Here is a 144,179-nt window from a genome sequence, read left to right as displayed (position 1 = left end):
CCGATTTGATCCGATCGAATTATACAATCTACATCGAATATCTTTAAATTTTTTGATAAAATAACAAATATATCTCTGAGTTTTTGTTTTGTAGACATTTAAATTCCTAAAAATTTAAAAATATAATTGGATCCCTAAAAAAAATTAGGTTTATTATTATTATTATACAAAAATAGGTTTTATTCAAATTTGTTAAAAAAATTAAAAATAACCGATTCATTAATACGTCCAATAATACATTAATGCAGCATGTAAACGTCTTTATCGAAGCATTCCCAAATAACAAAAACGAGAGGCATCAGCAAAAAAGAAAAAAAAGATTCATAGTTTGTTCTACTATTCCCACAGGTCAATTTTCAAGCTCATGTCTTTTGTATCTTAATAATTGTTCTTTTTCCTTTCCATTCATCAAAATGGTTCAACCAATAAACAAATCGGTAGAAGGCAGAAGCCACCAACTTTTTTTAAGGGTTTTCTTCCGTTTTAGTGTTTTTTTTTTAATCTTTGTCTCATTGTTTGAGTAGTTGCCTGAAACATGTGAGCCAAATTCTCAATTGTGTTTGAATTTTCGTGATCCCTTATTCTTTAAGAATCAAAATTTGTTTTAATGTAAAATTTAAACATGAATTGCTTATGTTTGATTTGAATCCGTTATGCTTATGTATGCAAAATTTGAATTGCTTATGTATGGTTTATGCTTTTTAAATATGATCAATACAATTTCAGAAAAAAAAAAAAAAAACAAAAAAGGCTTTTAATTATTAGTACGTAACTTTTTTAAAAAATAAAGTATTTGTTTAGGCGTTATTGAATCGATAATGTTAGAAATAAGAGAGTAATCTGAAATAGCGTATTATTTAAATTGAGGAAAAGTACAATATACAAAGGGTATATATAGCTATTAGTAGAATCAAAGTAAGAAAAGCATAAAATCCTACAATTAATATACATACGCTATATAAATATGAATGATATTAATTGATCTAATTTGATTCTAATTATTTTCTTAACATCCCCCATCAAATTCAAGTGGGAGCTAAAGATACCATCTTAAGTTTGGATAACAGAGTCCGGAAACGAGTCAGATGATGAGCCTTGCTGAAGATATCAGCAGTCTGATCTAGTATTCCAACAGCTATGAGACGAACAGCATCAATAAGGATACGTTGCCGAACAAATTGACAATCAATCTCAATATGTTTGGTGCGTTCATGAAACACATCATTATGGGCAATCTGAATAGCACTGCGGTTGACACAAAAAACATCAGTTGGGGATGACTGAGGAGCACTCAAGTCTTCGAGAAGCCAACAAATCGAGATAACTTCAGCAGTGATGTCAGCGAGAGCATAATATTCAGCTTCTGTGCTTGATCGAGCAGTAAATGTTTGCTTCTTAGCTCGCCAAGAAATGAGAGAGTCGCCAAGAAATAAACAATAACCAGTAGTGGAATGACGATCAGTGGGATCATCAGCCCAATCAGCATCTGAGTACGCCTGAAGGGATAAAGATGAATGGGCAGGAAAATAAAGGCCATAGAATAAGGTGCCTTTGATGTAGCGAAGAATGCGAAGAACTTCCGTATAGTGAGTAGTACGAGGAGCTGACAAGAACTGGCTAAGAACATGAACCGGATAGGCGATGTCTAGTCTAGGGATGTCAATGGAGCGGGGCGGGGCGGGGGATGCCTCCCTGCTCCCCGTCTCTGCCCCCAGAATTAATCTCCATCCCCGCCCCGATCCCCGCCATGGGGGATAATTGTCCCCATCCCCGTTTCCTACGTTCCCCATATTCTTCGCGGGTCTCATTCCCCATCTCCTTATATTTAATATTCATATGAAAATTATAGTAAAAAATATTAAAAAAAATAAAAAAACAGACTACAAAATACTGTTACAAACACACAAACATATCTTATCCAAGATTATAAGTCCAGAAATAAAACATAGCAAATCATAGTCCATAAAATAAAATCTTAAAATACAACTTCCATTCTAAAAAAAAAAAAACAATAAAAATAAAGTCTTTAGCATCAAGTATTCTTTCATTGTCAGCATACAACTTCCAACAAACATCTCCATGTTTTCTGTTAAAATAACACAAACATAAATATGTTAACATACATCATAAACAAGAATTTTTCACATCAAATAAAAATTAACAAAATTATAATACATGCAAAATTAAATTAACAAAATCAGAATACATGCAGAATTAAATTAACAAAATCAGTACAAGCAAAAATAAATTAACAAAATCAGTACAAGCAAACTCAAATTAACAAGATCAGTAAACAAACTCAGTAATCAGTATTATTAACAAAATTTCAAACCAAGCAAAATAAGTATAGAAAACCAGAAATCGACTCAGAATCACAAAATCAGAGAATCAGAGAATTTGAACTAAGCAAAACAAGAAAATTTGAACCCAACAACCCAGAACCACATAATAAGAGTTTTCAACTCAAATTGAATCACAGAATCAACTCAAAACAAGTAAAATAAGTACATGCAAAAAATCAGAAATTAACAAAACTCTAAACAAATCTAGCAACTCAGAATCACAGAAATTATAATTAACAAAATCAAATCCTAACTATTTCATAATTATAAACCCTATATGTTTAATTTCTTCAGATACATAGAAGGAGAAAAAATCAAACCTGAAGTCAAGTTGATGGGAAGGAGAAAGAGGAATGGAAGAGGGGGCAACCGGTGGCTGTTGCAGCGTTAGCATCGACGCTCTCCAATAGACGACGAGCAGTGAAGAGATGGTGGAGCAGTGGGATGAGACGTGGCGAGTAGCGAAGAGATGGAAACAAATACGCAGACGCAGGAGTGGAGAGGGGAAGGACACCGTGCCTAAAGAGAGAGAACGACATGGTGAAGCTGTCAGGGTGACAACGCAGGAGTGGCCGGTGGCAAATGGCGACCGACGAGGGCGTATGGTGCTGTGAAAGTTTTGCAGTTTGAACAAAGTGGATAGTGGAGAGAGTTGGGGCTTGGGAATAGAGAGTAGATGGCGCAGCAACAAAGTGAGAAGGGAAGACATTGAATAATAGGGTTAGGGTTTTTTAATGGGTGAAATTACTAAAAAACCCCTATGTTAGAAATAAAGTAAGGGTACTTAAGTAAGTTCAAAAATTCGGAGAATTATCAGGGATGGGGCGGGGATCCCTGCTCGGGTCCCCGCGCCAGTCTCGAGAGAATTTTGCTCCTCATCCCCATCCCCACAGAAAAAATTTTCCACCATCGGGGCCCTATTCGGGGAGGTCCCCGCAGGATCCCCACCTCCTGGAAATTTTTGACACCCCTAGTCTGGTTGGGTGACAGTTAAGTAGACGAGTCCTCCAACTAGCTGTCGATAAATAGTAGGGTTATCCAAAACAGTGCCATCCATAGGAGTAAATCGAACATTAGGCTTAAGAGGAGTAGACTCAGTGCGACTATCTGTAATTCCGGCTTGAGCAAGAAGATCTGAAGCATATTTAGCTTGAGAGAGATAGATGCTATCATCGGTGGATATGACTTCTAGACCGAGAAAATAGCTGAGACAACCAAGATCTTTCATCTCAAAAGTACGCTGAAGGACGCCTTGAGATGAGAGATACCATCAACATCATATCTAGTAATGATCTTGTCATCAACATACAGAAGTAGAAGAACAACTCCACGTTTGCTTTTATGAATGAAGAGAGTATTCTCATAAGGACTACAAGTGAAACTAAGATTACACTAAAAAAAAATTAATGAAACCAAGTATTCTCTTAACAGATAAAATCTTTTGTTTTAATGAAAAAATATCCTTTTTTATTTTTTTAGTGTGTTTGATAAATTTCTAATAGTAAAAGTAAAAGCATTAAAAAAAGATCTTTTTTACATTTTTTTTTTAAAAGATCTTTTTTCCTAAAAAAAAAAAGGATATTTTTCATATAATAAATGAACAAAAAAAATAATTTTATCTTATTTTACCCAAACATAATTGATAGATTAAAAGACCTTTTTACATGAGATATCCAAACATAAAATCACTTTTACTTTTATAAAAGATCTTTTAAAAAAATATCACTTAAAAAAGATCTTTTTCGAGAATAGTGCCCAAACAGACCAAAAAATAAGCAGAAAAGATTTTTGTGAGTAACGTCTTCCACAATTAAAATTTTATAATTGGTTCCCAATCATCTAAATAATTGTCTAACTGTTCTGAAGAAATTACCAGAAATAGTGGTTTTGGCCCAAACGTGAGGTACAAACTTTTTCTGAGGCAGCATCTGACTTCTTCTGAGACAGCATCCGACTTGTCCTGAGGTCCAACTTGTTTTGAGGTGAGTTCCTCGTGAGGAGGGGGTAGTAACTGCAAGAGACTCGAATGCTTAAGTTAGGCAGTTAGCAAGGGCTTTAAACAAATTTTTAGTATATTTATAGTAGAAAGATAATCACCTTTTTTGAGTAGTTCCACTTTTATTGGCTTTGAAATTTGTTGAGATTTATCTTTTAAGAGAGATAGAGATAGTAGTAGTCTAAGAAATATTTGAAAAGGCAGTTACTTATGTAAATAAGTAGAATTAAACCTTCTTGTCGCGTTCGACTCCTTAGGAGGTCGGATGAGTGGAATAAGCTACCCTTGTTGGGCATTTATCTTTAATAGACCTGGCTATGCTATAGATTAGGCCGCTAGGATATAAACACTAACCAACTTCTTATTTAAATGATTAAGGACTAAAATTCAATTATTATATTATTCTACAAAAATTTAATTATTATATTATTTTACAACAGATAATATTTTAGTATTAAAAATATTGATATGATATGTTCTGATATCAGTATGCTTATCTTTCTCTTTTAAACTTATTTTAAAAAAATATTTTTTTATAATTATCTAAAATTAGCCTTTAATTATAATTATTATACTAATTGTCAATCATTTTAATATCAATCATCAATCATTATAATAAATTTTTAATCAAACATAATTAGACATAAATATGATTGAAATTGTTAATAATTTTGTTAATATCCACTCTAATGCACGTGTGTATAATATAGTATCAAATTGATATTGATATCAATAATTAATTTCTATAATTAATTTTATGCTACTAAAAGTTATATATAGTGACTATGGTTCATCGAACAAGTTTTTCTCTGGTTGTCCATCCTTAGAGAAGTTGTTCCTAAGGTTGCGTTTGTTTATAAAGACAGGACATTGAAACAGGAATACAAAAATATAAAATTATGTTTGACAGATGAGACATAAATAGAAATATTGTATTTAGAAACATTAAATTAGTGTATTTTGTGTCCATTCTAACGGGAAAAACATTAAGACACTAATGAGAAACACAATTTGTTTTTTATTTTTTCTTTCATTATTCTTATTAATTTTTTATAATTATACTTTGTATTATTATATTTTTCTTCTTAAAATTTTTAAATAAAAATAAATTAAACTTTCATAATTTATTTTAATTTATTACTAAATAAAATATAAAAATACTCATTTTTGTGTCTTATCTTCAGTGCTTTGTCTTATTCTCATAATCAAATGCAACCTAATGGATTGTTGCTTGGGAGAATATGAAAGTTGTAAATATTTCATGCCCATTTTTGCAGGAAATTGTCATAAGGGAGTCGAGAGAAGACTACCGCCGCAGTCATGATCTTATAGTTGTTGCCTGGTTGGGGATGACAATATGGAAAGACGATACAAGTGCGAGTTATTGATCAATGGGACTAACTTGAAGACATTTTTATTTGAGGGTGTGTGCACGAATGAATATTTCTTATATGGATCACCCTCAGTGATTGAAGCATCTATTAATACTTCGGATAAACTTATACGTGGCCATTTTTTGTTCATAATTGTCGCACAAATATGAATATATGTGTAGCGCCTTTCAATTTCTGATAGTTTTGTTCAGGTTTGATCTCAAAACAATCAAAATTTTTAATTCCATAAAATAATCTCTATGCAGTGATTAAATTCTAAATTTATCACTCTGCAGTTCTGTATAAAGTTATTGGGTACATCTTCGTTTCCTCAGTTGGCTGAGCTTTGTCTGATCTCATCGGAGCCACCATATCCCAAAAAGTTTTGTAATGGAGCATGAGAAAGATTTAGAGCTAACACTTTCATTAAAATTTAGTCTGTATTTAACCATAAAAAAAATGTAATTTCACATTATTAGATGTACTTTTATACCATTAAAAATACTAATGATTACAAAATGTGCTGACTCTTTAGTACTCCTGATTTAGCATTCCTGACCATATTACAAAAATCACCACTTCTACAAGTCCTTAACCTTAAAGAAGTAATTTCCCAGTTCCCTCTGAGATCAGAAATTTTCTTTTTTACTACATTATATGTTTTTTTTATATAGTTTTTCTGTGTTTAACTATGCAGGTATTTGTGCCTCAACTTGAAGATTCTTCATTGGATTCGATATGTACTTGCTTTAGGACACACTTGAAGACCATAAAGATATTATTTTTTTGGGTCTGATCATGAGCTACGTGCAATAAAAAAATTGTTGCAATTAGCGCCGTGTTGGATAAATTTTAGGAAAAGTCTAAGAGACCAGCAACTTTTGTGTTTTCTGGCCAACACTTAACCATTAAAAGAAAAGTGAGTGATTTCTTACCATTAGATATAATCTCACACCATTAAAAACACTATTAATGGCCAATTGATGGTTACAAAATATTAAAGTTGCTGCTCCTTAGCATTGCTCTAAATTTTATATTCGTTACTATCCTTGTGAATTCCATCACGGACTAGAGAATTTAAAGTTTTTGAGACAAATGATCGAAGGTTTTCCTCGAGGTTCTAAGCATTGTTAGATAGTTTTTGAAGATTTTTAAGTGAAATTGAAATGCAAGTTGATATCTGTAGTTCGATTGAATAATTGTCAATCATTCAAAGTGCCTAGTTTTATTATATAGTGCATCCGAATGGAATATGGATCTATTTATGCATTGAAATGATACATGTATGAAGACAATGGTGTATTTTTCTCTTTTGACATTAAAAACTAGGGGTGAGCACGGGTCAGTTTGGTTCGAATTTATGGTAAAATTAGAACTGAATCGATCAAAATGTAATTGGTTTGGTTTGGTTCGGATTTACATTTTTTTTATATATGTACCCGAACCAAACCAAACCGATTAAGAACGGATTGGTTCGGTTCGAGTAATTGGGTACCCGATGACATTGAAATTCATAAAAAAAAAAAACAAAATTTTTATTTTAAAAATTCAACCAGTACAATAAATATGTAACATTAATAGAAATAATCCAAACATATTAAACACTAAATACATTAAAAACTAAACTCATTAAAATCCAAACATATTAATAATGAAAAATCATTGTCTAATGAAAAAATCATATGTATTTTTTTATTTTTTTTATTTAATTAATATATGATCGGGTTCGCGGATTGGTTCAGGTTCCGCACCCCCAAAACCGATACCCGAACCAATCACTAACAAAAGCCATTGATTTGGTTCGGGTTGGATCCGATTACCCGTTGGTTTCAGAACCAATTTAATTGGTTTGATTTAGAATCGGACGGGTAATCGGGTACCCTCTACCCGTGCTCACCCTATTAAAAACTTGTATTAAGGAAAGAGAAATGTTTGCTACTTTTAATATACGCAAAATAATATATTATTTTATGTAATGCAATATTATATTAAGGAAGGAATGAACATTTTGTGAATTTTTATTTAGAATTTAACTAACATATTTTTAAATTTTATTTTTTTAATAAATACAAAATAAATTTATTAAAAATTTATAATTGTATTTTTAATAAAATAATTTTTAATTTATAACTTTAACATGTATTTTTAGACACAAATTAACTAAACTCATTTATTTAAAATATTTTTATATTAATCCTAAATTTTCCTCTATCAATTAGTAATACATTCCTTTTTTTTTATTTGTTGGGATTTCTTTGTTTGGTCTATTCACCAAGATAACCAGGTGAGTTTACAAAAAGAATAAAAGTCATTCTTTTTCTAAATAAATATTATTAGAAAGTCCAAAACCTACGTGCAAGCCATATACTGCCTATCCAATCATTAAAATCAGATGACTATCACACTTTTCTATAAATTGGTTGAACTCAATTAACCAAAAATTAACTATTAGATTCAGAATAAATAATTTGTTGCAAAATGTAAAACCTATAAAAGTGTAGAAGAAAAACTAATAAATTTATTCAAGCAGTTTGATTTTTTTAGTCGAAACTAATTAAAAACAAATAAAATATAAATATATCATTTTATTATGTTCGATTGAACTTTAATCGAATCTGTATTAACCATTTGAATATTTAAATTTTTAATTTTATTAATTTTATTTTTAAAAGTTTACCTACTATAGAATTGAATTACAAGGGTATGTTTAATAGGTATTATTGAGTACATATTATGTTTAACAACACTTAAGAATGATTTTTTAAAGAAAGTGCATGGTTGAAAAAAAAATACAATATCACAGTAACTTTATTTCAAATAAAAAAATGATTGAAACAAATATTTTAGTTTTTCTTTTGTACTTCTATTACTAAATAAAACAATTTGTATATAGATTTTATTCAGTTTTTTAATACTAACAAACTAAAGTATAGATTTGCATAATCAAAGGTGGCAGAGGTAGTTGAGTGTGAGCGGTGAAGCTTGATATTAATCCATGAGAAAATGTCTGCATCGCTTAACATTTGAAAATTATAAGCTCCCAATTACATTTGAACTCATCTCTTCTATTTTCCTTCCGTAATGGTGTGCATGACTTTTTGTTACTGTGACTTACAATCTTCATGATCATATAGGATCAATGAGAAAATGTTCTTTTTGATAAAATCAAATTAAATATTCATCTTGCATACATAGTTATTAGCAAATTTTCAATGGACTCCTCTTTATCGCATCCACATCAAAGTACAAAAATAACTTGAGAATACACAAGTGGAAGTTTGAATAATGGGCAATTATCTAATTTGTTTTTATTAATACTTCAGATATTCAAAATTGATTCGTGTGATATAATTTATTATTTTCTAAACACCAAAAATCCTATTTTTTAAAATATAAAATATAATTGACTATTTTAAAATATTAGAATATAATATAAGTTAATTTATCAAATCAATTTCAACTATCATGAATATTAAAATTAATTTACATACTCTTTTTATATTCTATTTAAGTACATCTTACATTTAAATTTGTATATTTATTAATCAATTATTTTTTCTCGTAAAAGAAAGGAGTCTTTCTTTATAAATTCATGTACTAAATCTCTTTGTTTTGATATTAATATTGTGAATTATTTTGCATGTGATGACATTAAAGGAAGCCAATTCATCGCGGTTGATATAAAATATTACATCACATTTATTGCCCATTCTGAATGCACAAAATTTTAGAAAATGTCCAAATCTAAATATGAAAAGCTTCATTCAAGATTCTTTCACACCAACTTCACCCAAAATGGATATTTCAATGGGACTATTCTTAGTAAAAGAGGAAATTAGAATAACAGACTTGTTGAGTACTACCAAAGTTCTGGTAGGACTATCATCATTTTCTTGTACCCAAACAATTGATGTGTTCGAAACGTTTCAATGTTGAGATTAAATGACACAAGTACTTGTTCTTCGAATTCATTAGTGGCAAACTCGCGACTCTACTAGCATACTCCATTCAAGTATGTTATAAAGCTTTACTTACGTTTTTCTTTTTAGTCATTTCAAAATCAAGTTTCTTCCAACAATTACTTTTTATATTATAAATTTGCCAAATTGTTAGAACAAGCTCTTCTAATAAAGTTTGACCATAAATATAATATATTAATATACACATTCAATCACTTTATAATCATCATTCACATTGTCATAACCAAATCCATGAACACTTACAAGCCTATCAAAGTCGGGCTCATCATGGAGGAATAATTTTACGCTCATCGGTCTTGAGATTTCAAAGTCCTATTATTACATCACGACCTGGTTGTGCATAGTAACATATAATGCCATTGACACATTTTAGACCATAACTTTTAAACAGAGTTGGCAAAACTAATGTAACCATGTTTTCATACCTCCTCTCCAGAAAGCAAATGCACATTATTTTCACTACGGACGTTTTTATCTTTTGGTAAAATAATCTCCAAAAAAGGAAAGACGATGAGTGAACAGTTTTAGATTTTAAATTCTCGTAGTACATGCTCTTAAAATCAATTAGTAATACATTTAAATAGTATATTTCTATTAATAAAGCTAATATTAAATTGAAAAAAAATCAAATAAAAAAAGAGTACACATCACATTTAAGTATACTCATATTCTCTCCACATAAATACTCTCTTTTTCGTACTCCAATTATAGGTATTTATTCTATCTAACAAAATAGATAATTAATATAGAATTTCAAGAATTATAAATTTATTTTTTGACCGTTGTAGATATTTTGTTAAAAATTTTAATAATGTTAGTTTGTTGTGATTTTCATTACAGAATCAATTCAAAAGTTTATAGACTAAATTAAGATAATTAAAATTTGAAATACTAAATTAAAACTTAAATATAAATTCAAGAATCAAACTGAATAATTTTTCATATATTTTTCAACACCCTTAACTTAGGTTGAGAAGGGTGAGTGTAGAGAATGAGAACTCAATAGAGAGATTGACACTGACTGTGATGATTGAATTATTAATTGACAATAGCTGTGGTGATTGACAAGGATGACTAACATATTCTACATAGAATAAAACTTGTATACTATTTTTGTGTAAATTATTAAAATTGTACTTATTCTTTAAGCACTGACAAAAATAATGTTTATATTTTATAACAACAAAATATCTTTAAAACGTTATAAAATATTATAAAAGATAAAAAAATTAATTTTTTTATGAGCAATAAGTGATTTTTGTATTTAAAAAATTTATTATGCATTTGATTTAAAATTTTGTAATAATATTTGGGTAACTATTTTTAGAATACATGAAAAAGGATACATTTTGATCTCTAAAACTTTTTCATTTTTTAAAAGTAATCTTAGTCCTCGTCGACAAAAAAATTATAAAAAAAAATTTACTTGATATAAAATCACTAATTTTATCAAATAAAATAGTTTTATTTTATTAATTATATTTATAAAATATCATATCAAAATTGAATCTCTAAAATACTTTTTGAAAATGTATATTTAATATTGTATTTTTATTCTATTTTAAAATATTTTGAGTACATTTTGTTATTACCAAGAAGTGAGTGTTATTTTTGTTAGTCTATCAAAAAAATCGAGTGTGATTTTGGTAGTTATCCTTTTTATCATTATCATACTCACATATTTTTAGGTTATATTTGATTTTAAAAATAAAATAAGATAAAATAAAAAAATAAGTATTCTTGTATTTTATTTAATGATTGATGTAAAATAATTTATAAGTGTCTCTAATTATATAATTGTTTACATTAGTAAAAATAATTTATTCTTTCATATTAATTATGTAAATATGTTATCCAAGAAAATGGATATAATTAAAAGACTATATAAAATATTTTATTCTATTAATATATTAAAATTAAAATTTTAAGTATATATTATAATAATTTGTCAAGTCATGAATAAAGAGCCATCGAATCTATCATTAAATATAATTTTTTTATTTTTTATTTTCTAATCACTATGTCAAACAAATCATTTATACCTATAATTACTAAAAAAATATATTTATAAAGCTTATAATATAAGATTTTTTTTTCAAATAAATGATAATACTTGTTAAACAAAAAAAAGTCCAAATTGTTATTTTCTGTTTTAGTAAAAAACTTTTAAACAAATTTCTCAGTCAAATTTTTCATACAGGTGCAGCCAAATGAAAAATAAAGCATTGAATAGATAATAGACCAACACTCGCTTAAGCGGACGAGTGAGCTGACCACTCGACCAACCTAAGTTGGTTATCTATGATTTAAATCTATTGGAACTTTTTAAGAGACATTTTTTTTTTGTCTTTAAGAGACATTTAAATCTGCCATCTGATGCAGGCCTTGGGCTGCTACTTGGATGCTTTTAAAATCAAGTTAGAGAGAGCTTAATGGTAAGATATTTACTCGCTATCTCTAGTTTTCCTGTCATCTCTTTTTTCTTTTGGGTAAGGAGTCAACATTTCTTTAACTTGGGCCTAGCCCACAAATGAATAGGCCCAGTACAAATAGCAGTAGGTGATGTTGGAGGTTTTGTTTGGAGTTGCAGGCAGAGATAGTTGTAGCTGATCTTCAACAACGATGGCAACAACCTCAAAGGTATTGTGCAGGTTGTCATGTCGACTGAAGCTTCTCTCTCATGCTAAGCTCCCCAAGTTACCATCATCTTCCTCTTCACTTTCTCCCTCTGCACCACGCATTACTCGCACCACTTCGCGGTGAGTCTGCTCTTTCTCGCTTCTCTTTTATTTATTTATTTATTTATTTTTATATTACCCCATATGAAAAAAAAAAAAACTGCCTTTTTTTTTAAGGCATCATGTACGTAAATTTTGCTCCTTTTTAACGGAATTTTTCTGGGTTTTCATTTGAGGTAATGCTCTGTTTGTGATTTGGTCAGGTTACCGGTGGAGTTGAGTAGCATTGGATCGATGATGCCTTTGCATAATGCGGTAGCTTCAGCTCGATTAGTATCAAGTTTGTGCATTGAATCTCAGACTTGGTGTTTAGTTCCTCAAGGTGAGTTGGGTCTCATATCATATTAACATATTCATATGTGAGGTTGAACCTGATTTTGTAGAAAGCACCTTTAGCTGCATATAGACCTAATTAGTGCACACTTATTATGGTATGTTATCTTGAATTATTGGGGTTTTATACTTTTCTCATACACCTATGGAAAAATCCAAAACTTGTTATCTCTGGTTGAGTTTCTCTGTTGGTACTTGGTAACCTAGCTATGTTAAAGGTACACATATGAATTATGCTTTGATGATTTGGATTGCTGTTAACTGTGTTTTGGAGTGTGTTAGCTTAAGGCAACACTTTCTCCCCCAACTTTGTTAGTTATGATATTAGTTAGTTGCTAGTAAGTGTACTTGGGAGTGTGTTTCTCAAAGCGGCAAGGTGGAAGAATGGAGGAGGTAAAACTGTAAAAGCGTCGAGTTATTTTGAGATTGGACATTCGATTGAGTTGGGAATGTATTCTCTCAATTTGATTTGTCCCATTGACAAGCTTAAGTATGATCTTATACCATACAATATTCAATTTGAAATCTGCAAGAAAATTTGTTTTGATTGCTGATAAATTGAGCTAGAGTTGCTTTTCTTTCATCTGATTAGGGGGCAATTTAACAAATATAACTTACTATGCTATTTCTGTTTGTAAATTTTACAGGTATTTCCATGCCTTTATGACGTTACCTATCTGGGTTGTTGATCGACAGGTTACAGTGACTCACAGACTAGGGTTATGTTATGTTTTCCTTTTGTTGCAATTTTGAGGCTTCATCCTTTATCTTTGAGGAGAATGCAGGACAAATTGATGTTGGTGATTTCTTCGACTGATTCGGTCTATCTTCATGTATTTCTAAAATGAACTATTTGATAATATACTGTGCTGAATCCTTGGTGGGCTCTATTGCAGATGAAGGCTTTGTATTGGCCTAAATATAAACAAAACTCTGAATTTGGTGGGTTCTATTGCATTATTAAACATTGAATCTTGCGCCTGGCCACTCAGTTGGATCAAACTAATTGACAGGCTCAATCTTAAACTTAGATGGATGCTTAAATGAATCGTTTCAAGACCTCTGGTTTTGTTGCTTTGTAAATATTTGAATGTTTCGTTTTAAAATGACAAGTATACTTATAATCTTGTATAAGATAAGCTTAATGTTCATTTGTGCAAAATGTACATCAACTTAAACACATATATTCTATTATGTTATAACCTGGAACAAGAAATATCACTCTACTTTGTGATATTACTCATCCACATTGTGATTTCAAAAGTCATTTTTCTAACTTAACTACGTTAAAGCTTGCACAATTCTATCTATGAAGTAGTTTCAACATGTTGAGTTCTCTATCTGTGATTTGAGGAAAGGATAACGTGTTAAAATTTTTGTTATGCATGTGGCAGAAACTGAATTGCTAAGAAAAATGGCTTTGGCAATTGGCATGGTTCCCTATTTCATGAGTCATTCAAAAGTCAAAACTACTCTTTTAAATGTCATTTTAAAAGGGGTAAAATATTAAATTAGTTCTTGCGTTTGGGTAATCTTGTTTTAGTCCTTAAAGTTTGAAGTGTTCTATTTGAATCCAAAAAAAGTTTCATTTAGTTTTAATATAGTCATACTGTGAGGTCAAAGTTAAATAATTAACAAAATATACATAACAACAAGATTGATAATCTGAAAAATAAGTATAAGTTTCAAAGACATAAAATCAACCGTGGATGTATCAATACATTTATTTATCATTCTCCTTAGTTCTATTGAAATATTTTGTGCTTCTGGAGCTTGTACTTATTCTCCAGATTATCAATCTTGTTCTTGTATTGTTGTCATGTAGGACATTTCGTTAATTATTTAACTTTGACCTCACGGTGGGACTACATTAAAACTAAATAAAACTTTTTTGGATTCAAATAGGACATTTTAAACCTTAAGAACCAAAACAAAATTACGTCCAAACGCAGGACCAATTTAGTACTTTATCCTTTTAAAAGAGTAGAAAAATTTCAACTACCCAAAAAAAAAGAGAGAAGCTATGCATGAAGCACCCGTAGCTAAATATACAAAATTAAACGTCCTTAGAAGTTAAAACCTTTGTGTGTACTTTAAGAATTTGCATTTCCAAGCAACATGCGTTTCTATTTTCTATAGTGGTCAATGTAGTGGGAGAACCAAGTATAAATTTATTTTCTCCCCCCTTTTCTTTTCTTTCATATTTTCACGCCATATATTAATCTTAAGCACATTGTCCTTTCTTCATTATGAGGCATCCGTTGGAATTAAGCTTGTATTCACATGCATAACTTTCACATGAACCTTTGCAATTGCATGTGCTGTTTAACACTAACGAAACTCAAAACTAGTCCCTTATTTCTAGCCATTCATTTTGCATTAATGTAACCATTGATTATTGATTATGATCTTATCTCATAATAACTATAGTAATTGTACACCACTAATATCTTGTCTTCTATCAGAAGAATTTTCAGATGATAATCTCACTCTTTTGTGCTTCTGCCATACTTATATTTTAAATGCTTTCTGCCATTCCATGTGTGTCAGAATCATTGGCGTGCCTTTTTAAATTTACAAAAAAGCTACTCACAAAAAGGGAAGAACAGAATGTCACGGGACTTAAAAATGAAAACTGCTATTTCACTTATTTTGTCATTTTGCAACATATTTTGAGTGATTGGTAATGAGGTGAAGACAAAGTGTCATTTTAATGAGTTTTGTTTTGTTTTGTTTTGTTTCAACCTCTCGGTCACCATCTTATTATAAGGTGCAACAAAACCAATGCATATATCCACAGGTCTCATTCAGAAAACAGACTTGTAGATAAGGAACTTGTTCACACTTCAACTGATATCAGTAACAAGAGCATGGAGCTGAGTTTCAAGTCCTTTTCTCTTGAGAAACAAGATGAGGCTGAGGCTGAGGCAGAAGAAGGCATGGGATTTTACAAGTCTCTTCAGGTTTATTTACGATTACATGCTGTTTTTGTAATCTTTGTTTTTTCTCCTTGGAACAGTTTCATGCATTGTTGATTTTTTTTTTTTTTGGCAGGAGTTAAGAGAACTAAGGTCTCAGCTTCACCATGCTGCAGATTTCTGTGAAACAACATTCTTGAAAGGCACATCAAAGAAAGAGTGAGTCCTCTAAACTCAGTAACTGATGCTGCTATATATATATATGCCAATGTCAGAGTTATTCTCTGCCTTTGGATTCAGCCTTCTGGAGAATTCATACACCTTGTGGAGGTTCATGCATATGCCAAGATTTTCTGTTTCTTTCTTTAAGTTTATTTTTTTTGTTATGAATAATTCTTTTGATGGAGAATTTTCTAACACAGTGCAGCGCCTATATCAGATCAAACTTGGTCTTAGATTCATATACCATAGTGTATAGCCACGGACAATAATACATATTAAGGTTTTTTTTTTTTTTTTTTTTTTTTTTTGTTAACGAAGAAATGAAAAATATATATATATATATATATATATATATATATCAAACATTTTTTTGCATTTGTATAATAGGGGACCACTCACTCACAGATTCTGTTACTGTTGGAATATCCCACAAATCAATGAGCCTTTTCTTTTCTTTTCTTTAACATGTTTGCTAAACTAGTAGGGAAAATGGACTATATGAGGAAGGGTAATGAAAATTTTATCCTCTTTAGGCTAAACACAAATATATTAACCATATCTTATTGTGGGATTTTTGAATCCCACATATTTTGCTTATAAATCTAGAACATGCTGCAAAACACTTTTAAATTTGGATTATCCAGGTAACCCATTTAAAAATTTCTATCTTTCTTGGTACATGCACTTTCTAAGTTTTTTTTTTCTATGAGAAAGTTTGTTTGGTTGCTTCACATGTTAACATGACACTGACAAATTGGAACTTGTTACATTCTTGCAGTGTTGTGGAGAACACAAAAGAATACATATGCAGGGCAGTGGTCACTGTAGTTGATCATCTTGGAAATGTTTCTGCCAATCTTGATGCCCTTATATCTCAAACAAATGCATTTTCTGATGCTGAGTTAAGAATCCAATGCCTCAAACAGGTTAGTATTCTACTTTGCACTTAGCTCAAATTATGCATAACAGTACTAATATTCTCACACCAGTTTGATATATTAATTTTAGAACTGTTTATTTTAGTTAGTAGTTTTTGTTTTGTTGCTTAATGCCTTAATCTGTGGTTTATTTGACTGCTAAGCAGTAACATAACTTATATTCAATGATGAAGAATTTCTAACCACATTATAAGCAATTAGTAGGTACCACAACTTGTGTATAAATGTTCAATTGATAAAAGAATAAACAAAATTCTAAAATATTCAACACAGTTACTAAAGATGGTGCTTTTTGACAGAGACTTCTCTCATGTGAACAATATGCTGATAAGCTTGCCCTCACCAAGATGCAATGGAGGGAGAACTTGCCAAGATTCCATTCAAGATATTTATCGACACGTAAATACTTCATGTCATCCATTGATTTTTTTTTTCCCCTGATAGGCACAACAAACTTTGCAAATCAGTTACATTGAATTATCACTGTTGTTCCATCATCTTGTTTTTCCCCCCCTAATTTTATATTTTTAATTACTTTCCATGATCAGCAATCACTCTTGAGAGATCAAGCAGTGAAAAATCAAGGTACCTCTTCATTCCTCAATAAAATTGAACATATGTTTTCTGATTCTCAGAATTTTCATTATGAAAGTGAAATAACGTAAACTTTAGTTCGATAGTTGTTACATTTTTTCCCCTCATTCAATGCAGAAGACCTGAAAGTGAAGTTTCTTCAAAACTGGAAGATAAACATGTACTGGAGACACATGAAGATTTACCTCTTTTTATGTACACTCAGAAACCACTTTCATCAAAGAATATGAAGTCAACCACTACTACAGTTAGTGACCATAAAAATTTGGCCATAGGTAAGCACCTTATGCTCTTTTAATGCCCAATAAACCTTATTCAAAATAATTTTATGTTCTAATGTAACTTTCTTTTCATATTAAAGCTGCAGTAGTACCTGTTCGCGATGGTTTATCAGTATTAACCAAAGTTTCAAATCCCACATTTCATTTCCAAGTGAGTTTTGTCTTCAACACTCTAGCAGCATACTAAACCAGGTTCTCTTTCTCATAGATTTCTTAATGTGCATTGCTTGATTGTTTGTAGGGTACCCCGAAGATTGGACGTCATAGAAGATCGTTGCATGGCAGTGACATCTTATGGCTTCTACGGCGTACTAAACGAACCCTTTGAAAACTAGACTGTTAACAATGTATAGCTTCATCTTCTAGTCTTCATCACTCTTGGTTGTTCATTTGTTTCTGGAATTGTTTCCTCATGTGCATATGTTGCAATTTAATGTTATCTGTGGTAATCAAGAACCAAACACTAAAAGCTACTATGTAGTTTAGGCTCTTCTCAAACATTGTCTTACTCTTTTGTGAACTTAGGAACAAGACATTTTTATGCTTAACACAAGTTTTAAACAAATAGTCCTAAACATTATTTCCCAGAAAGCTGCTAGATTCTCATGTTTTGCTTTAGTTTTATTTCATATTTCTGACAAATGAACAAAATTATCTTATGAAATACTAAATATATACACCAGAAGCAGCACAAATCTTCCACTACCTTAAAGAAGTAAAGGAATAAAGAATTTACAAGCAGTGCAGAAAATTCAAAACCTAAGAGCCTGACTGAAATAATGTACAAGCCTGATATTTAAGAAGCATAAGACTCTATATTGGGTGTCTACATCTGCTCTGTAAATGTTGTTTATTTGTGTTCTACCTTGCTCCTTCTTTGATATTAACATCAATCTCGGCCTATAGGACTTTTCATCGAAGTCAAGCTTTCAAGCTTATCCACATAGTATGCTCTCTTTGGTGTTGTTGCTAAGCTTTCATCTAAGTCTCCTGTAGTCTTTACATGATCACTCCCTTCCTTGGATGCACTCCAACCCATGAAGTCTGAGAGAGTCATTGATGCCGTTGGTGTCTCGTCAGAATGTTGTGAGGTTCCTGCCTCTTCTTCCTCAGCATTTGGGGATCTCTCCCCACTTGCAGACGAAGAAACAGGTGAGAACCTCCTGTTTTTACTCACTGCCAATGACGGATTACGTGTCAATGAATCAGCATATAAGACATCCTCAATCCTTGACATAACTGTGTGAGCTAGGCTTTCTATTACTCTTGAGTAGCTTTCTAGAATGGCGTGTCCCACATCCTGCACATATTTGGAAAGAATCAAACTTCATTAGTACCCAAATAGTTTCTATTTCCAAGTTTCTGTTTATACGTTTTAATTACAATAGTGGCATCTACAAAAGTTTTGTTTTTATTTCTTCACGAAATCCTGAACACAAACAATTTGAGAAGCAAACCAAATATGTGCTTAGGTGGAATGTTGTTTTCACCTTGTTATATTGGATTTTGCAAATATCAAGTTGAGATTGTGGAAGTCCTGGGTAGTTCTGCTTGATTAGCAGCAATACCGTCTCCGCTCTCTCCTCAAAGAGTTCCCTTTTCCCCATGCTCACTGCTGAACTCCATTTGCTACTATCCTTGTTGTTCATCTTCCTTTTCCATATAACTATAGAAGCTTCAATCCTATTCTTCAGGTCAAGCACCTTATGTTCTGTTGACATGTCCATTGTTTGGAGGAATTGACCAGGATCAAAGAAATCCTCAGTAATGATCTTGTATGCTGATTCACCAAGGCTTTCTCTGCCATTCTGCGAAAGGAGTGAAGCAGAACATCAACTGAAATTCTTAGTTCTGACGAAGTATATGAGCCAGTTAGACTCTTTTGGTCTAATTTTATACATTACCTTGGGGAGAGATTCCATATAGTTATCAGGGATTGCCATCTCTGCTAGCACTTGCGCGTTTATTGCCATGGCTGCCTTGAGAACCTGGTTAACAGAGTCCTTTTGACACTGTATCCATTTCAAAGCTAGATCTGACAAACCTGTTGGTGGAACCTTAACTGTTGGCAGCCACCACTTGTCATTCTTCCTTTGATTGCTGGTTTTATCGTCGCCCTTCTCGTCGCTTTTATCAACATACCAGAATTCATTGTGATCTCTAAAGTTATCCAAGGTATCCTGTTCCATTGCTAAGTAGTTAATTCAAAGTGATTGAAACAAAGCCATTTGAATAGTTATGCAGAAAAAAGGATCATATAGTTAGCTACTTACAATGAGCATTGCATCAAGTTTGCGCAAGGCAGGGATGTTCACGACCAAATCTGCTCTTTGTCGTGTCGTCATGATCTACATGAAGCCATAACATATTATTTTATATGAAGTATGAACCACTGAAAATAAAATCTTTACTATAAGTTAACTCGGAGTTAAACTTTATAACTAAGCTTAACATAGCCGGTCCTAAAGCTACACAAAAGAGGAGGTCGTGTTAGGCTTAGGGGGTGCCCACCTCCATGGTTGTTCCATTTTTAGCTAACTGCTGTGATGGAGCAAATTCAACAATGTGATCAGTCACCGATAGAAGCCACTCGATTTCTTTTCGCCACCTGGCCTTCTTATCTGGAGACATTGGCTTCAGCTTCGATATTTCTCCGAAAACAGATGCTGCATAGCATAAAAACCACAACCGGATTATTGAAAATGGACATTTCATGAGACAACAGATCCAATTGGTAACAATCTGAAAATATATGTCCTTTACATACCAGCTAGATTTGTTATGGCATTTGACAAAGCCAATGCTGAAGAAACACCATTTCCTGCACCTGACATGTCTTCTCCTAAAAGTAACTTACCAAACCTATCCTTGATCATGTCAGCTTCTGAACAATAGAACAAAAAAGAAAGAAAACTTTATACTAGATTGATTTAACTGCAATCTAGAACCAATAACAAGCTTGACATAAAAGGTAAAGGGTAATAATGTTATATATACCAGTTGGGGGCCTGGGAGGAATCTTTGGTATTTGAACACCTGAACTTGTTGCTTGATCATTATTGAGGACACGTCCAATTGGCTTAACTTCGAATGTATTTCTTGACTCGTAGCTTCTCGAGTAAATCTTATTGTTTTCATCATCTTCGTCGTTATCCCTATCGAATAAGCCATGAATATGGCTCTTTGGGATATCAAACATCCTCCTGAAATGAAAAGATTTTGACTTCTGCATGCTGTGTGAATGACCGAAATGGCGAACCATTGTTGATTAGATTCAAAAAGTCAAAAGAAACCTTTTCCTGCTTCTTCTTCTTGATATAGCACCAACACCAAAAGTACTACTTGATCAATGAAAGATAGAACAGAAACCTTCAAACAAAATAAGATGTTGTAAACAAAACTACCTGGGGGAGTCTAGGGACCACAATGGACTTTCATTGAACATGTGGTGTGCATGTTTTTGATATGGTTGAAAGAAATGGGAAGTAATCTGTTGAGTTTGTTTCATGAATGAATGAAATGTGAGGTTAATACTAGCCTTTTGCTTTTACCATAATTGACTCTAAAAACCATAGACCCTTAATCACTGAACCATTTTTTTCTCCCTCTAATTCTCTACCATAATTGCTTTGTTCTTATCAAAGATATATACTTACTGTCTAAAATTGAAAAAATGAAATTAAATGGTACATATTGAAGAAAAAGAAGTATATGATAAAGTGAATGAATGAATGCGGAAAAATGGCATACATTAAGGGTCATAATAATTTTGTTAATTTGGATTGGGAATTGGATTAATTGGCGGAGAGCCTCAAATTGAGCTGGACTATAATTAGAACAAGCTATTGATATTGTAACTCCCTGATACTGTACATAATAATATTAATTAGGTGGCTTCGATTACGTGCACACCTGACACTAACTATTAGTAATTATTAATTAGGACATAATTTTACATAAAAGGGAGTTGTATACTTTGAAATGCTATCTCATCAAAACGAAAAATATTTTGGACTGCTATGAGAAAATATCATTAGCTTAATATAGTAAATACATTTTTTCTTTTTACTTTTTAAGCATCAACAATATTTGTTATATATATAATATAATTGTACATTTGAGAAATTTTCATTGGTAATTATATACACAAAATAAAATTTGAATTCCTAAACTCTTAATATTTACTAGCGTGTCCCCAAAGTGCAGGTTGTCTCTCGTAATTTTGTTTTTCTTAGTTTGATACTCGATGTAATATGTACATAAAAATTTATATATAAATAACAAAATTTTGTTTGTTTTTTGAAGAGTTGTTTTTAAATAACGTATATTTTACATATTTTTTGTTCGTTAGATTTTATTAAGTTATTAATCGTCGTTTTTTTATATTTATGTGAAATCATTATATACAAAAAATTGTATATGAAAAATAAACTGATTAATATTTATTTATAAATTAAAATTTTTAGTCTTTATCATAAAATCACTCATCTCCAAAGTTTAAGTTTTTAAAATTACTTAATATTATCCTGTTAAATCAAATTTATTTTTTACATTTTATAATAAATTATACTTCTGTATATTTTCTCTATCATAAATTACAATTATGATAAATTTTCAAGATTTTAATTATAATCAATAAATTAAACGTAGGAATACATATATTAAATATTGTGCGGTGTTATGTTGATACATAAACAATTATTAGTGTTGATTCTTTTATCTATCTAATATTATAAGATTTAGTTTGTTTTATTTAGTTATTCACTTGGAACACACATGACACATATATTTTTGGTGAACCATCGGGGCCAAGGCCCAAAGAGAGAACAAAGCTAACTATCTGAAATAATTATTCCTCTTCTATCATTCATAATAGAGATTTTGTGGAGGCGTGGTTAGTGTAAAACTTAGAAGTTTTTTTATTTTTTGGGACACACAAACAAATGGCTATTCTGAATTTTTTATTTTTTGGGATAGTAGCTAAGCAGAATCTAAGTTTGGTTAATTTTTTGTGGGCTTTTAATTGAAAATAAAATTGGTCTTTTGGGGTTTTTGGTAGTCCGAAAGGCTTTTCTAGCCTTTGAGATTTGGGCTTTAATCATATGGGCCATATCCACACAGGGCTTGAAAGAATGCTTTTCCTATTTACTAACCAAACTGACAAATTTCAAGTGAAAAATAACGAGATATGCTATAAAGTAGTCCCTGAAATTGCACTTGATCTTTAAAGTGATCTTTGAAATTAATAATTTCTCAAATTCGTCCCCAAAATTGTACTCCAGGACTCATAATAGTTCTTGAGGCATTTTCCATTCATCAGAACCTTAAAACGACGTCGTTTTAACCAAAAATTAAAAAATAAAAAAAAGGGTGCAACGTAGACCCCTAATTCGAACCAAAAATAAAGAAAAAAGAAAAAAAAAAGAAGCCTAGCGTAGAACCACCCCCTCCCCCCTCCCCCCTCCCCCAAACCCCATTCCCAATCTATTTCTTTCCCCATCCCCATCCTCATGTCCATCCCTAACCCCTTTTCCTTCCCTTTCCCCTTCCCCATCCCCATATCCAACTCCTTCTCCTTCTCCTTCTCCTTCTCCTTCCTCTTCTGCTTTCTCAACATTCTCCTTTTTCTTCTCCTTCTGCTTCCCCCAACCTTCTCCTTCCCCTTTCACATATATGCTCTGGTTGTTGTTGTTGTCGCTGCTAGATGAGAAGATGAAGATGGAAAAGGACGAGGAGTGAGAGTCGGGTGGTTGTTGGTGCTGCGTAACGGAGGTTGAGCGGCGGACAGAGTGTGAGAGCAATGATGAGAGTGGAAAGAATAGTGTTCAGGATTTAATTGATTTCAAGGATTTTGTTATTAAATTTGCTATTTCTTTTTTGTTTGCAGTGGTGGTAATTAATAGTAAAAAAATTTAAAAGAGTTTTTTGGTCTGAAATAGAGGAGTTGGATGCTTTGGAATGAAGCTAGTTGCATGACCCATTTAATCAGAAGAGGAAGGGGAAGGAGAAGGGGATGGGAGTGGGATGGGGAAGGAGAACGGGAAGGAGAAGAGGAAGGAGAAGGTTGGGGATGGGGATGGGAATGGGGAAGGGGAAGAGGAAGGGGAAGGATAAGGGGATGGGAATGGGGATGGGGAAGGAGAAGAGGAAGGGGAAGGTTGGAGATGGAGATGGAACAGATTGGGAATTGGGAAGGGAGGGGGTGGTTCTACGCTACATTTTTTTTTTCTTTTTTCCATTTTTTTTGTTGGAATTGGGGGGTCTATGCTGCACCTTTTTTTTTTTTGTTCAAAATGACGTCGTTTTAAGGTTCTGATGAATGAGAAATGTCTCAGGGACTACTATGAGTTCCGGAGTGCAATTTCGGGGTCGAATGTGAGAAATTATTAATTTCAGGGATCACTTTGAGACTCGAGTGCAACTTTAGGAACTACTTTGAAGCTTAACTCGAAAAAGAACATAACAAATTTCAATAGAGAAAAGTATGTGACAAAAACCATTTTGTCTAGTTAAGACCTTGGGCTAAATTTCTGCTAAACAAGTTGATAGCCCCAATTATGAAGCCCTGTGGCCCAGTATTACCAAAAAGGCTTACGTTGTCCTCCCAGTTTTACCCTCTCATATTTTCAATGATATTATAGTCTACAAGTGCAATTTTTCGTCAAATAAATAAATAAAACTAACATTTGTTATTAGATTGTAATAATTTACGTATTAGAAAATAAAGAAATTATTTACACTTTTTTTAGGAAAAAAAAAGACTGAACATATATGAGATAATTACATTTATGTGTATATAAAACAACTTATGTATTGTCACCAGAAAGGCAAAAAGAAAGTAAAGGAAAATCTTAGATTTTTCTTTTGTAAAATATTAAAGATTTAAGTGAATTTAAATCTTGTCCAAATATATATATATATATATATATATATATATAGAAAACCTTTCTGCAACGATTAGTCAATTTTCAATCCAACTGGTCAGACTAGTTGGTCCTTTGTGTTTCTTGGAACGCTATTAATATTTGATTACCACATAATTGAGGTGACAAAATATTATATATATATTGTACGTTACAATAAAATTTACATCCTCCAAATAGTACCTAAAATATTTCTCTTACAAATCTCTGAGGCAATCTTATTGTATATATGTTCTGTCCAACCTCATCATCAGAATAAAGTGTACACAGAAACCTTAACACAAAAAGCTAACTAAGCTTCAAAAGTTAATGAAATAGACATTATTATTATTATTATTATTATTATTATTATTATTATTATTATTATTATGCAAAAAGCTTAACAGATATTATAATCTTATCTGGGTCGCTGGTCAATCTCTTTAGGATACAGGGAACTCGTTATTTGCAATAAAAAAATTCTTATGATGAGCATATATATCTAGGGTGTGAGATATTATATTCATTTATATTTTACTTAAAAATAATATAGCGCAAATCCGTTCGAACATATATAACTGCCAATGTTGAAAAAATCATGACATGCACTACTTATACCATGTTGATCTGAGTTTGTGAATTGTCATAAGTGAAATTTCTAATCTTCTATTAACTATCATTATTTTAATACCCTTGATTTAAATTATTTCTTTCATATGGTTTACTGCTTTTGAAATGAACCAACCAAAGGAACTGTGCCAAATCTCACTACTTTTTTTTTCCTTCATGATACCAAATGCTCAAATCTCACTCTAGCTAGGTGTAGTAAGTTTAATATCTTATATTATATATTATGACATATCCACACACAACACATAAAGACAATATAAACCTATTACAGGAATATCTAATGGACTAATGAAACACAAAAAGAGGACAAGATAAAAAGATGTCTCATTATGAAGCCTAACATTTATAAGTGACCACAAAAATACAAATGACAACAGCAACTAGCATTTGTTTCTTATCCTTTTTTTTCCCCCTCTAATCTACAGTGGGACCATATGTTTGAGGATTCTCCTTCAGCATCTTTCATGCCAGATTGCCAGCGATGAATTTAAAATGTTACGAAATTTTTAGGGTAAAACATTACATAAATCATCTAAACTAAATAACGTTATATCAATGTCTTAAATTATAATTCTATATAAATTGAATTAAATTAATTTGAATTATATAATATAGTAATAAATCGAAACACATTAATTCAAATTACATGAAAACATTATTTGAAGTATAAATCGAATTGGTTAAATTCGAATTATATACTATAGTACTAAATCAAATAAGTATGATTCGAATTATATGGAACAATGTTTGATTCGATTTACTACTTGTAACAGATTATTGACCTTTACTAATTCAAAATTAATTTGATTTATATTATTTCATATTAATTCGAATCATATTTAGTACTATAGTGTATAATTCGAATTTAGCCAATTCAATTTATACTTCAAACAATATTATTTCATGTAATTCGAATCAATGTGTTTTGATTTACTATTATATTGTATAATTTGAATTAACTTAATTCGATTTATATAAAAGTATGATTTGAGATTCGTGTAACGTTATTTGATTTAAGTGATTTATGTAATATTGGCATTGGTTTGATTTATATAAGTATTTTACCAATTTTTTACTTGCTAATTGGCACTGTTGAAAAATGTTTTTCTTTTTTCTTCAAAGAAAAAAAAAATGTTGACACTATAATTTTGTCTCTTATGGACACAATATATATGTTAATGTGCTACCAATTATTAGAAAGGGGAAGTTATATATAGTTTTTTCATCATTTCTTGTTTAGATATATAGTAAAAAATTTAAAATCCAGCAATATATATATATATATATATATATATAGTAATCTTATATTTTTTTTACTTACATGACTATATATATGAATTAAATATTTTAAAGTTGCCTTGAAATATAAGTTTAATTAACCTGTTTATTAAATCATAAATTTATCAGAATCTAGAATATAGATTTGAATAATTTGTTTTTAGTATTTAGTTTTTGACATATCTTAAAAATTATAAATAACATTGAAATATTTAACAGATTATTCTATTAATTCTCATATTTTAAATTATTTATTTTAGACTTTTCTCTTTTCGCATATATTTTAGCATGTGAGTGAATTTAATTTAGTTTTATTGAGGCGATTGTCAAATGTACACGATATATAATGCAAATTTATGATTTTATATAGTTATTTGATTTGCATCATTACTACTATTAATATATTACATAAAAACAGAGACTTAGAAAAAATTAATAATGGGGCAAAAATTATTAAATCACCCTTTCGTCTTAGTCTATAACAATAATAAAGAAATCTTACAGTCTACAAAAAAGAATACTAGGGGGCCAATAATTTTTGTGATTTGTAGTCATCAAATAGCTATTAAGATGGTTTTAATGGTGTGAGATTGGTGTAAGATTTCATCAAATGGCTCACTTTTCTTTGCTGGTTATATGCTGGCCAGAATTTAACAAAATTGCTGGCCCGTAGACTTTTCCGTCTACAAATTCAACTCAGAATACACAAATTCAGTTATAATTTTAGTCTTTATTATTATTATTTTATCTTTATTTATCCTTATCTTATCTTTATTTGCTTTTATCTTTCATAAGTCAATACTCTATATATATTTAATTTTATCTTTATAGTTTACAATTTCAATTAATCAACAATCAATAAAATTTTTTCATCTTTTTTTTTCTTTCCTTATTCTTTCACAATTTTATTATCCTTACATACTCTTTATGTACTCTTTCCGTTTTATTATGATATCAGAGCTCCTCTTGAGCTCTACTGACATTCATGGATAAACCAACCCAATTCAGATCCTAAAACCCCTTCAACCTCCCCTCCCACTATAAATAATCAACCTCCCTACTCTATCCTAAGTCAAGGAAAAATGGCACACGAGCAACTTCATGAGGAACCTCTTTTGGATCTTTCGTTAGCTCATCACTTTTCTTTCATGGCACTTCCTTCCAATGAAAAAACTCGTCCTTCAAATTCACTTGAGCTTTTGTCAAGTCCAACTACTCATTATCTTTGTTCTTTCAATACTTTTTCTATTGTTAACAATTTTTTAAATCGAGATTCATTCTTGAATACTTGGATCATTGATTCTGGTGCCACAGATCACATTGCATCAAATTTGTTTTGGTTTATTTCTTACAGACAAATTTCTCCTATTATTGTTTATTTACCAAATGGTTCTCAAACTACTATTTCTTATAAAGGCATTGTTCAATTTTCACAATCCTTGGTTCTTCATGATGTTTTTTATTTACCTCATTTCAACTTTAATATTATCTCCGTCTCAAAAATTACTTGAACACTCATATGTGAACTCACTTTTTCATCTTCTTCTTGCACTCTACAGAGCAACAATTTGGGGACGATTGATTTGGAAAAAATGAGAGAGGGATTATATGTCTTTAAATTCAATTTCGGTAAAAATCATCTACTACACACTCTATAAATTTCATCCAATCTTCACCCATTACACCTTCAAATATATGGCATTTTCGTTTAGGACACCTTTCTAGACAAAGATTTAATCATTTACATAAATATTTTCCTTTTATCTCTATACATCATGACGAGACTTGTGACATTTGTCATCTTTCTAAACAAAAAAAAATTTCATTTTCTCAAAGTTTTAACAAAGTCAATGCAAGTTTTGATTTATTACATTTTGATATTTGGGGTCCGTTTCGACAAAATTCTATTCATAATCATAAATATTTTTTTACTATTGTTGATGATTTTAGCAGCTTTACATGGGTTATTTTAATAAATCAAAAGGAGAAGTACAAAATCATGTAAAAAATTTTATTACTTTAGTTGAAACACATTTCAACTCTAAAGTCAAAATTATTCGTTCCGATAATAGACCAGAATTTATTTTACATGATTTTTATGCTTCAAAGGGCATTATTCATCAATGTAGTTGTGTTGAAACTCCTCAACAAAATGAAAGGGTAGAACGCAAGCATCAACATATTTTGCATATAGCTCGTGCTCTTATGTTTCAATCTAATTTACCATCATCTTTTTAGTCTTATGCTGTTAAACATGCTGTTTATTTACTTAACAGAGTTCCATCATCCGCCATTAATTTTAAAACACCATTTGAGATTTTATTGAATCATCCACCAAATTATCATGACATTAAAGTTTTTGGATGCTTATGTTCTGTTTCTACCCTAATGGCAAACAGATCAAAATTTGATCCAAGAGCCAAAAAGGCTGTGTTTATTGGATTTCAACATGATTTTAAAGGATATATTGTTTATGTTTTAGAAGATAAAAGAATTGAAATTTCTAAAAATGTGATTTTTTTATGAAATGATTTTGCCTTTAGTCACAAAAAATGTCCAATTCCATACACTCATCCCAACATTACCAAACACACATTCTCAAAAACAAGATTTAGTTAGTCTTCCAGTTGAACCCTCACCTATACCCATTGACCCAACTCCATTTAATTTTTTATTTTCTCTAACAACCTCTCCTTCTTCCTAACTGTCATTTCCTAACCAAGTTGAACCCATGACCATCCAATATCTTTCAACACACACACCCATCTCTCCTTCCGCACTAGACACCAGTCCACCATCACCTCCTCATCCCCCGTCACCCTCTTCACCACCTGAGCAACTCCATCCTCGTCATTCCAACCGACCTCACCGACCTCCAGCATATCTCTCTGATTACTTGTGCAATTTCTCTCTCATTTCTACAAATCAATCTCCCTCAAAGTGGAAGTATCCTTTATCTTTAGTCATGTATTTTTTCTTCTCTTTCATCTTCACATAAAAAGTTTCTTTATCTCTACATTCTGACATTGAGCCAACGTCTTTTAAGGACGCCAATCAACACTCTAATTGGCGTAGTGCTATGAAAGATGAGTTAGATGCTCTTGAGCTGGACAAAACTTGGCGTCTTGTTGATTGTCCTGCAGGCGTTAAGCCGGTTGGCTGTAAATGTGTCTATCGCATAAAACGCAAGCCTGATGGTCCAGTTGATCGATATAAAGCACGACTTGTGGCAAAAGGATTCATTCAGACTGAAGGTGTTGATTTCTTGAAAACTTTCTCCCCTATTGTCAAGCCTGCCACCACCAGATTAGTTTTGGCATTGGCCTCTATGAAGCATTGGCCCATACATCAGTTGGATATTAATAATGCTTTCTTACATGGGGATCTTTCTGAGGATGTTTATATAACTCTGCCACCCAGATTTACATCTCCTCGACCGAATCAATGCTGCAAGCTACTAAAATCACTGTATGGTTTACGACAATCTAGTCGTATGTGGTATGGCAAACTTTCTCATCTTTTGCTATCTCATGGATATCAGCAGACCTTATCTGATTATAGTTTATTTGCTAAATTTACTGGTGCTCAAATTTCTATCCTTCTAGTCTATGTTGACGATATTATTCTCACTGGTAATTCTATTTCTGAACTTGCTGCCATTAAGTCTATTTTGCACCAATACTTTTGAATTAAAGACTTGGGTCTATTAAAATATTTTTTGGGTATTGAGATTACTCAATCAGTGAAGGAAATTTGCTTATCTCAGAGAAAATATTTTCTTGATCTTTTGGAGGATTCTGGTTTATTAGGTGCTAAGTCTGCCTCTGTTCCAATGGATAGTACCACAAGACTATATCAAGACAAAAATCCCCTGCTATCTGACCCTTTTGTATATCGCCGTTTGGTTGGGCGTCTTATTTATCTCACCACTACTCGACCGAACATCATGTATGCCACTCAACAATTAAGTCAATTTATGGCATCTCCTACTAAATCTCATCTTCAAGCTGCCAAGCATGTGTTACGATATCTGAAAACTAGCCTCGGCAAAAGACTTTTTTTTTTTCAAGAGAATCGGAAATTTAGCTTCTCGACTTCAGTGACTCTGATTGGGCCCCGTGGCGGATCCAGAAATCTTATAAAGAGGGGGCGGAAATAAAAAAATTAAAAGTGCCATATTAAAACGGAAAGTTTTAATAAAAAAATTGTATATTTTAATATTATTTTAAACTAAAATTAATTTTAAAAAAATTATTTATATCAAAGTGTTTTTCCATAAAATTTTAATTTTTATCTTTATTATAAAAGATATTGTAACAGCCCAGACCACCCGCTAGCACGATATTGTTCGCGCCCTCGCTGACACATCGATCCGGGCTCCGGCTCTGATACCATCTATAACAGCTCAGACCACCCGCTAGCACGATATCATCCGCTTTGGCACACAAGGCCTCACGATTTTACCTTTGACGATAGGGATGATAGTCGAAACCCCCCACACTCACTCGTCAAAACATGTCACGCTAGGGAGAGGTATCCACACCTTTATAAGGCATGCTTCATTCCCCTCCCCAACCGATGTGGGACCTTATAGATATAACATAAATAATATAAATTTGTTTCTTTAATACTTTTAATATATGTATTTAAAATAAATTAATGAATATAATATATAAGATATATTCATATTAATAAATAATTCACTTGATATATTTTGATTTTAATATTATAAAAAATAAAATTTAATCTAATTTATTTTTATGTATATATTTTCTTATTACATTCAATTAAAAATTATTATAAAAACTAAAATATTTTTATATAATAATAGATAGAAGAATTATAAAAAAAATTGAATTTTATTCTTATTATAAAAGATATAGCATAAATAATATAAATTTATTTTTCTAATACTTTTAATATATGTATTTAAAATAAATTAATGAATATAATATATAAGATATATTTATATTAATAAATAATTCACTTAATATATTTTGATTTTAATATTATACAAAATAAAATTTAATCTAATTTATTTTTATGTATATATTTTCTTATTACATTCAATTAAAAATTATTATAAAAATCAAAGTATTTTTATATAATAATAAATAGAAAAATTATAAAAAAATAATTGAAAGAACAGAAGAAAATAAATTTTAAATGCATGATATGGGACTTGAATTCATGCTTTGAAGTATATAATGCCTCCCTTTAACCACTGAACTAAAAAGTATATTTGTCACGACTTTTAAACATTATATCTAATGTATTTTAAGTTTTGAAAATTTAGTGGGGCCATGCTGGTCCCCTAAATCTGCCTCTGATTGGGCCGGATGTCCTGACACTCGACGATCTTTAACATGTTATTATTTTTTTTAGGCAGTTCTTTAGTCTCTTAGAAGACAAGAAACAAACCACCAACCACCGTTACTCGATTATCCACTGAAGCAGAATATCGTGCACTTGCTAACACAATTTGTGAACTTCAATGGATACTAAATGTATTACAATTTTTACGCATCTCTCCTATCCGTCCACCAGTTTTATATTGTGATACTCAGAGTGCTCTTCATATTGCTGCTAACCCGATTTTTCATGAACGGACCAAACATTTAGAGGTTGATTGTCACTTGGTTTGACAAAAAGCTCAAGTTGGAGTGATGAAACTCCTCCCCATTCCCTCTTCTAGGCAACTACCAAGCATTTGTCTTCTCAACCCTTCCATCTTAATTTGAATAAGCTTGGTGTTCTTAACATCTTTAGTCCTCTAGCTTGCGAGAGCGTATTAAATCACTCTTCCACCTTAGCCCATGACAACAATAAAAAAGTCTCACGACCCACAAATTCAGCCTAACAGAATACACAAATTCAGTTATAATTTTAGTCTTTATTATTATGTTATCTTTGTTTATCCTTATCTTATCTTTATTTGCTTTTATCTTTCATAGGTCAATACTCTATATATATTTAGTTTTACTTTTATAGTTTACAATTTCAATCAATCAACAATCAATAAAATTTCTTCATTTTTTCTTTTCTTTCATTATTCTTTCACAATTTTATTATCCTTACATACTCTTTCCGTTTTATTAAAAATATATAAAGTAAAATTTATGTATAGATATTTTATTTTTTTTTATAATATACGCTAGCATAATAAATCAAGAATTAATCTGTTGTAGATCTGAATTTCATTTAAGAGTTTGTCATTATCCAATAAATTATTATATATACAAAATAAAATTTAAATTTTTGACACTTACTTAAATAAACTATTGATATTTTAAGACATATTCCAAATAACTTCTAATTAACTAGTATCATGAAATTAATTATCATTATTTTTTTAATTTATTTATTTATTTATTTTAGGATAAACATAATATAACAAAAAGATAAATATTAAATTTTATATATATTTATGTTTTTTTATCAAAATTTTTGTGAAAACAAATATTCTCTTGCTTCTACCTGAGCATGTGCCTGCATAAAAATATGATCCTACACGGGATTTTTTATTTGTGTTATTAATATTGTTATCATTATTATATTACATATAAGTATTTAAATTAGTGTGTACATACATATTTTATGTATTATTATTATTAGGAAAAGTTTAGGGGCCAGCAATTTTTGTGTTTTCTGGCTAACACTTAATCATCAAAACAAAAGTGAGTGATCTCCCACCATTAGATGTAATCTCACATCATTAAAAATACTATTGATGGTCAATTGATGATTACAAAATATCAAAATTGCTGGCCCCTAGCATTCTTCAAAAATTATTATTATTATTATTATTATAAAATTTATATATGCTTGAATTTTCTTTTGCAAATACATATACATAATGCTTAAGTATCTTTATGTACTCTCCTTTATTTTGTATAATGCTTAAAAGAGATGTTTTTCCCAATAAATGACACTTCATTTAAAATTTTTTTTTAAAATATATTTGATTTAAGGTGTTAGACCTAATTAGAAGTCTTTGAAGGAGCTCAATGCGAAAGCCTGAAAGGAAAAGCTAGCGATGGCGATAACTCATGAGAAGTGGCTATTTATAAAAAATATCAAGTTCCTGCGTACTTAAATATCAACTGAGCTCACAATTTCATTTGCATTTGCGTCTGTTGATTACAACATTTTCCTTCAGTCTGAAGATGGTGTCTTCTAATAAGAAAATTACCTACCGCAAGATACGTCAAGTCAACTATAAAAGTATCCAAACTTGCATAGTGGTCTATCATAGTGGTCTATCATAGTTAGGAAAATTGAGGGTTTTATGTTATGGAATTTGCTAAATTGGTGTTCTTAAACAAATTGAAAAGGTTTGCGGGCATAAATGGTTTTTTTTTTCTTCTTTCAAAATCTTTAGTACTACTTATTACGTGAATCCTAATGTTATCCTAGAGTACAGTACTCTTAATTTTTTTATATTTATATGCTAAATTAAATATTCAAATTTTAATATATAATATTATTTAAATATTTATTATTAAAAAATACTAGATTATATCCATCTAATTATTAACAAACCTCTTCGTTTATTTATTCGTCTGAGTGGTCAAAATATATAATGTGTGTCAACTAGCCAACAGAATATGTTTCATGTCAACGAGAAATGTTAATCCAATTGCATATGCATTTTCTTCAAAACTGAGTGTATTTCATGCATTTGTAGATGAGTTTTTTCACTGGCAATGAATTCACTAATAACCCCATCAATCTCAACTGAGCTGCAACCTGGTGCTTTCTCTGATCCTTTATTCTTCATCATATCCCTAACCCTTCTTGTTTCACTGTATTTCCCGGTTGTTGCATATAAATTTGAAAGCAAAACATAGACACCACTGTGGTTCTCCAACTTCAAGAGTTTGGCAGCTGCAAATTCGGCAATTTTAGTTTGTCCATGGTTGCAGCATGCACTTAAAAAGGCCCTCCAAGACAATGCCTCTTCAGAGGTGCCGCTGCTTGAATCTCTTATTCTTCTTATCATAACCATGGCTTCTTTGAAGAGACCAGCTCGACTGAGCAAGTCAACTAGACAACCGTAATGTTCGATCTTCGGCTTAATCTTGTGCACATTACACATCTTATCTAACAATTTCAGACCTTCAAGTACCATACCGGAATAACTACAAGCTGTAAAAATGGCTATGAATGTTAGATCATCCACCTTTATCCCTGCCTTTTCCATATCCGAAAACAACTGGAGTGCGCTTATTCCATCTCCATGCATTGCCATCCCAAAAATCATTGCATTCCAACACACAACGTCTCTCTCTTTCATGGAATCAAATAGTCTTTTAGCCATGTCCAAGTGACCACATTTTGCATACATGTCCAACAAACTGGTACTCAAACGAATGCTAAATGTAACCCTTGCTTCATTCAGATATCTGTGTACCCAAATGCCAATATCCAAAGCCCCCAAATGGGCACAGGCAGAAAGAATGCTTACTAATATAGACTCATCTGGCACCTCATCAGTAGACTGTATTAAACGAAATAGATGAAGTCCTTCATTGAAGCAATTGTTCTTCACATAACCAGAAATCATGGCACCCCATATTCCCCTGTCCCTCTCAGGTGCTTCATCAAAGAAAAGCCTTGCTGAATCAATGTCGCCCACCTTAGCATACCCTGCGATCATCATAGTCCAAGACACAGCATTCAAATTAGGCATTTCATCAAACACCTTGCGTGCAGCCACAAGATCACAGCAGGCAGAGTACAACGAAATCAAACCATTACCCACAAAGACATCACATAAAAGCCCCAATTTTGATCCATACCCATGAACAATCTCCCCCAAGGAAACACTTTCAAGCGAGGTACACGCCTTCAACACGCAAGGAAGGGTGTAGTGATCAGGGTTCAATCCACGGCGCACCATGTCAATGAACAAATATACTGTGCCTTTAGGGTTGCCATTGATGAAGAAAGCGTTAAGGACAGTATTGAATATGCAAAGTGTGGGATTGTGAATGTGTTGGAAAACTCTAAATGCATAAGCAAGGATTCCGTGATGGTGGGTGCTGAAAGCGAGGAGCCTGCTGAGTGCGAAGGTGTTATGGTGAAGGCCATTGGTGAAGAATTGAGCGTGTGCTTGCTTGAGTTGGTTCATGCTTTTGCATTTCTCCAATACTTGGAGGCATTTCTTGATGCTACAACTTGACATGGGAAAAAAGAACGCTCCTAGAGCTATTTAATCCAATTGATATGAGTTGTGATTTGTAATTTTTAATCCTTGGTACTGCAAAGATGTGGCACAAAATAATCACCCATTTTCGGACATGAAACCAACGAAAATAAACCTAAAATTTTGAATGTAACAACCTATTCTAACGAACTCAATTTTGCTGCGTATGAAAACAAAAATAATTCACTTTTTTCTAATTCATTTTTGCTAGTTCTGTTTGCAAAAATGAAAAAGAAAAATCTCTCTCATTTTCATGGCTTATCCTTGGGATTTAATTTTCGAAAAAGAAAATCTTTTATTTATTCTTCTTTGGATCAACTCCCAGTTAAATATGTTTGGGAGTTGAGGGGCGACGAAGATGAGACTGACTGGTGATAGAGAGAGATAAAGAAGACACTGTAAGATATATATTATAAAAAAGTTTTGGGTCACATTTTTATTAAAATTTGACCGGTATTTAATTAGTAAAAAAAATTATATACTATTAGATATAATTTTACACTATTAAAAATAGTGACTAATTGATGGCTATAAATTTAACCTTCTAACACTCCTCATATATTATTTTTGAAAATATTCTCTCTTTTCATGAATTGTAATTTATTAAAAAAGTTATAATTTATTAAAAGTTTGCAATTCATTAAATAATTAAATACGTTGTTGCATGTATTCATTTCTTCTAAAATATTTCAAACATTTTTTTTGTAATTTCAATAATTCTATGAGTATGTATAAAATAGTTGTATGCATTTATATATTTATACATATTGGCTATATATATTATTTTAACAAAATAATCAATCACTAAAATAAATAAAACTACATATCGTATGTATATTACCTTTACAGCAGAGAAAATTTACGATTATAACTAGAATATTTTGGTTTCGGTTTTTTAATCTCTTCGTATACCAACTCGATGATAGTGGTACAATGAGAATGTTATGTTTAAAAGTTCGAGTAAAAACCCCATTACTATTTAAACTCTTTTTTCATTTAAATACTTTGACCATACATACTAATAAACGTATACAAATATAAATAGACTAAATAAATTATATTTAAAAAGTTATCTCGTTCCTTTAAATTATAATTTATTAAATAATTATATCTTTTCAACAAAATATTTCTATTCATGAGTACCTTACTGTATGTACTCAATATTTATAAATTTTTTTCATTTTATTTATTTTTATTTAATCCATTTCAATATTTTTTTTATGTGAAAAAAAAAAGAATAAAAAATATTATTCTACAAAAAAAATAAAAAAACCTTAGTCAACAAATTAAGAAAAAAATTGGCTTTTGATTGTTTGTTTGGTTCAAATTAATTTTTATTAAAAAAAATTATATATAATTTTTTCCTATTCCACGCATAACATTTTAGTTCTTATCTTTGAACTAAACTTAAATGAGTCATATTTTCTTGTTTAGATATATAATAAAAATTTAAAAACCAGCAAAATGTATAAGGTTATATATATATATATATATATATATATATAATTTTAATAATATATTTTTAGTGATAATAGTATTATAATAATTTGTTAGTTAATTTAATTTTTTATAATAATTATATATTTATTATTATTATTATATATTACTAATGAGAAGTTATAGAGGCTTTTTTTTTTTCGTCACTATCAAAAAATTATTTCCTGGCAATTATTAAAATTGCGACTAAAATTTTGTCTCCACAAAAAATAAGATGAGTAATATTTAAATACTACTAACAATGATTTTTCCTTTTCTTCTAGTATACCCTATTTATTTATGGATGGAAGGTAAGTTTTTGCAGTGAAGGTCAGGATTTGTTAAAACTAGTAATAATATCATGCCGGTGGTAATGCATTTAGTCACAATATTTAATATGGAAACTGACTTTGTAACCATGAGAGATGGGCTCCATGTGATAAAAGTAGCCTGGTTTGGGTTGGCACTTGCTTCGGGTTTGTAGGACCATACGTGACTCTCCGAACCTCCCAAAGTCCAATCTACGTGAAATTAAACAATTTTTTTTAGTAAGGGCTGGGAGATTGAAGAAAATTTCACGAGACTCTGCTGATGCCCTAGCAAAGATCGTCGTTTTGTTTCCAAGTCGGAGAAGACGTCTGGAACACTCCCAAGCCATCACCCTGAAGCTATGGCTTTCAACACTGTCATTCCCAAGTCGGAAAAGACATTCGGAGCAGTAGCAAGCCATCAGAACGAGAACGTGAAAGAGGAACGTGCAAGGAATAGGTCGCAGAGCTCAAACCCAGGGATTTCGTCGTCAACGGTGTAGAGGTCACTCCCTTTGGTCGGCAGAGAGCTGAGGTATGTCGTTGGCAATGTTGATTAATTTCAAATGTCATTGAGACTAGTTAGACAGATTACATTACCATATCAAATCCTGTTTGAGAATTACTAAATTAGTTGATTTAGGGTTTATGTTAGGTGCTAAATTAGTTGATTTATGGTTTGTGTTAGTTGTAGTAACATGTACTGTTTTCTTAGAATGTGTTGGTTTATTTCACTTTCAGGAATGACCACCATCCATATAACACTGTGTATTAATCATAGAGGACGGTTTGAGAGAGGGCCGTGTGGAAAGGTTAGTTACGTGGGTGGTGAAGTCACAGAGATAGAGATGGTTAATGTTGATACCTTGAATAGTTTTTTCGTATCTGATTTGCTGAAGGACATAGGATATACATCTGTTACTATTTTTTTTTTTTGCTGGAACCTGGGAAGGAGCTTGATGAGGGGTTGAGGGACCTAAGGGTTGACATGGATATAGTTAGAATGTATGAGGCAGCTGTGAAGAACAGTAACGGAATAAATGTATATACAGAGCATCTGGTGGATGAGCCCGTGTTAGTTGAGGAGAACAACATGACTCCATCAAAGATGAGAGTAAAGCGCTGTGCTAAAAGGGTTCCAACTCCGAAAAAGAGTCCAAAAAGAAGATTGATAGTAGTGGAAGATGAGGATGATGCTGAAATTGTACGTAACGTGCAAGTTGGGATGGAGGACCGAAAAAGGAGTGAGGCCCAGAGCAGGGAAGAAGCCTATGAAGCACATAAACAGGCTGGTTTTGAGGCCCAAAAAGAGGACAATATCAGTATGGCCCAGGAGACAGCAGACCCATTACTTTCAGGATCTGATGAGGCAGGACAGGTTTCTCAGCCTCCCCCAACACCTGTCATACCAGATAAACCACCATCAACTCAGTCCCAACCTTCCCAGCTACCTATTCAAGAAGATCAGCAACCAACACACACTACTTGTTCAGACTCAGTCCCTTCTTCTGAACCCAATGTCTCTGCACCTCTTGAACTAGAACAACTAACCCAATACACCCCACATCCGTATGGGAATCCACTTTCACAATCAATTCCTCAGACAGTCCCACCCTCTAAGACCAATAGGACTCCCCAGAATTATCAGAGCAATCCTTCAGATGAGGTTGAAGGAAGGCCAAAGGTGAACAAGAGGAGATCAACAAAGAGGCCCCCTACATGCCAGTCTTTCATCCCAAACCCCGATCTGGACAAGCTTCCAACCTTCTACGTTCCCGTTGATGAGGATGATTTCTCTGATGGACATCATTGCTATGAATCAGAGGAATTGCATAGCATAGCAAGTGACGAGGATACTGACCAGACGCCAGTTTTTCCTCAGAGCAATGCTGATGCCCCAGTGAGGCAGGTGCGGTTGGAGGTTGGGATGAAGTTTGAAACTCTAAGCCACTTCAGGAAGGCTGTCCGAAAGTTTAATATCAATGTTGGAAGGAGCATATTCTTTGTTCGTTGTGATTCTACAAGATCGAAGGCTATATGCTATGATGAGGACTGTCCTTGGTAAATATACTATGCCAAGAGAACATTTCCAGCAAGTTATCAGGTAAAGACATTCGTAAATGAACATACCTGCAGCAGGGACAATCACTGTAAGTCAGCAGATGGAAAATGGGTCATAGATGAGTTACAGGAGAGGATACGGGTGCAGCCAAACTTGACAGTGAGGGAGGTTGACCAATACTTCAGATCCGAGTATGATGTACTAATCAATGAAAGAAAAATTTATAGATCTATGAAGAAAGCAAAGGAGAGGATCAAGGGTTCTGAGATTGCACAGTATGCACAACTTCGTGATTATGCTAACGAGATACTGAAGACTAATCCAGGGTCGACAGTAAGGATCCACATGAATCCCATGCCTGATTCGAATCCTATTTCTCTGAGGATCTATTTTTGCTTTGATGCGTGCAAGAAGGGGTTTGTGGGTGGATGTAGACCTTTTATACGGTTGGATGGGACATTCATAAGAGGATATTATGGGGGACAGTTACTGACAGCAATAGGACAGGATGCAAATAATCATATCTATCCTATTGCCTACGCAATTGTGGAATCAGAGAACAAAGAAAGTTGCAAGTGATTTTTGGAGATACTCCAGGAGGATGTGGGAGATTTTCAAGCTAATGGGTTTAACTTCATGTCAGATATGCAGAAGGTACTTGTGCATATTTACTTGTTAAGTCTGTTAGGGCAAGTTTATACCTTTTCTGTCTCATTTAAACGGGCAGTGTTATGGTGCTGAAACTAATATTTTTCAGCAGGTGCTGAAATGAGCTGGCCACGCTATATAATGAACGCGTGTTGCTGTTGGTGTGACAGGAGAAGGTGTTAGTGTGACAAGGGAAAATCAGGAAATAAGTGGAAACATCAGAATACAGTAATTGGTCAGAATAGTGTCGGGTAATTAAACAAAAAAGTTTGTATAAAGTGAGGTGGTTATAAATTGTTAATTTTTATTACAATTGGGTTTTTCCTTTTTTTGTTATAGTGAAATTTTTTGGTAAGTAGGTAAACTACTAGACTGGGCTTACATTGTGTAGAAATTAGGAATGATCCAATATTTTAAAAATAAACATTTTAATACTAATACATTAACTAATACTCTTACATAAATTAATTAGCTTAGTTCATAAATTCAAGAAAAAAAAATTACTTCATAAATTCTTATTTAATAATAAATGGTTAAATTGTTATCAAATAAACTAAATATTTTATTTTTCAAAATATCAACTGAAATAATATATTTACAAATCAAATTTTTAATTTTCTTAATATTATAAAATATTTTTTTACTAATTTAAATTGGTTATCCTCTAATACACATTGAATCAACCTGTTAACAATGATTTAATACAGTTAATTGAATAATAACATTCTCACTCATTTAACGAAGCACAATTTAATTAATTTTATTTTAAATTATAAAATTAAATTTTTTTAAGTTCTTATTTTTAAATCATTTAATTCATACTCAATTTTTTTCTAATTTTAAATTAATATTTATTAATTTTAAAATTATAAGACAACTTTTTTTTCCAAAAACCAAATATACATCACTAGCAATATATATAAACACATTGTATGACTATGTTTATTTTCATATTGCGTACTTACTGGCGTACTGCATATATATTACTAGTTTTAATTAAATAAAAAATAAAACATAACAAATATTTGAAGCATTACAAGGATTTATTATAACTATGTTAGAAAATGAGTGATATAATAACTATGTTGTCAATTTATAATTTTCATCAAATTTCTAAATTTTGTTCTTATAATTAATACTACAACTATATAAATATCAAGGTGTTAAAAAGAGGAGCATATGGCATATATACTTACAAGCCATTCACGTTGTCCTCGTAATCCTTCAAAGACATTTAGTGTGTATAGTGTAATGGAAGTGCAATATGAAAATAAACGCAGCCATACAATGTGCTTGTATTGTTAGTGATGTATATTTGTTATGTTTTATTTTTTATTTAATTAAATAAAAAATAAATATTTAAAACTAGTAATATGCAGTAAGTACGCAATATGAAAATAAACATAGTCATACAATGTGTTTATATTGCTAGTGATGTATATTTGGTTTTTGAAAAAAAAAATTGTCTTATAATTTTAAAATTAATAAATATTAATTTAAAATAAAAAAAATTGAGTATGAATTAAATGATTTAAAAATAAGAACTTAAAAAAAATTAATTTTATAATTTAAAATAAAATTAATTAGATTGTGCTTCGTTAAATGAGCGAGAATGTTATTATTCAATTAATTGTATTAAATCATTGTTAACAGGTTGATTCAATGTGTATTAGAGGATAACCAATTTAAATTAGTAAAAAAATATTTTATAATATTAAAAAAATTAAAAATTTGATTTGTAAATATATTATTTCAGTTGATATTTTGAAAAATAAAATATTTAGTTTATTTGATAACAATTTAACCATTTATTATTAAATAAGAATTTATGAAGTAATTTTTTTTTCTTGAATTTATGAACTAAGCTAATTAATTTATGTAAGAGTATTAGTTAATGTATTAGTATTAAAATGTTTATTTTCAAAATATTGGATCATTCCTAATTCCTACACAATGTAAGCCCAGTCTAGTAGTCTACCTACTTACCAAAAAATCTCACTGTAACAAAAAAAGGAAAAATCCAATTGTAATAAAAATTAACAATCTATAACCACCTCACTTTATACAAATTTTTTTGTTTAATTACCCGACACCATCCTGACCAATTACTGTATTATGATGTTTCCACTTACTTTCTGATTTTTCCTTGTCACACCAACCGCTTCTCCTATCACACCAACAGCAACACGCGTTCATTATATAGCGTGACCAGCTCATTTCAGCACCTGCTGAAAAATATTAGTTTCAGCACCATAGCACTGCCCCATTTAAACATGTTATAATGATGTATGTCTGATTCATGTGTTTAGGGACTTTGATGTTAGGTCTAAATTTGGTTAAGATTTTGGGTTGTCTTGAGATTCCATGTATGGACTTGTTCGGTTCTGTTTTAGAATTTCATTGAAAGCTTATTACTTAATCATTACTAGATTATTATTGAATTTTGTCTTACATGCAAGTAGTTGCCAGTCTATTTTATGAATTCTATTCTACAGTTTGGAAATCTGGTTTAGCTAAAAAACTGAATTCTGTTTTGGAATGAGACTGATATTGGAATGTTGGAATCTGGTTTAGCTATAGTCAATTATGTTTTGGAATGAGACTGATACTTTATAATTGGAATCTGGTTCAGCTATAGTCAATTATGTTTTGGAATGAGATTGATACTTTATTATTTAGAATCTGGTTTACCTATAGTTAATTATGTTTTGGAATGAAACTGATACTTTATTATTTGGAATCTGGTTTAGCTAAATAGTCAATTTCTGTTTTGTAATGGGACTGATATTGGAATGTTGGAATCTGGTTTAGCTAAATAATGAATTCTGTTTCTGGGTTGTTGGATTTCTAATAGCTGTTTACTTACATGCATGCCTATAGGGGCTAATACTGGCCGTACAAGAAATTTACCCAAATGCCAACCACAGATTCTGTGCAATGCATATATGGCAAAACTTTCGCAAGAAATGGAGTGACTTGCAGCTGAAAATGTGCTTGTGGTCTTGTGCCAAGGCAACCACAACACAAGACTTCAATGCTGCCATGGAGAGACTAAAAAGGATCAATGCTGGGGCTTGGGAGTACCTGGATAAGATAAGCCCTAAACAATGGAGTAGAGCTCATTTTAGTGAATACCCTAAGTTGGAAAACTACACCAACAACAACTGCGAGGTGTTTAATGCCAAGGTGAAGAAGATGAGGGGTAAGCCGATAATTATGATGTTGGAGGAAGTGAGGTGCTATGTAATGAGGATTATGGCTAGGAATAAAAAAGCTTTGATTGGGTACAGCAGAAGGTTAGTTTCAACCCAACAGAGCAGATTAGAAAGGGAGAAGCGAGAGAGCAACAAATGGAGGCCTCTGCCTACTGGAGATGATGCAGGGAATGTGTATAAGGTGCAATGTCTGCCAGTGAAGGTAAGTGTGGATCTTGGCAAAGGTACATGCAGCTGTCGACTTTGGCAAATCACAGGGCTACCATGTAGACATGCCTGTGCTGCTTTGGCTTACCAGAACAGAAGGCTTGAAGAATATGCACACAACTGGCTCACCATGGGTGCATACAACACTGCCTATCAGACTTCTATGCGTCCAGTTCCAAGCCAGGAGTACTGGGAGCACCTTGAAACCCTCCCCATTCTGCCACCACAGTATAGAAAACCAATCGGACGACCTACACTCAAGAGAGACAAGAGAAATGATGGCCCTAAAGAGAAGAGTGATCCTCATAAAACAATGAGGAGGATTGGGACTATTATCTACAAGTACTGCCTCCAGGTATGGTAAACCAATTTGTAATGAAATTCTATAAATTCTATAATTATTGATTCATGTGATTTTAGTTGACTTTACGACTAATACTTGTTTCATTAGGCTGGTCACAATAAGAGAAGTTGTAAAAAGCGGAAGGAAGCTATGGGTGAAGGGAGTTCTGCACCGCAAGCACAAGCAGATGATGAGGATGAGGATATGTTGGCTGAAATGTACTATGAGGAGACATTAGAAGCTGCAGAGGCTGAACAAGAGGTCACTAAAGAGGGAAACAGAACCGCAACAGCCCACACTCCGCAAGTAAGTGCATTGTTTTAATCATTTCACTATGCTACCTTGTAATCCTTGTGTGATAATGACTGCGTTGTTCTTTGGCTTGCAGCAGCCTCACCCAATGCCTCCCCCACCAACTGCACGACCACAACCACCAACAAACAATGCAACAACCAGAAAACAAGTTATAAGGAGAAGTGTTAAACGACCGCCTCCGACCGGACAAAGACAGCAGCCAACGACACCACCTGCCAATCAGCCAGCTACAACTCCATCCACACACAACTCTCAAACTACACCTCATTCACTGCAAGGTGCTAGTGCAGGAACAAGCACCCGGTTCATGCAGTTCATGCCCACACCTGGAGTTGTGACTCTAACTGCTAGAGGTCGAGGCACATCTGATACAGGGAGAGGTCAAGGTAGAGGTCGAGGCAGGATACGTGGATCAAGCGGAGAAAAAAATGGCCTATCAAGCGGGAGCAGTAACTCGACCCCAATATTGTAGACTAGTTATGGTTGCTTTTTGTTGTTTTTAGTTTACACCAGTGAGATACATAAGTCTTGTGTTTTGTTATGCATTTTCATGCTTTTACTTAGATATGACTAAGTAATGCTTTTTTTGAGGGTGTAATTTCAGTTACCAATACTTGGCTTCTTTGTCTTATTTCATAATGTTTGGAACCTACAACATCTATATATATATAAGGAACAAAGTCTTGTTACAGCATTTATATACTTGCCTTCTTTTGCCTTTTTTTTATATCACTATTGTTACAGCATTTTGTTCATCCAATTTGGTTTGAACTCATATATTGAATAGCAAAACCATCAGGTTACTAATTTCCAGCTTATTGTTTGATCCTTAAGGAGAAGACATAGAGATTCATGTCCATTTTCAAGAGCAATGTCTACTTTTAGACGTTATCAAAATCATTTCAGATTGCAGCAACAAGTTCAAACCTTGTGTATCTACATCAATGTATCACATGTAAAGCAAACCAGTATAGATTAGAAACAATCCATATCATGCCAATATCATTCGAAAATTTAACTATCACCAACAAAGATCTCCAATTTTACAAGTCTTATGTTTTCATCACCAAATACAACTCACAAAACAAATAAAACGCTACCCCCAGTGCAACGGTTGTAATCAACACTCTAATTCCCCTAATTTCACCCCTAATTTCAACCCTAAATTTGTCTATCTTCCTAGACATCATTGAGGATGCTTGCTGATTTTTCCCCCTGCAGTGAGAGTCAATCCATCATCAGGCGTTGCATAACAATGCTCGAACTTTCTCTTTGCTAAACATCTTGTCAGGCCCTCCCATCCTTGTTCGAGTTCATCCACCCAAACAAAGTATCTGCAATCTCTTGTCTGAGAAAAAAAAAAGCCCCACATTGTCAGCTAAAACTCAGAACTAATTGTATCACCTCAACAACAACAGCATTTGGCCCTTACCGCCCATAGAGGACATCTAATGAACCATCTGTTAGGGTTCGTAATCATTCCAGACTCCATCAACACAACATCCCTCCCACAGAAACATTTGCCCTCGAGCTTCTTCTTCTTCATCTTCTTCGAACTTGAAGAATTGTTGCGACTTCCAAAATTTGCATCAGAGTTAAATCTGCGTGGTGACATTGCTGGGGTTATGAGTTATCTCTGGGTGCGCTTGAATTTCACCAATATTTCATTTTGGGGTATGGTTCGAATTGGGCAAGACAAGTTGCTAGGATTTTCATTTCAAGTATTACCTTCATATAGAAACGTTCAGATCCACGTGGACAGGGCTTTAGGAGGTTCGGAGAGTCACGTAGGGTCCTACAAAACCTGAAGCAAGTGCCAACCCAAGCCAGACTACTTTTGTCACACGAAGCCCATCTCTCATAGTTACAAAGTCAATTTTCATCTACGATGGATACAAATATCAGCGTTCTGAACTCTCATGGATACAAATGATCAATTATTCCTTAACAATACAAAGCAGAAAAAAAAAAGTATCATCAACCAAGTTTTCACTTGTTATTAGGATTCAACATCATAATTGACAAATGGGACAAAGTCAATTACTCAAATGTCAAACTTTTTTCCCTTGTTTGTTATATATATATATATATATATATATCATGGTTGCAACTAACCTATTTCTTAAAAAAAAATTCAACAAAAAAATCAATTTTTTCGGTCAATATTGTTCTTGAAATGATCTTTTATGTTAGGTTCTAAATCTTCTAAAAAATAAGAATTAAAAAATAATTTTCTATACTTATTCATTCTTTTAACTTTTGCTTGCAATTTTTTGTTTTTTTTACTTAAAAAAAATTGTTTTATTTTATTTCATTGCAACTAACAACATCAACTTCACCAAATCTAAAACAAAATAAGCATAACTTTCCAAAAAAGGGTCATGCTACTGTGAGGAAGTAAAACTTTTTCCTCACCTGAAGAAATGTCGTGGATGCACCAAAAGGATACGCGTGTAGTTTTGGTTCCCATTGACCCGGACAAGTTGTGTGACAATTGCAGAAAGGACAGAAATTGTCGAGGCTAATTAGAGGCAGTTGATTAGCACATAATCTTCTGATCAGTTAGTTGGGCTTTATTGTTCTGAATTGAAGTTTTGGTATATCATAGTTGGAATGAGCTGGGTTGTGGTTATGGGCTAAAATTTTTTCAGCTCCATTTCAAAATAATAACAACAATAAAAAGGGCTTTGGGCTCTGCCCCTTTATCTTAGCGAAATAGCAATAATAATGATGACGATGATCATGACAGAAAAACAATAAATTACTATTACATAATTTTTTTTTAATTTAAAATTTTTTAATTTTAAGATTAATACCATTACGTTTGTGTAAATTTTTTAATTTGAAATTATTAATTTAAAAATAATACTAGTCACTTATTCTTTAAAGCAAACAATTGATTAAACAAAAAATTTAAAATTTAAAATAATTTTATTGATTTAAGATTACTTAAAAAAACAATTATATTTTAAAGAAGACCACTCGAAAAAAAAACGTGTATTCATCGTATTTTTCAAAATTTTTTAAATTTTTTATTTTTTATAAAATTATATTAAAAGCCATTGGACCCTTGAAAATATTGGTAGAAGAATTTTTTCTTAAATACCATATTTTTAAACTTATTCCTCCGTGTGAATTAAATATTTTTACAATAACATTCATATACTAAGTAAATTTAATTTTAAATTTTAAATTAAAAATTTATATTTTATTTTATTTATATAATTGTACCCTAAACTTTAACATAAATTCTCAATATTAAACAATAAATTCTAATCTATAATAATAAATTTTAAACCCTAAATCTTAAATTGTATAATATCATAAATTATTTTTTAACTCAAATCTCTTGCTCGTTTTTTTACTTTTTGTCTCTTGGTCATGGGTCTCCCTCTCTTCTTCACTATTAGGAAAAATTTTAATAATAAAAATAAAAATATTAAAAAATAAAAAATTTAGAAGTTACAATTTATATATTTTTATTTTTTCACTTAAACAAAAATATTTTTAACATAATAAATAAATAAAAAATAATTTTATATTATTATATCTAAACATAATTATTAAATAAAAAAATAATTTTACATAAGATAATTAAATATAAAATTACCTTATTTTTCAATAAGATCTTTAAAAAAAATTTAACTAACTTGTACCTTAAAGATACATTTTAAAAATATATTAATAAAATTTTTTAATATTTTTTTATCCTACTTGGACCTGCGCGTAGGTGTCAGGTCAGGGTACGAACATAACTATTGTGAAATCAAAATATAATTGTCTTAACAACGACATAATTGATCATTGCAAGTAAATACAAATTAGACAGAACGAAACCGTATATTAGAATTGAAGGTTGCAAAAAGGTAATTCTTTCACAACACGTCTGACCGAATTAACTGCCGTAACTTCTTTGCACCAAAAATTGTCTGCTCCGTCCAGAAGACCGCCAACAGGTGTTTTTCGGACAGGCTCTCTTAGCCGGCCAACCTTCTCAACCTTCAAGTAATTCGTCGGTCGTTCTTGTACTTTGTACACAGAGGTTAGCTGCCCCTTCGACGTGGATTAACAGAACACACTTCTCTGAACCCATCAGCTACTTCCCATGATGGTAGCTTCGGTAGGTCCGCTTAAAGTGTGCCTGTTCGTCCTTCTGCCTCCCATCCTATTCGAACTTCCCTTCTGCAGTTCGTTCAGCCTCTACTCGTCGCTCCAGTACAATCTCTAGCTGCACCAACCATCCCTGCTGTCTGTGCTCAATTTGACGGCGTCAAGCACGGTGAGGAGCGTCAAGCACCATATGCAGTCTCAAGCATAAATAGGCCGCAAAGGAGAACGGCGGACGTGCGGAGTACATCAATACGCGTCTACTAGATGATGCCGCCAGCTCAGTTTATCACCTGCTAAAATATAAGGGCTACAGCACGGTACAAACGGCATTTGCGAAATATGATCACAAATCACTTGCCAGGTGTGTCTTGTGTTGAACGTTACATTTTGCTTAACCAAATGCATATCCTAGGGGATTTTTTTTTTAAATGAAAAAAGGGTATTATTTTTCCCAACATGATTTCTGAACTTTAATTCCCTAAATACGATTTTCTTTTTTCCTGGCATTTAAGCAAGTTCGCCGAACTCCCGACAAACTCTATAAAAATTGGCAACTTCGCCTATTCTCCGGCAAACTCTATAAATTTTATATAGTTCCCCTAACCCCGCGGCAAACTCTGCTTTAAGTTTTTTCAATTCCGCTTTTTAATCCATTATCACCATCTCCAGATAATATATAAATATATAAACAGTATATAAGAATACACAAAAATACACGGACAACAACCATAACTTCTTCAAGGATTTTTTAATTATAAATTAAAAAAATATTAACTCATACTTAACAATGGCAACTATTGTTATCGTCTCTAAAAATACGTAGATACTTTTTTTTATCATTCCTACTTGGTTTAATAAACATCTACTTATATTTTAATTGAAATAATTCTTTCTTTAAATCAAAGTTATCATTTTCTAATTTTTTAAATCCTTAAATCTTATCAACTTTCGAATTATCAAATTTAAACTGACTCTGAACAACATTCTAAATTCTAATCATAATTTTTCTGACTAAGTTTTTTTTGTTACATATTTTCTTTTCATTTTTTTTTTGGAATTGGCTTATATATTTTCTTTCCTAAATTAACCAATTACTAGCAACTACCATTGTATTTTAGTTTTCTACTTTTATAATTATCAATCATTTTGACCAAAACTTTTCTTTTCTATCCAACTCACAAAAAATTTTACTCATAATTTTAACTACCGAAAAATCGAACCATAAAGCCCATCCCACATCATAACAAAATTCATTTGCTTGGCCTACACCAAAAAACCCAACATCATAATCATCATTATTAAGGATGAATAACTCTAACCACATAAATCTCTTTCTCTAACACGGACTGCATATCCTCTGACTCTACACAGCCTATGTCTCCATTGCTTGGTGGGACGGGATAGCATGTAATATGCTTATATTGTTAGTGATGTGTATTTAGTTATTAAAAAAATATTTGCTTTATTAAATTAGTGAATATTAACGTTAAATTGAAAATATTGACTATAAATTAAATTACTTAAAAATAAATACCGTAAAAAAAATTGATTTTGTGATTTAAAAATAAATTAAATTAGATCATGTTTACTTAAATGAGTGACAATGTTACTATTTGGTTAACTGAAATAAATCATTGTTAACAGATTAATATTTTGAAGAATAAATTATTTAATTTATTTGAATATAATGTTACCACTGATTATTAAACAATAATTTATCAAGTAAGTCGTTTTTTTCCTCTAGAATTTATGAGCTAATTTTTTTTTCTTTTTTTTTCGGCACACAGCTAAGTTATTTATTTTATATAAGAGTATAAGTTAATTTGGATCATTTTCATACAATATCAGCCCAATTCATGTATTTAGCAAAAAAAACCCAACTTCATAAAAAATTACCAACCCAACTCTTTTTAAAATTAGGTAAATGATTAAGCACTTAATTTAAACAAGCTTTTTCATCTAATTGCCTCATAATACTGGACAAATTCCTGCGTGCTATTACTGCCACTCAGTCCCTGTCTCCTTCTATCATATCAACGCGAGCACGCGTCCTTCATAAAAAGTATCCACCTCATTTCCATACATGTTGAAAATTTTGATGTTCAGCATGGTAGCATTGGCCTCCAAAAAAAACTATGAACATTAATTTATTTCAAATATGAAATGCTAGCTTCATTCAAATTAACAACCAAACAAGGAAAGAGTTCTGGTGAGGATTCAATACCATTAATGATATTGATGGGAACCAAGTATATTGGTGCTAATAACATGCAACAAGAGACCTGTGAATGCATTTAAAAAAAGGCCATTTTGAATAGCTTCCTGCTTGCTATTCTCTTTTTAACTTACTCGCAAGTACTACACCAAGTGACAGGTGTAAAAAACAAATAAAGTTTATCTTAAAGGGTGAGACTATGAATTAATTGTAGATAGCGACTTACAAAGGAAACCATTAAAAAAAATGGTGGTCATAACTCATAAGATATTTGCAATTGCATGCAAGTTCCGGCACCCTCAAACATAACCAAGAAACTAATATTTCAAATTAAGATAAAATATGCAACTCTCTCTCCTATTTATTTTCTATGATATTCTAGTCACATGAAATGCTTTAAGGTTAAACTAGGCTCTTAGCGTGTATATATATAGTGCATGGCATACATAAAGTTGTTAGGACCCAAAAAAAAAAAAGGTTAAAATTTTCAAATTCAAACTAGAATAAAACAATATAGAATTTGTAGAGAATAAATGCATGTCTTGATTATTACACCATGTCTCCATGTTATTTCTGATATATACCTTACAAAAACTTAAAAGTTAAAACGAGTTAGTTTAGTAAAAAGTATATGAACAATTTTAATTGATTATTTTTATAATATTATTTCTGACATTTATGGAAATAAATTGTTTTGAAATTAAAATTTATATTAAAAATAATAAATGACATGAGACCAATTTCAGTTTTATTTTGATGAAGAATCAATTAAGTTTTTATTTTGGTATAACTACTCTTTTTCAATAACTTTTTAATTTAAATTAGATTAAGACCAAATATTAGAATGAAAAATTTTACATTTAATTTAAAAATTTTTACATTTAATTTAAAAAATTTAATATTATAATATACTCATAAATGCTAATACAATATTTTGTAAATTTTAAAATAAAATTAAAATGAAAGCTAATAGTGAAAGTATATAACTATATATACTCTTTATAAGTATTAAGGTAAATCACAAAAAATGCATCCGAATAATTTTGTCGCTGATAAAAATGCACTTAAATTTTGTTATCGACAAAAATATCCTCAAATAATCTAAAACGCGACAAAAATGCTGAACAGTAAACATGTATTTTTAAAAAATGTCTCAGAGATTGAATTTTAATGCGATTTTTTGTAAACATGATTAGAAAAATGATGTATTTTTATCTTTAAAATTTGGTGATTTTTAGTTAAGCATATATTTTTTGTCAATAACTAATAATACTTTTAAAAAATCACAAAAAATATATATTTAGCAAAAAACACCAAATTTTAAGAATAATAATATCTCATTTTTCTAACTATGTTTGTAAAAAATCGCATCAAAATTAAATCTCTAAAGTATTTTTTGAGAAATATATATTTAATGTTAGATAATTTTATTGCGTTTTTAAATTATTTGAGAACATTTTTGTCGATAGTAAAATTCGAATGTATTTTTGTTAGCAACAAAATTATTCGAGTATATTTTTGATAATACATCCACGGTTGATTTTGTGCCTCTAAAACTTGTACTTATTCTCTAGATTACGATTTTGTTCTTGTGATGTTGTTATGTAGGACATTTCGTTAATTATTTAACTTTGACCTCATTGTGGACTAAATTGATGCTAAATGAAACTTTTTTGGATTCAAATAGAACACTTTAAACCTTAAGGACCAAAACAGAAATACGCCCAAACATAGGACCAATTTAGTACTTTATCCATTTTGAAAAGAGACTGTATATATCATTTATCACTTCATAGTTCATATGATATATCTAACAAATTTGACGTTTTTTAACTATTCTTTACCAATCATATAGTCATATTATGTATCTTGCAAAAACTTTAAAATTATATATAACTAGGTAACGTTTCTCTTCGCATTAATAAGGGACTTTGGCCGGCAAATTACCCGTGGTATACTATGTATCATATTTATTTAATTATGCGTATGTAGTTGGTTGGTCGGTTTAGCCAATTGATGATACCAATTACCCCGTAAAAAAAAATGATATTGCCAATTGCTATTCAATGCCCACACTGCAAAAAATCAAAATGATTGAAGTAGCTAATTAGCTTTAAATTATATATTTAGAGTATAGAAATATTTAAAACGGTTCATCATAAACTTTTAGGCTTTTAATAAAATCTTTGTATATTACTTATGTTATTAACAAGTGGCATAGGTTGAAATTATATAGTTCCAACTTCCAACTTCCAAGCTACTAACCAAGAGAAAACATGAGCATATGCATGCAGTCAGAAATTTTTCAACATTAAAGGTAGGTGGGGTTTATGTGCCTTTCAACAAATTCAATACTTAATAGCTCTACCTTCATTCAATGAATAATGAATAGTTGTAATTAATATTAAGAGATATCATATGAGATATGTGAATTGTGAAAAATGAACAGAAGTTCTTCCTTTTTTTCCGCTGAACAAAAGCAGAAAGTGACCCCATAAAGCTAGGCCCATTCAACTACTTCAAAGTTCAAACAGTAACACTTCAACCCACTCAACGATACATATGGTAAAAACTGACCTATATATAGTGTAAAGTTGATATTTGTAAATAAAATCATACTTTTCTTTTCATACGAATCAGTAATATTTTTTACTTTTAAAAAGTTTTTATTATTACACACTTTTTCAACATAATTCAGCTCAAAATATCTTCTGATCTTCATATTATTTTTCTTTTTTTTCTTGACATACATAGATGATAATAATGAGATTCAAATTTAAAAATCTGCGTATACTATCAAAATTTAGATATTTACATTATATATAGTAACATGAGATAACAAATTTTTTACATTATTAACCAATTAAATCTTTTATACAGTTTTTATGACTTTTAAAATACTAATTTAATAAGAGCCGAACTAATTAAATTATGCAGCCATACATCATTAAATAATTGCCTATAGTTTTTTTTTTTTGAAAAATACAATATCAAAATTTTGAAATGTTAGACAATGAGTACAATAACTTTTAAAGAAATTTTTTGGCTTTTTAGAAGAAAAAAATATTCTACTTAAATTAACATTAGATCTCTGACAAAAAAATAAGATTTAGCTAGTTGAAAAATTGAATAATTCTATATATATGATATTGCCAAAATTTAGCTTTAATTTTAGAATTTAAAATTTACAATAAATAAACTAGAATTTTGGTAAAATATGCCCTAAGAACAAATGTAAAAATATAATAATACAATTATCTTTTAATTTTTCAATGCATTAGAAACAAAAAGGACTTATGTTTTAAACAATTTTTAGTAAAATCTTTTTTTATTATAATGTTTTCAAAATACGCTCTTAAGACATATATTAAAAAGACACAAGAAATTAAACTTTCTATGTGCATGGTTATGCATTATATACCACAAGAGTAAAAAATGAATCAATAGTTGCCAAAGTATTAAAGAGACCCTGTATTCTTGCTACAATTTGCAAAAACATTTTGTCTTTATCACCTCAATTTCAAAAAAATTCTTCCGGTGAATATGTGTTTACATTCAAATTTCAAATTTAAAACAACAAAGTACTCTTGAAACCCCAAAATTTAAACACAGATATTTTAATTTATGTTTAAACCATCGTTTTCACATCACACTGATATGTGACACATTTATTTATTAGTTGAACCAATAGTAATGTCTTTACTTCCATAGTTAGGATTTATAGAATTCCTCAGCTTTTTGTCTTTTATTATTTCAACTCTCAGCAATCAGCAGTAATATGCAATATCCTTTTGATGAGTGAAGAGGCTACGTGACAAAACATAACATACCTCTAATAATAATAGTTCACATAAGATTATAAGAATAAAATAAAGAAATAAAAGTATTCCGATGCATAGTTCCATTTAATAATCAACTATTATTAAAAAAAATATATATTTTTTTAATCCTACTATTAACGTATGCTACTAGCATTTAGCATATGGCTCATATCACGTCATATTCCAAATCCAAGCTTATTAGTACGTATGTCAGCAATTAACTAATTAAATATTACTAATTAATTATTTTTCCAATGTCATTCATCTGCATTTGTCGTAACAGTAACTGCTTTGATGACTAGACTCTAACTTTCTTTTAGCACTTTAAAAATAAGAGGAATGTTTATTAGTTATTATTAGAATTTTTACCAGTGTGAAATTATAATATAAAATTATTTACTTTTTTTTTGTTGATTAAGTACTAGTTAAATTTTAATAAAAATAATATCTCTTAAATTTTCTCTAAAAGTAATTTAATTTTTATAAATTCTCTGTCATTATATACAGCAATATCATTCATTTAAATCTCAGAAGAATCATTTGTGGATGAATATTTTATGTCAATTTTTCATATGATTTATAAGGTATTTTATTTAACTTTATTTGGTGGGGATTATTTTATTTATCTTAATACATAGTGTATAGATCTCATCATCATCATATATATATATATATAAAAGTGGGGCATCCAATATTATTCCCCCAAAGACCAAAAGTAGATTAAATAAATTAACTACTAAATCAATTATTTATATAAAATATAAATTAAATATTTTTATAAAAATATTATATATATATATATATATAATTAATTATTATATATGTGTATAAATATATATTATTTTATTTATTTTTAATATATATTTTATATTTTAATATATATTTTATACGTATAATTGATACTTTAATTTTATAATCCAAAACTTAAAAAAAAAATACGATGAATGTGTTAACAAAATTGTTTTACTGTTGTGTATTGAACAGTGAGTATTGAGATTTGAGAGTAAAAATTAGATTACATTAGATTAGTTTTGTTGGGTATATGACATGACACAATAATGAAGCATCAGGAAAGTTCCAAAAATTGTTTTGTGAAATTCAACAAAAGTGTTCTTTGCCTTTTGCACCACTTCCCTTTTCTGTTTTTCATTATCTCACCATAACACAATACAGCAATTTTTTTCATCCCATAATATCATTCTCTCTCTCTCATCTCATCACATCACACACGATCTCACTGTCTCTCATTAACAAAACCGTTTAACCACTTAATAAATACAAACACAAACACAAACACCAACACACTTAAACTGTGTTATTATTTTACTGCTATACTTCTAGTTTTTCTGCTTTGTTTTGCTTTTTTTTTATCCTTTTTTCCCCTTCCCTCTTCGTTTAGTTTCTCACACCGACTGCTATGAACTTCCCACGTGGATCTGATGACCACATTCCACCATGGATCAACCTTCTCATTAGCCTTAGTCTTCCTGGCTCATCACCATTAACCACATAACACTGGCATGTCTTGAAACTTAATTCAAAGCATTTTTTTTTTCAACTTTTCTCATCTGGGGTGCTTATTCTTTTTTCTTTTTAATGGTTTTGGAACTGGTTCTGAGAATGAACAGCTGGAGAAAAACAAGGGTGAGTGTATGTTCTTGTGTGAAAACTTAGAAATGGAAAAAGAAAAAAAAAAAGAATTATGAGTTTGACACCTCTTGTTTATTCTTTTTTGGATTCTTCTGTCTACTTGGGTTTTTTTTCCCTGAAGGTGAAAAATCATTGGATGCTGAACGTGTGGTTCAAGTTCCAACCATTTTTTGGGACTGGGGAGTAGAAGAAACAAAATGTGTTTTTGTTTTTTGTTTTCTGGAAATGAAAATTGGCACTGAGAATGAGAAAATATATTCCAGCTTCTTCTTTCCCTTAATGTACTCATGAAAATTATGACTTTTGTGTTGATTAAAGTTTGAGTTTTTGACATCATTTACAGATCCTCTACTCTCTCTCTCTCTCTCTCTCTGTGCATGATCTTGATCTGTCTAATTTTTTGGTGGACTAATTTGTTAATTGCATATGTTTTCAACAGGATTAATAAGTATTATTTTTGTCTAATGTAGACAAACTGTGAGATCCAAGAGGACAAACAACATGTAAGTATATATATATTCTATGTTATTTTAAAATATAAGCATTGGTATTTGTTGTGGTTGCTTAGAATATAGTTTAGTTAATTAGCCTCTAAGGTTTTTGATGAAATTCCTGTGTGACAGAATATCCCAAAACAAGGACTCAGTCATGTATAGGCCTTTCATTTCATGTGATGATCCAAAAGGAGTTGTGGAGTGTGGGTCAATTAGGAAATACAGGACCAATTCACAGAAGATGAAGAAGGACAAGACAAAAGCCAGTGGCCGGAGGCCGGCCGAGGACACGGAGGAATCATTGACAATCAGAACAGACAAAGAAGATAAGGTCTCAAAAGGGTCCATAGAGAGAACTTTTGATTCTTCATCCTTGCAGCTCATGGAGGTATCAAGAGGAGCTCAAAGGCTGAACAACATGATTGATTCATGGTCTAGAGGCCTAAGTTATGGTGGAAGGTCTGAAGATATTGCAAAAGATCTGTTGAAAGGTGCTCTTGATCTCCAAGAGTCTCTGGTAATGCTTAGGAAGGTGCAAGAAGCTTCCCGAGATGTGGCTCGTGCAAGGCGAAAACAGAGCGAGAAACCTGAGAATGAGAGAATTATTGATGATAGTGCACATTCCAATAGATTCAGTGAACAAAGCAATTCAATAGGATTTCAAAGACCTTGGCCTAGTGCTGATGGTTATTCAAGTAGCAGCAGAGAGGAACTTAAGAAAGTGATTAAGGAGAGTTTGGTTAGGCAAAATCTGTTTCCAGGAACAAGCACTGAAGCACTGGATTCGGCATCAGAAATGCATTCAACAAGCTCGAGCCAATCTTCGATGTTTCAGAATGATAGGCTTTCTGATTCTTCATTCTCCCCAATGAATGCAAGGAAGGAAAAAGGGCCGAGCCTCGTCGCGAGGCTGATGGGTTTAGAACAAGAAGAAGAAGTAACCTCAAGATCGTTTCCAACTCTGATGCAAAAGCAGTTGGAGAGTGAAAAGATTGTGAATCAAAAAAGGCCTATGTTTGAGGTAGATATGCCTAAGGTAAGAAAGACTAATCCAATTGTTCATCCAGAAAGACATAAGAGTAAGACTCTGAGGGAAATCCTTGAGACTAATCACTTCAATGGAGTTCTAAATAGTCCTGCAACAGAGAGAAAACATCAAATGCCTCATTACAAGCAACTTGATGATTTACCCCCAATTGTGCTAATCAAACCTCGATGTAGTCCTTGTCACGAATTTGCCAGAGTCCATGAGCCGGTTCCTTCAGAAGATTTATCCCTCAGAAAACTAAAAGCAAAACCAGTCTCTTCTGGAACATTCATGGGAAAGGAAATGGAAGAACATGTGTCCAAAAGGTTATCCAAGGGAGAAAGAACCAAGCTACTCAGAGAGATCGTGGAGCCGGAAGCAAAAGAGATCAAGCCTAATGAAAATGAGAAGGCTCCAAGAGGAAAGGTGAAACTGAATGGCAATGTTAATCACAAATCACAGGAAAGTGAAACAGTTGATAAAAAGGTTAAGGCCAAGACTGCTAGCAAAACGCCACCGGAAAAGGCGATTCTGAAACATAAAATTGTGACAAAATCTCAGGATCAAGGAGGAGAAATCAGCTCCACAAAGTTGAGGAAGCCACAAAGTGGATCCAGAATTGACCTGAATGACATTCCTGGCAAAAAGAGTACTTCTTTAAACTCCATCTCCAAAACAAAGAATCAGAGAATTAATAGTTCCAAAGAACAGATTAAGAATCAGATGAAGAAGCAAAGGTCTGTTGCTGAGCCTGAAGCAGCTAAACCAGTAGTAAGTCTACTTACATGTAATTGTTTTTTTGAACTAACTATCAATGAATGAAGGAAGGTCTTCAATTGGAGTTTAATTTCACTATTCTTCTGCACAGGATGAACAACTAGCACAGAAAGAAGAAGAAAAGACCATTGATGTGCAGTATAAAGATGACTGCACCGAGATTAGAATCATCGATATCATAGCAGATGATCTTACAATAGAAGATGAAGTAGATTCCTCTACAAATAAGATTACAGGTAAATCTCTCTAGACTCTAGCAATCACTTGTGTCACTTCTGCATGAATCATGAAATAACAGCTTTGTTTCCCCTCCCTTTTGGATATATAGCAGAAGATTGTAATCAGAGCCAGAGTTCTTCAGCAGACAATATTATGATGCTAAAGTCTGAACATGAAAATGGCAGTGAAGCCGATAGCAACAAGCATGACAACAAAGAGGAAGCTGAGCTGAAATATTTTCTTTTAAACAATCAATCATTCATTAACCATGCAGAGGAACTCCTCAATCTTGATTTGGATTGTCCTAAGATGCTACCAAAAATTGAAACAGATGGAATAGCCAATCCCAGACTCTACTTAGACTGCGCGAATGAACTCGCAGAGCGCAAAAGCCTTCAAGAATCACAAGTAGTCCACCCTTTGTTGTTGCTGACCTCTTTAGGGAACTCAAGATTTCACATCTCTTTAGGAAGTTTGGTTGAGGAAATCTGCATAGCCATTCGGAATCTGTCATCATACAGTGAAATTCAACCTGGGAAGAAACTTGCTTCGGATAATATCTATGCAATGATGGAAAGAGATATAAATTGCAATTATGGAATGATGAATGGAATATGGAAATGGGGTTGGAGGCATGGATTTTCTGCAGATGAAGCTGAACAAGTTGTGAGTGAAGTAGAGAGCTTGGTATTAAGTGGATTAATTGAGGAGGTACTTGTAAATTTATGATTAACATTACATTTTTTGAGACATGGAAATTTATGAATCCATAGCCTTTAGATATTAGCATCTTCATGTGGATTAAGGGCAAGAAAAGAATACTTGGCTGAAGAAGTCACATAATTTTGCTATGAAAAGCTATAGTTCCTAGGAAAGAATACCAATACATTTGGATTGTTTATATAGTGCATTTATTCTTTGACCTTGCATGCTAATTGCAACCACAAGAGATGGAAATCAAAAATATACTTTCTACATTCATCGAAGAAGATTCTGAACATTGCATGATGAGTACTATGATATAACGAATCATGAAAATGTCAGGTACTTAGGAACTATAATTAGTCAGCTAATAACAATGGTACAAAAGATTCTGAGATACTCACCAGTCACCACTTATAATTGCAACTTTTTAACAGTTTTTTCTAATAGTACTAGGAATTATTTTAGGCTTTTTATGGCATGCAAAAGTTGAAATCATCAAATATATATACCCTTGTAAACATTACCTTGTTTTGACATAGGTGCCAAACATAACATTAAGATTGAGAAAGATGGGTCTAAGGGTTTTAGCTTATGCAATACCTTTATTGTCATTTACTGTTTTATTTATTTATTTTAATAAAATTGTGTGACTTATAGATGTTGGTAATGCTACCCCGTTATTGTTGTTATTTGTTAATACAAAAGAATATAGAGTAATATTATTTGAACTTCACAAAGTAGATGTCTATTTAACATTATAAAGATATAAAGGTGAATGAGAAAATTGTGTATTAGAATAGAGGAGTTGCATCAAAATCTAATAATGACACAAAATACAGTGAATTGAAAGTTCAAATGTGTTGATCAAAATTTAGAGCAATATTTCCTCTGTTTTATGACTTTATCTAAAATACAATATTACAACAAACATAATCCGCTAGTACATACAAGAAACTCAGTTGAAGGAAGTGTTAATTATATATGATAGTAAAAAAATAAAATGAAGGAAAAAAAAATATTCAAGAAGCACCCTTGAAGATGAGAAAATTAAGGGTCTCAAGAGCAAAGTATATGAAAGTTCCTGGTGAATGGCTGAAGAAGCATCCAAAATTGGAACCTACTACACATTGCCACCCATTCCCATACATCTTATCAAATTCCTGTAAAGAAAAAAAATCATATACCATCTTATGAAATCAATTTGAAAAAAGGCAAATAATAATAATAATTAAAACCATAGAGCAGACTAAAAATAGAATCAACCAACAAACACATAACTCAGTTGGCAAGATACTGTATTAGTTTAACCTAAGATCTTAGGTTAAACCTAAATTTGCAACTATATTAAAAAAACAAACACATGTTAAAAAAAAAATTTCATATACTATCAGTGTAAAACACAACTAATTAATCGGGTATTATCATATTAGTAAAAATAACTAATTTTTAAATTTTTATCATTTAAAAAATCATTTAAACGAATGAATATAATTGAATGATAGTGTAAAATTTTTTACTAGTATCAAAATTAAATTTAAAAAAATGAAGATAAAAGTGACGATGATATGCACCTTCTTGATGTGTCCTGCAATAGATTTGCAATCATGAACATCATAGAGATCAAGGGCTTGTGAAGCAAAGGACATGGCTTGGATTTGCATCTTCCCTGGCATGTCTGTTTCTTTCACCATAGCTTTTCCTTCCAACATCTTTGCTTAACTAGCTTTTTCTTCTCTAAGGTTCTCACAAATGATTCTAGATTCTACACCTATTATTGTTGTATATATAAGGTTTATGTAGCAAGGGATAGTGGAGAAATCAATGGTTGAGATTTTAGCAGCAGGAACTCACGTTCCAACAATGATGCATTTGGAATTAAGTGATTGATTAAGAAAGTCTAAGCACTTTAAGAGTGGCACGTAATCATAGACCAACATTTTAATTGCACCTATCTTGTCTACATTTGCATTTTGTTTTTGTCTAGTCCCTTTGCTTTAATTTCCTACATTCACTCGTAAGTCTCTCATAAAATTCAAAGTTCCATACATTATTAGAATCTTTATTTTCTTTCTTACATTAAAATTATGTACAGAACAAATTTGAGTTGACCAGCTTATAGCATGCATGGTACGGTGCCATTGCAATGGTTTGTTTAAACTTTAAAGTGGGGGTATCATTTAATTTTTTCATTTTTTTGATAGACAAAAAAATTGACTGTGATTGGAGCAGCCAAATGTTGCAACCTGGTCAGAGAAAATAGCACACCGTGATGAACATATGAACTAGTAAAAGATTAATTAAGGTGGAAAAAAGGCGCCATCTCAGATTGAATTAAAAAAAAAAAGTTGATGCTACATTATTAATTGGAATTAAAGAATTAAAGAAGTGGGGGGTACAACTTTAGCATGTGGGGCTTTGGTATGGTAGCAGCCAAACTTTACTCATTAACAAAACTATAGTGTTGGACTATTAATTTATGCATTATTATTTTGATTTAATAACGATTTACGTAGGATGGTTCCATTGGAGTGGAGCATGTATGTCCCTCTCTTAATTAAATGAATGAAAGTTCTTTCTAGTTTCCTCAATTTTGGAGACTTATTATTTGTTGTGACTTGTGACTCTTTCTTGAATAATGGCATGCATGTGCTGTAGAAACCCGCGTGTTCACAACGGTATATTAGTTAGCTGTTAGTCTAACCAAGTTGAATTGTTCTCTTATTATTTTATTAGTCCATTTAAATAAGTGTTGCGAATTTAAATTTCGTTTTGTATATATAACAACTTATTGATCAATGACAAATTCTTAAATAGAGTTTAGATCCGCAACGAATTAATTATTGTTCTACCAAATTAAAAGATATTGCGAAGAAAAAAAAAAGGTTAGCTGTTAGCCTCCAAGGATGAATCAAGCCAACACTTTCTTATTTTATTATTTTCTAAATATTTGAGACAGAGTCAAATAAGTTATGACAGTGTTTTATTCAGTTTTTTATTAAGAAAAAATAACTTTATAATATTTACAAAAAAGGGGGCTAAATTAGTAAATTTTACAGTTAGATTAAAAATTGACAAGAAGAACTTCATGTCGACCCCAAAAAAATAAAAATTAAAAAAATTAACATATCGAGTATATGCGGCAAGTTGGCAGTTTAACTACTTAGAAAATGATTAAACACTAAAATTGGTTTTGATTTTTGAATGAAGTTTAAATTAATTTTTTTTAATAAATTTTAGAGTCCCACTAGAGAGACAATAAGATATTTATACAATATGTATAATGAACTGTTTATTTGACCCAATATGTATTAATAATGTAAATTAAACATCATTATCTCTAATTTCTAGTTGCCTATTTAGTTTTATGATATCTACCCCCAATTTACTCCAAATTCTTTCACATTAACCTTTCATCACCCATCGTTACCTACCCCCTAAAAAACTCCATTGTTTGTTCGGTAGAAAAATCCCCCTTTCTCCGTCGCCCTGCCGTGTGCGCAGCAACCTGCATCCCACCGCTTTGTTTCTGCGCGACGTGTAGCCTCTATTCTTGCCGACCGGAACTGTCGCGCTCCGCTTCCTCGCGCCAACGCCCTCGCCGGAAAAACCTCTGTCACTCCTCACATGGCCGAACATCCGTGACCTGCAACTGTCAGTGTCGCCGACGTGAGTTGCAGCCCCGAACCCCCCGCGCTCGCGTCATCCCAGCGCCAGCCTGCTGCCTGGGTCTTATTGAATTACTCGAAAAATAAACATTTACGAAAACTGAGAAAGTGAACATCCAAAATCATACAAAAACGAACATCCAATGTGAACGTGTATAAATAACAACGTACTTACCTTATAAAATGACTAGCTACCAACCAAATGATCGTGTAAAAAAATATTTTGAAACTATGATAGTCAGATAAGTCATAACCAGTAATCATTGTCTATAACTAAGCACTTAAGAATAACCATCCACGTTCATAGAGAAAGTGAACATCCGGCGACGGAAACAAGGCACAAACCGACTGCGACGGAGACGCTAGACGTCAACAACGAATTCAAACTCGCCTCCTTGGGATAGAAGCAATCCTATTCTCATATTTTCTTGCAAACTAAGCCCAACACAAGGACCGATTGCTGTTATGATCAATGTCTTGATAGAAATTAATCCTGCCAAAAGTGCAAGTACATGTAGCCACTCTCGCATAAGAAGCTACAATGAAGAAAAACTTAAATATCAACAGTCGAAACAACTTCCATATGCAATTTCTTGTGGTAAGGTGTAAGTTGTAACTATTTTGCAAATTCATGCAAAAGAGTGTTGGCGCAACGGCAGTTGGTAACCGTGGCGGCATTGTACCGATTTTCGCTTCGAGAAGAGAGTGAGAGAAGAAGTTCACACCGTATTGAAAGAGGGAAATAATTCTAATTTGATTCCATAACTGACGGGAATCATAATTTGATTCAAATTTTAATTGAAAACTACTCAAAATTAATTACTTGTCTCTAATTTAATTAGGTAATCCTAATTTGATTCCATAATTGACGGAATCATGATTTGATTCAAATTTTAAATTGGAAACTATTCAAAATTAATTAATTGCCTCTAATTTAATTCTAATTTCAATTTAATCTCATTGTATACATTGTATAAAACATACATTAACTCCTCGTACTTTTTCTAAATTTTATTGCTATAAGAGTGTTGAAAAATCATTTTTGTCACAAATTAGTTTGTTTAATGTTGACCGTGTTGGTAAAATTAGATAAAAATATCTTTTTGGCAACTTGTTAGATAAAAATATTATTATAAAATAATTATTTTTTCAAGAAAAATCCATCTGAAGAATTTTTTAAATAATAAAGAATTGCTAAAAATCAAAATGATCAATATAAAATTCTTTAATATTCAATTTGGTTTTTATTCAAAAAAGAAAAATAAATAGAAAAACACATGCATCCTTTCATAGCCCAGAACGGTACATACTATACCATATATACAAACTAGCTTCCATTTATTTATGAGCTTAATCACATCAAACAGGATTAGAAGACCAAACCAATAATAAATCCATTAAATTAAATTTCTAGACAGAAGAGCTTCATATTATCATGTTATTGTGTGTAGTTCTTTTGGTAAAACGGAAGAGTAGTATATATATTTTATAATGCTACAGATGAAACTATTTAAGTGGTAATTAAACACTTAAACTTAATTTATCAAAAAAAATATAGAAAGAGAAAAAAGAGAGAGGGGGAAGGGGAAGACCCATTGGCATTGGTGTTTTGTTTTGAAGAGTTTCTTCGGATTCTCCGACGGACATACACCACAGGGCGGTGGCGGTGGCGGTGACGGTGGCGGCAAAAGGGAGTGAGTGTGTGAGAGAGAGAGAGAATTAAAAAGAAGTTATTTGTTTCTGCGTTTTTGAAGCTGCTAAATGGGCGACGAGAGATCACCTCCAATGGCGATGGTACCTAGAGACAGAGATCGAGAGCTTCTCATCCCCGTCGGCGATTCCCCCGACGCCGAAGACGCCGCAACATCCTCCAAGCCTTCCTCTTCCTCCTCCTCCCAACACCATTCCGGTCGCGAGGTCATTCATCCCTCTCCTTGTTCATCTCAATTAGGTTTTCCTTTCAAATGATTGATTCAAATAGTGGAATCATTGTCATTGTTGTTGTTCTTTATTTTCTTTATTCCGTTCTTGATTTGATTTATCCGGAATTATGGTTGAATTTGTTGCAATTGGAGATTGAATGTTGAAGCTTCCTTTGACTAGATTGGGATTAGTTATGTTTTCTTGGGGTGCTGCTTGTGAATGCTGAAGGAATCAAGAATGGGGTAGGAGCTGGAATCAGAAGATATATTGCGATGGATGATCATTTCAGTTTGATTTGCAATGCATGACTGAGCTCGTGCTATCTTATGACATTATAGCTTGGTTTGAGAAATTGATAGCAATGTTGGTTTCAATATAGATAAACCATCTTTTTTTATTTCATAATATATCTAGCTTGTTCCAGGAAAAAAGGGAAAATAAGAAAGATGGATTGCTAAAATAGTAAGAAAAGGAAGCAGGAAGTGCTGGTTATAATGGGACACTCATTGTCACCCGTAAATTGAGAATGGGGCAGGGGGTGTGCTCTCATCTAGATTTGTATACATGGAATCACTTACATTGGGAGAATTTTCTTACTTCTTCATGGCTTTGAATACTAAAAGTAGAGTTATCTCTGTTTTACTTGCATGCAAGAATTTTGTGCCTTCTAACTATTCTTTCTTTGACAGATTGCTGTTTGTTGTTTGTTCAATTTTGTAGACATTTTACAAAGTTATTAGGAGCTGGGCATCCCACAAGTTCATGACTGGATGGTGCGCAATTCTTTCTTCAATTCAATCTCTTCTATTCAAACAATATGTTATGTATTCAAACATATAATTGTTGTTTTATTTTTCAGGACAAACATCTTTTTGCATGTTTTACATTCTCTAAAACATTAATGTATTTTCTAGAATTGTTTGTGCATATTTTATTCCTACGCCCATCTTGGTGTAAATGTTGTTAGTATCTACTTCATTTAGTATTTAGGAGAATATTTAGTATGCTAATCATTACACCTTTTGTGATGCAGTTTATTTACTAAGAAATTATGTTGAAATGAAAAATTTGAGTTCTAAACCATAAATCTTCAAATAACTTTTTTAACCAAGTAATTTATGATCCCTTACAACTGTGTCCTAGATAATTACAGCTGAAACATGTAATAATCTTGTTACTATCTTAAATGCCTGTTTTGAAAAGATAAGGTAATGTGAAAAAAGATCATTTATATGTTATTAATCGTGACACTATATGCTCTCTTGTAACCAAGAAAAAAAAGATTATTCTAATTCTATGTGGAATATGTGCTACAAAGAATGTTATCTTTTCTAACACTGACCACTCTGTTTGTATATATATATAACGTTTGCACTTTGCAAGAGTTACATTTCTGCTTCATGGTTGCCTTATTTTATTAGGACCAGTTGTTGCTCTGGTCTTTTCAAATTCAAGAGATCCTTTATTTCTTATGGTGAATTGGTGATAGCTCACTGTTAGTTACTTTGCAGTGTCATTCTCTTTCCAATTGCAATCACATTCTATATAACATGGTGGTTTATTCATTTTGTGGATGGATTTTTCTCTCCAATCTATGCTCAACTTGGAATTGATATTTTTGGTGAGTTCTTCTCTTCTATTGTACTTCAATTGCATATATTGGATATAGATTTATCATTAGCTGTTGTTTCCCTACCTTTTTAACACGTCGATATTAATACTTTTTCTTCAGGTCTGGGATTCATAACTTCCATAACTTTCATCTTCCTGGTTGGCGTTTTCATGTCCTCATGGGTGGGTGCATCTGTCCTCGGCCTTGGGGAGTGGTTCATCAAGCGAATGCCACTTGTTCGTCATATTTATAATGCCTCCAAGCAGATCAGCGCTGCTATTTCACCGGGTATGTGTTTGACAACATCTTAGTCTACATGTATTCAATCCCAAAAAAATAAATTGTTGATGCATGTATTCTCACAGATCAAAATACACAAGCCTTCAAAGAAGTAGCCATCATTCGGCATCCACGTGTTGGGGAATATGCGTTTGGATTCATCACCTCTTCTGTTGTTCTTCAGGTTTATAAAAGATTTTTACTAATGCTTGACTTGGAGTATTGTATGTATGCCTTGCTGCTACTACTTTAATATTCTAGTGCACATAATACTGTTTAGTTATTTGTTGATTATGCTGTGTCATTCTGTATGGGATAGTTAGATTTTTTGTTGCTTCACAGTTATATCCTATGGTAATCAATGTATTGCTTTTATGATATACAGGATCACTTAATCATTTTTTTGTGAATCATATTGAACATGAATAGCTAACACTTGTGAATATATGTGTTTGTATTTTACTTTTTGACCATCAAATATAAAAAAGAAGTCATTCGATGGCTGCGACAGTTATCACTGCTCCTTATCATTGCCATACCATACATCCATTATTCTTGTCAGTTGCAAATTATTGTTTTGGGTTATTGTTCTGTGTTTTGTAAGCCATATACAGTTACTAATTGCAAAAATTTCATTATGGTTGTATTACTTTGGTAAGACTGGTTTATTATCAATAATAAAAAATCACCTTTTTTTTTCTGAGGTTTCACACAATATTACCTGTTGAAATTGATTGTTTCTTTAACTAAACTTTTGCAGAACTACTCTGGAGATGAAGAGCTATACTGTGTCTATGTTCCAACAAACCATCTTTATATTGGTGATATATTTCTTGTCAATACCAATGATGTCATCAGGCCAAACTTATCAGTTCGTGAAGGAATAGGTAAGCTCAAGTAAACTTATTTATTCAGAGTGAACTTCGTAAATATTGTGAATATAAATAATCTTTCCGAGTCTCCTCGCCAGGGCCTCCATCTACTTTATGATTCCTCCAAATTGGAGCAAATTGGGTTTTGGCCTTGGAATATTTGGGGGTTAACTAAAGATAGGGATTAAATGAGTACTATTAGTAAAAAATACACTCAGTCACATATTGCTTCCATACTTTTTCTAACATGGCATTAGGTTATAAAACTATCATTTGAAACTATCATTTGTTACATTATCTTATGTACTTTCAGTTGCAGAGGGAAAAACATTTTCATGTATGCCTTTTTCTTTTGGGAGATGACCTTTTGTGTGTATGCTCAATGGCATAATAGGTTGTCACTTTCGGATTTCTTTTTTGTTTCATACTATTTGTTGTTTCAGACCTACAATATAGTATTAATCATGTAATACTGATTTTTCCCATCTTCAAAATGTAAATGTGATTTTTAACATGACATTGTCTAAGCCATGTATTCAACTCCATGTGGGTGAGATAAAACTTATTTGTTGTTTGTTTAACCCTGTTTTCAACATGCAACCTTGTAGGGTTATGATAATTCTTTCATTTTTGATTTGTCAAAAATTAATTTGATCTTTTAAAAATCAAGACTATTGAACTTTCGTCTTAGTGTTTGTTTGGATGCTATTAAGTTAAGAAGATATCTTTTTCCATCTTTTAGTATGTTTGGCAAATTTCTAGTAGTAAAAGTAAAAAGTATTAGAAAAATGAAAAAAAAAAAAACCTTTTTTGAGAAGCTACAATTTATATTTTTTTTTCTTTAAAAAAAGATGTTCTTCACATGATAAATAAACAAAAAGTACTTTTATATTGTTGTATCCAAATAGTATTGATAGATAAAAAAATACTTTTTGCATGAGATATTCAAACATAAAATTACTTTTATTTTTCTAAAATCTTTTGAAAAAAGATAATTTGAAAAAAGATACTTTTTTTTAGAAACTCAACCCAAACAAGCCCTTAATCCTACCGCCATTAAATAAAATAATGATGATCTAATTCAATCACTAGTTTTAACATATGCTAAGGTGAACTTGGAATTTGTTTCAAAATTGCAGAAATTGTCGTCTCTGGAGGCATGTCAATGCCACAACTCCTATCAACGATTGATTCAAGCATAAGCATGATCCCAGGGGATATAAGTAGACCCAGCAGAAGCTGATAATTTGGTATCATATGGATTCATCAGATAAACAAGTATTGGATGTTTTAGGTTCTGATGTCAAGTGTAATATTCATTTATGTGCAATAGCATGTAGAACTTAGTGTTTGTTTGGAAGAATATAGTTTTGGTGATAATACAAAATTTCCAATCACTGCTTGGGGTTCGAATCTTTTTTTACGTGTGCATAATCTACTGGTTACCCACTCGTTATAGCAATTCATTTTTGTAGTGCTGATTATGGTTTTCTTTTTTAAATTTTTTGGGTCTTATTATGGTTTTCGACTCGACCCAGTAACGTTTGTGAAAGTTTATCTTCTGTGGAACTGCAAGTACACCACCTAACTTTAGGATCTGTTGAAAGTTGAAACATAAGGCATTTACAATATCTATAAAAAAAATTTGTAAAGCTTCCGAAGTTTCGCGATCATTATTTACTTGACGATATATTCATTTTTCTTTTTTGTTAACTCACATCTAATTATTTTTATGTGAAGTTGATAATTGAGAATTATTAGATAATAATTTAATTAAATATATTAAATTATTTAATAATTTTTAACTATTAATTTTACATAAAAATAACCATCTCTAATATTTTATTTCCTACGTCCTTAAACAATCTAGAGTAAGTTTATTTTTGCCTCTTATCTGAAAATAAGATAGATATATATTATATTTTGATTTTGTTTAGAATTTAGGATTTAGAATTATGACTTTAAAGTTTAAACAATGTACATTCGGTCTAAACCACAATTTACGAACAAATTGAAAAATCTTTGTTTCAAACACAATTTGCTACAAGAACAAGCACAATCTTTTATAAACTTTAATGAATCTGGCTTCGAAGGAAACACTGAAGTAGAAAAGTGACCAGAAAGAATGACAAACATTATATCTCCCTGCTTATTTTATGTGTATAAAATTTACATTTTGTTGTGGAGGAAAATAAATCAATGAGAAATATGAGAGTGAAAAAGGTGGTTACTCTCTGCATAAAAATGATTAAAGTAATCTTAATGTGAAAATAATAATTAAAATATAAACACAGGTTATATTAAGTAATTTAATTAAGTATGTTAAATTATCTAATAGTCTTAATTGTTATCTTCACATAAAAATTACTCTATGCTTTTTCATGTATGTTTAGTTTTTTACTGTACATTAAACTAATAATTTTTTCAATAATTTTATTAAAGTTATGACATAATATCATATTGTCTTAATTTATTCCTTAAAAAGCTAGGAAAAAGAGATTAATAAGAATTGATCCCTTTCCTATAAGCTTGTTAGCTTGGTAACTCAGTATAATTTGAAAACCAATTCTAGGTAGATAACGTTTATCCAAAGTCCACTCTCCAATTACGCCAATAATTTGGCGCCTGATAAAGCGCAAGCCACTCAAAATAACATTAATTTTACAATTATATATCCAAACACACACAGAGAAAAGATAAATCATAAAACACAACTCAACAAATCACTATAAGCTCGAATATTCATTCGATAATAATAATTTATTGATTCTTTTATTGATTTGTCTCAGAATCATTTTTTCAGGTATCCCGTTCGCCTGGTGTTCAGAGAAGTTCAGAGCGCATTCTAGACGGAAGGATCGGCTCAAGGTGAGTTATCGCTCTCGTGGCCGAGCTATACCTCAAAGGCTCTAAACAACACGAAACATTTGGCACCTACTGAAGACCCATATGTTAAGTTGTTTATCTTTCTATTTCTACTTATGTTGTTAGCTCTGTCCTTGTCACAAAAATAGATAAAAAGCAACATCTGATCTATTTTATCAGTAAAAGCTTGCAAGCGGCGAGCTTAGATACCCAAGCTAGAAAAACTATCGTTAGCTCTGCTCATAACAGCTCGCGCAGCTCCACCATTACTTCCAGAGTCACGCCATTATAGTCAGAATTGACCAACCCTACAGCAAGTATTAACAAGACCAGAGTTGGCAGGACTAGTGATAAAATGGTCAATCAAATTGTCGAAATTTGACATCTAATATCAATCCAGAAGGCGTTGAAGTTGCAATTTCTGGCCAACTTCATTACAGAATTCACAACATCGGAGACATTGCAAACACCTTTAAAATGGACACTTCATGTAGATGGAGCTTCCAACACAGAGGGATGCAGTGCTGTGATAATATTAGAAAATGACGATGGTTACATCCTCGAACAGTCCTTCCAATTCTCGTTCTTGGCAAGTAACAACCAGGTTGAGTACGAAGTTTTGTTAGCCGGCCTAAGGTTAGCTTGTGAATTAGATGCTCACCATATCTTAATACACTATGATTCTTTGTTAGTAGTCCAGCAGGGAAATACCAAGTCTGAGATCCTCTCTTTGAGCAATACTTAACATTGGTAAAATGCTTACTTTCAAATTCAAAACTTTTGAGATGATTTACATACTTAGGAAAGACAATAGTAGAACTAATATTCTATCAAAACTCGCAACAACAAGGGAGACAACACATGCTTCCACACTTTTACAACTAACTTTAGCTGAGTTTAGTATCAGCTCCATGTCTATCTTTGCAATTTCACAGGATGCAGATTGGAGGACACCTTACATTGTATACCTTAAAACAAGAGCCCTACCACCAAGTGTATGAGACAGGAAACTCTTCAAGCACTGAGCATGTTTGTTTACACTTATCGATGACACTATATAAATGTGGTTTCTCAAGACCCCTACTAAAATGTCTAAGGAAAAAGGAAGCTAACCTAGCAATATGAGAAACACATGAAGGAGTATGTGGAAATCAATTAGGAGGAAGAACTCTAGCATCCAAAATTCTAAGGGCGGGCTATTATTGGCCCACAATCAAGAGAGACTGCATCATCAAAGTCAAACAGTGCGATCAATGTCAAAAACACTCTCTATAATAATACATCAACCAGACGAGCTCCTGCATACCTTGGAGGTAAGCTAACCTTTTCAAAAGTGGGGGCAAGATATTCTCATACCATTTCCAGTAGTAGCCGAGCAGGTAAAATTTTTTACTTATAGTGATCGATTATTTTTCTAAATGGATCAGAGAACAACTCTTCGCCAGAATAACCTCACACAAGGTACAACCATTTATTTGAAAATACATTATATGCCGTTATGGATTACCTAGAGAAATAGTTATAGACAACGGTAGACAATTTACTGATGAAAACATAGCAACATTTTTACAACAATTTCATATACAACACCACTTCTCCTTAGACTGATGGGCTCGTAGAAGTTGCTAACAAAATACTTTTACAGGCTCTTTGCAAAAAATTAGATGAGGCCAAAGGACTCTAGGCCGACATGATCTCAAAGGTGCTATGGGGTTATAACACCACCATAAATTCTACAACAAAAAAAACACCTTTTCGACTGGTCTATGGAGCAAAGGAAATGCTCCCTATAGAGATATCAAAAAATCTCTTAGAATCGACAATTACAACAATGACGATAATAACAACAAAAGACGATCAAAGTTGGATACAATTGAGGATGACAGAGACATTGCATTATTGCGACTACGGTTGATATAACTCTTTGTCCAAAACAAGTACAATCGAGGAGTCAACCTCCTATTTCCGACCTCATGACCACGTGATTAGAAAAACCGAAGAGGCAAGGAAACCAAGAGGACAAGGAAAGCTTACAACCACATGGGAAGGCCCTCTCCGTGTTAGACAAGTGCTCGACAAGGGGCTTACAAACTGGAAGCTTTAGACGAATCCAATGTATGTGGAACATGGAATGCGTCCTCATTGAAGATGTATTACAACTAAGCAAACTAAAAGGTTTGCGGATGTACTTTTTTCCTACTCCAATTTTTCCCCACCCTGGGTTTTTTATTAGAGGGATTTTAACGAGGCATTACGCATCTCACCTGCTATTATAGCAGGAACACATTCATAAAAGAAATTGTTTGTACCTTTGCTGTTTTTTGGATTAACCTTCAATAATATCCATGACCCTTTTTGAAAATCATAGCAATCATAAACCAACAATACATAGTGCAATACCTACTACAAAGTTCAAACATCCATTTTTAAAACCGAGTCTATATCTCGATGCACCAAATAACAATCATATAACAATCTAAACCGACCTACGTAGTCAACACATCCAAATTCAAAATAATCATAAATCTACTAAAGCTATTACAATTCAATCATTTTGTTGCTCAAAACATTATCGTCAATCCCCCCTCTTCTAGTACCCCATTATCAACCAATTTGCCATTTATGACGACCTTCATAATGTCCATCGCGGTAACATCAACCTCGGGGAGCAAAGTCTTAATTTGTAATACTGCACGATCAAATCCTTGAGTAAAAACCTCGTATACCTCATTTTTTTTGGTAGATAATGAGGCTTCCAAATCCATAACTCGGGTCAACAATCTTTTCTTTTCCTTAAGACGATCAGAGTTGGATACAATTGAGGAGGGCAGAGACATTGCATTATTGTGACAACGGTCGATATAACTCTTCATCCAAAAAAGTACAATTAAGGAGTCAAACCCTTATTTTTGAATTCACGACCTTGTGCTTAAAAAAACTAAAGAGGCAAGGAAACTAAGGGGACAAGGAAAGCTTGCAGCCACATGGAAAGGCCCTCTCTGGGTTAGACAAGTGCTTGGCAAGGGGGATTACAAACTGGAAGCTTTAGAAGAATCCAATGTATGTGGAACATGGAATGTGTCCTCATTGAAGATGTATTACAATTTACAACTAAGTAAACTAAAAGGGAGGTTTGTGGATGTACTTTTTTTCTACTCCAATTTTTTTCCCACTCTGGGTTTTTTATTAGAGGAGTTTTAACGAGGCATCCCGCCTCCTGCCTGCTACTATAGCGGGAACACATTTCAATATTTCATAATAAATTTGTTTGTACCTTTGCTATTTTTCGGATTAACCTTTAATAATATCCATGACCTTTTTTGGCAATCATAAACCAACAATAAATACTGCAATACCTACTGTAAAGTTCAAAATCTATTTTTAAAACCGAGTCTATATCTCGATGCACCAAATAACAGTCATATAACAATCTAAACCAACCTACATAGTCAGCACATCCAAATTCAAAATAATCATAAATCTACTAAAACTATTACAATTCAATCATTTTGTTGCTCAATAATATTATCATCAATCTTCTCTTCTAGTACCTCATCATCAATCAATTCACCATTTATGGCGACCTTCGTAACGTCCATCACACATCGTGCTAATACTGCACGATCAAATCCTTGAGTAAAACCTCGTATACCTCATTTTCTTTGGCAGATAATGAGACATCCAAATTCTTAACTTGGGTCACCAATCTTTCTTTCTCCTCAGCACCTTCCTTCACTTCCTTTTCCAACAAAGCCATTTTCTTCTCAACAGATTTCAACTCCTTTTCCCTGTTTTTCAAATCTTCTATCGAACTATTCAACAACTCATCCTTAATCTTCAGCACACTCTAAAGCTTGGTAATTTCATCTACCTCATACTTTTCTTTCATTAATGTCAATTCCTAAGTCCTTCCTATTGATAGCAAACACACACCAATCACCTGCAAAAATCATCCTACATAGCTACAAAACAAGTCCCAACCAGATAAACAAAATAAATACAGAGCAACGTCATACTTGGAGATATTGGCTGACCCCAATTTTTTCAGCTTTGTCATCAAGCCGACATCAATAGGAGATTGGGCAAAGTCATCAGCTATGGTAGAAAAAGAATAATGCTCGGACTATGGTGAAGACGATCCACCTCTAAGGGATACTCATGTAATTTCTTTTGTCGTTTATACGCCACAATGCTTTCAACCGAGCTATATATTTTCCCACCCTCCCTCGGTGGAGAGACGACTAAAGGCTCTTCCCTTGACTCCCCATGCTACATTTTCCTTTTCTTCATAATGATCGGTTTCGGCTGAGTTCCCCCTGTACTACTTTAACCCCCCCTTCTTGGTCTGTGTTTGTGGAAGATATCTCTTTTTCGCCTTTCTTTTTCTTGTTTAGTAAAGCTTTTAGTCCAGGGGTGGTCAGACTTGATTCCCTGCTTCTTGCAGTAGCAACATATTTGCATCAATCACTTTTGTCATAAAAACATCCTAACACAATATAAAGACATCAATTACCTATATGCTTCACCACAACATCACAATCTACGTCATACTATAATAGTTCAAATACAGACAACAATTCTCTAGTTTCAAACACCACCATCAAGAACTTTAAAAACAACTCGTGCCTCTTACTCATTTCCTTTACATCTAGAATTTGATTTGGTTCAAATGACCAATACAACAGAATCTCTCTTCCAGCATTTCAAAAAGGTAAAAGAGAAACTCAGTCTCTACTGAACAAACTTTCATAAACATGTCTTTGAAGTCCTTATAGGAGGATTTATACAAACCAAATATTGACCTTCCTAGGTGACTACTAATTAAGATTCACCCACAGGCCACAACGAACACCTTTCGCCTGAAATAGAGCAAAAAAAGACATCTATGGAGATAGAATAGTTGAGATAATCCATTAACACTTCAAAGGCATTCACAAATTCCCAAGAATTCGGATGCAGTTGGGATGGGAGAACAGTTAAGTTGATATAGCACCCCATACTCAATATGTAAACGGCAACCTCATGCTTAGTTCGATCAACATGCATGTATAAATGTAAATGTAAATCCAATCTTCGCTCTTATCACACATTCTGTCATTTTCTCCACAGTACAAAATCTCAACCCTAGCTCCATTTTTGCCCCCCCAATAAACATCATTTAAACTAGAGACAGACTCAGTATCACTAAAAAGAGAACTACGACATCTCACATCAGCGTTAATCCAACCATATGAATTGTCAACTGACCACACATGTTTCCCTTTGTCTTTCGACATAGCCCACCCAAAACAACAAAAAATCAAATTTGAAAGAAGACACAGAGATAGTGATAGAGAAAATGAGCCAGAAAGCAAAGATGAAAATGTGTAATACAAAGAAAACTGACCTTTTGGTTCTTTTTTTTCTTTTCCGAAAAGCCATAAAACTTATCAACCTTTCCACTTCCAACTATTTCCCCTTTACTAACTCTCCCCTACACGAAATAGTTTACTTCATTATTACCACTACTCACATATACGACTCCCAAGCAATAAAATCCAAACATCAAGCCATCTTGTAAACTATCCATTTCCCACAAATCAACGACCCAGATTTCCTTGAGAAAAACTCATGAGTCATGTCAATTAAATTACATCAAGTTAGTGCCCTCTAACAAATGTTTGTTCCATGCATGTCAAAACACACGTTGACCTTTGGGGATAGCATATGTCTCCGAGTTATAGGGTCAATCGATATATCATGAAACTCAACATGCTTATTTGAAAAAAAAAAAAAACAACAAATGGGCCAAGCTTGGGGGCTGTGTTCTGTTCTCTATAAGCTCGGTAACCGACTATAACTCAGAGACCAATTCTGGGTAGGTAATTTCTATCCAAGGTCCACTTTTCAACCATGCTAATAATTTGACGCCTAATTTTAATTATATATCCAAACACATATTACAAAGAAAAGATATATCATAAAACACAACTCAGCAATTCATTATAAGCTCGAATATTCATTCGATAATAATAGTTTGTCGATTCCTTTATGGACTTGAACGTTGGAGTCCTTTTCATAGGTGCTCGCTCGCCTGGTGTTCAGAGAAGTTCGGAGAGCTCTCTTTCTCATGGCCGAGCTATACCTCCGAGTCTCCAAGCATCACAAAACAAAAAGGATTTCAGTTGAAAAAAAAATTAGAATTTAATTTTGAAATGGTTCCCTTATTGGTGTTGTACACGGCTATGGGGGATATGAGTGATTCACAGTGGATATGGGCACCACAACATCTCACAGTGAGCATGCTACTAACAAAGATATCTCGCACCCTACAAGATGGCTGTGTGCCGCCATGTGTCCGTTGTGACAGGTGCTTGCAACTCGCACCATGTAATAAGGTGTGACTTTTCTTTTACCGCAACTTTTCTTCATATATCTGGTGTTTTTTGGGATTACTTAATATCATACCTTTCATATATTTACTTGAACTTTGCTTCAGCTTTTTCTTTATTCTTCACTTGTTCCTTGTTCTCCACCTTAATTGTACGAAAAAAGATTATAACTTTTGTAATGAGATTTAAGAAAAGTTTCAATTTTTGAGATTGGGTGTAGGTTTGGTATGTGTGACTGCAAAAGGGAGTGGTTGGTGGTGGTGAGATTGAAGCAGAAGAAGAAGCAAATTCCGTATGTATGAAGTTTGAAGAATCAGAATTGGTGTGTATAAGAATATCACTTTAAGAAACATTTTTCTCAAGAGACAAAGGGAATGTAAGCAAAAGTTACTGAATATTGACTACTGAGAGTGAGAAAAAGTATTCAAGACTTTTTTTTAAAGGAAAACAAATCTTCAATTGTATTTAGGAAAAAAAATCCTTTGCTTCTAGCTAACTGTAAGAAATCACTATTCCACATCTCTTAACTTTCCCACCCAATTGCATCTTAAGGTACAACATCTTTATAAATTCCATAAGTAATTTTTTTAGCTTAAAAAATTATCAATGAAAATGGTTGTACAAATCAAATAATATTACTATTTAGACAGTGATTTTAATGTGAAAAGCTTGAGGTTTCTAAACTTCTTAGTTCATATATTTATATATACTAATTAATCATTACAATATCAACTAAAGATAAAATATAATGATTCATAATTAATTCTAATCTAACCTAATTGGCACCTGATAGCTAATTGACTGACCTAATCTAACCTAATTGACACCTATAAATTAATTGATTAAATTATTTGAATATAATATCAACATCTCCCTTCAAGTTAGAGCATATATATTATATGCACCAAGCTTGTTACAAATGTAATTACTACGAGGATCTTTAAGAGACTTTGTGAGAATATCAACCAATTGTTCACTTGAATTAACAAATTTAGTGACAATTTCTTTAGATATAACCTTCTGCTTTATGAAATGACAATCCACCTCTATGTGTTTAATTCTTTCATAAAATACTGAACTGGATGCAATGTGGAGTGCTGCTTGATTATCACAATATAACATCATTTAGTTAACTATCTCGAACTTCAACTCTGAGAGGAATTGCTTGACCCATATTAACTCACAAGCCACTAATGCCATTGTGTGATACTTTGTTTATGCACTTGATTGTACAACAACGCTTTATTTATGATTTTTCCAAAATATAAGGGAAACCAAGAAAGACATAATACCCAAAAGTAGATCATCTATCAATAGAAGAACCTACCTAATCAGCATCACAACAGCCAATGACTTGGGCATTTCCTTTATCTTTGTATAATCATCCTTAGCCTGGGACTTTCTTAATATATTTTACAATTTACATTACAACATCCCAATGATCAATGCAAGGAGATTGCATAAACTGACTCACTACACTAATAGGATATGAAGTATTTGGTCTAGTAATAGTGAGGTATAGTTCAGTTTTTCTTTCGATATCTCCCAGGATTAGAAAAATGTTCCCTTTGGTTAGGTAGTAATTTAATATTAAGACCTATTGGACTGTCATTACGTTGGCAATTCACCAAACCTGTTTCTTCCAATATATCAAGGGCATATTTCTGTTGAGATATAGCAACTCCATCTTTAAATTGAGCAATCTTAATACCAAGGAAGTACTTGAGTTTACTTAAATCCTAAGTTTGAAAGTGATGAAACAATGTTTCTTTAACTTTGTTATCCCCTCATGAGTATTACCAGTGATGACTATATCATTCACATAAACAACTCAATAGATGCACTATCTATGTGAGTTGTGTTGATAGAACACTAAGTGGTTAGATTCGCTTATTTTCATGCCAAATATTTGAATAACAGAGCTGAATTTGCTAAACCAAGCTCGAGGAGATTGTTTTAACCATAAAGGGAGCGTTTCAAATTGCAAACCAATCCCGACTCTCCCTGAGCAACAAATCCAGGTGGTTGTTCCATGTGTACTTCCTCGTCAAGTTCTCGGTGAAAAAAGCATTCTTGATATCTAATTGATACAATGGCCAATGACAGATTATCGCAATACAAAGGAAAATGCAAACAGAATTAATCTTTGCTATCGGAGAAAAAGTTTCTTGATAATCTTGCCCATATGTTTGACTGCAACCCTTAGCAACCAAACGAGCCTTAAGATGATCAATTAAGCTATCAAGTCCAACCTTAACAGCATACACCCATCGGGACTCAACCACTGATTTTCCTGGAGGAAGACGAATCAACTCTCATGTACCACTATACTCTAAAGCATTCATTTCATCAATCATAGCTTATCTCCATCCTGGAAGAGAGAGTCCTTCATGACACACTTAGACGTAGGTATAGAAGATAATGTGAAAACAAAAGCATAGTATGGTGGGGACAATTGATGAAAGCTCAAGAAATTATAAATTGAATGAGGATTTCTTGTGTTACGATTACCTTTTCAAAGAGCAATCAGAAGCTCATCAATAGATACAATTTGATCCATAGTAGGGGAAACCAAAGAAGTTGAACATATGCCACTATCCTCTACCATCTCAGCATTAGTGGATAGACCATTTATAGTGGTTGTTGGATTTTCTAGTAAGGACAATAAGGATGGACCAAAATAAGGAATTAGAAGAACTTGTGAGACAACATTAGAGTCAACATGTGAGGTAAAGTATGTTGTGTCTTAAAAAAATGTCACATCAACAGAAACATAGTGATGATGAGTAACAGAAGAGTAATATCTTTACCCTTTTTGGAGCCTAGAGTACCCAAGAAAAATACATTAATAGACCGAGCAGATAACTTATCTTGACCAAGAGAGAGATCATGAAGAAAACAAGTACACCCAAACACACGAGGAGGAACATGGTACAATTTATCCATAGGGAAAAAAATGGAATGTGAAACTCAATTATTGAAAATAGAGGATGGCATACGATTAATTAAATAACAAGCTATTAAGACTGCATCTCTCCAAAAACATATAGGTACATTAGAATGTAATAATAAAGTACAGGTTATTTTAATGAAATGTCTATTTTTTCTTTTAGCAACTCCATTTTATTGTGGTGGGTGGGGATATGTGGGCTAGTATAAAATACCATGAGATGTCATAAAAGAAGAAAAAGATTTGGAAAAATATTCTCTAGCATTGTTGCTACGAAGAACCTTAATAGTTTTATCAAATTGTATTTGAATTTCAGCAACAAAGGAAGTAAAGATGGAAAATAGTTCAGAACGATCTTTCATTAAATATAACCAAGCACAACGAGAAAAATTATCAATGAAAGTAACAAAATACTTAAAGCCCGAAGAAGACACATGACTAAGACCCCATATACCAAAATGAATAAGAGAAAAAAGAGATGACTCGTAGTGATCCTTATTGTGATTAACAAAGGAAGACCTAACATGCTTTCTAAGTTGGCAGGATTCACAATTCAAAGATTCTAACTTAGCATAAGTAGGAACCATAGTTTTAAGTTTTGATAGACTTGAATGATCTAACCGGTTATGGAGGAGATTAGGTAATGCAACAGCTATACATACCATGGGATGAGTTGACCCAAGATGGTAGAGACCTTGTGACTCATATCCTGCACCAATTGTGTTTCTCGTACGACGGTCCTGTATAACAAAGGAGTCAACATCAAATGTGACAAAACAATAATTAAGAGATTAGGTAAGCTTGTTGAGTGAAATTAAATTGAAAGGGTAGTTTTTGATAAATAAAACTGAGGTTAATGACACAGATTTAGTAGGTGAGACAAAGCCAACTCCTATGACAACGACTTTGGATCCATCTGCTAAAGTAATAAATTTAGAAAATGTAGGTGAAAAAAGAGAGGCAAATAGGGATTTGTTATCAGCAACGTGATCTAAGGCACCCAAATCAATTACCTAAGAACTTGAAGTATTACCAGATTAAGATATGCATGCTGTAAAATTATTCAAGTGAGTAATAGTGGTATCAGGAGATGGCTTCTATTTTGCTACCCACAACTGAAGATATTCATTAAATTCTATTGGAGAAATGGCAACTGATTGATTACTAGAAGGTGCATCAATTGTTTTCTCTTCATTGTGGTCGAATCCTATCCGAGCAACATTGACAGTTTTCTCAGGAAATCCATAAAGAAAATAGCATGTATCTTTAATATGCCCAAGTCACTTACAGTAGGAGCATTGGGGATGATCGGGGCGTTGGCCCGCTTGACTTCTACGTCCTCTTTAAGCTCTACGAGTTTTTCGACCACCACGAAAACTTGATGCAATTACCGTGGCAGCGACTTCAACTGAATTTGAGGATGTATATATTTGGGTGCATTGCATGTAAAACCATTACCATATACTAATTGTCCAGTGGTATGCGAAATTGTTACTCTGAGGTTGTAAAATTTGTTGTTCGTTCTCTCCCTGGCAATGGCGCCAATAACTGGTGCACAATACCATGGTCCAAACATAACTTCACAACTTCGCACAACTAACCAGCAAGTGCACTGGGTCGTCCAAGTAATAAAATCTTACGTGAGTAAGGGTCGATCCCACGGAGATTGTCGGTATGAAGCAAGTTATGGTCACCTTGTAAATCTCAGTCAGGCGGATATCAAATGGTTATGGAGTTTTCGAAAATAAATAATAAATAAATAGAAAATAAAGATAGAAACACTTATGTAATTCATTGGTGGGAATTTCAGATAAGCGTATAGAGATACTTTCGTTCTTCTGAACTTCTGCTTTCCTGCTGTCTTCATCCAATCAGTCCTACTCCTTTCCATGGCAAGCTTTATGTAAGGGCATCACCGTTGTCAATGGCTACATCCCATCCTCTTGTGAAAAAGGTCCAAATGCTCTGTCACAGCACGGCTAATCATCTGAGGTTTTCGATCATACTGGAATAGGATTCACCCTCCTTTTGCGTCTGTCACTACGCCCAGCACTCGCGAGTTTGAAGTTCGTCATAGTCATTCAATCCCTGAATCCTACTCGGAATACCACAGACAAGGTTTAGACTTTCCGGACTCTCATGAATGCCGCCATCAATCTAGCTTATACCACGAAGATTCTGATTAAGAGATCCAAGAGATATTCATTCAATCTAAGGTGGAACGGAAGTGGTTTTCAGGCACGCGTTCGTGGGGGAATGATGATGATTGTCACGTTCATCACATTCATGTTGAAGTACGAATGAATATCTTAGAAGCGAAATAAGTTGAATTGAATAAAAAAACAGTATTACTTTGCATTAAATCATGAGGAACAGCAGAGCTCCACACTTTAATCCATGGAGTGCAGAAACTCTAACGTTTGAAAATACATAAGTGATAATGGTCTAGGCATGGCCGAATGGCCAGCCCCCCAAACGTGATCAATATGATCCTAAGTTGAACTAAAAATCATAAGATGTCTAATACAATAGTAAAAAGTCCTATTTATACTAAACTAGTTACTAGGGTTTACAGAAGTAAGTAATTGATGCATAAATCCATTTCCGGGGCTCACTTGGTGTGTGCTTGGGCTGAGCTTGAAGTTTACACGTGGAGAGATCATTCTTGGAGTTGAACGCCAGTTTGTAACGTGTTTCTGGCGTTCAACTCTGGTTCGTGACGTGTTTCTGGCGTTTAACTCCAGACTATAGCGTAGAACTGGCGTTGAACGCCCTTTTGCGTCATCTAAACTCGACCAAAGTATGGACTATTATATATTTCTGGAAAGCCCTGGATGTCTACTTTTTAATGCAATTGAAAGCACGCCATTTTGAGTTTTGTAGCTCCAGAAAATCCACTTTGAGTGCAGGGAGGTCAGAATCCAACAGCATCAGCAGTCCTTCTTCAACATCTGAATCTGATTTTTGCTCAAGTCCCTCAATTTCAGCCAGAAAATACCTGAAATCACAGAAAAACACACAAACTCATAGTAAAGTCCAGAAATGTGAATTTAACATAAAAACTAATGAAAACATCCCTAAAAGTAACTAGATCCTACTAAAAACATACTAAAAACAATGCCAAAAAGCGTATAAATTATCCGCTCATCATCCAGCTTTGTCTTGAAGGCTTTTAGAGTGTTGGTTTGTAGAAATAATTTTTAACTCCTCCACTGTAGCTTGGGTTTGAGTAACAAAAATGGTCATATCATGATCAATCTGCTTAAGGGAAACCCATTTCTAAGCGGAATCATATAGGCGCTAAATATCATTTGCAAATAAGTTGTGAGTCTTTTTCCAAAAGGAAGAATAGATCTTAAAAGACCTTAAATTAACCAAGATGCAGGATCAACTGACTGTCATAATAATGCACACAATTGATTATCAAACATTTTTCATTGAGTTATATTTTCTTCAAGAATTTCATTAGTAGATTTAGTGTCTGAGAGACCTTGACCTATGAACCATAATTCAACAGATGCTGACCATCCAAAAAAGCTTTTACCATTCAGTTTTTTAGATGTAATTGTAGGAGTACCAGAAAAGTCATAAGTAATTGATACAATATTGGACAATTTAAGATGAATATTTAGGGTTGTCGCATCTTCTACTGGAGTATTTGTACTAGCACTGGACATTCTAAATTTTAAGAAAATGCTAAATTTTAATGTTTAGAAGTTATACAAAAAGAATATATATATATATATATATATATATATATATATATATATATATATATATATATATATATAGAGAGAGAGAGAGAGAGAGAGAGAGAGAGAGAGAGAGAGAGAGAGAGAGAGAGAGAGAGAGAGAGAGAGAGAGAGAGAGAGATGGTTCACAAGGAAAAAAATGATGGGAACACAAACAAAATTTGAAAAGAAGAGAGATAAAAAATAAATAGAGACTGAAATAGATGGTTTAAAGAAGATAATGATAAAGTGGCTGGAACCTTTTGAGATTGGCTATAGGCTTGATTTTTTTTTTCAGATAAGAGCAGCAAACTAATAAAATACCATAGAAAGTGATGGCTGAAAAATAAAAAAAAATGGCTAAAAACCAAAGAACCCTATATTTTGATATCATATTTTGACAGTGATTTTAATGTGAAAAGCTTTAGGTTTTTGAACTCCTCAGCTCATATATTTATATACACTAATTAATCATTTTAATACCTACTAAAGATAAAACATAATTATTTATAATTAATTATAATCTAACCCAATTGACATCTAACCGCTAATTAGCTGACCTAATCTAACCTAATTTACACCTAGCAACTAATTGACTAAATTATTTGAATATAATATCAACAATTAGTAACAAGTTTAGCTGTATAGGGTTTAAAAGAGTAAATAGCCATTTTTGACCATAAAAGATTCGAACGCTGACAAAACTGACCATGAAAAATTAAAACTAAAGTTATACTTATATAAGTATATTTTGTTCGACAAAAATGACCAAATTTTTTTTACAATTCCATAAATACCTCTCACCTCTCATCTCCCTTCATCTCCAAACCCAATCCCTAACCCTAACAATATAATCGCTGCTCCCTCCTCCTCTGCCTCTACCCTCCACCCTTTTCCCCGCCATAACCCCCTTCCATCACCACCATCCCCTCCACCTTCCCTTCCCTTTCCCCTTCCCCTTTGGCCATCACCGCTTCATCGCAAACAAAGACTCTCATTCTCGTTCTCATTCTCATTCTGAATGCAAAAAGGGCAATGATATTGGACATCATGTTATTAATGTGAATTTCAGTAGTTCCAATCACGATTACTGTCATGGACATGTTAATGGCATGTTCATTCTGCACATTGTAGTCACAATAACCATGGCAAAGACAGAAATAAAAGCATGTTATTGCAGTAGAGCTTCCCCTTATGCCGGATGGTGAATTTACTGTGGGAATGGAATTCAGTTCTTGGTGCGGGACACTCCAGTACTGCTGATATACTGGTGGAGTCAAGTAATCCGCAGAATGCGTGTTAGGAATGTATGGAGTGAACTGCTCAGGCTCTTGTTGTGCCTGTGTTTGTGAGGGGGGCGGTGGTGGTTGCGGTGGCGATGGTGGTGGTGGTGATTGTACTTTTTGGTTCTCCTGATTATGCATAGGATCACCGTGCTGATTCTCTTGCGGTTCGATCTGTGACAGATGCAAGTGGTCACCATATGTACCTCGGTACCAATGCAAGTAGATATCTGCCTGATGTTGTGAGGGCACCGTGTCATCGACAAGAACATGACTATACCAGTTCATCCAATGCATAACCCAGAATGAGTGGGTTCCAGACCAATCTTGATTCTTCGGACCTGTCAGAACTTCGCCGTGTGCTTCACCTAGGTCTCGCTCCTAATTAGGAACGCCCTGAGTCAAGCCAAATTGTCTCCTCAGTCTATCAGATGCATGCCACTCAATACAGTCAAAAGATATAAGTGGAACTGTGGCACTCCAAATAGCAGAATGCTGACGGATGTCAGGAGGAATCACGTCCGAATCGGTCCTTCCAATTGCATAAGGCTCCCAAACAAACTGCACACATTATGCAAGTAACCGAGGATTACACACAGAATAATAACACGGATAAACGAAAAGAACTACTTATTTATTACAACAAACCTGTCCTTCTTGCAGAACATCCAAATCTCTCCTATAGTTCTCAAGGGTACGAAATCTGTAAGGCCGATTCTCACGTTCCCAGTTATGCCACCTGACATCAAGCGATTCGCTAACTTACATTTATGGATACAATTTAAAATACACTATTTCAAAGCGTTTAGTAATTAAATTTACCTATTTGCAATCGGAAAGATTTGAGGATTGCTTGGAATCGGCGCAATGAATGGTAGACGGGTCCAAGCCCAGGCAAGCAACAGTATCAGCGGACCATCAATCTCCTTACAGTCGACACGAGTTGCTCTACACAACGATCTATACAGGTGTGCCAGGCAGGCCGATCCCCAACTGAACTGTATGATCCCGGCAAAGTTACGGAGTAACGGCAGGAACTTCCAGTGCACCCTTGCTGCAGACTTATCTCCAAACATAACGGTCCCAAACAATAACATTATGTGGCACTTCACGTACCTCTGAATCTGGATATCATCAACCAACACTAATCGATCTTTCAATGCTCGAAACCAAACCAACTTGATGAAACTTCTCCTGCAGTCTGCCTTCATAGGTGCAACACCAAACTGATCCAAGCATTCAGCCTCTAAAGCCTCATAACTGCTCAATGTCGGTCCCGTAACTGGCAAACCATTTGTCGAAAAACCAAGAATTAACGCCACATCCTCCAGTGTCACGGCGCACTCACCAACCGGAAAGTGGAACGTGTGGGTCTCAGGGCGCCATCTCTCGACCAGAGCATTAACCAATGCCGACTGACATTGGACAACTCCAATCTGTGAAACATGATAAAAGCCTGTGTCCCGTAAATACCCCTCCACTATTGGATTGTACCGATCCGGCGGCATGTAGTGGTCACATTGCAACATTCGAGAACCCTAAACACAAACATAATATTAAATAATTAACAAATTAAATTTATCAACTCAAACTTTCATTACCAAATAACCAGTAAAACGTATCCACAACCACAGCCAATAAAAATAACTATTATATTATATACTAATACTCAAGTAACTATTCAATTATGTTCTAACAACATACATACAACAATAAATCAATCATTAATCCTTTATTAAATATTTATGTTATACTTATAACAAAAATAGTTAATTTAATAATTTTTAAATTATAATATTTATTTTACTATGCTACGAACGCTTAATCATAAATAAATATTATTACTACAAAAAAATTATTTATTACTAACAATTAATACTAATTAAATGATTTATTATCATTATCACACGTTGATCTATTAGTGCCGTATTCTAATAAAAATAATTAAACCATCAGTATCAGTTATTATTATTATTATTATTATTATTATTATTATTATTATTATTATTATTATTATTATTATTATTATTCCAATAAATTTGGTAATAATAATTAATATTAATTATTTTATTTATCATATCTCCATTTTTAATAACAGTATTATTATTATTATCATTATTTTAATTATCTTACTAATAACAATAGTTAATTTATTATATTATCATAATGTACTATAATCATTCCTTCTAAATAATATTATTATATTAATCCCCTAATTTCTGCATTATAATCTAACATTACTACTAATTCCTAAAATTATTTTAATCAGATTAAAATATTCAAATACTATTACTACACTAATTTCTAACATTATCATCATAATAAATTACTAATTTCTAACATAATAATAATTATTATTTTAATTAAAATAAATTTTTTTAAAATAAAATAAAAACTTACATAATTAGGATGATTAAGATAATTAGCAATGTGAAGCTCCGGACGATTAACATCTTTTATTATTCTTCTTCTTCTTTTAGGCATTGTCAAGGAGTGGTCTATTTTTTTTTACATTAAAGCTTTATGAATGGAGGGCCATGGAAGAAGCTGGTAGGGTTGGAGGAGAAGAGAGTTTGGTGTTGCTGAAAGTGAAAGAGAATGGGGAGGGGAGCGTTCAGCAATCACCAAAGTGTTGCTACAACTTGGTGGGGAACACTTGCATGCGTGACACCTGGCTGGGGGCACAAATCGGACGGTCCGATTTGTGTACTCTCCCAGCCCCGAAAACGGACCGTCTGATTACCGTAGTGAAATCGGTCCGTCCGATTTTTTCATCGCAGCCGTCACATCTGCGTGAAGCACCATGGACGCCCATAACCTTGTTATACACCAACTCCTCCCCAATATGTAAAATAAAAAAATGTTAAAATGCATAAGATTTTAGACTAATTAATGCATAATATTGTGTTATTTGTATTGATTTAAATATTTAGTGTTATTAGATAATATTAGTATTGATTATGGTTATGCTTTAATTTTAGAGAAGAGTTGGTTCTTGTTATATTTTTCTAAGTAAATTTTACCATGTCAAATAATGGTTGGAGTTTTAGAAATTTTGATATTTTCACATGCTAGTTTATAAGAAAATATCAAGGTAATGTAATGTTAACGGCCCAGTTTTCATCCGTATAATCGTGACCCGAAAATGTATAGATTTCATCGGGTTTATAGTCGGATTCGAGTTTAATAAATAGGCTCAGTATATATTTCGGGTTGAGTCTGAGTTACATCAAACCCGGTTTCATCCGACCCATGCACACCCCTATATTAGATTATACATTTTAGAGATTAATTTTCTTTTTCATGCGTGTTAAATTAAATAAACGATGAGTGATTTTTGTAAACATAGTTAAGTAGCGGCGCACCCTCCTAACTCTGGAAACCCTAATTCACCAAAAGCCTCCCTATAAAGCACCACCTATCGCGCTCTCCAAAATTCATTCACTCACGCCTTAACCCTAGTCGATCTCTTAATTTTCTCTTTCTCGTCTCTGCAAAAGATTGTAATTTTATCATTGTATCTGTTCATTAGGCTCTGACTCTACCGGTTATTGTGTCCAGTTTCGAAGCATAATTGGGGGCAGTGACGATTTGAATGTTATTAAGGTCTCGTTCGTCGTAATTGGCCATGTTGGCCTTGCCGACCATCCTGATATATCACCACCCATATTCCGAGTCCCTTTCATATTATCAATTTCTTTCTTTTTTTTTTTTATCAATTGCATTAGGGTTTTGCGGATTTTGCCATTTATGATTGAGTAATGGATATATGCGTCCGATGATGATAAATCCAAAGGCTTGTTTCTCTAAACATTCGCAGTGGCCGCCTAAGAGCTTTCGCCTTCGCCAGGCTTGAGAGCTAGTGCTGCTTTAATCCTTCCTTGGATGTCTGAGGGCAGTTTTGATATTACGAACTCTTTTTTCGCTATTCTGTAGTGTTCATTATTTTTGTTATGTTGAATAAAAAAGCCAATTTGCAGAGCAAGAGCGTCTTGAATCAAATGGCGCGACTTGCCTTGAAGGTTGGCGATAACAATGGCAATGGCGATTCTCCGTGCCTGTCAAATCCTTTTATTTTGATCTTGGCCTCGAACAAGTCGCTACATTTTGTTTTTCTCATTATTATTATTATACTCTTTTCCTTTTAGTTTTTACAAAGTTAATGTGAATTTTTTTTACGAGGATCTATTCTTGAATAATGACTATACAGAATTTGATTTAGATAAGTTAGTTGTTTCAAGTTTTTTTTATTTAAAAAAATAATTATTGTGTTTCGTTAGGAAATCATACAATGCCTTAATGCAAGGTGCTACAAGCTGAAATTTTAGGGCATGGAAACAGAGACACCCATTCTCCTTCTGGTGTAATTTAAGCCATATTATTCAAATTAGCCCTTAAAATTTGTCTTGAATATCAAATTGGATCTTGATATTTTAGCTGGTCCAATGAGGACCCAAATTAAGAATCTTGACTTTTCTTAGCAATAACCAGAGCAGCCCAATGCTATATAACCTGCAAATATTATTTTTGATTAGTACTTAAGCAGCAATAATTTGCATCATAACTAACTTGGCCATCGACATTCTTATCCGGCAGTTGTCCTAAATCACCCTCATCATAATTATCAACTTCAATTCTCTCATCCTTCCTTGGATGATAATCCTCGGTTCAGGCCTATAAAGCCAATCTTATGCACTATCATAATCACTAGTATCATTGCTGTCATCTTTAAACCATCTTGAATTTCTATTAATTTTGATATCACTTTAGGTTCAGGTTGGGAAAGTAGTTAGGCATAAAGAATCCATTAGTTTTTCTTAGCATGAAAGTACATCTCTAATGGCACTTGATCATGTGAAAAGGCTCTTAATCACGCTTTAGAGGCTTGGCAAGAACTAGGCATTGACATTGAACTATGTCATATCATAACACCTTGTAAGTCCAATAGAAAAAATACATCCATTTTACCGTCATCTGTGTTATCTCTTACGAAAATCTTCCTAGGTCACAAATTTGCTTCCATTTTTATTGATATACAATTATTATTACTTTTAGCTCATTCATCTGCAAAACAATTCAAACAAATTGATCAGTATTTTACGCCTGGTTTCTGGCTGCGATGGATAACAGGACCTCGTGTCCATTGAGCATCATGGTCTCTGCAGATATTCATGAATTTTAAAAAAATTAAAATAAATCGATTACAATTACAATTATAATCAGAATTGTTGGAACGAGGAATGTTCAATCTAAATTCACAAATCATAAATATCCAAATCAAAATCTTAGATTCATTTATCCATTTAAAATCCACTTTAGCCAAACACAATCACATACCAAATTAAACCAATCTTGAAACTGTTTACAACCCAAACCAAGAATCAACCGTCAAAATCCAACAGCAGACCACCTCACCTTCATCAAAATAGAAGCAGATTCTTTGAAAAAAAGATTAGAATAGTATTTATTTATAGAAATAAATCAATTTCTGAAAAAAAGAAAAATAAAATAAAAAAATTTGTTTTGGAAAAGAATATCTTTCCCACAGACGGAGGCGGCGACGGAGATTGGACTGCTGCTGAACACGGCAATGCGAGGCCAAAGACAAAGATGCGACGTTTCAATCTCCTTGCGACAATTTTGCCTCTCCGGATGATGAAGACCTAGGCGCGTGGCCGAAAACGAAAATGGCGACGGTTCATGCTCCTCGCAACGACCTTTTGAATGAGAGGTGGAAGCAGTGAGAGGAGACGTGGGTGCCGGTCTAGCGAACGGCGGTGAGAGGGGAAGAGGGTAGTGGTCTGGCGGAGAGGAGAGGGGGAGAATTTGAAGGGAGAGGGCTGACATGTTTGAACTAGTTCTAATTTGTCAATGAGAGATAGAGAGAGAGGGGGTGGGAAACACAGGGAGGGGGTAGGTTTAAGGAACATGACAAGGATCTAAGGGTTTGAAATCGAGAAGAGTATCGGCGACTGGAGCATGAATCTTTTTCTATCTTTGTGAGTAATCTACCGCAGGACATATCCAAGAGGGAATTATTCCAATTGTTTAACTGAACGGGAAGAATCAATGATATATATTTATCACGAAAACAAAAAAGTGGAAATATATACATGATTGCTTTCGTGCGATACACAACCAAAGGAGGGGCATTGAAGGCGGTTGCGGAAATGAATCATTAGAGACTGAGAGGGAAGATTTTGTTTGTGGAAGAGGCAAAATACAGAAGGATGTCAGGGGCAGTAATGACAAGCAATACACGTGCGGATGGGAACAAGCGACAAACCGCTACATGGCAGCCACGTAGGAAAGTTGCTGAGTCTGAGCCTGAGGCTCCTGAAAATGAGGAGCGGAAACGGGAAAGAGACAAAGATCCGTACGGAAAGGATCGGACAAAGAAAGTGAAAGTAGCAGTGGCAACAGAGAATCTGGAATGGTTGCAGAGGAGCATCGTCGGGGGCACGACCAAGGCCATTAACTTTGAGTCTTTAAAGGAAATGATCGCAAAGAATGTGCCTAATGTTGTTCAGGTGCGGGAGATGGGCGCGTACAAAGCTCTTCTGACTTTTGACAGTGTACGGAACGCCGACGATGCCTACACCTTTAACATGAATAGACTCTTACAGCTATTCCATAGAGTGTGGCGATGGGAGGAGTCAGAACATAGTGAAACTCGAAGGGTGTGGCTGGAATGCTTTGGAGTCCCGCTGCACGCTTGGTCAGTTAACACCTTTAGGACGATAGGAGGCCAATGGGGTGAAGTCGTTGGATGTGATAGAGAAACGGAAATGTGTAGCTCTTTCACTGTAGGTCGTGTTCAGATCGACACTTGCGTAATGGATGTGATTCAAGAATGGGTCCACGTTACAGTTGGTACGGGAGGATTCGATGTTCTGGTGAAGGAGGTTGGACATGAGGCGTGTAATTTGGTATGCACCGGAAAATCTGAAGATAAACAGTCAAATATACAAGGGAATCCCGATAGCAAAAGCAACAGCGCCGGCGGGAATATAATACAGAATTCTGGTGCAGGGTCATCGCATGAAGGGATACAGGATGAAGTTCGGTTGTTGTTGGTTCCACGGAATGAGGAAGAAGACAAGGGTAGAATTGTAATTACTGATACAATTTTGAATGAATGGAATAATGGTGATGCGCAGCGTAATCTCGAGAAAATCAGAACGGATCTGGCATTAATTAAGGATAATCATTTTATGCACGAATTAGGGGGAAGAGCCGTTAAGCTCTATGAAGAAGATTCTGAAAAAACAATAACTGGTGCCCTAAATGGACTAGAAAGGGAGTCCACAAGTGCAACACCAAAAAAGCCACAATTAGAAAAGAATTGGGCCACAATAGAACATGAGGACAGGCACCGAAGGTTGGGCCCAGGACTCCAAGCCCACAAGCCAGCGAACGCGGGTCGCGATTCTCCTGACCAAACCTGCACGGGAGATGAACGCGGCGCCATGGGAGAGCTCCCAGTCGCTGGCAGGCAGGCGGCGATAATGGGGAAGGTCGCGGAAAGGGTGGACTCGGCGAGAACCTGGGGGGGCAATTGATACGCGCTGGGTCTGTCCGCCTCCAAACCACCGGGACTGCTGCTGACGACGACGCAGGGAGTGGAGTCGATGGCGGGGAAGCTGGTTCTCCGGCGGCGGTCGAACAGGGGATGTTTGGCGCATCAGTTTTCAAAGTGGCAAGGGGAGAACGACGAGACAGAATCCATGAGAGCAGCAGGTATGAAGGCGCAGTAAGGGCTGATCACGAAGAGGGGAGGCATGGAGAACAGAGCGCCAGACCAGAGATTGGAACCGGAAGTGACCAAAAGACACATAACTACGCTGGACGAACTGGTAGGGTGATCTGTGGGCACCTTGAGGAAGACTTTGCAGAAACTGAACCGAACCAAGAAGGAAGGAGGAATGAGGCGGAAGCACGTGACAAGCAGCAAACCGATCTGGAGGAACAGCTGGTAGAAAATAGAAAGATCTGGGAACTGGCACGCGAATCAGGAGCGATATTATACGAGGAGGAAGATGTCATTATGGCAATTTTACAAGCACAGAACGAAGAAATAGCTCGCAAAAAAAAGATGGCAAAGCAGAAAGCGAAAATGAGACGATGCAGACCCAAACATGCAAAACAGGTGTGTAAAACAATTTTAAGATGATTTTTAGTTCATGGAATGTGCGGGGGTTGAGGGGGGATGGGAAGTTGAGAATGGTAAAGGACCTAAAGAATAAACATAGGCTACAAATGTTAGGGTTGATTGAAACCAAAAGACAGATAGTGACGAGATTTGATGTTGCCAGAATTTGGGGACAAGGTAGTCCAGGTTGGGAATATGTAGGGTCTGATGGGGCGTCTGGTGGACTATTGCTGATTTGGGATGAGGAGATGTTCAAATTGAATAACTGTTATAAGGGAGAGAGGTGGCTGTGTGTTGAGGGAGTTATATTAAAAAGTAGTTTCAACTGTGCGTTTGTCTTGGTCTATGGGGCACATGATAGAGATGAGAAGATTCAGGTATGGGAGGAGTTGAGCTATATAGCGGGGTTATGTCAGGTTCCGTGCTGTTTTATGGGAGACTTCAATGAAATAGTACATATAGAGGAACGAAGAGGCACTACTGGGCTGACAAGGTCTGCGGAAGACTTTAAGTTTTGGATACAGGACATGAACTTAGTGGATTTGCCACTCACTGATCGGAAGTTTACATGGTTTCGAGGGTGTTCCTGCAGTCGCATAGATAGAGTCTTGGTTAGCTTGGAGTGGTTAGAAGAGTACCCAGAGGCACACTTGAGAGGTGGACCAAGAGGTTTGTCAGATCATTGCCCGCTAATAGTGGAGGGTAGGAAGCCGAGAGGAGGACCCAGGCCGTTCCGGAGCCTTGATTCATGGTTTACACATGAGGGGTTTCGCAGGATGGTGAAGGAGGAATGGAGAGGATTGGGAGAGCTACAATTCACAGATAAATTGAAGGCGCTGACAGAACCACTTAGAAGATGGCATAGGACAAATTTTGGTGACATGGATAAGAAGATTATAAAGTTTGAGGAAGAGATCAAGAAGATTGATGATATGGTCAGCAATGGAGTATATGATGGAACACTGGAGGCTAGAAGAAAGGCGCTGGTTAAGTGCTGTGAGCGATGGTATGTGAGGAAAGAAATACATTGGAAGCAGATGTCGCGGTCTCGACACGTGAATGATATGGACAGAAATACAAGATACTTCCACAATATAGCTTCAGCTAGAAGGCGGAACAATAGGATTGATACTCTGGCTATTAACGGCAGGTTGGTCCGGAATCAGGCTATAATAAAGGTTGCTATCAGAGAGTTTTATAAGGAGTTATACCATCAGGAAGTCTCTCCTGTTATGGGGTTCAGAGATGGCCTGGTGGTTCGAATAGGTGAGGAGGATGCTATGGCTCTGGAAGTGATGCCGTCGGCAGAGGAGATCAGAGAGGCCGTGTGGGATTGTGAGTCCTCCAAGGCGCCAGGGTGTGACGGGTACAACATGAACTTCATCAAGCGATGTTGGGATGAGATTGGCTCTGAATTCACAGCTGCAGTGATGGGGTTCTTCGAGACGGCCAGGTTACCCAAGGAGGCCAATATCACTTGGGTGGCGCTGGCTCCTAAGTTCATAGGTGCGAAGGAGATTAAAGACTTGCGACCTATCAAGGTGGGGTGTGCGTATAAGGTTATTTCGAAGGTGCTAGTTAGGAGGATGAGGTCAGTGATGCCAACATTGGTAGGAGAGACTCAGAGTACATTTGTGCAGGGAAGGAAGATCCATGATGGGGCGCTTATTGCGTGTGAAACAGTTAGTTGGCTTAAACTGAGGAAAAAAGAGGCTGCCCTAATCAAGCTTGACTTCCAAAAAGCATATGACAGGGTTAAGTGGAGTTTTGTAAACATTGTGCTGTAGAAGATGGGATTTGGGCATAAATGGAGAGCATGGATGATGGAGTGTGTAGCCACTGCGTCTATGTCGGTGCTGATAAATGGATCGCCATCTAAGCCTTTCAATATAGAAAGAGGGTTGAGACAAGGGGACCCACTATCTTCGTTCTTGTTTGTACTTGTGGTAGATGTGCTGCATCGAATGATTGGAGAGGCAGTCAGGAATGGTCGTATAGCACCATTGATGGTTGGTAGAGATAGTGTAGCATTGTCACATCTTCAGTTTGCTGATGACACTATTCTCTTTTGCCCACCAGAAGAGGATACTATAAGGAATTACAAGAGGCTTCTGAGAGTCTTCGAGTTGATGTCAGGTCTGAGTATCAATTTTGAGAAGTCTAGTCTGATTCCAATTAATTGTGAGGAGCAATGGGTCGATTGTATGTGTAACTTGCTGGGGTGTAAGGGGGATTCCCTCCCAGTCAAATACCTTGGAATATCCCTAGGAGCTAATCCGAGGTTGGTGAAGACATGGAAGCCCATCATAGATAAGGTGGAGGAGAAACTTAGCCTGTGGAAGGCCAAGGTGCTAAACAAAGCTGGGAAGCTGGTACTTATCAAATCTGTGTTGAACAGTTTGCCAGTATACTATCTGAGTTTGTTCAAGATGCCGAAAGCTGTTGCTGAGAAATTGATTTCGTTGCAGAGAACATTCCTGTGGAGCTCAGAAGAGGGTAGGACTGGTATGGCATTAGTAAGGTGGGAAGTGGTACAGGCACCGAAGAAGTTAGGTGGGCTGGGAGTTGGGGATGCTATGGTTCGCAACACAGCGCTGTTGTTTAAGTGGTGGTGGCGATTTGCGAAGGAGGAGTGCCCATTGTGGAAAAAAATCGTAGTTTCTTGTCATAATCTAAACCCCAATGAGCCTCTGTCGACTCAAGACCCGCCTACTAGAGGAGGACCATGGAAGGATATTTGCCAGCTTCACATCAGGAACCAACCTCTAAGGGATAAGATGATTGCAGGCCTGTCCATGGAGGTTGGGGATGGGTGTAGGACACGATTTTGGGAGGATGCATGGGTGCTTGGTGGACCCCTAAAGTACCGGTTCCCGAGGCTTTTCTCTGTTTCAAATCAGTGTGGATCCGTTATAGGAAACTGTGGGTTTTGGGATGGGTTTGAGTGGATTTGGAACTTCCAATGGAGGCGAGAGCTCTTCCAATGGGAGTTGGAACTCTTGAGTGCGTTGCATGAGGTTTTGAGACCTGTGAATTTAGTCCATAACAGAGAGGACAGAGTGGTGTGGAAATATGATAGGCGAGGTGTTTTTACAACTAACTCATTTGTGCAGGTGATGCAGGAGGAACTGATCCCAGCGGAGGTAACTAGCTACAGCTTTACCAGGACTATCTGGAAGGGGTTGGTCCCGCCTAGAGTGGAACTGTTTGTCTGGTTTGTTCTGATAGGAAGAGTGAATACAAAGGACAGGTTGAGCCGGTTTGGAATCATCAATCAGGAAGATGTTACTTGTGTTCTTTGTAACAATGAGGTGGAGGATATACATCACTTGTTTTTAGGGTGTGTATTTGCATGGCAGGTGTGGAGTGCTTGGTTCTCAGCCTTTGGCCGACGATGGTCTTATCCGGGATTGGTGAAAGAACACTTTCTTAGTTGGACAGAAGAACCGAGGAGGATGGAAGAGCGTAACCACCGGTTGAGGTGTTTCTGTGCAGTTGTCTGGAACTTATGGTTGAAAAGGAATAGACGGATTTTTCAGCAAACAAGCAAAGGAGTTGAAGAAATCATCAACATGTCCTCGGATAGTACTAACGAGTGGAACGGTGGGGATCCCTTTAGTTGTTGATGGCTATGCTGGAGATGACATGGGGACGGATTTGTATTTTATGCTTGTTAGCCCTGTTTATGTTTAGTTGTGACACTCTGCTTGCTCCACTACTATTGTGTTGAGCTATTTGCTTTCAAAAAAAAAAAAGAATTTGAAGGGAGAGTGACGGCACAGAAGAAGGGTGTTTAGGGATTACATGCAGGGATTATTCGGATTTCCATGGGGCGAGGACAGGACCTCACTCCCGTCCCCGCCCCCTACGGGTAGAAAAAGGTCCCCAATTCTGTTTTTACCCCAATTCTGTTTTTCTGCGGGTAAATTTCTACGAAAAAAATTGCCATCCTTATTCATATGAAACGATGTCATTTTTATGAAGATTAAGTGCCAACAAAAAACAATGTTATCTTATTTTGTCTACCATAGCAACTTAACCTGCAAAATTAGCACGCTAGTAATGGAGATTACCATTAAGACTAACACTAATCACAATTCATAACTTGGAAGTCCTAGCTGAGTCATCGAAAATATTAAAGTCTAGTTTGAGGTCGAGGAAAATTTGAGAGATCAAATTAAATATTAACTTTGTGGCTATCTTTAATTTGTATTCTCATTCTTGATACTGAATTTCTTTTATTTTGTTCTTTTTTTTTATAAATATATGACTTTGCAGTGAAATGTATATGTGGTAAGTGGTAACCATAGTTGCCCAAGGATGGTCTCGACCATCACTAGATCTTGGATTATTGGGCTTGCTCTATATATAATAGTCAAAAATCTAAAATTAAAATTTAAAATATATATTTTAATTAATATTTTAAAAATAATTAAACTTTAATAAATTATAATGAATAAGTTATAATTTAGTTATTATTAAATAAGTATATAAAATTTTAATATTTTTTATTATAAAGATTTTTTAATTTTATTTTTATATTAAAAGTATTTTTATATTTATTGAAAAATAATATTAATAAATATCATAAAATTATATAAAATAATTATATAAAATTTAATTATTTTTTTATTAAAAGTATTTTTATTTTGTTTTTATAAAAATAATAATTATTTTTAAATTTTAATATTTTATTAATTAGTTTATATTTATTGTATTATTATATTATTATATATTATAAGTATTTATTAAAAAAAATATTACTAGATATCATATAATCATGAAAAGAAAAAATAAATTGTGATTGATAATATTTTTTGTTTATCTTTTTAATTTGTATATATTTAATCAAATTTATAGTTAAATAAAATATATTTAATTTAAAAACGAGTGAGTTTAAAATTAAAAATATATATAATCTGATGCATCATTGAGGTAAGGGATTTGAACTCCACGTAGACACTTGGCAACGTTGGAGCATATGGAGCAAAGTGGACTTGCAGAACGATGATGCATTGTAGGTTTGCTCACATCTGCGACCGAGCGATTCGGTCGGACTGATCTCCCTCGCATTCGACCAATTTTTGCCAATTCGCTCCAAATTTAACCAGTTTGTATTGGTTCTTTACCGATGTTTCAGTCAAATAAACCGGTTCAGTTCGATTTTAATAACTATATATTAAACCTTCTTAATTACAAATTAAAAAAAGAAATTACAATTTTTTTTTCAAAAATACGCTTGGCCTCTTCTAGATAGATGTTATCTGCAACCAATTTGTTTTTCTATACCCGGAAGCTCATAGGGAAGAGTTGCCCCATGCCTTCCTCCATATTTATGTTATAATTTTTATTGTCATTATTTAGTACGATAAAATTTATGTGTTAGATTTATCTTATACTAGTAAGGAGGATTACTTTTAAAGTAACAAATAAGCAATAAAATAAATGTTTAGTTATTTTGTTGGTCTTTATTGTTTTGTCAAATTTTTAATTAAATTTTTATATTTTTTTTCTTTTTTATTGAGTTTCTAAACCAATATTTTTTTTAATTAGGTTTCTCTTACCAAATAAACGTTATCAAAAATGTTAAGAAAAAGTAAATTTACCATTATACCCATTGTTTATTCTTAAAAATCACTCATTTAGTTGTTCTTTCCTCCCATAATTTTTTTGACCTCCGCCCAATGTCTCATCTAACCCGACCCAACATGCAATTTCTCTTCATCGCATCTCTCCAATCTTTGTCCTCAAGGTCTCCACTTCTTCCTTCTTCGTTGTTGACACCATCGACCACATCGCCATGAACACCACTATTGTCGAGAAGTTAGTCAATACGATCCGGTTCCTCGCAATCGATGTCGTTGAGAAAAAGTTCCGTGTGGGACGAAGAGCTGGCAGCTATACAACCATGAAGGGTTGTGGCAGAGCTAGGAGGAGTGAGGGTGGAATCGGAAAGGAGGGAGGGTGCCAAAAATAATAGTCGGAATTTGAGAATTTAACATGGTAAGGGAATTGTGTTGGAACCGATGGACTAATTTCCCAAGGTGATATCTGATATCTACCAACCATTTTAAGACGATGCTGCTCTTCACTAGCGATATCAGTATTTTTCTATACAGTGAATAGATTGGAAGAATTATCAGCGCATAGGTATATATTATTATGAAGGATTTCAACCGCAAATATTCAATTTTCATTGTGGTCATGAGTTCTCTCCTCATTAGCACCTTCTTCGGGCTAATAATGGAAGAAAAAAACTATTAAGGATTAGGAGTACAATATAGATAAAAATTCAAGAAATAGAATGTATGAAACTAGAGGAGGGTGGAAGGAGTGAGCGTGAGGGAGGGAGAGGCGAGAGTAGAAGAAGGAGACAGAGAGGAGGAGGATAAGTAAGAGGGTTACTACGTCTTTATGAACATAAAGGAGAGAGACAATTAAAGATTTAAAAAAAATTAAGATATCTTCAATTTGACGCTCAAGAATTTTATTATGGATTTATTATTGGTGTTTTAGTTGAAAATATGTATAGTGAGTGTATTTATAGTTTGGTGGACATGTCAGATCCAAGATCTAACATGCGGGGGGCGTGTTGCATGCATCACGTGGGGGCGTGGAAGACACGTGACAAATTCTGCTTGGTTGGGTTTGCAGCACGTGGGGGTGTGCTGAGTCAGCATGCAGGAGGTATGTTGACACGTGGCGAAGTTTGGTTGGTTGGAGCTAAAGCACGTGGGGGGCGTGCTGAGTCAGCATGCATGGGGCGTGTTGACACATGGTTCACTTTGATTAGCTGATAAAGCAACACGTGGAGGGCGTGCTGAGTGCTCCCCTCTATTATATAAGGTAAAGCTTGGTACTATTTTTATTGCGAAGAAGAGTGTTCTTTGAGTGTGTTGGTAGTGTAATGGAGGATACCACAAACTTGGTAGTGTATCGTAACAGTGAGATTATATGGAATACGCATGAGGGGGTGAGATTTGTGCGTCAGAATCTGTTTTCGTTTGTGGATCCATGCACCATAACGTTAATGGAGCTTCAAAACGGTCTCAGTCAAAGCATAGAGAACGGTATATTGAGTAGAGTAAGCAGTATTCTGTACCGGAATCCGGTTGTAGTTTTTGGTGGTCTAATACAGTTTGATATCATGCCAATTATTGACGAAGCGAGTATGCAGAATATGTTCCAAATTCACCGGCAGACTCAGATGCGACAGCCACAGATTGAGCTGTATGTTGAGTTTGAAAATGTAGAGACATATTAGATTCAAAATGATTTAGATATAGAGGATGATAGAGCTGCAGTGTACGAAGGAATGAATAGTGATAGCGAAGAGGACTTTAAAACCGCTTATGAAGCCGGCGACGAAGACGAGGATGGTGATGTGGGAGTTGAGGTAGCAGTGGAGAATGTAGTGGTTCATTCCTCAGTTAGTCAACCGATGAGTGTTCTACCTTTTATGCGTAACTTGGATCTTGACGCCATGCATACACCGAAATTTTCGGAATATGCAAACATAGGTACGTGATGAGTGAATAATATGTTTTTGTTAATTTATTTTTTGGATTGATTATGAATGATGATTTCTACTTTTTGTAGGCGTTGCTGATCCTGAGGACGGAGAGTTTAGGATTGGAATGGAATATAGTTCTAGAAAGTCGGTCGTCGCATCAATTAGAAGTTACACTATCTCTAGAGGAGTTGACTACAATGTGTATGAGTCTGAGCCACAGACGTTCTATGCAAAATGCAAGACGTATGGGCGTGGGTGTGATTGGCTTATCCGAGCCAGTTTGATACGGAAAAAAGGTTGTTGGGAGATACATAGATACAACGGTAGGCACACGTGCACAATGGGAACGAATTCATAGGATCATTCCAAGTTGGACTCGAATACAGTTGCTGAGGCTATAAGGCCATTGGTCGAGACTGACCCATCCATTAAGGTGAAATCTATAATAGCGGAAGTCCAGTTAAGGTTCAACTATACCATCAATTATCGAAAGGCTTGGTTGGCAAAGCAGAAGTCCATAACCAAAATTTTTTGTGGTTGGGAGGATTCTTACCAAACTTTGCCATGGTGGCTCTCGGTCACGGTTTAGAAGATGCTTGGTTCAATTGTCCAAATAGAAACACGACCACTGTACAACGGGAATGAGGAGGCAGACAGTGTCAGAATACTTCATCGCGTACTTTGGAGTTTCAATCCATGCATTAGGGCGTTCAGGCATTGCAAGCCTCTAGTTTAGGTTGATGGCACAAACCCATATCGAAAATACAAAGGTACACTTCTGGTTGCTGTTGCACAAGATGGAAACCAGAACATTGTGCTTTGTAAAGATGGCCATCGTCTATCTCCGTAGTATCATACCGTGATGCATGGCATAGTGCTCTGTAAAGATGTGCGAAACATGCTGACCCCCAACCAGGGACGGATCCACTCATGTGGGTGTGGGGCATGCACCCCCACTACAATTTGGAATTTTATTGAGTAGTATATAATAATAGTATTTATTTGTCCCACTAAATTATTAAATTTGACCACACAATAATTTTTTATTCAACTTTCAAAACTTGATAGCCAATTTGAAAACTTCATATTAGATGTCCATTATAATGATCAATTTTCAAATTTAAATAAGATTGGTGTTCTTTCTTAGAAATCGACTCGAAAGAATATTATCTATCTATTTGTGTTTCTTCTTTTAAAATTAGCTTTAGTTTTTTCATAATAACTACACTAATTGAATAAACTTTTTCAACTATGAATATCATCAAGAGCTAATTTGTATGAAAGTTGAGTTTTAAATGATTGTTTAACGACATATACAAAAAAAAAGACATTTTAATTATATTGTCAAGGTTTCAAAATATAAAATATAAAAAATTAAATTTTAAATTATATGTTATTATTTAAATTACTATTTTAATATTTTAATTTGTAATTAGATATTTTGAAACCTAATCATATTTTACAATAAAAAAATATAATTATAACAACAATTATGCTACGTATACATAAAATAATCACTTGTACAAAATAAATCTTAAAATATAAATTTTGAAATACAAAATACATATTAAAAATAAGTTAAATGATATATGTATTTATACACAAATTTATAATAGATAATTTGATAGCTATTTTTTTATGTAAACGTAATATTTTTATTATAAAAATTATTATAATGTTATATATATTTTGTCCCCACTATCAAAATTTTCTGGATCCGTCACTGCCCCCAACTATAAGTATGGATGCGCTTGAAATCGCGAAGCAATGGTAGGTACTTCGCATGGGCATATGCGGTCGATTTATCCGTGAATAGGTTGAACCCAACAAACAGAAAATTTGGCATCTGGATCTCTTAATAGACTCATTAGTGTCCAATGGCTCTGCGTCTCTGATATGCCGAACCCAACCTAGTTTTATCTCGAAGAACTACTGGCAATTGGTTCGCGATTGAATATCGCGATGCTCTACCTTTGTAGGAAGTCGCTACTACTATCTGTCCAGCCGCTCACAGGCTCTCCATCAATGAGTAGGCCAAATATATGAGCGACATCTTCTAGTGTCACAGTAACCTCACCCACCGGTAATACAAAGGTGTGAGTTTCTTGCCTCTACCTTTCCACTAGAGCAGCTAATAAGAGGTAAAATCCTTTTATCACCTCAATACTAGAAACGTGGTAGAATCCCGTTAAGCGTAAGTAGTTTTCGACCATCAGATTCCATGTCTGCGACGGATCCAGTTTACGAACTATCAAATTCCTAATAGACTGGTTCAACAAAAATATATTTATTAGTTTATAAAATAATAATTATTACAAATAAATATTTATTTATAATACAAATCGACATCAACATAAATATTCGCATATTTATTTTCAAAAAATAAAAATATTTATTTATTTATTAATATTTAAATTATTTATTAAATATACTGAAAAATAATTCCATTATAACAAAAATATTTAAAAATTATATATTCACATTCATCTCTTTAAATATTATAAATAAATATTTATATTTACACTTCTTTTTGAAAAAAATAAATATAATTGATTTTTTTGAAATTAAATAAAATATTTAATAATGTTTATTTATCAAAGTATTTATTTTTGCAACATTTAATAATAACATATTTTATAAATATTCACATATTTATTATAATATTTATTTATTAAAATTTAAAAAAAAATTGCATATTTATTTTCAAAAAATAAAAATATTTATTTATTTATTAGTATTTTATAACAAAAATTATAAAATATATATTCTATTATAGTATTTTTATAACAGAAAATTAATCCAATTATAACAAAAAATTATATATTCACATTTATATAAAATAAAATATAATTATATTACACAAATAAAAATTTTATTCGAAAATACTCATAAAATACAAAAAATAATAATCTTACTATATTTTTATATGATACTTACAATAACAAAAATTAAAAAAATTTAAATACATAAAAAAATAAAATTTATCAATTTACATAAATTAAACGATCTAAATAATTGATAATATGTTCATCAGGTGTCGTATAATTATGTACTATTTTTTAATCACTATAAACTAATATTTTTTTTATATAATTTTTTTTCTTTCAAACCACTACTCACACTAGCTATTACTACTACTAACACACTAACACACTGCTAACAACATTATCTTCTCCTTTTTCAGGAATGTCCCTCTTTTTCACACTCTCTTTTTCTCTCTCGGTACATACATAAATGGGTATGAAACTTCAATTTATAAAGCTTTATTGCCTCGTTGCTGGTTACCCGGATAGGGGGCTGTCCCCTGCATGCAAACAGGCCTGCAACACACCTCTCGTGTTGCCTACTGCATCATTAGAAACAAGCAAAAATCTACAACGCTTCACGGACGGACTCCAGGGCAACACGTCCTGTATTGGCAGGGCACTGCCACCCCTCTTTATCCGCCACATCACTTTATCCGCCACATCACCAGACCCCCTGCGTGTTGAAGGGGGACTGCCACGCCACTGACGGACTCTGTCACCACGTCTTCGACGTATTGAATCTAAACGCCTACAATACGGCAAAATACCTCCCTCCCCAATATTCAGCAAATACACCAGTGTGTATTCAATATGAAAAATAATTTGTGTCAATTTGAAAACAAAATATTCGGTTAAATCAAATATTTTTATTATGGTAGAGACTTAATTAAAAAAATTGGTTTAAAAATCCAATTGAAAGAAAAAAAAGTGTCAAAGACTTAATTAAAAATCTGAATAAACTATAAGAATTAATAAAATAATTAAACATAAAATAAAAGAAAAAAAGTATGTCTTATTGATCCTTGTAATAATATTTAGTAGTCTTGGGTTACGTATATGAATGGAAGTGGGCCGGGCTATTCGATGGGGCTCATGACTTGGTGGGGTTTGTGACTGGGCTTGTTTTAGACTTAACTTGTTTTATTAAACAGTCTATGTTTGGACTTTTTGTAAAACCTATTAGTTAAAAAGGTCATGTCATAAGCTTTAAAAAAAAACATAAGAAGTTGCTGAGCTGACACGTCAATATATATATTTTTTAAAATAAGTTATTCTTAATTTAGACTTTTAACTATTCGCTTATATTAAACGCAAAACAAAACTAAAAAGAATTAATAGTTAATTAATCAAGATCATAGTTTTTTTGTTCAAAAAAAAAGTTTATGAATTATAAGTATGGTTATAACATGTGACTAAAGATTAATATATAAATAAATTTTTTTTTACAAATTATTAATTATAAATTTTAGAATCCATTAATATCAATTTTGATTTTTTTAAGTTTATTGTATTTTGAGTTTTAATTCATGAAATAGATTTTTTAAATAGGCTCATGAGCTTATTTAATTTTAAATAGACCAAATTTATACCTAAAAAAAAATCTATAAAATAACAGATATAAATTTAAATTATTTTATTTACGATATAATTTAAATTTGTCAAAAGTCAAAACTATCTATTTTCATTCCTAATTACGTACTTGTACTACATCCATCATCTATGAATTATTGATCGAGTACAATGATAGTACTAATGAATCTTAATCATGCAATGTGTATTTGTCAATGAACAAGTATGTATGTGCTTAGACATTCCAAATTTTATTCTCATTCAACAAAGACGAACAGGATAGTTTAATTAGAAAAGAATCTACGCTAAAGTTTCAAATCCATTGATTGATTGATTGCTTTTAAAATATAATCAATCCCTATGGTTTATACTTGTTTTTATTCTCATAAAAATTTTCAGTCTTATATACCAAAAATTAATTTATCACAAATTAGAGTTGAATTTAAAAATTTATTATTAATTAATAAATTATTACAACACAATATGTGATTCAAATCTTTAACACTTTATTAAGCAGATAAAAATTAGTATCCTTGCATTAATTGATTCAAAGCATATCCCACAAAATACTTATCTAACGATTTGATTGCTGATCAGCCTGCGCTGCTATATATACGCTACAAACTTTTTATTGCACTGTCATCCTATGTATTTACTAAACTTATTTGGTTTCTGTAGTTCTAAGTTAGACTCGTCTCTTTTTATTAGACATAAATTAGATTCAGTGATGTACATTTTATATTATGTAGATGACATCATTATTACTGGTAACTATAATAGTGACATAGCTAACATGATATAGTAGTTAGATAAATTTTTTTTCTAAAAGATCTAGGGGAACTAAGTTATTTTTTGGGAATAAAGGTTAGAAAAACTGCTTAAGGTCAACCTCATCTATCCCAAACCAAGTATATAATTAGTCACAAAAAAAAACCAAGTATATAATTGATTTGTTATCTAAAATAGGCATGGGGAAGCAAGTCCAATGCCTACACCTATGGTTTCATCCTTACAGCTGTCCAGTGGTTCTAAGAAGTTTGATGACGCAAAACTATATAGGAGTGTGGTAGGAACATTGCAATACTTGTGTATCACACGGCCAAACATATCTTTTGCAGTAAGCAAGATAAGTCAATTTATGCAATGTCCTTTGCTTACTCACCGGAAGGCAGTAAAGAGGCTGCTAAGGTATTTGCTAGGCACAAAAGAGCATGGAATTTTGATCCATCCAAGCACAGATTATAGGCTTTATGGGTTTGCTGATGCAGATTGGGCAGCAGACTTGGAGGATCGAAGGTCTGTGGGCCTAATTTGATTACTTGGTGTTGCAGGAAGCAGACCACGATCAATAGAAGCTCAATGGAGACAGAATTCAGGAGTCTAGCTGCCTGTGAAGGGGAGTTGGTCTGGTTAACAAATTTACTTGCTAAATTGATGATTCCTCTCAAAACAGTCCCCACTATTTTTTGTGATAACCTCAGCACTGTGTCACTCGCAGCAAATCCAGTGCTGCATAATCGTACCAAGAATTTTCAACTTGATGTTCAAATTATTCGAGAGAAGCTAAAGTCCAAATCTCTCCATGTGGTCCACATTCCAGGAAACGAACAGGTAGCTGATATATTAATAAAGTCCCTCTCAGTGACTGCTTTTTAGAGGTTGAAGGACAAACTTCGAATGAGTTTGCGCGGGGTTAAGGGTAGTATTGTAAAACAAGCTCAAGATGAGCTCAAGAAAAGTCAAGAAAGTGTAACCTAGCTACTAAGTGATATGACAGGTATTTAGGTGTTAGTTATTGAGTCATTTGATTTTTCTTCTGAGCTTATATAAATCTGAGAACACTTGTGTAAAAGGTTGGCTTCTATTTTAATAATTAATTTTAAAGATTCACATTTTTTCTTCCTCTGTTTTACTTGCTGTGAAAAGCTTTCTTCATAGAAAACCCTTTAAAAAGAATTAATAGTTAATATTAATCAAGATCGTAATTTTTTTGTTCAAAGAAAAAGTTTATGAATTATAAGTATGGTTATGACATGTGACTAAGGATTAATATATAAATAATTTTTTTTACAAGTTATGAATTATAAATTTTAGAATCCATTACGGAAAAGCTCTGCATACAAGCCATTAGGGCTTGTATGCTTTACAAGCTCATTAAACAATAAAACGAAAATACGCGCTGCTCCACATACATTGATTACACGCGCTATATAAGATCCCGCGTATATCTAACTACCAAATTTAAAATATTTGTTTCCTTCTTCGTTTTCGTTATTTGGAGATTTGGTTGTTCTTCTTCTCGCGCGTCTTCCCTCGTTCTTCTCCATCGTTCTTTTCCTCTCCCTTTCTCTCTCTGCAACTCGAGCTTCGTTTTCTATTTTGATTTGTTGTTTTCTGAAATCAAAGTTTGAACTCGTTTTGAAGATAATGGATCATTCCACCTCAGATTCTCAGCTGAATCCAGGCGAAGTGGATTATGAATTTGAATCTAACTAAGTTCCTGAGGTTTGATTTACATAATGAATTTTCTTTCAGTAATTTGTATAGCATTGTGTAGTTGAAAAATTGCTGAACATTGACTGTGAAACTAACACGTTAACATGAATCTGTCGATTCAATGTATTAGTTGTGATTAATTACCTGAAATTTATAGCAGACTCTCGGGTGTAGATCAGGTCTTTTTTTGGGTGTATTTTTGCTAGAAGTGTGGGTGTATCTACACTACTGGTTTTGTTATTTTAATTGAGTTGTTGTTGTTCAGGTGTATTATATCAGACATGATTGGGTGTGTTTTTAGTTTTTGACATGGTGTATTCTGCAGCCTGTGTATTTACAGTTTATGGCTTTAAAGGTCATTGTGTAGTTGAGTTGTTGCGGTTCGGCTATTGACAAATGATTTTTTTGCCGGTATAGAAATTATCAAATGATCAATCGTAGTATAGTCTAAACCGACGCAAAATCCTTCATCAAACAATTCTACAATCTATATCCGAGAGTACTAGTCTCCCGAGTCGTTCTCCCTTGGAATTGCCAAAGTGTGCTTCTTATTGATTTAGTAAGCCTTGCTGGGATTCTTTGAAGGTTTTAGCAAAATAATGAGAAACAAACAATCAATTATCAAAAGACTTGGCTTAGGGTTGGCATTAGAAATTCTATCCTTATAGTCCATTCAATGTTGATAACAATTAGGTCTTGCTTCATTTAGTTATCCCCTAGGTATAGAGGGAGGTCAAATGAAAGCAATCAACTTGAGTCACAAGTCCTAGCTTCACCTTATGGGAATCTAGCTTTAGTGCACTCCAAGCCAACTAGCAATCCCTAATCCCAAATCAACTATTGATACAACTATTCAACTTCTTCCAAGGACCAAACCCTATGCCAAGTGTGAGAATTCTACTCCATAGCTAGTGTTGTCATTTTATCAAACATGTGATGAGCAAGAAGGAAAGTCATAGTAAAATGAGAAGAAAAGTCAAATTGAAAGTATTGCAACACAAAGATCTAACAACAAGTCTCAAAGAGTAGCAATGAAAATCCAAAATAGAGATGAAATCCAAAATTACAAAGTTGAATTCTAGATCTATGAGAATTGATCAATTGTATCTACTACTTGAAATTGGAGAAGAAAATCTATGACATGAACAAAGTGGAGTGAGAATTGTAATGGATCTCACCAAAAAGTCATTGAAAATTCAGAAATTAGATGAGGATGAACCCTAGTGAAGCTTGGAATCTCCCTCTTCTTCCTCCCAAAAGTGTAACTAACTCTCCTCTCTTCCAAAAATATCTAGATCTAGAAAAATGAACTAACTAAGTGTCCTTAACCCTTGTTTCTTTGGTCTTCTTAAGCTTTTCCCGCCAAGGTGTTTCTCCAAGAGTGGGATCCTTAACTGCCTCCACGCCTAAGTCACGTGACTTCTTAAAAATCATATTCGCAAATCGGCGTGCACGCGCCGTTGAGACGTCTTGAAATGTGCGCGAAGGTGTGATGTACGCGTGCGCGCCCATGAAGATCCTGGCTTAGCCGCTTCTCAAGCCGGCTCTTGGCTTTGGCTCCACGTTGCCCTATCCGCGCGGGTGCGCAAGGTGCGCGCACGCGCCCATGCGGAAATCTCCAAAGCTTAATCATCATGATTCCTTCCTTTGTACCCGTCTTCCTTCTCTCTTTCGGTCCATTCCTACTCCATATCCTGAAACCACTTAACACGCAAGTCACGGCATCGAATGGCATCAAGAGAAGATTAGAAATGTATCTATTTTAGTGCGAAATAAGCATGTTTTCATTCATGAGGCGAAACTAGGAAAGGAATGCAAAATCTTGTATTTTCATATAGAAAGTGTGTGGAATCATTGATAAAACCCCTGAAATCAGCACAAGATAAACCCTCAAGTTGGGGTTTGTCAACCTCCCCACACTTAGATTCTAGCATGTCCTCATGCTTAGAGAAATGCAAAGAAACACAGAAGACCGAGGGATTGCAAAAGTATAAGACTCATGAAGTGCAACCTACTTATATGTATGCAACTATGACTAGTGCCACTATCCACTTGGTTGGGAGCAAATTAGCCTTCTTAGGACATATGCGAGCACATGGGGTACAATGATGGTCAAAGCATAGGACTTGCCACTTTCTAAGCATCAAATGCAATATGTGCAACCTTGCATGAGGAATGCTCGCGAGAGCCGGGAATCAAAGGATTGAGCATCGAACCCTCGGCGGAAGTGTTTGCACTCTAATCACTCAGTGTTTAGGGTTTATTCTCTCAATTCTCCCCTAATCATGCTTTCCAAGAATTGTTTTTCATCTAACAATCAACAATTATTCAATGCATGCACACAATTATCATGAGATCTTTTCCTTAGGTTGTAATGGGGTTAGGGTCAAGGTAGGGTCATATATGGCTAGTGAACTTAGGATTTGAATCTTTGATTAACTTAAACTTTCCCACCTAACCTATATAATGACCTATACAATTAAGTACTATCCTAACTACCCATTTCTCACTTTTCCACATACTCATGCATTTCTTTTCGTTTCACAATACTTATGCATTGATTCCTCTTGAGCTTCATTTTGGGGCATTTTGTCCCCTTTTTATTATTTTTTTCTTCCCCCTTTTTTTCTTTCTTTTTCTATTTTTCTTTTCTTTTCCATATTGTTCTTCTTTTTTCTTTTGTTCTTTTTGTTTTTTTCTCATTTTTTTTATATACAAGAGCGTCAATGCATAAGGTTTTACATTTGATCAATTCATGAGTATGTACCCAATTCCCAATATTTTCAATAATAATACAAAATACCCTTTTATTCACCCAATGTCCCAAGGTTCCCACACTTGAATGATACTCACACATACTAGCCTAAGCTAATCAAAGATCCAAATAAGGACTTTTATTGTTTTCCGCTTTAAGGCTTGTAATGTGTTAAATTAAGAACAGAGTGGGTTAATCGTAGGCTCAAATTTGGCTAACAAAGGAAGATAGAAGGTAAGGCCATTTGGGTGAGTGAGCTAATGAAATGATGGCCTCAATCATATAAATGCATGAATACACCAAATAATGGACATAAAGAATCAAACAAATCAAGGATCACAATCATAGAAAGAGAATAATGCACACAAGAAGGAAAAATAAGTGGTTATAAGATGTAACCACACCATTAGGCTCAAATCTCACAATCTTGTGTTCTTAACTTCAAACCCATGTTCCAAAATATAATTCTTCATGCAACTTTGGCATCAAAGCATTTAAAATTTGCAATGCCATGGTTGCCCCAAAGTGTTGGTTTCCTAAGAGAGAATTTCATGGTTCCAACCAAGCAGGCTTATCATGCGAATGGTGCCGACTAAGACCTAATCATGCAACCTATCCTACTAAAACCTAATCATGCAACCTATCCTAATTTATTCAGATTTATTCAGATGTTACCTGCGGAGATCGGTCGGCCGACCTCCCCACACTTAAAACGTAGCACGGTCCTCCGTGCTAGAGGTTAGGCGCACTGGTTGATTGAACTCCGAGTGTGCCACATCTCCAATGCCATTGCTATCACCGCTTGAAGTTGCGGTGGAGGTGGAGATATCGGGTTCCTCCATAGGTGGGGTGATTATGCTTAGAAGCCTCTTCACATGAGCATAGCGGCGTTGGTTACGCCTCTCATAACGGTCAATTTGTTGTGAAGGTCCTCAAGGCGTTGGGCGGCCGATTTTTGTGATGTAGATGAAGTGGTAGCGTGGCCAGTTGGTGTGGGCAGTTCAATGTCCATGGTGACTTCCGGAGGCTTGAGGCATCTCTTGGTTGGAATGATATCACCATCAACCGGTATTGAGGTTCGCCTATCTTTAGTCTCCCGGTTGACGCAGGCTTTCGCAACTAATGCCGTCACTAAAGCGGGGAATGGTAGATTTCCCTTGGCATGAATGCGCCCCATGGATTGGCGGATGGCATGCGGAACGTCGACCGGTTTCTCGGTCAAGATGCACCATATCAATAAGGCAAGCTCGGCGGTGATGGATGACCCATGCGTGCTTGGGAGCACGTAATGAGCTAGAATTTGGGCCCATGCCGTGGCTTCTTGAGTGAGGTGGCGGACATCTAAACCCTTGGGTCTTCGCTTTATGGTCCCCCGAATCCAAAATGCGTCGGGTAAAGCAATGACGCGGAGGATAGCGCTCCAATCGAATGCGCGGTCAACGCATGCAGTCAAGACTTCTTGGTAGGCGTCATATGCATCCGTTGACGGTGCAATCCCAAAGACTTCTCGGATGGTTTCCACTGTGACCGACACTTGTTTTCGGCGCACAAATATTGATGTGAGATGAGGTGACTGGAAGTTGGAGTAGAATTCTACCACCCAAGAGAAATTGGCCTCCATTGGTTGCCTCAAGAGGAACCTCCAATGCCTCCGGTCAATGTGTGGCATCACAATCGGACTGAGGTGAGCCGGTAAGACTAGGAGGGGTTCCGGATGGTAATTCCTTTCAATCATTCTGGAGTAGACAAGTTCGCAGTAACGGTTGGGAAACTTGTTTGAATCCTTAGGAGGGTTGTCCTTCTCTAGAACGTCAACGGGGCCCTTAGTCTTCTTCAGGAGGGGCCTGGCCGTTAGTTCTTGGCGCACTTTATTGGAAACTGGCTTCTTGGGGCCTTTCCCTTTGTCCTTTTTGATGACCATCCTGTGGAAGCAAGAAAGGAAAAATATCAAACCCAAAGAAGTGGAGATACATGAGCTCTATGTAATGAAAGTTATGCCATAGAATATGGGATCTTCGTTACATGACAGCTGCAACATGTAACTAGGATAATGTGTGAAGAGCAAGGCAAATAATTTTCATGTGGTGCAAGGGTAGTTTAAGCATGCAAGGAAGAGGCATGAGAAGCACACACCCTTAGGGACCATAAATGGAAGGCAAGCTAAGAAAATGGGGATGAATGGTTTGTGGAAAGTGGGGATGCACTCAAAAGTGATTGGTTGAGAGGCAAGGTAGTCACAATAAGTCCAAAATTCAAGTGTGCCTTTCATCGAACACTTGGCGTGCATCCATGAAGTAGTATTTGATTATGTGAAAGTGGGAGCAATGTAACATTCCATAATCCATTATTAATGATTATATTGCATATTAATTGCAAGAAAATAAAGCAACACCATTCATCTATGCATGTAAGTTAGTTTGAGACCCAAATGCTCATGAAGAATTGGATTGAAAGAGAGGAGAGAGCAAAGACATCCCAAGGAAGTAACTAGAGAAAGAAGGAAGAGAAAAAAAAGGAAGAAAGAAACTACCTAAAAGATGGTGCAACTAAATGAATAAGAACCACAAGAGATTATTGGACTAAGAGGGGGCCTAGTATAATACCTTGTGAGATGGAGAAGGATGTGGAAGAAGAAGAGAAGTGGAATGAGAATGAAGGGGTAAGTGTGCCCTTCTTAAAGGTGGCGTCGATCACCGGCGCGTGCGCGCGCGGTGCGCGCTCGCGCAGGGAGTAAGGTGACTAGGGGCGCGCGCGCGCGCACATGTCGCGTGCGCGCCCATGCGCTTGGGCTGGGGGCACAGGAGAGGCACAGGGGTGGCATAACTCTCTGGACGAAGTACCAGAGATTGCTTTAGCGTGTGTTGGCGCGCGCGCGCACAGTGCGCGTACGCGTCCACGTGGTTGTGCCCCAGGCATGAGAGGGGCCTGGAGGGGGCTCAACTCTCTGTGAAATGGCCCAGAGAGGAGTGCAGAATGAAAGGGCGTGTGCGCGGCTGTGGCGCGCGCGCGCATTCTGTGCTCGCTTTGTATGGACGCGTGCGCGCCAGGTGCGCGCACGCGGCAAAGGTGCTGGGCTGGTGGCTTAGTGTAGGCTTGAGAATGGCTTAACTCTCTGTAAAATGTACTAGGGGGGAAACAAGGCAATCGGCGCGGACGCGCACCATGCGCTTGCGCGTCGATTGGCGGATTTCGCTCATGTGCGCGGACGCGCCATGTGCGCGCACGCGCAGAGGGGTGGGTTTTTCTAAATTTGCAAGTGGTTACACCATTTTCGACATTTCAAACCCCCCCTCCATACAGCCACTTAAGCACTATAGCAAATGAAGTCAACAATTGAAGGGGAGTTGTCATTAAAATCTAGCTAACAAACATGAACTCAAGTGTCTATGTACAAGTCTCAAAGGAAGATCTTACCATGGTGGGGTGTCTCCCACCTAGCACTTTTGTTTAACGTCCTTAAGTTGGACTTTCAGTAGCTTATAGTGTTTATTCAAGAGTTGCATCCCTCAAGAGGAACACTTCAAATTCCTTGGCGTTCTTTCTTTGCTCACCATGATACAATTTGAGACGGTGCCCGTTTACCTTGAAGATGTCCGGGCTTGATGGGTGGCGCAAGTGGTAGACTCCATAAGGTTCTACTTTCTCCACTTGGTAGGGCCCATCCCACCTTGATCTAAGCTTTCCGGGTAGTAATCTCAACCTTGAATTGTAGAGAAGGACTAGGTCACCGGGTCGGAATTCCCTTCTCCTTATGTTCTTGTCATGGATGGCTTTCAACTTTTCCTTATAAAGTTTGGAGTTGTCGTAAGCTTCCAATCTCATACATTCTAATTCTGCCAATTGAAGCTTTCTCTCTACTCCGGCCCCACCCAAGCTCATATTACATTCCTTTACGGCCCAATAAGCTTTGTGTTCAATCTCCACCGGTAAGTGACATGCTTTGCCATATACAAGCCGGAAGGGGTTCATGCCAATGGGTGTCTTGTAAGCCGTTCGATAGGCCCAAAGTGCATCGGAGAGTTTAATGCTCCAATCTTTCCTATTCGGCTTTACAATCCTTTCTAACACGTGCTTGATTTCCCGGTTAGAGACTTCGGCTTGGCCGTTTGTCTGAGGGTGGTAAGCCGTGGCGACTTTGTGGATGATGCCATATTTTCTCATGAGGCCGTCTATTCTTTTGTTGCAAAAGTGGGATCCTTGGTCACTTATGATTGCTCTTGGGGCGCCAAAGGGACAAATGATGTTGTTCCTCACAAAAGAATACACAACATTAGCGTCATCCGTTCGGGTGGGGATTGCCTCAACCCATTTTGACACATAATCGACGGCTAACAAGATGTAGAGAAAGCCATTGGAATTTGGAAATGGTCCCATGAAGTCGATTCCCCATACGTCAAAGATTTCGCAAAAAAGCATATTTTGTTGGGGAATTTCGTCCTTCTTGGAAATATCTCCAAACCTAATACATTGGGGACAAGATTTGCAATAGAGAGAAGCATCTTTGAGAAGAGTTGGCCACCAAAATCCGCAATCAAGGATTTTTCTTGCCGTTCTTTGGGGCCCGTAGTGACCACCTCCTTCGGAAGCATGGCAAGCGTCCAAGATTGCTTGGAATTCGGTTTGAGGTATGCACCGTCGCACTATTTGGTCCGCTCCACACCTCCACAAATAGGGATCATCCCAAATATAGTATTTGGATTCGCTTTTCAGCTTATCCTTTTTGTGTTTGTTGAGATTGGGAGGAAAAGTGCGTGAAACCAAATAGTTTGCTATTGGGGCATACCAAGGAACCACTTCCGAGATTGCATGCAAAGCATCTAAAGGAAAGGAATCATTGATAGGAGTGGTGTCGCCTTTTGTGTGCTCGAGGCGACTTAAATGGTCCGCCACTAGGTTTTGGGAACCGCTTCTATCTTTGATTTCCAAGTCAAATTCTTGTAATAAGAGCACCCAACGAATTAATCTCGGTTTTGATTCCTTTTTTGCCAACAAGTACTTTAGTGCCGTGTGATCCGAGTACACTACTACCTTGGAACCAAGAAGATAGGCTCGGAACTTGTCTAAAGCAAAAACAATAGCTAGAAGTTCCTTTTCGGTAGTAGTGTAGTTGGATTGGGCTCCGTCTAATGTTTTGGAAGCATAAGCTATGACATAGGGAATCTTACCCTCGCGTTGTGCTAACGCGGCTCCTATGGCATAATTTGAAGCATCACACATGATTTCAAAGGGTTGAGTCCAATTGGGTCCTCGTACAATAGGGGCTTGTGTCAATGCTACCTTGAGTTTGTCATATGCTTCCATACATTCCTTGCTCATCTCAAATTCGGTGTCTTTTTGTAGTAATCGAGAGAGAGGTAAGGCCACCTTGCTAAAGTCCTTGATGAATCTCCGGTAGAATCCTGCATGTCCAAGAAAAGAACGGACTTCCCTCTCGGAGGAGGGGTAAGGTAAACTAGATATGACATTTATCTTTGCCGGATCTACGGAGATGCCTTCCTTTGATACTATGTGTCCCAAAACAATGCCTTGTTTGACCATGAAATGACATTTTTCAAAATTTAAGACAATGTTTGTTTTGGTGCATCTTTCTAAGACTTTTTCAAGGTTACCTAAGCAATGCTCAAATGACTCACCATACACACTAAAATCATCCATGAAAACTTCCATCGATTGCTCTAGAAAGTCCGCAAATAGGCTCATCATGCATCTTTGAAACGTTGCCGGTGCATTGCATAGGCCAAATGGCATACGCTTGTAAGCATACGTTCCAAAGGGGCAAGTAAATGTAGTTTTTTCTTGGTCTTCTAGAGCAATATGAATTTGGAAGTATCCGGAGTAGCCATCAAGAAAACAATAATATGATTTACCGGCTAACCGATCAAGCATTTGATCAATAAATGGTAGTGGGAAGTGATCTTTTCTTGTGGCCGCATTCAATCTTCGGTAGTCTATGCATACTCTCCAAGAATTCTGCACTCTTGTTGCTATTAGTTCACCACTTTCGTTTTTGATTGTTGTCACTCCGGACTTCTTTGGCACTACTTGGACCGGGCTTACCCATTCGCTATCCGAGATAGGATAGATGATGTCCGCTTCAAGTAGCTTAGTGACTTCTTTCTTCACCACCTCAAGAATGGTTGGGTTAAGTCTCCTTTGAGGTTGTCGGACCGGTCTTGCTCCTTCTTCAAGAAATATGCGGTGCTCGCATACTTGAGGGCTTATTCCCACTAGATCCGCCAAACTCCACCCAATTGCCCTTTTGTTTTTCCTCAATACATTCAGCAATTTTTCTTCTTGTTGAGGAGTTAACTCTTGTGCAATTATCACGGGTAGCTTTTGGGCTTCATCAAGGTATGAATACCTTAGGTGAGGTGGTAGTGGCTTCAATTCCATCTTCTTGTCATTCCTTGAAGTTTGAGTTTCCGGATGGTTTGTATGGTGTGTGGTATTTAGTTCGCTCGACTCTTCATTTGCTTCTTTGACCATGCACTTCTCATCTAATCTTGCAAGATGCACTTCGGCTACTATGTTATCGATTGGGTCACACCGAAATAGAGAGTGATTCTCCGGTGGATGCTTCATTGCTTCCTCTAGGCTAAAGCTTACAATTCTTCCATCTATTTCAAATGAGTAGTTCCCTGAGTAAGCATCAAGCTTAAATCTAGAAGTTCTCAAGAAGGGCCTTCCAAGTAGGATAGAGGATGCTCTCTCGGTTTCGCTTGACGGCATTTCAAGGACATAGAAGTCAATCGGGAACACCAACCCCTTTATATTCACCAATACATCTTCCGCAACACCTGCTACGGTTATTATGCTTTTATCCGCTAGGACAAATCTTGCCGTCGACCTTTTTAGTGGTGGCAACTTCAATACCCGGTAAACGGAGAGCGGCATGATGCTAACACATGCTCCGAGGTCACACATACAATCTCTAAATTGAACTCCATTGACGGTGCAAGTGACCATACAAGGGCCCGGGTCATCACACTTCTCCGGTAATGTTCCCATCAAAGCGGAAATAGAACTCCCCAATGGGATGGTTTCCAATTCAAGAATTCTATCCTTGTTTATGCATAAATCTTTGAGGAATTTGGCATATCTAGGAACTTGATGGATGGCATCAAAGAGGGGGATGGTTACCTCAACTTTCTTGAACATTTCTACCATTTTGGGGTCGAGTTCTATGCGCTTTTTAGCTTTCTTTGCAAGTGTTGGAAATGGAATTGGTTGAGCAATTTCTTCTTCCAATGTTCTTTTGGCCTTGGTTGTCTCCCTTGTTGGTTGGGCTTCATCCTCAACTATGGCTTGTGGTGTCTCCTCTTCTACTACCTCTTCTATATCTATTCTCTCTTCCTCTTGGGTGGTTGTGATAGGACTTGGGTCCTTTGCTTCCTTTTCTTTTAGTTGTGTACCGGATCTAAGGGTGATGGCATTGATGCCCCCTTTTGGGTTTGGTTGAGGTTGAGAGGAAATGACACTTTGGATTGGGGGTTGAGGAGTGGGGGTCGATGGTGTGTCCATGCGTGCAAGAAGAGCTTGTAATGTAGAGGTGAGGCCGGTGAGGCCGGAAGCAAGTGTGTTTTGTAATTCCTTTTGGCCTTGGATGATGGTCCGGAGTGTTTCATCTTGGTTGGAGGGGGTGGTTGCATATGTGAGTTGAGGAGCTTGTGATTGGTTGGGTGGTGGTCTTTGATGTGGTGGTTGATATGTTTGGTAGTTTCTTTGTGGGTTTTGTTGATTGTATGGTTGATTTTGTAAGTTGTATGGTCGGTTTTGTGAGAAATTTTGCGAGTTGTTATTCCATCTTTGACCTCCTCCATTGTTGTTGTTATCCCTATTCCCTTGTTGATGATTGTCTTTCCAATTTTGATTATTGTGTCCACTTCCTTGGTTGTAGCCTCCTCCTTGATAAGGGTGCCCTTGGTTAGGATTACCTCCTTGGTAGTACCCTTGATTAGGGCGGTCATAGAAATTATGGGTGGCCGCCAAAGTGTTGTCTTCTTGAAGGTTTGGGCACTCATTCGTGTAGTGAGAGTAGCAAGAGCAAATGCCACATACTCTTTGAGGGACCAATTGTTGTTGGTTGTGTTGTTGAGATGGTGGAGGGTGTTGTTGATATGATTGAGGTTGTTGTGGTTGTTGTTGGTTCAATTGGAGTTGCCTCAAGACGGATGTCATCTCATTCAAGGATTGAGTTAGAGCGGTGGCTTCACTACTAGTTGATACCTCGTTCACGGTCCTTGGACGGTTGACTCTTCGCCTCATATGTTGATTGGATTCGGCTAAGTCAATAATAAGTTGCCATGCCTCCTCCGCGGTTTTATATTTGGACAAAGAACCATTGCTAGAAGTGTCCAAGAGGGTTCTATCTTGCTCTCGCATCCCTTGACATATGTATCCAAGCAATACTTGAGTGTCGAGCATGTGATTAGGGCACGCATCTAGTAGTTTGCGAAACCGTTCCTAATACTCATAGAGTGGTTCCGTCTCACCTTGCACAATACAAGACATTTCTTTCCTTAGCCTATCCATCTTTTCCGGGGGCAAGAATTTATCCAAGAACCCCCTTCTAAGTAGGTCCCAATCGGAGGTAACTTCACTAGAGAGAGTGTAGAACCATTCTTTGGCCTTGTCCTCAAGAGAGAAAGGGAAAGCATACAACCATATAGCAACTTCATCGGACCCTTCCCGTCTAGTAGTCGAGCATATGCGATGGAAGTCCTTGAGATGTCGAATAGGGTCTTGTGCGGGAAGCCCGTGAAACTTGGGTAGGAGATTGATCAAAGCGGTCTTCAATTCAAAATTCGCATTCAAATTGGGGTGAGTTACATGAAGGGGTTGAAGGACATAATCCGGTGCACCTGCTTCCTTGATGGTAACTCTCCTTGGAGCGTCCATGGTATTAGTACCTAAAACAAAAGAAGAATTGTTAGTGAGATTGATGGGAGTATGATTAATGCCTTCTTTGAGTGACGGTTCAATGTTCACTTGTAGTAAGGTGGTTGAGGTGGTGAAAACCTCTTCACCTTTTCCAAATCTTAGCCGCCTCCGAGCTTGTCTAATATGAAACAAAGTTCGTTCTATTTCCGGATCAAAAGGGGCTAAGTTCGGATTCGGTTGTGAACGCGTCATGCAATGAAGGGGAAATGGAATTCATTGTAACGATGAGGAGTTAATCAATTGAGCAATTTACAATGAAGTGCAACTATGTACATATATACACACTTAATCCAAAACAATAACATGGCACACTAAGCAAATTCCCCGGCAACGGCGCCATTTTGACAAATGATTTTTTTGCCGGTATAGAAATTATCAAATGATCAATCGTAGTATAGTCTAAACCGACGCAAAATCCTTCATCAAACAATTCTACAATCTATATCCGAGAGTACTAGTCTCCCGAGTCGTTCTCCCTTGGAATTGCCAAAGTGTGCATCTTATTGATTTAGTAAGCCTTGCTGGGATTCTTTGAAGGTTTTAGCAAAATAATGAGAAACAAACAATCAATTATCAAAAGACTTGGCTTAGGGTTGGCATTAGAAATTCTATCCTTATAGTCCATTCAATGTTGATAACAATTAGGTCTTGCTTCATTTAGTTATCCCCTAGGTATAGAGGGAGGTCAAATGAAAGCAATCAACTTGAGTCACAAGTCCTAGCTTCACCTTATGGGAATCTAGCTTTAGTGCACTCCAAGCCAACTAGCAATCCCTAATCCCAAATCAACTATTGATACAACTATTCAACTTCTTCCAAGGACCAAACCCTATGCCAAGTGTGAGAATTCTACTCCATAGCTAGTGTTGTCATTTTATCAAACATGTGATGAGCAAGAAGGAAAGTCATAGTAAAATGAGAAGAAAAGTCAAATTGAAAGTATTGCAACACAAAGATCTAACAACAAGTCTCAAAGAGTAGCAATGAAAATCCAAAATAGAGATGAAATCCAAAATTACAAAGTTGAATTCTAGATCTATGAGAATTGATCAATTGTATCTACTACTTGAAATTGGAGAAGAAAATCTATGACATGAACAAAGTGGAGTGAGAATTGTAATGGATCTCACCAAAAAGTCATTGAAAATTCAGAAATTAGATGAGGATGAACCCTAGTGAAGCTTGGAATCTCCCTCTTCTTCCTCCCAAAAGTGTAACTAACTCTCCTCTCTTCCAAAAATATCTAGATCTAGAAAAATGAACTAACTAAGTGTCCTTAACCCTTGTTCCTTTGGTCTTCTTAAGCTTTTCCCGCCAAGGTGTTTCTCCAAGAGTGGGATCCTTAACTGCCTCCACGCCTAAGTCATGTGACTTCTTAAAAATCATATTCGCAAATCGGCGCGCACGCGCAAGGTACGTGCACGCGCCGTTGAGACGTCTTGAAATGTGCGCGGAGGCTTGATGTACGCGTGCGCGCCCATGAAGATCCTGGCTTAGCCGCTTCTCAAGCCGGCTCTTGGCTTTGGCTCCACGTTGCCCTATCCGCGCGGGCGCGCAAGGTGCGCGCACGCGCCCATGCGGAAATCTCCAAAGCTTAATCCTCATGCTTCCTTCCTTTGTACCCGTCTTCCTTCTCTCTTTCAGTCCATTCCTACTCCATATCCTGAAACCACTTAACACGCAAGTCACGGCATCGAATGGCATCAAGAGAAGATTAGAAATGTATCTATTTTAGTGCGAAATAAGCATGTTTACATTCATAAGGCGAAACTAGGAAAGGAATGCAAAATCTTGTATTTTCATATAGAAAGTGTGTGGAATCATTGATAAAACCCCTGAAATCAGCACAAGATAAACCCTCAAGTTGGGGTTTGTCAACCTCCCCACACTTAGATTCTAGCATGTCCTCATGCTTAGAGAAATGCAAAGAAACACAGAAGACCGAGGGATTGCAAAAGTATAAGACTCATGAAGTGCAACCTACTTATATGCATGCAACTATGACTAGTGCCACTATCCACTTGGTTGGGAGCAAATTAGCCTTCTTAGGACATATGCGAGCACATGGGGTACAATGATGGTCAAAGCATAGGACTTGCCACTTTCTAAGCATCAAATGCAATATGTGCAACCTTGCATGAGGAATGCTCGCGAGAGCCGGGAATCAAAGGATTGAGCATCGAACCCTCAGCGGAAGTGTTTGCACTCTAATCACTCAGTGTTTAGGGTTTATTCTCTCAATTCTCCCCTAATCATGCTTTCCAAGAATTGTTTTTTATCTAACAATCAACAATTATTCAATGCATGCACACAATTATCATGAGGTCTTTTCCTTAGGTTGTAATGGGGTTAGGGTCAAGGTTGGGTCATATATGGCTAGTGAACTTAGGATTTGAATCTTTGATTAACTTAAACTTTCCCACCTAACCTATATAATGACCTATACAATTAAGTACTATCCTAACTACCCATTCCTCACTTTTCCACATACTCATGCATTTCTTTTCGTTTCACAATACTTATGCATTGATTCCTCTTGAGCTTCATTTTGGGGCATTTTGTCCCCTTTTTATTATTTTTTTCTTCCCCTTTTTTTTTCTTTCTTTTTCTATTTTTCTTTTCTTTTCCATATTGTTCTTCTTTTTTCTTTTGTTCTTTTTGTTTTTTTCTCATTTTTTTATATACAAGAGCGTCAATGCATAAGGTTTTACATTTGATCAATTCATGAGTATGTACCCAATTCCCAATATTTTCAATAATAATACAAAATACCCTTTTATTCACCCAATGTCCCAAGGTTTCCACACTTGAATGATACTCACACACACTAGCCTAAGCTAATCAAAGATCCAAATAAGGACTTTTATTGTTTTCCGCTTTAAGGCTTGTAATGTGTTAAATTAAGAACAGAGTGGGTTAATCGTAGGCTCAAATTTGGCTAACAAAGGAAGATAGAAGGTAAGGCCATTTGGGTGAGTGAGCTAATGAAATGATGGCCTCAATCATATAAATGCATGAATACACCAAATAATGGACATAAAGAATCAAACAAATCAAGGATCACAATCATAGAAAGAGAATAATGCACACAAGAAGGAAAAATAAGTGGTTATAAGATGTAACCACACCATTAGGCTCAAATCTCACAAGCTTGTGTTCTTAACTTCAAACCCATGTTCCAAAATATAATTCTTCATGCAACTTTGGCATAAAAGCATTTAAAATTTGCAATGCCATGGTTGCCCCAAAGTGTTGGTTTCCTAAGAGAGAATTTCATTGTTCCAACCAAGCAGGCTTATCATGCGAATGGTGCCGACTAAGACCTAATCATGCAACCTATCCTACTAAAACCTAATCATGCAACCTATCCTAATTTATTCAGATTTATTCAGATGTTACCTGCGGAGATCGGTCGGCCGACCTCCCCACACTTAAAACGTAGCACGGTCCTCCGTGCTAGAGGTTAGGCGCACTGGTTTATTGAACTCCGAGTGTGCCACATCTCCAATGCCATTGCTATCACCGCTTGAAGTTGTGGTGGAGGTGGAGATATCGGGTTCCTCCATAGGTGGGGTGATTATGCTTAGAAGCCTCTTCACATGAGCATAGCGGCGTTGGTTACGCCTCTCATAACGGTCTAATTTGTTGTGAAGGTCCTCAAGGCGTTGGGCGGCCGATTTTTGTGATGTAGATGAAGTGGTAGCGTGGCCAGTTGGTGTGGGCAGTTCAATGTCCATGGTGACTTCCGGAGGCTTGAGGCATCTCTTGGTTGGAATGATATCACCATCAACCGGTATTGAGGTTCGCCTATCTTTAGTCTCCCGGTTGACGCCGGCTTTCGCAACTAATGCCGTCACTAAAGCGGGGAATGGTAGATTTCCCTTGGCATGAATGCGCCCCATGGATTGGCGGATGGCATGCGGAACGTCGACCGGTTTCTCGGTCAAGATGCACCATATCAATAAGGCAAGCTCGGCGGTGATGGATGACCCATGCGTGCTTGGGAGCACGTAATGAGCTAGAATTTGGGCCCATGCCGTGGCTTCTTGAGTGAGGTGGCGGACATCTAAACCCTTGGGTCTTCGCTTTATGGTCCCCCGAATCCAAAATGCGTCGGGTAAAGCAATGACGCGGAGGATCGCGCTCCAATCGAATGCGCGGTCAACGCATGCAGTCAAGACTTCTTGGTAGGCGTCATATGCATCCGTTGACGGTGCAATCCCAAGGACTTCTCGGATGGTTTCCACTGTGACCGACACTTGTTTTCGGCGCACAAATATTGATGTGAGATGAGGTGAGTGGAAGTTGGAGTAGAATTCTACCACCCAAGAGAGATTGGCCTCCGTTGGTTGCCTCAAGAGGAACCTCCAATGCCTCCGGTCAATGTGTGGCATCACAATCGGACTGAGGTGAGCTGGTAAGACTAGGAGGGGTTCCGGATGGTAATTCCTTTCAATCATTCTGGAGTAGACAAGTTCGCAGTAACGGTTGGGAAACTTGTTTGAATCCTTAGGAGGGTTGTCCTTCTCTAGAACGTCAACGGGGCCCTTAGTCTTCTTCAGGAGGGGCCTGGCCGTTAGTTCTTGGCGCACTTTATTGGAAACTGGCCTCTTGGGGCCTTTCCCTTTGTCCTTTTTGATGACCATCCTGTGGAAGCAAGAAAGGAAAAATATCAAACCCAAAGAAGTGGAGATACATGAGCTCTATGTAATGAAAGTTATGCCATAGAATATGGGATCTTCGTTACATGACAGCTGCAACATGTAACTAGGATAATGTGTGAAGAGCAAGGCAAATAATTTTCATGTGGTGCAAGGGTAGTTTAAGCATGCAAGGAAGAGGCATGAGAAGCACACACCCTTAGGGACCATAAATGGAAGGCAAGCTAAGAAAATGGGGATGAATGGTTTGTGGAAAGTGGGGATGCACTCAAAAGTGATTGGTTGAGAGGCAAGGTAGTCACAATAAGTCCAAAATTCAAGTGTGCCTTTCATCGAACACTTGGCGTGCATCCATGAAGTAGTATTTGATTATGTGAAAGTGGGAGCAATGTAACATTCCATAATCCATTATTAATGATTATAGTGCATATTAATTGCAAGAAAATAAAGCAACACCATTCATCTATGCATGTAAGTTAGTTTGAGACCCAAATGCTCATGAAGAATTGGATTGAAAGAGAGGAGAGAGCAAAGACATCCCAAGGAAGTAACTAGAGAAAGAAGGAAGAGAAAAAAAAGGAAGAAAGAAACTACCTAAAAGATGGTGCAACTAAATGAATAAGAACCACAAGAGATTATTGGACTAAGAGGGGGCCTAGTATAATACCTTGTGAGATGGAGAAGGATGTGGAAGAAGAAGAGAAGTGGAATGAGAATGAAGGGGTAAGTGTGCCCTTCTTAAAGGTGGCGTCGATCACCGGCGCGTGCGCGCGCGGTGCGCGCTCGCACAGGGAGTAAGGTGACTAGGGGCGCGCGCGCGCGCACATGTCGCGTGCGCGCCCATGCGCTTGGGCTGGGGGCACAGGAGAGGCACAGGGGTGGCATAACTCTCTGGACGAAGTACCAGAGATTGCTTTAGCGTGTGTTGGCGCGCGCGCACACAGTGCGCATACGCGTCCACGTGGTTGTGCCCCAGGCATGAGAGGGGCCTGGAGGGGGCTCAACTCTCTGTGAAATGGCCCAGAGAGGAGTGCAGAATGAAAGGGCGCGTGCGCGGCTGTGGCGCGCGCGCGCATTCCGTGCTCGCTTTGTATGGACGCGTGCGCGCCAGGTGCGCGCACGCGGCAAAGGTGCTGGGCTGTTGGCTTAGTGTAGGCTTGAGAATGGCTTAACTCTCTGTAAAATATACTAGGGGGGAAACAAGGCAATCGGCGCGGACGCGCACCATGCGCTTGCGCGTCGATTGGCGGATTTCGCTCATGTGCGCGGACGCGCCATGTGCGCGCACGCGCAGAGGGGTGGGTTTTTCTAAATTTGCAAGTGGTTACACCATTTTCGACATTTCAAACGCCCCCTCCATACAGCCACTTAAGCACTATAGCAAATGAAGTCAACAATTGAAGGGGAGTTGTCATTAAAATCTAGCTAACATACATGAACTCAAGTGTCTATGTACAAGTCTCAAAGGAAGATCTTACCATGGTGGGGTGTCTCCCACCTAGCACTTTTGTTTAACGTCCTTAAGTTGGACTTTCAGTAGCTTATAGTGTTTATTCAAGAGTTGCATCCCTCAAGAGGAACACTTCAAATTCCTTGGCGTTCTTTCTTTGCTCACCATGATACAATTTGAGACGGTGCCCGTTTACCTTGAAGATGTCCGGGCTTGATGGGTGGCGCAAGTGGTAGACTCCATAAGGTTCTACTTTCTCCACTTGGTAGGGCCCATCCCACCTTGATCTAAGCTTTCCGGGTAGTAATCTCAACCTTGAATTGTAGAGAAGGACTAGGTCACCGGGTCGGAATTCCCTTCTCCTTATGTTCTTGTCATGGATGGCTTTCAACTTTTCCTTATAAAGTTTGGAGTTGTCGTAAGCTTCCAATCTCATACATTCTAATTCTGCCAATTGAAGCTTTCTCTCTACTCCGGCCCCACCCAAGCTCATATTACATTCCTTTACGGCCCAATAAGCTTTGTGTTCAATCTCCACCGGTAAGTGACATGCTTTGCCATATACAAGCCGGAAGGGGTTCATGCCAATGGGTGTCTTGTAAGCCGTTCGATAGGCCCAAAGTGCATCGGAGAGTTTAATGCTCCAATCTTTCCTATTCGGCTTTACAATCCTTTCTAACACGTGCTTGATTTCCCGGTTAGAGACTTCGGCTTGGCCGTTTGTCTGAGGGTGGTAAGCCGTGGCGACTTTGTGGATGATGCCATATTTTCTCATGAGGCCGTCTATTCTTTTGTTGCAAAAGTGGGATCCTTGGTCACTTATGATTGTTCTTGGGGCGCCAAAGCGACAAATGATGTTGTTCCTCACAAAAGAATACACAACATTAGCGTCATCCGTTCGGGTGGGGATTGCCTCAACCCATTTTGACACATAATCGACGGCTAACAAGATGTAGAGAAAGCCATTGAAATTTGGAAATGGTCCCATGAAGTCGATTCCCCATACGTCAAAGATTTCGCAAAAAAGCATATTTTGTTGGGGAATTTCGTCCTTCTTGGAAATATCTCCAAACCTAATACATTGGGGACAAGATTTGCAATAGAGAGAAGCATCTTTGAGAAGAGTTGGCCACCAAAATCCGCAATCAAGGATTTTTCTTGCCGTTCTTTGGGGCCCGTAGTGACCACCTCCTTCGGAAGCATGGCAAGCGTCCAAGATTGCTTGGAATTCGGTTTGAGGTATGCACCGTCGCACTATTTGGTCCGCTCCACACCTCCACAAATAGGGATCATCCCAAATATAGTATTTGGATTCGCTTTTCAGCTTATCCTTTTTGTGTTTGTTGAGATTGGGAGGGAAAGTGCGTGAAACCTAATAGTTTGCTATTGGGGCATACCAAGGAACCACTTCCGAGATTGCATGCAAAGCATCTAAAGGAAAGGAATCATTGATAGGAGTGGTGTCGCCTTTTGTGTGCTCGAGGCGACTTAAATGGTCCGCCACTAGGTTTTGGGAACCGCTCCTATCTTTGATTTCCAAGTCAAATTCTTGTAATAAGAGCACCCAACGAATTAATCTCGGTTTTGATTCCTTTTTTGCCAACAAGTACTTTAGTGCCGCGTGATCCGAGTACACTACTACCTTGGAACCAAGAAGATAGGCTCGGAACTTGTCTAAAGCAAAAACAATAGCTAGAAGTTCCTTTTCGGTAGTAGTGTAATTGGATTGGGCTCCGTCTAATGTTTTGGAAGCATAAGCTATGACATAGGGAATCTTACCCTCGCGTTGTGCTAACGCGGCTCCTATGGCATAATTCGAAGCATCACACATGATTTCAAAGGGTTGAGTCCAATTGGGTCCTCGTACAATAGGGGCTTGTGTCAATGCTACCTTGAGTTTGTCATATGCTTCCATACATTCCTTGCTCATCTCAAATTCGGTGTCTTTTTGTAGTAATCGAGAGAGAGGTAAGGCCACCTTGCTAAAGTCCTTGATGAATCTCCGGTAGAATCCTGCATGTCCAAGAAAAGAACGGACTTCCCTCTCGGAGGAGGGTAAGGTAAACTAGATATGACATTTATCTTTGCCGGATCTACGGAGATGCCTTCCTTTGATACTATGTGTCCCAAAACAATGCCTTGTTTGACCACGAAATGACATTTTTCAAAATTTAAGACAAGGTTTGTTTTGGTGCATCTTTCTAAGACTTTTTCAAGGTTACCTAAGCAATGCTCAAATGACTCACCATACACACTAAAATCATCCATGAAAACTTCCATCGATTGCTCTAGAAAGTCCGCAAATAGGCTCATCATGCATCTTTGAAACGTTGCCGGTGCATTGCATAGGCCAAATGGCATACGCTTGTAAGCATACGTTCCAAAGGGGCAAGTAAATGTAGTTTTTTCTTGGTCTTCTAGAGCAATATGAATTTGGAAGTATCCGGAGTAGCCATCAAGAAAACAATAATATGATTTACCGGCTAACCGATCAAGCATTTGATCAATAAATGGTAGTGGGAAGTGATCTTTTCTTGTGGCCGCATTCAATCTTCGGTAGTCTATGCATACTCTCCAAGAATTCTGCACTCTTGTTGTTATTAGTTCACCACTTTCGTTTTTGATTGTTGTCACTCCGGACTTCTTTGGCACTACTTGGACCGGGCTTACCCATTCGCTATCCGAGATAGGATAGATGATGTCCGCTTCAAGTAGCTTAGTGACTTCTTTCTTCACCACCTCAAGAATGGTTGGGTTAAGTCTCCTTTGAGGTTGTCGGACCGGTCTTGCTCCTTCTTCAAGAAATATGCGGTGCTCGCATACTTGGGGGCTTATTCCCACTAGATCCGCCAAACTCCACCCAATTGCCCTTTTGTTTTTCCTCAATACATTCAGCAATTTTTCTTCTTGTTGAGGAGTTAACTCTTGTGCAATTATCACGGGTAGCTTTTGGGCTTCATCAAGGTATGAATACCTTAGGTGAGGTGGTAGTGGCTTCAATTCCATCTTCTTGTCATTCCTTGAAGTTTGAGTTTCCGGATGGTTTGTATGGTGTGTGGTATTTAGTTCGCTCGACTCTTCATTTGCTTCTTTGACCATGCACTTCTCATCTAATCTTGCAAGATGCACTTCGGCTACTATGTTATCGATTGGGTCACACCGAAATAGAGAGTGGTTCTCCGGTGGATGCTTCATTGCTTCCTCTAGGCTAAAGCTTACAATTCTTCCATCTATTTCAAATGAGTAGTTCCCTGAGTAAGCATCAAGCTTAAATCTAGAAGTTCTCAAGAAGGGCCTTCCAAGTAGGATAGAGGATGCTCTCTCGGTTTCGCTTGACGGCATTTCAAGGACATAGAAGTCAATCGGGAACACCAACCCCTTTATATTCACCAATACATCTTCCGCAACACCTGCTACGGTTATTATGCTTTTATCCGCTAGGACAAATCTTGCTGTCGACCTTTTTAGTGGTGGCAACTTCAATACCCGGTAAACGGAGAGCGGCATGATGCTAACACATGCTCCGAGGTCACACATACAATCTCTAAATTGAACTCCATTGACGGTGCAAGTGACCATACAAGGGCCCGGGTCATCACACTTCTCCGGTAATGTTCCCATCAAAGCGGAAATAGAACTCCCCAATGGGATGGTTTCCAATTCAAGAATTCTATCCTTGTTTATGCATAAATCTTTGAGGAATTTGGCATATCTAGGAACTTGATGGATGGCATCAAAGAGGGGGATGGTTACCTCAACTTTCTTGAACATTTCTACCATTTTGGGGTCGAGTTCTATGCGCTTTTTAGCTTTCTTTGCAAGTGTTGGAAATGGAATTGGTTGAGCAATTTCTTCTTCCAAGGTTCTTTTGGCCTTGGTTGTCTCCCTTGTTGGTTGGGCTTCATCCTCAACTATGGCTTGTGGTGTCTCCTCTTCTACTACCTCTTCTATATCTATTCTCTCTTCCTCTTGGGTGGTTGTGATAGGACTTGGGTCCTTTGCTTCCTTTTCTTTTAGTTGTGTACCAGATCTAAGGGTGATGGCATTGATGCCCCCTTTTGGGTTTGGTTGAGGTTGAGAGGGAATGACACTTTGGATTGGGGGTTGAGGAGTGGGGGTCGATGGTGTGTCCATGCGTGCAAGAAGAGCTTGTAATGTAGAGGTGAGGCCGGTGAGGCCGGAAGCAAGTGTGTTTTGTAATTCCTTTTGGCCTTGGATGATGGTCCGGAGTGTTTCATCTTGGTTGGAGGGGGTGGTTGCATATGTGAGTTGAGGAGCTTGTGATTGGTTGGGTGGTGGTCTTTGATGTGGTGGTTGATATGTTTGGTAGTTTCTTTGTGGGTTTTGTTGATTGTATGGTTGATTTTGTAAGTTGTATGGTCGGTTTTGTGAGAAATTTTGCGAGTTGTTATTCCATCTTTGACCTCCTCCATTGTTGTTGTTATCCCTATTCCCTTGTTGATGATTGTCTTTCCAATTTTGATTATTGTGTCCACTTCCTTGGTTGTAGCCTCCTCCTTGATAAGGGTGCCCTTGGTTAGGATTACCTCCTTGGTAGTACCCTTGATTAGGGCGGTCATAGAAATTATGGGTGGCCGCCAAAGTGTTGTCTTCTTGAAGGTTTGGGCACTCATCCGTGTAGTGAGAGTAGCAAGAGCAAATGCCACATACTCTTTGAGGGACCAATTGTTGTTGGTTGTGTTGTTGAGATGGTGGAGGGTGTTGTTGATATGATTGAGGTTGTTGTGGTTGTTGTTGGTTCAATTGGAGTTGCCTCAAGACGGATGTCATCTCATTCAAGGATTGAGTTAGAGCGGTGGCTTCACTACTAGTTGATACCTCGTTCACGGTCCTTGGACGGTTGACTCTTCGCCTCATATGTTGATTGGATTCGGCTAAGTCAATAATAAGTTGCCATGCCTCCTCCGCAGTTTTATATTTGGACAAAGAACCATTGCTAGAAGTGTCCAAGAGGGTTCTATCTTGCTCTCGCATCCCTTGACATATGTATCCAAGCAATACTTGAGTGTCGAGCATGTGATTAGGGCACGCATCTAGTAGTTTGCGAAACCGTTCCCAATACTCATAGAGTGGTTCTGTCTCACCTTGCACAATACAAGACATTTCTTTCCTTAGCCTATCCATCTTTTCCGGGGGCAAGAATTTATCCAAGAACCCCCTTCTAAGTAGGTCCCAATCGGAGGTAACTTCACTAGAGAGAGTGTAGAACCATTCTTTGGCCTTGTCCTCAAGAGAGAAAGGGAAAGCAAACAACCATATAGCAACTTCATCGGACCCTTCCCGTATAGTAGTCGAGCATATGCGATGGAAGTCCTTGAGATGTCGAATAGGGTCTTGTGCGGGAAGCCCGTGAAACTTGGGTAGGAGATTGATCAAAGCGGTCTTCAATTCAAAATTCGCATTCAAATTGGGGTGAGTTACATGAAGGGGTTGAAGGACATAATCCGGTGCACCCGCTTCCTTGATGGTAACTCTCCTTGGAGCGTCCATGGTATTAGTACCTAAAACAAAAGAAGAATTGTTAGTGAGATTGATGGGAGTATGATTAATGCCTTCTTTGAGTGACGGTTCAATGTTCACTTGTAGTAAGGTGGTTGAGGTGGTGAAAACCTCTTCACCTTTTCCAAATCTTAGCCGCCTCCGAGCTTGTCTAATATGAAACAAAGTTCGTTCTATTTCCGGATCAAAAGGGGCTAAGTTCGGATTCGGTTGTGAACGCGTCATGCAATGAAGGGGAAATGGAATTCATTGTAACGATGAGGAGTTAATCAATTGAGCAATTTACAATGAAGTGCAACTATGTACATATATACACACTTAATCCAAAACAATAACATGGCACACTAAGCAAATTCCCCGGCAACGGCGCCATTTTGACAAATGATTTTTTTGCCGGTATAGAAATTATCAAATGATCAATCGTAGTATAGTCTAAACCGACGCAAAATCCTTCATCAAACAATTCTACAATCTATATCCGAGAGTACTAGTCTCCCGAGTCGTTCTCCCTTGGAATTGCCAAAGTGTGCATCTTATTGATTTAGTAAGCCTTGCTGGGATTCTTTGAAGGTTTTAGCAAAATAATGAGAAACAAACAATCAATTATCAAAAGACTTGGCTTAGGGTTGGCATTAGAAATTCTATCCTTATAGTCCATTCAATGTTGATAACAATTAGGTCTTGCTTCATTTAGTTATCCCCTAGGTATAGAGGGAGGTCAAATGAAAGCAATCAACTTGAGTCACAAGTCCTAGCTTCACCTTATGGGAATCTAGCTTTAGTGCACTCCAAGCCAACTAGCAATCCCTAATCCCAAATCAACTATTGATACAACTATTCAACTTCTTCCAAGGACCAAACCCTATGCCAAGTGTGAGAATTCTACTCCATAGCTAGTGTTGTCATTTTATCAAACATGTGATGAGCAAGAAGGAAAGTCATAGTAAAATGAGAAGAAAAGTCAAATTGAAAGTATTGCAACACAAAGATCTAACAACAAGTCTCAAAGAGTAGCAATGAAAATCCAAAATAGAGATGAAATCCAAAATTACAAAGTTGAATTCTAGATCTATGAGAATTGATCAATTGTATCTACTACTTGAAATTGGAGAAGAAAATCTATGACATGAACAAAGTGGAGTGAGAATTGTAATGGATCTCACCAAAAAGTCATTGAAAATTCAGAAATTAGATGAGGATGAACCCTAGTGAAGCTTGGAATCTCCCTCTTCTTCCTCCCAAAAGTGTAACTAACTCTCCTCTCTTCCAAAAATATCTAGATCTAGAAAAATGAACTAACTAAGTGTCCTTAACCCTTGTTCCTTTGGTCTTCTTAAGCTTTTCCCGCCAAGGTGTTTCTCCAAGAGTGGGATCCTTAACTGCCTCCACGCCTAAGTCACGTGACTTCTTAAAAATCATATTCGCAAATCGGCGCGCACGCGCAAGGTACGCGCACGCGCCGTTGAGACGTCTTGAAATGTGCGCGGAGGCGTGATGTACGCGTGCGCGCCCATGAAGATTCTGGCTTAGCCGCTTCTCAAGCCGGCTCTTGGCTTTGGCTCCACGTTGCCCTATCCGCGCGGGCGCGCAAGGTGCGTGCACGCGCCCATGCGGAAATCTCCAAAGCTTAATCCTCATGCTTCCTTCCTTTGTACCCGTCTTCCTTCTCTCTTTCGGTCCATTCCTACTCCATATCCTGAAACCACTTAACACGCAAGTCACGGCATCGAATGGCATCAAGAGAAGATTAGAAATGTATCTATTTTAGTGCGAAATAAGCATGTTTTCATTTATGAGGCGAAACTAGGAAAGGAATGCAAAATCTTGTATTTTCATATAGAAAGTGTGTGGAATCATTGATAAAACCCCTGAAATCAGCACAAGATAAACCCTCAAGTTGGGGTTTGTCAGCTATATCATATTAGGCATGATTGGGTGTATTTGAATCATATCTATGGGTGTATTCACAGTTTCTGACACGGTGTATTGTGCAGCCTCTCTCGGTTGTTGATGACGAGCTTGTTCTGAAGGTTGGAATGACCTTTACCACCCTTGAAGATGCTGGAAAATTTTACAGGAACTACGCCAAGGCTGCAGGTTTCTCTACAAGAGTTCGGTGCACAAATAGGAAGGGAAACGAATTAAGAATCAACTGATTACATGTAGCAGAGAGGGAAAATGGAAATCTAAAATATCTCCGACCGAGAAGACCAATCCTACAGCCGGTGTAAACTGTCCTGCAAGAATTTATATACACACATTGAAGGATGTCGGTGCTTGGATTATTTCAAAGGTTGTGCTCGATCATTCACACCCCTGCTGTCCAAGCAAAGCAGAGATGCTCAAACAGCACAGGGAACTAAGCATGTCCATTCGTCGTACAATAGAGAATAACGAGGAGGCCGGTATCAGACCAAGCAAAACATACCAATCATTTGTTGCGGCTGCCGGGGGTCATCGCGAGTTAAATTTTATCGAATAGGACGTGAAGAATTACATTACGAGGGAAGTGCGGAATGTTTTCGAACAAGAAGATGCAAAGGAATTCGGGAAATATTTGTTAAGAATGAAAGAGAAGAATCAGAATTTCTTTTTTGAGCTCCAACTCGAAGAGGATCAATCGATTAAGCTGGCTTTTTGGGCTGATGCAAGAAGCAGAGCCGCCTTTGAGTATTTCGGAGACGTCATTTCATTCGACACCACCTACAATACAAACAGGTAACAAACTGCCCCTGTTTATGATGCTAAATTAATTTATTTTTACGAATCCGCATCAGAGGTGTATATTGGCTGTTTCATTGGGTGTATGCGAAGCATTTGTTAAGGTGTAACTAATGATTTTGCATTTTGGACCATGGTAATTTGTTTCAGATATAATTTGGTCTGTGGTTCTTTTGTCGGGGTGAATCACCACGGTCAGTCAACACTTCTCGGATGCTCTTTGATGAAGAACGAAGAAATTGAATTATTCAAATGGTTATTTCAATGCTGGCTTCGTTGCATGGGAGGAAACGCTCCGAAAGGGTTTCTCACCGATCAGTGCGCATCAATGAAAAGGGCTTTAGAGGCCTGTATGCCAACGACAATTCACCATTGGTGTATTTGGCACATCATGAAGAAGATTCCAAGCAAATTAAACGGGTACAAGGGACATGCCGATATCGAACAAGAAATGAGCCAAGTTGTTTGGAACTCTCATAGCAAAGACTCATTCGATAGGAATTGGAATGATTTTCTGCTAAATTTTGGTCTTGCAGATAACAAGTGGCTTTCAGGTAATGTCTTTTTAAAATCTGCAGCAGAGGTGTAAATTGCATGTTCCCTCGGGTGTATTTAGAGTCTGTGTTTGGGTGTATTATGCAGATTTGTACGAAGACCGTCACATATGGGTTCCTATCTATCTGGATCACCACTTCTGGGCAGGGATGAGAAGCATACAAAGGAGCGAGAGCATGCATTCATTTTTTAACAAGTATATCACCCGGAACAGCTCGCTTATTCAGTTCGTCAAACAATACGATAATTGCCTCGGAAGCAGGGAGCAAGCAGAGAGAGAATCAGATGTTGCAGATTTTCATACGGTCATACCGTGTGCAACCAAATCCTCCATTGAAGCTCAGTTTCAAGAGGCGTACACTCATGCAAAGTTTAGGGAAGTCCAAGCGCAATTCAGAGGAAAGGCGAATTGCATCACCAGATTAAAGAATTCCGCTCTAGGCTATTCAGTATACGAAGTCGGAGAACAAGTTTCCAGCTCAATATTCAACAAGTTCGTGGTTACTTACGACTCAGTTGCAGCCGAGGTAAAATGCCAATGCTTATTATTCGAGTCGAGAGGGATACTGTGCCGTCACGCACTAAGCGTGTTAAGCTTCGAACAAGTAAGCCAAGTGTCACCTAGATACATACTAGAACGATGGAGCAAGAAGGTAAAGAGGCGACACACACACATCAAGAGCAGCCACGACGAGCCACTAATGGAGCCAAGAAGCAAGAGGTTCGACCAATTGGTTTTTCGTTCGCAAAATATTTGCGAATTTGCCTCCGAATCGGAGGAGCTGACTGCAATTCTGCACCGTGCGTACGATAACGTCATGGCCGAGATGGAAGCATTAAAAGCCAAAAGGAAGGGGACATCTTCTTTATCCCACGAAGACGCCAACTTGGAATCCGTTAACGAGCTTCAAAGCCCGCCAAGGATTCGAACAAGAGGACGTCCAAAAAATAGGCTAGGTTCAAAGCTGGAGAAACAGATTGCAAATTCCACAAAGAAGAAGAAGACAAAAGTTTTAAGCGAGGTAAAAGTAATGTTCTTTAAATTTGTGGCGATTGAGTTTATTTTTCTCATTAATAGGTTAGCTAATGTGTGAGTGTTATATTCAGATAAACCTGTTTGATGCTGCATCAGCGGCGCATTCAAATTCCAGCCAATATCAAGGACACGTTATGAATTATCAGTTCAGGCTACCAGCAGCAGGGGATAACTCTTTGGGTGTATAGTTTTATAGAATATGGGTGTAAAAGCACTGTTCTTTTGGGTGTATTTTTGTTCATTGACAATTTACATATAGACACATATATAGATTCATATAGAACAAAAGCTCTAAAAATTCGCAGGTTATGGGTGTATATTTGATTTGATGTTTTTCTTCATATTTTAGTACATGTAATTCATACATTTTGAATACAGCACAGACAGTTTGGGTGTATATTTTATGCAATCTTGGGTGTATTATTAGAGTTGCGTTGGGTGTAACAGTTTATAATTTGCGTTTATATATGCCTTGATTTTTTCCTTCATATTTTACCACCTGTAATACAGCTTTTGAATACATCACAGACAGTTTACCAGCACAGATAGTTTAACTATGGGAAAAAATATACATGGAATAGAAGTTGTTGATAAATGGCAAATATTTACATCATTTGTTCAATTTACAAACTACCCAGCAGTTGGATTACGCAGTTTCTATATCAGCAGAATTAATCTGACAAAACGGACTCAATAATACAGAGGATGGCTTCGACAGCCTTATAGCACTACTCTCCCTAATTGCCCGATCTCTTTCTTTATTCATCTCACTGAATAGTATCTGGGAAGCATACTCGACTCTATAGTGGTCCACCTCCTCCTACAATTAAAAAGTATATTCTGTTTAAACAGCAATATTAATTCAGTAAAGTAATACAGAGTTATATAGTTCTAAAGACAGTTACCTGTGGCCAATTATCCCATTCATACTTCCCCTTTTTGATGTTTTCCGGCTCAATTAACTCCATCCACTTCATAACGTAGATAGCGCAGTCATAGCTAAAAACGAAGAAAATAAATTACAAATCTCATTTACGAAAGTTTAATGTTCAGACTCACAAATTTATACCTTGTTTTTTGGCCTGATATTTTAACATATGATGATTTAATTTTCTTCTTGTTCTCCCCTTTCTGCAGAGGTTCCCCGCCGGCATATGTTATCAATCTTGAAAATACATATCCCTTAAATAGCAAAACAAATCAGTAATACACCCGAATAAATTCACAAGATACACCCAACTGAATGGACAATATACACCCAACACAACTAACGAAATAGACCTAAATATTAAAGTAAAGAAGACAGAGGCAACTTACAGTGAATTTATTAACCTGCTTTCTCTCATCGCTTGGAGCTTTTTTGTGTAGCGGGTCAAGTATATGACATTTCCGCTTTGTTGTATTTATCAGCCATAACCACCAATGCCCCAAGTGGCAAACAGGAGCAAAAATCTAAAGGATTCTCACATTTCAACAGTGCGTTATTTTATTTGTCATATAAGTAAATAAGCGTACTAACAAATTTAGCAAACGAAAACTTACATATCGATGCGAAGTTAATTTTTTTCTATCTATGAAGGGAATGAAACTCGGGTAGGCTTCCACCCTGAATTCCTTTTTCGTTTTCGGTGATACGAATTCCCCCTTTGGGTGATCTGAAAGTGCCATGCTTTGCAAGAATTGCGAAACAAGAAATGAAATACTAAACTTACACCCAATTGAACGTAAAAAATACACCCAAATCAATACAGAAAATACACCCAAAGTTCGGAGAAGTAACACTTACCACAATATCGGGGGGGGGGGGAGACAGTATATTTGTTCTTGAAACCTCTTTTCATTTTTCTGGTTGAGGATGAGGCAGATGGCAGATACAATCTAGAAATATATGCCGAAATCAATTTTACATTAATAAGCATTGCAATTGACTTTGGTGTAAAAACATTAATGTTATTCTAATATTACCTGAGATTCTATATCACTTTTTGCCTGGAGGGATACAAGGTGCATTCTCATCAAAATGTATTCTCCTTGGCCAATCAGAGTGCACATCTCCTCATACTCGTTAGTATTGCCATCTGCATCTTCCTTCAGTCTCGTCCCCCAGATGTAGCACTTTTGTTTCATATCATCCGTAATCTGATATAATCCCCCAGGAGTTTGAAACTTTGCAGAACTTTCTCCCCCAGTCTCCCTCTGAATTTGTGGACTTTTGTTTTTTTCCTTCGCCGCACTGCATGCTATTTTTTGGACCAAATCGTCCAATTGTTCTATCAAATTTGCAGATTCAGGAGATTTTGCCCTTTCTGTCTCCTGCGTTGACGCCCCCTCCTGGCTTGAATCAGTCAATCCAAGGCTGAATGATGGCACCCCTGGATCTGTTTTAGGAACATAGGATGCTGTCCGTGCCATCATCAATAGGGCAGCAGCGTCTTCTGCATCTGGATGACTGCGTCATCATGTATAAGAATAAGAATAAGAATATACGGATGATAAGCAAAGATTGATTTTAGTCTGATGAACTTACATTTTAGTTGGAGCTGGGGGAAGCGTGGGTGTGGTCTCTTGAAGTTGTTTGGGGGTTTCAGGAGTACTGCACAGTTACAAAAAATTAATCACGGCGTAAAAAAAACTAATCAGGAACAATATACACCCAAACTGTTAGCAAATATACACCCAAACTCTAAACAAATATACACTCAATACTATTTCTTATGTTTCTGTAGTCCCTTCAATCTGTAGCATAGGGGTTGGTTCAAAATCTGTCTCAGTGGTTGTTTGGAATACCGACACAAAAACCTGAATCGGGACTCTAAACAAGAAGAAAAATGAAAGGTTAACAACGCCTTTGAAAATAATAAGGTTATAAGGTTGAAATATTATTGGAAAACTCACATTGCAAGCGCTTCCGATGGTGTCTGTTCCCTCACAACCATCATATTCGATTCAAACGGACTCAACCTAAAATACACCCAAAGAAAGTCAAAAAATACACCCGAACAATTCAAAAAGAAGACCGGCTTTGTTTTTTGAGAACTTACATACTTGCAGTTTTTGCTTTTTTTTCCTGCCTTTTTTTTCTTGAATAAAATAATAAAGGGCTTTTTTTTCTAAAAAAAATATATACATAATTAGAAGTAGAAGGGTAATAGAAGAACAAAAGTAACGGTTATTTGAAAGAGAAATTACATGCTCTGTGACGGCTGGTTTACACTACTCTGTTCTGTGTGTCCTTGAGAGGAAGGATCATCACTTCCCAAGTTCACAGCCGGTATTCTAAAACAGATTTGATGTTATTCAGACAAAATAAGATACAGGTATAAAATACACTCAAATGAATGCACAAGATACAACCAACCGAATGGACAATATACACCCAACACAACAAACGAAATATCCCAACTTAATAAACAACATACACCCAACTTGATCAACACAATACACCGAAATGGTTCCACAAAATACACCCAAATCATGATAACAAGATTTTATTAAATAATAAAGCTTCTTACGTTTCAGACGACACATAGCGACCTTCTGTCGATCGCAGGTCAGCTTGGTTCTCCCTGCAAAACAAGAAACAATTATTAGCATACAAAACACACCAAAATATGAAATAGACAGCCCAGCAAGACATACCCCTTTGCAGCAGATTTATCAACATTTTCCCTTAGCCATTCATCTAGTTCGTCACTTGATATTTCATATGTCTCACTACATTCATAAAAGAAGATGTTAACAAAAATAATTACGATGATAGACGGTAATATAGCTTACAAGGTATTGTACCCGTCAAAGTATTGATCTTCTTTAGGAGGTGAATCCTCCACAACAACTTTTTTCTTTTTTGGTTTTGTTCTGGGTGGAAAAAAAAGAGTACCAATCAGAAATAAAAAATTAATTTTATCACAGAATATTATGCAAAGAAGTGCTTACTTTTTTGGTGTTGTTTTTGTTTTTTTCTTTTTCTTCTCCTTCTCTGCAGGTGATGATTCTTCGATCCTATAAGTTAATAATAGACACTTCAGTTAATACACGAAATCTTTATAATGAAGCCAAAAGAAAGGAGTAATAATTTCAGGACATTACTCATCACTTGGTTCAGATTCAGATTCTGAATCAGAATCTGACTCCTCTTGCCTCTGCTTTCTTTTTCTGGAGTCCATTCTGGAAGACAAACAATCATTATTTAGAACATACTAAAAATACACCCAAATGAATTCACAAGATACACCCAACTGAATATACAATATACACCCAACCCAGCAAACGAACACACCCAGCTTAATAAACTACACACACCCAACGTGATCAACAAAATACACCCAACTCGAAAAAGAAATTACACCCAAGTATGGTACTTACTTTTTTCCCTTTTTGCTGGGGTGTTTTCTTCCTGAATCCTCTGAGTCTTCTTGAGTCTCAGACTCAGAGGTAGAAGTGTCACTGTCAGTAGCTGTTTCTGTCTCCGAAGACGATGTTGGACTCGCCTTCCTTTTTTTGTTTTTTTGATTTCTTATTTTTTTTTCTTTTTTTTCATTTTTTCTCTTGCTCTTGTCTCCGCCATCTTCACAATCCCCTGAAACATTAGATATTTTAGCTAGCAGCATTCAGGTAAATAAAATACAAGCAACATATTATGTTTACTTACCAAAATTTCCTCTCTTTCTGCAGTCATTCTTTCCACCAACTGCTCCTTAGTCTAGTTGGCAATCCAAGGCTTTGGTGGTCTTTCAGCCCTCTTCTTGCCTTTGTTTTCTGAAAGATGAAAGTATATTATCATCAGGGCAAAGAGGCAGCCATCAATTGCCTTCTTCTTCTTCTCCTGGTAGTCTGTGATGCCCTTGATCATGAAGGTCAAAACATGCCCCCCCCCCCAGTTTCTCTCCGATATGCCGTCCATCTTAAAAATTGGGGCCAGGTGCACGGGTGATATTTTGTTTATCGTCGTTGGCAAAAGGAACGCCATTTGTATGTAGAAGATGAATATCCTCTTGAACATCAGGCGTTCCTCTTCGTTGCCAATGCTGATTTCCATCATTTCATCGGTAAGACTTTTGAGGGTCTTACCCTGGAATCTTCTAAAAATTATTTTGTCATCATCAGAAAGTTTCTTATACTCAACTTTCTCAGGAAACAGATTTCCTACAAAAAGGAAAACAACAAAGTATCAAAGTCGGTTCAAATACACTCAAGCATCAACCTTAAATACACCCAAGCATCAACTTAATATACACCTATAATTTTGAGCTAGTTACCTGTTGCATTGATGCCAAGCGCATCACCTATTGTTTTTGGTGTTATTTGGAAAGAACCATATCCTGTTTTCAGTCTGTTCTCCCCAAGTTTGAAGTTGTTTGCCAGCTCCCTTAACAGTTGGTGATCCACCCTCAGTGGTGGGATGTGCATCAACCCACCGAATCCGAGATCCCTCACAATCGCCTTCTTCTCCTCAGTCATGTTTCTGAATTTATCACTTAGGAGATGTGTGGCACACTTAAGGTCTTTTGTTTTGTTTCTTGCTGCCATTTTCTCTGAAATGAAAAATACACTCAAAGACATCAGTACGATACACCTATATATATGAGTCAGATACACCCATTGATAACAGTAAGATACACGCATAGATATGATTCAGATACACTCATTGATAACAGTGAGATACACCCATAGATATGATTCAGATAAATCCATATATATCAGTCACGTATCACTCAAACATGCTTCAATATCAAATTAATTGAGATATCAGCAAGATACACGCATATATGAGTCAGATACACCCATATGTAAGAATAAGATACACCCATTGATAACAGTGAGATACTCCCATAGATATGATTCAGATATAGTATCCATATATATCAGTCAGATATCAGTCAAACATGCTTCAATATCAAGCCACATTACAAGTTCAAGCAGTATACACCCCCAATCTACGGAATAAACCCCCAAAAATCATTTACCAGAAGATCTAGAACAACAAGAATAACAGGATAACTTAGAACAACAACGTAGAAGAACAGTGTAACAAAGAAGCAAGAGTAACAGTAAACCCTAGAACAACGACGTAGATGGAAAGCAAAACGTAGTTTGTAATATGGAAAATATACAGGAATCTTAGTGAACTTACGTTGAGTATTGTTGCTTTGTTTTCTCTTCAGATTCTTGATGGAGAGTTTGATGGTGTTTTGACGGAGGTTTCGAACAATGAGTTGTATATTTTGAACTTTGATTTTCGCTCGAAAATGGAAGGGTTTCCTTGTTTTCGAAGCGTTTTGAGAAGTGGAAGAAGTGGAAGAAGTGGAAGAGTTTCCCATACGTAACCGTTTGTGTTGAGCGCGTGAAGTGACGCTCCATGTAATCTGTGTTGATGCGCGTGACTTGTGTTTGGGCTGGGCCAACTTGTAAGCTTGTAAGCTTGTATGTGTAGCCCTTAATATCAATTTTGATTCTTTTAAGTTTATTGTATTTTGAGTTTTAATTTACGAAATAGACTTTTCAAATAGGCTCGTGAACTTATTTAATTTTAAATAGACCAAACTTAAACCTAAAAAAAAGTCTATAAAATAACAGATATAAACTTAAATTATTTTATTACGATATAATTTAAATTTGTCAAAAATCAAAACTATCTATTTGCATTCCTAATTACTTACTTGTACTACATCCATCATCTATGAATTATTGAGTACAATGATAGTACTAATGAATCTTAATCATGCAACGTGTATTTGTCAATGAACAAGTATGTATGTGCTTAGACATTCTAAATTTTATTCTCATTCAACAAAGACGAACAAGATAGTTTAATTAGAAAATAATCTACGCTAAAGTTTCAAATCCATTGATTGCTTTTAAAATATAATCAATCCCTATAGTTTATACTTGTTTTTATTCTCATAGAAATTTTCAGTCTTATATACCAAAAATTAATTTATCACAAATTAAAGTTAAATTTAAAAATTTATTATTAATTAATAAAATATTACAACACAATATGTGATTCAGATCTTTAACATTTTATTAAACAGATAAAAATTAGTATTCTTACATTAATTGATTCAAAGCATATCCCACAAAATACTTACTTAACGATTTGATTGCTGATCAACCTACGCTGCTATATATACGCTACAAACTTTTTATTGCACTGTCATCCTATGTATTTACTAATCAGAAAACAATAATGATAAAAATAATCAGAGGATAATCTCATTTAATTTGAGAATCATTTTATTATCATGCTTCATTTTAAGATAAGGATTTAAAACATGTTTGGGGACATATGAAAAAAAGATTTATTTTATGAAAAAAAAATTATGATTGGGTGAAATTTGAGCAACTGGATTATAATCAAACGAGATAATATAAGCTCTTTTGAGCCAAATAATCTTGAGCTCTTGTTTTAGCATTGTACAAGATGTCTTTGGTACGGGTTGAGAGATGGATTGGAAACTTGTGGGTTGAGGCGGATACCGGATCGCTTGACTGGAGCAGCGGGGGAAGGTACCTGCAAAGACACTCCGACGCTCAAGTCAGAATGGATCTGAGAGGTGTAAGGTGTTAAGAATGAATGAATACCTGGAGGGATCTGGGCCCTCTATTTATAGGTGATGGTGAATATCTTATCTTATCTTATTTGGCTAAGATAAGGAAGACGTTTGTATTTGAAAGTCGGTTAGGAGTTCTAGAGGGCCGGTTTTGGGCCTTCTAGAAGAGAGAGGTGGGTCAAACCCGGGAAACCGGGTTCGGGTTTAACCTTGGGTCCGGGATCCGTGAGCCGGATCCGTAACAGTTGCCCCCGCAGCGGGAGAGCGAGCAATGTCGGTCTGTCGCTGGGAGGTGTGATTTTGGCTGTGGGCTAGATCTTTAGTTTTTCTCGGGCGTTCGTTTGGTTCTTTGGAGGGAGATCGGTGTCTCGGCCTCGGTTTTGGTGATCGCGCTGAAGGTTCATCTGGCTGTTTTTGGTCTGACGTGACTCTTCCGAGTCCACTGCGTCCGTTGCGTTCTTCGAGGCGTGCTTTATTAGTTTCTTTTTTCGAGGGGGCATTTAATGTGAGGGGACGTTTTCCTTTTTTGCCCCTACGCGCATTTCCTTGCTTTAGGGCTATTTGTGTCTTTCTTCCTTGCTTTTGAAACCGTTTTTGGCTTTTCGCTTCACTTTCCCTCGTTCATTTTTCGTTCTCTTTTCTGGAAAAATTTTCTCTTCTTTCTGTGGTACTCTCTGGTGTTGCTGCTGCTTCTGCTTCTCAAGCTTTTTCCAGGCTCATTTTCTGCATTACCAGGTTGGCATGCTTTGCTTTTCCTTTTTTGTTTTCGCGGTGCGTCTGTTGTTCTGTTTTTTGCCATGCCTTGTTCTGTGTATTTTCTTTCTCTTTCAATTTTTGGACTGTGTTTTGTGTTTTGGGAGGTAGTATTCGAGTCTTGAAGGGGCTGAGCACCGCCATGTTGGGTTGGTAGTGGCGGTAGGTTTTTGTCTTGCTTCTGCGTAGGGTTAGTAGGCTGATGATGGTGCTCCTCCCTGTTTTAGGTATGCATCGGCGGAGAAATGAGGGTGTGGGTGCCCCAATAGCCCCTTCCAGGGGCGTCCCCGCTCGCTACACTTGGGTGACTAGGGATGTGTGGGGCGTTCCGTCACGGATGATGGAGGATGATCTTCAGAGGCTCCGTGATCAGGGGGCAGTCTGTGGTGGTGGTGATGAGGAGAGGCAGTATGAGCTCGTTCTCCCAAATGCTGACGAGCGCGTTTGTTACTTGAACCTCCATTTGCCCACTGTGCCGGACTGGATGTAGGTTTACGAGTCGATGTTCACTCGGCTCGGCGTGCGGTTCCCTTTTTCTCCGTTTGTTCAGGATTTGCTGAGTCGGTGTTCCGTGGCGCCGTCTCAGCTTCACCCGAATAGTTGGGCCGCCGTGCGGTCTTTTGAATTGGTGTGCCGGTATCTTGACCTTCCGGCTTCTGTTCCTGTTTTCCTCTTCCTTTTCTTATGCACTCTTCCGACTAAGGAAGGGAAGCATAAGAAGGGGTATATGTCATTCCGTGCTCAGCCTTATCGTCGTATTTTTTGGGCTGTTTGAGGATTCCTTTCATGGTTTCAAGAGGGAGTACTTTAAGGTGCGCCCTG

General features: G+C 35.5%; 9 protein-coding genes, 3 non-coding genes and 2 pseudogenes across 23 annotated transcripts; 8 read left to right on the top strand and 6 right to left on the bottom strand.

Annotated features, from left to right (window-relative positions):
• Nucleotides 1–9,256: 9,256 nt before the first annotated feature.
• Nucleotides 9,257–10,358, bottom strand: LOC148566181 (uncharacterized; annotated as a pseudogene).
• Nucleotides 10,359–12,267: 1,909 nt separating this feature from the next.
• LOC107642129 (uncharacterized) lies at nucleotides 12,268–13,819 on the top strand. 2 transcript variants are annotated; one of them, XR_015883557.1, is made up of 4 exons: nucleotides 12,283–12,450; nucleotides 12,633–12,751; nucleotides 13,410–13,558; nucleotides 13,659–13,819. XR_015883557.1 is itself a non-coding variant. In XM_016345439.3 (3 exons), exons 1-3 carry the CDS (start codon nucleotides 12,314–12,316, stop codon nucleotides 13,427–13,429), a joined length of 276 nt encoding a protein of 91 aa, XP_016200925.1. In that variant the 5' UTR covers nucleotides 12,268–12,313; the 3' UTR covers nucleotides 13,430–13,819. The 2 variants fall into 2 exon arrangements, 1 of the variants encoding a protein (XP_016200925.1); XM_016345439.3 differs by having other exon boundaries at nucleotides 12,268–12,450; nucleotides 13,410–13,819.
• Nucleotides 13,820–14,779: 960 nt separating this feature from the next.
• On the top strand, nucleotides 14,780–18,259 carry LOC107644388 (putative protein ABIL5). Of its 4 annotated transcripts, none has more exons than XM_016348229.3 (8): nucleotides 14,780–15,725; nucleotides 15,817–15,899; nucleotides 16,681–16,828; nucleotides 17,140–17,239; nucleotides 17,389–17,425; nucleotides 17,552–17,709; nucleotides 17,796–17,866; nucleotides 17,957–18,259. In XM_016348229.3, the coding sequence occupies exons 1-8, from the start codon at nucleotides 15,633–15,635 to the stop codon at nucleotides 18,041–18,043; spliced, it is 777 nt and encodes a 258-aa protein (XP_016203715.1). In that variant the 5' UTR covers nucleotides 14,780–15,632; the 3' UTR covers nucleotides 18,044–18,259. The 4 variants fall into 4 exon arrangements, with proteins under 4 accessions (XP_016203715.1, XP_088344382.1, XP_016203713.2 ...); XM_088488256.1 differs by having other exon boundaries at nucleotides 15,489–15,725; nucleotides 17,555–17,709; nucleotides 17,802–17,866; XM_016348227.3 differs by having other exon boundaries at nucleotides 15,492–15,725; nucleotides 17,555–17,709.
• A 47-nt stretch (nucleotides 18,260–18,306) lies between these two features.
• On the bottom strand, nucleotides 18,307–21,206 carry LOC107644385 (rop guanine nucleotide exchange factor 9). Its single transcript, XM_088488255.1, has 8 exons — nucleotides 21,120–21,206; nucleotides 20,713–21,026; nucleotides 20,483–20,599; nucleotides 20,227–20,381; nucleotides 19,989–20,063; nucleotides 19,620–19,895; nucleotides 19,206–19,523; nucleotides 18,307–19,015 (listed from the first exon to the last, which is right to left on the bottom strand). Exons 2-8 carry the CDS (start codon nucleotides 20,975–20,977, stop codon nucleotides 18,605–18,607), a joined length of 1,617 nt encoding a protein of 538 aa, XP_088344381.1. The 5' UTR covers nucleotides 20,978–21,026; nucleotides 21,120–21,206; the 3' UTR covers nucleotides 18,307–18,604.
• Nucleotides 21,207–34,056: 12,850 nt separating this feature from the next.
• LOC107644387 (pentatricopeptide repeat-containing protein At1g08070, chloroplastic pseudogene) lies at nucleotides 34,057–35,991 on the bottom strand (annotated as a pseudogene). The gene has a single exon (XR_015883658.1). The product of XR_015883658.1 is annotated as a pentatricopeptide repeat-containing protein At1g08070, chloroplastic pseudogene (transcript).
• Nucleotides 35,992–43,215: 7,224 nt separating this feature from the next.
• On the top strand, nucleotides 43,216–44,779 carry LOC148566180 (uncharacterized). The gene is made up of 3 exons (XM_088487418.1): nucleotides 43,216–44,004; nucleotides 44,101–44,298; nucleotides 44,381–44,779. Exons 1-3 carry the CDS (start codon nucleotides 43,216–43,218, stop codon nucleotides 44,777–44,779), a joined length of 1,386 nt encoding a protein of 461 aa, XP_088343544.1.
• A 10,797-nt stretch (nucleotides 44,780–55,576) lies between these two features.
• Nucleotides 55,577–59,542, top strand: LOC107644384 (uncharacterized). 7 transcript variants are annotated; one of them, XM_088488836.1, is made up of 5 exons: nucleotides 55,577–56,097; nucleotides 56,574–56,606; nucleotides 56,727–58,395; nucleotides 58,493–58,637; nucleotides 58,733–59,542. In XM_088488836.1, the coding sequence occupies exons 3-5, from the start codon at nucleotides 56,752–56,754 to the stop codon at nucleotides 59,347–59,349; spliced, it is 2,406 nt and encodes an 801-aa protein (XP_088344962.1). In that variant the 5' UTR covers nucleotides 55,577–56,097; nucleotides 56,574–56,606; nucleotides 56,727–56,751; the 3' UTR covers nucleotides 59,350–59,542. The 7 variants fall into 7 exon arrangements, with proteins under 7 accessions (XP_088344962.1, XP_016203709.1, XP_016203707.1 ...); XM_016348223.3 differs by having other exon boundaries at nucleotides 55,579–56,097; nucleotides 56,543–56,606; XM_016348221.3 differs by having other exon boundaries at nucleotides 55,605–56,097; nucleotides 56,543–56,606; nucleotides 58,730–59,542.
• Nucleotides 59,543–60,205: 663 nt separating this feature from the next.
• On the bottom strand, nucleotides 60,206–61,175 carry LOC107644390 (dynein light chain 1, cytoplasmic-like). The gene is made up of 2 exons (XM_016348231.3): nucleotides 60,897–61,175; nucleotides 60,206–60,485 (listed from the first exon to the last, which is right to left on the bottom strand). Exons 1-2 carry the CDS (start codon nucleotides 61,032–61,034, stop codon nucleotides 60,345–60,347), a joined length of 279 nt encoding a protein of 92 aa, XP_016203717.1. The 5' UTR covers nucleotides 61,035–61,175; the 3' UTR covers nucleotides 60,206–60,344.
• Nucleotides 61,176–64,336: 3,161 nt separating this feature from the next.
• LOC107644389 (protein LIKE COV 1) lies at nucleotides 64,337–69,091 on the top strand. Its single transcript, XM_016348230.3, has 7 exons — nucleotides 64,337–64,907; nucleotides 65,634–65,686; nucleotides 66,425–66,534; nucleotides 66,646–66,813; nucleotides 66,891–66,988; nucleotides 67,565–67,691; nucleotides 68,816–69,091. The coding sequence occupies exons 1-7, from the start codon at nucleotides 64,752–64,754 to the stop codon at nucleotides 68,917–68,919; spliced, it is 816 nt and encodes a 271-aa protein (XP_016203716.1). The 5' UTR covers nucleotides 64,337–64,751; the 3' UTR covers nucleotides 68,920–69,091.
• Nucleotides 69,092–85,506: 16,415 nt separating this feature from the next.
• Nucleotides 85,507–87,360, bottom strand: LOC148566179 (serine/threonine-protein phosphatase 7 long form homolog). Its single transcript, XM_088486556.1, has 3 exons — nucleotides 87,277–87,360; nucleotides 85,699–86,414; nucleotides 85,507–85,615 (listed from the first exon to the last, which is right to left on the bottom strand). Exons 1-3 carry the CDS (start codon nucleotides 87,358–87,360, stop codon nucleotides 85,507–85,509), a joined length of 909 nt encoding a protein of 302 aa, XP_088342682.1.
• Nucleotides 87,361–88,454: 1,094 nt separating this feature from the next.
• On the top strand, nucleotides 88,455–88,555 carry LOC148566178 (small nucleolar RNA Z43). Its single transcript, XR_015885269.1, has one exon. It is a non-coding gene; the product is annotated as a small nucleolar RNA Z43 (small nucleolar RNA).
• A 94-nt stretch (nucleotides 88,556–88,649) lies between these two features.
• Nucleotides 88,650–88,773, top strand: LOC148566177 (small nucleolar RNA SNORD14). The gene has a single exon (XR_015885460.1). It is a non-coding gene; the product is annotated as a small nucleolar RNA SNORD14 (small nucleolar RNA).
• Nucleotides 88,774–88,855: 82 nt separating this feature from the next.
• Nucleotides 88,856–88,983, top strand: LOC148566176 (small nucleolar RNA snoR86). The gene has a single exon (XR_015884927.1). It is a non-coding gene; the product is annotated as a small nucleolar RNA snoR86 (small nucleolar RNA).
• Nucleotides 88,984–135,697: 46,714 nt separating this feature from the next.
• On the bottom strand, nucleotides 135,698–139,217 carry LOC110271179 (uncharacterized). The gene is made up of 9 exons (XM_088487417.1): nucleotides 139,141–139,217; nucleotides 138,988–139,053; nucleotides 138,841–138,909; nucleotides 138,691–138,765; nucleotides 138,564–138,617; nucleotides 138,241–138,327; nucleotides 137,947–138,012; nucleotides 137,839–137,863; nucleotides 135,698–135,871 (listed from the first exon to the last, which is right to left on the bottom strand). The coding sequence occupies exons 1-9, from the start codon at nucleotides 139,215–139,217 to the stop codon at nucleotides 135,698–135,700; spliced, it is 693 nt and encodes a 230-aa protein (XP_088343543.1).
• Between the last annotated feature and the right edge of the window lie 4,962 nt (nucleotides 139,218–144,179).

This window comes from Arachis ipaensis, chromosome B5 (assembly GCF_059453495.1).
Source record: "Arachis ipaensis isolate K30076 ecotype BB chromosome B5, ASM5945349v1, whole genome shotgun sequence".
NCBI classification, from domain to species: Eukaryota; Viridiplantae; Streptophyta; class Magnoliopsida; order Fabales; family Fabaceae; genus Arachis; species Arachis ipaensis.
Note: the sequence above shows the minus strand (reverse complement) of the source record. Positions and strands in the feature narration are given on the sequence as shown.

What these genes read in the sequence shown, in the direction of transcription:
- LOC107642129 (XM_016345439.3), top strand. Translation starts at nt 12,314, where the DNA reads ATGGCAACAACCTCAAAGGTATTGTGCAGGTTGTCATGTCGACTGAAG. An exon ending in ATTACTCGCACCACTTCGCG is followed by an intron (nt 12,451 to 12,632) that starts GTGAGTCTGCTC and finishes TGATTTGGTCAG; the next exon opens with GTTACCGGTGGAGTTGAGTA. An exon ending in TTGGTGTTTAGTTCCTCAAG is followed by an intron (nt 12,752 to 13,409) that starts GTGAGTTGGGTC and finishes TAAATTTTACAG; the next exon opens with GTATTTCCATGCCTTTATGA.
- LOC107644385 (XM_088488255.1), bottom strand. Translation starts at nt 20,977, where the DNA reads ATGGTTCGCCATTTCGGTCATTCACACAGCATGCAGAAGTCAAAATCT. An exon ending in AAAATGGAACAACCATGGAG is followed by an intron (nt 20,064 to 20,226) that starts GTGGGCACCCCC and finishes GGCTTCATGTAG; the next exon opens with ATCATGACGACACGACAAAG. An exon ending in GCAAAATCCAATATAACAAG is followed by an intron (nt 19,016 to 19,205) that starts GTGAAAACAACA and finishes AAATATGTGCAG; the next exon opens with GATGTGGGACACGCCATTCT.
- LOC107644384 (XM_016348221.3), top strand. Translation starts at nt 56,752, where the DNA reads ATGTATAGGCCTTTCATTTCATGTGATGATCCAAAAGGAGTTGTGGAG. An exon ending in CTGAAGCAGCTAAACCAGTA is followed by an intron (nt 58,396 to 58,492) that starts GTAAGTCTACTT and finishes TCTTCTGCACAG; the next exon opens with GATGAACAACTAGCACAGAA. An exon ending in CTCTACAAATAAGATTACAG is followed by an intron (nt 58,638 to 58,729) that starts GTAAATCTCTCT and finishes TTGGATATATAG; the next exon opens with CAGAAGATTGTAATCAGAGC.
- LOC148566179 (XM_088486556.1), bottom strand. Translation starts at nt 87,360, where the DNA reads ATGCCTAAAAGAAGAAGAAGAATAATAAAAGATGTTAATCGTCCGGAG. An exon ending in ATCTTAATCATCCTAATTAT is followed by an intron (nt 86,415 to 87,276) that starts GTAAGTTTTTAT and finishes GTTTGTGTTTAG; the next exon opens with GGTTCTCGAATGTTGCAATG. An exon ending in ATCTTTCCGATTGCAAATAG is followed by an intron (nt 85,616 to 85,698) that starts GTAAATTTAATT and finishes GCTTGATGTCAG; the next exon opens with GTGGCATAACTGGGAACGTG.
- LOC107644390 (XM_016348231.3), bottom strand. Translation starts at nt 61,034, where the DNA reads ATGTTGGAAGGAAAAGCTATGGTGAAAGAAACAGACATGCCAGGGAAG. An exon ending in TTGCAGGACACATCAAGAAG is followed by an intron (nt 60,486 to 60,896) that starts GTGCATATCATC and finishes TTTTCTTTACAG; the next exon opens with GAATTTGATAAGATGTATGG.
- LOC107644388 (XM_016348229.3), top strand. Translation starts at nt 15,633, where the DNA reads ATGGAGCTGAGTTTCAAGTCCTTTTCTCTTGAGAAACAAGATGAGGCT. An exon ending in GAATCCAATGCCTCAAACAG is followed by an intron (nt 16,829 to 17,139) that starts GTTAGTATTCTA and finishes GCTTTTTGACAG; the next exon opens with AGACTTCTCTCATGTGAACA. An exon ending in TCAAGCAGTGAAAAATCAAG is followed by an intron (nt 17,426 to 17,551) that starts GTACCTCTTCAT and finishes CATTCAATGCAG; the next exon opens with AAGACCTGAAAGTGAAGTTT.
- LOC107644389 (XM_016348230.3), top strand. Translation starts at nt 64,752, where the DNA reads ATGGGCGACGAGAGATCACCTCCAATGGCGATGGTACCTAGAGACAGA. An exon ending in AACACCATTCCGGTCGCGAG is followed by an intron (nt 64,908 to 65,633) that starts GTCATTCATCCC and finishes TCAATTTTGTAG; the next exon opens with ACATTTTACAAAGTTATTAG. An exon ending in CAGCGCTGCTATTTCACCGG is followed by an intron (nt 66,814 to 66,890) that starts GTATGTGTTTGA and finishes GTATTCTCACAG; the next exon opens with ATCAAAATACACAAGCCTTC.
- LOC110271179 (XM_088487417.1), bottom strand. Translation starts at nt 139,217, where the DNA reads ATGGACTCCAGAAAAAGAAAGCAGAGGCAAGAGGAGTCAGATTCTGAT. An exon ending in GAAGATCAATACTTTGACGG is followed by an intron (nt 138,766 to 138,840) that starts GTACAATACCTT and finishes TTATGAATGTAG; the next exon opens with TGAGACATATGAAATATCAA. An exon ending in GATAAATCTGCTGCAAAGGG is followed by an intron (nt 138,618 to 138,690) that starts GTATGTCTTGCT and finishes CTTGTTTTGCAG; the next exon opens with GGAGAACCAAGCTGACCTGC.
- LOC148566180 (XM_088487418.1), top strand. Translation starts at nt 43,216, where the DNA reads ATGTGCTTGTGGTCTTGTGCCAAGGCAACCACAACACAAGACTTCAAT. An exon ending in TCTACAAGTACTGCCTCCAG is followed by an intron (nt 44,005 to 44,100) that starts GTATGGTAAACC and finishes TTGTTTCATTAG; the next exon opens with GCTGGTCACAATAAGAGAAG. An exon ending in CAACAGCCCACACTCCGCAA is followed by an intron (nt 44,299 to 44,380) that starts GTAAGTGCATTG and finishes TTTGGCTTGCAG; the next exon opens with CAGCCTCACCCAATGCCTCC.